Source organism: Theobroma cacao, chromosome 10 (genome assembly GCF_053813885.1).
Source record: "Theobroma cacao isolate CCN51 chromosome 10, ASM5381388v1, whole genome shotgun sequence".
NCBI lineage: Eukaryota > Viridiplantae > Streptophyta > Magnoliopsida > Malvales > Malvaceae > Theobroma > Theobroma cacao.
In genome coordinates this window covers 6,553,141-6,697,319 of record NC_142648.1, presented here as the reverse complement: position 1 = coordinate 6,697,319, position 144,179 = coordinate 6,553,141, and the positions used below count along the sequence as shown (strand labels likewise).

At 32.7% G+C, this 144,179-nt stretch overlaps 4 protein-coding genes and 1 pseudogene across 6 annotated transcripts; 2 read left to right on the top strand and 3 right to left on the bottom strand.

Moving 5' to 3' along the window:
- Positions 1 to 2,345: 2,345 nt before the first annotated feature.
- LOC148760316 (small nucleolar RNA R71) lies at positions 2,346 to 2,446 on the bottom strand (annotated as a pseudogene).
- A 67,339-nt stretch (positions 2,447 to 69,785) lies between these two features.
- LOC18586600 (S-adenosyl-L-methionine-dependent methyltransferases superfamily protein) lies at positions 69,786 to 76,235 on the bottom strand. Of its 2 annotated transcripts, none has more exons than XM_007010083.3 (11): positions 75,974 to 76,235; positions 75,812 to 75,890; positions 74,638 to 74,732; positions 73,899 to 73,970; positions 73,689 to 73,798; positions 72,640 to 72,762; positions 72,451 to 72,543; positions 70,783 to 70,851; positions 70,536 to 70,624; positions 70,353 to 70,450; positions 69,786 to 70,098 (listed from the first exon to the last, which is right to left on the bottom strand). In XM_007010083.3, exons 1-11 carry the CDS (start codon positions 76,073 to 76,075, stop codon positions 69,955 to 69,957), a joined length of 1,074 nt encoding a protein of 357 aa, XP_007010145.2. In that variant the 5' UTR covers positions 76,076 to 76,235; the 3' UTR covers positions 69,786 to 69,954. The 2 variants fall into 2 exon arrangements, with proteins under 2 accessions (XP_007010145.2, XP_088658761.1); XM_088802635.1 differs by having other exon boundaries at positions 76,072 to 76,232.
- Positions 76,236 to 89,361: 13,126 nt separating this feature from the next.
- On the top strand, positions 89,362 to 92,034 carry LOC18586599 (putative terpene synthase 9). Its single transcript, XM_007010081.3, has 7 exons — positions 89,362 to 89,541; positions 89,713 to 89,968; positions 90,069 to 90,441; positions 90,565 to 90,783; positions 90,886 to 91,024; positions 91,109 to 91,357; positions 91,555 to 92,034. Exons 1-7 carry the CDS (start codon positions 89,410 to 89,412, stop codon positions 91,843 to 91,845), a joined length of 1,659 nt encoding a protein of 552 aa, XP_007010143.3. The 5' UTR covers positions 89,362 to 89,409; the 3' UTR covers positions 91,846 to 92,034.
- A 16,455-nt stretch (positions 92,035 to 108,489) lies between these two features.
- LOC148760315 (putative terpene synthase 9) lies at positions 108,490 to 111,152 on the top strand. Its single transcript, XM_088802600.1, has 7 exons — positions 108,490 to 108,664; positions 108,836 to 109,091; positions 109,192 to 109,564; positions 109,687 to 109,905; positions 110,008 to 110,146; positions 110,231 to 110,479; positions 110,677 to 111,152. Exons 1-7 carry the CDS (start codon positions 108,533 to 108,535, stop codon positions 110,965 to 110,967), a joined length of 1,659 nt encoding a protein of 552 aa, XP_088658726.1. The 5' UTR covers positions 108,490 to 108,532; the 3' UTR covers positions 110,968 to 111,152.
- Positions 111,153 to 122,928: 11,776 nt separating this feature from the next.
- LTA3 (Dihydrolipoamide acetyltransferase, long form protein) lies at positions 122,929 to 134,963 on the bottom strand. Of its 2 annotated transcripts, XM_018129559.2 has the most exons (24): positions 134,906 to 134,963; positions 134,611 to 134,724; positions 133,814 to 133,864; positions 133,347 to 133,404; positions 133,246 to 133,279; positions 132,115 to 132,164; positions 131,967 to 132,011; positions 131,715 to 131,788; positions 131,341 to 131,410; positions 129,731 to 129,919; positions 129,586 to 129,630; positions 129,407 to 129,480; positions 128,579 to 128,648; positions 128,020 to 128,418; positions 126,506 to 126,566; positions 126,346 to 126,390; positions 126,173 to 126,256; positions 125,157 to 125,233; positions 125,020 to 125,082; positions 124,519 to 124,589; positions 124,357 to 124,417; positions 123,859 to 123,919; positions 123,691 to 123,771; positions 122,929 to 123,312 (listed from the first exon to the last, which is right to left on the bottom strand). In XM_018129559.2, the coding sequence occupies exons 2-24, from the start codon at positions 134,712 to 134,714 to the stop codon at positions 123,254 to 123,256; spliced, it is 1,926 nt and encodes a 641-aa protein (XP_017985048.2). In that variant the 5' UTR covers positions 134,715 to 134,724; positions 134,906 to 134,963; the 3' UTR covers positions 122,929 to 123,253. The 2 variants fall into 2 exon arrangements, with proteins under 2 accessions (XP_017985048.2, XP_088658843.1); XM_088802717.1 differs by having other exon boundaries at positions 133,347 to 133,401; positions 134,611 to 134,951.
- Between the last annotated feature and the right edge of the window lie 9,216 nt (positions 134,964 to 144,179).

Sequence of the window (144,179 nt, the reverse complement as noted above, 5' to 3'; positions counted from 1 at the left end):
TTTAAATACTGCCCACCAATCACATTGATCTCTTGTCCTTGATGGATAACTACTATAATAAACTTGGTGAGCTTGTGCAGCTAAAACAAATGGTTCATTACTGGCAAGTACTGAGTTGTATTTAATTTCAACAAGACTATGCAAAGGATCTACCTTAATACGTTTTCAATGTCAAACCAATGACACTTAAATAGCACAACTCTATTTTCGATACCAAAATACTCTAACTCGATTATATCCACTAAAATACTATAAAAGTCACGCTCATAATCATTGTAAAAACTCCCTTTTATTCAAATCTCACTATTCATTATCTTACGATTTTGGCCGTAATCTAGGGTGTGAAACTTGAAACCATTTACAAAGTATCTTTTGTAAAACCTTATCATACGTCTTGGACCATGAGAGATTTCAAGTATACGTGGGTCAATGTCATCTGTACGTGTTGCAACCTACGAACATGACATACAAGATCAAAAATTAATAATTACATAATTAATGCCTCAATGTTATTAAAAGTTCACTTCTAATTTACATAAACTTACATAATTTTTAAACCATTTAACGAATCTTGCATCACGTACTTTCTCCAATTCATCTTCCGATATATGCACAACATCTCCCTTGATCATTTCATCTAACATCCTATCATCATATCCACAATTTAGTGATTAAATTCATTCTTATGATCAATCATTTGAGCTTATGGTTGAATGATACTTACTTTATATATGGGAGCATCTTTTTACAATTCATTAAAACATATAGCTTACCAGCATAAAACTCATTTGAAAATCAGGATTTATCTAATGGACCAAAAGGTCGCCCAAGATGAGTGAAAATTGAAAGACGACCCTAAGAGTCCATGTCTCCCCCATCATCATTACGTGGCACTCTATTTAATCTTGTTTGCATAATAGGTTCAAAATACCATGAGCAAAACGAGGATATTTCCTCGATAATATAAGCCTCACATATAGATCCTTCAACAAAGGCTTGACCTTTTACTTTCTTTTTCAAATGTTGCAAAAACCTAAAAATCACAATATGAATTGAACTTTTAAAGTACCTTAAACTATTCTAATAAACTATTTGAAAATAAATAACAATTATAGTACCTCTCACATGGATACATCCATCGATATTGGACAGGTCTGCCAACCTTTGCCTCGTAAGGTAAATGCATCGGCAAATACTCCATAGAGTCAAAGAAACTGGGAGGAAAGATTTTTTCTAGTTTGCATATAGTTTCACATATTTTTCCTTGCAAAGCTTCCATATGATCTATAGGTATTTCAGTTACGCACAAATCTCTAAAAAAGTGAGATATTCTAGCAATCACATCCCAAATTGAGTGAGGCACCATATCACGAAAGACAATTGGGAGCAATCGTTGCAAAATGACAATCATGACTTTTCATCTCATAAAATTTGCAATTAATCTCATTAACACACTGAGATATGTTCGACGTAAAGCCATCAGGTAATCTCAATTGTTTCACCCAAGCACAAACATTTTTTATTTCCTCCTTGTTTAAGGTGTACGCAGCCTTAAGCTTGAAAATATTTCCATTATTTCCCACCAATTTCAATTCTGGCCGCTTACAATACACCTTTAAATCTTGTTGTGCCTTTAAGTTGTCTTTCGTCTTTCCTTTAACATCTATCTTTGTGTTGAATATATTCTTGAATACATTACGTTCAATATGCATCACATCTAGATTGTGACAAACAAGAAGCATATGCCAATAAGGCAGATCCCAAAATATACTCTTCTTTACCCAATTATGACTAACACCATAACCCGAAATCTTCTTGTCACCGCATTTTGTTCCGAATGGGAGATTCGTAAGTGAATTCAAACGTGACAATATTTCCTCATCTGATAATCGAGGAAATGGTAAGTCATGTTCAACTCTTTTTTTAATAAATTTGTCTCTCTGCCTTCGAAAAGGAAGATTAGATCACAAGAATTGTCGATGACAATCAAAGAAACAAGGTTTCCTACCATGATCCAATATGAAAGCCTTAAAATGTTCCATGCAATAGGGACATGATAATCGTCCATGAGTACTCCACCTTGACAACATACTGTAAGCAGGAAAATCATTAATTGTCCATAATAATGCTGCCCTCATATGAAAATTTTGTTTCCTATATGCATCATATGTTACAACACCCTCGGTCCATAATACTTTCAACTCATATATCAAAGGCTTCAAGGAAACATCTATGTTTTGACTTGGATTTTTCTTCGACAACAAGTTTTGCTAGGTCCATTAGTACTTGGGATGATTTTGCTAAAAAATTCTTGACTAAATTCTTTCCACCAGTTGAGATAACAAAGATGCAAAATGATGTCACTTCCTTTATGCAACTCAAAATCATTGTATGAGGCTTGGGAGAGATACAAGGATTTGCTTAGAAGATGTCCTCATTATGAGTTACCTAAATGGCTGCAAGTGCAAGCTTTCTATAATGGTTTATTAGGATTAATTAGAACCACAATTGATGCTGTAGTAGGATGGGCACTAATAGGTAAATCAATTTATGAGGCTTATAACTTGTTAGAGGAAATGGCTTCCAACAATTACTAATGGCCATCTAAGAGATTAGGTCTCAGAAAAGTTGTTGGTATTCATGAGCTTGATGCAATTAATGTCTTGACTACATAAATGGCTACTTTCACTAAGAAAATTGATACACTAGGTGTCCATGTTGTTTAAAGTCTTTTTGTGACATGTGAGTTATGTGGAGGTGGGCATTTTATTGATCGTTGTCTAATTAATGCTAAATCGGTATAGTTTGTTGAAATTTTAATACACAGCAGAATAATTCATATTCCAACAGCTACAATCCTAGGTGTAGAAATCATCCTAATTTCTGATGGAGCAATAATTAAGGACCTTCTTTAACACCTAAGCCAAACTTTCCTCTTGGATTTCCACCATAAGTTAGAGTTTTAACGCTTGAGAAGAAGCCTTCTGTGGAAAAGATGTTCATGCAATACATGACGAAGACTGATGTCGTCATTCGAAGTCAAGCGGTATCACTTTGGACTTTAGCGACACAATTGGGTTAGTTTGCCAATTCCATCAACAGTCAACCTCAAGGAGATTTACCAAGTGACACTGAACCAAATCTCAAAAGAAAAAGAAAAAAGCAATGCAATGCGATTACTTTGACGAGTGATAAGTAGCTTGATGAGTTAAAAGGTAAAGAAGTGGTAAATGGTGGAGATAAAGTTGATGAAGAGGATACTTCTGGCTAGCAAGTGCAAGTTGATCGAGCTAAGCAAGGGGAAAAAGTATCCACACCACCACAAGTCAAGCCAGATGTTCCTTTCTTTCGTTTTCCTCAAGCATTGAATTAAAAGAAAATCGATAAACAATTTGAAACGTTTTTGAATGTTTTTAAGCAACTTCACATTAACATTCATTTTGCAAATGCTTTGGTACAAATAACTTCTTATGTGAAGTTCTTTAAAGAGATCATGTCCAAAAAAAAGGAAACCAAAAGATTTTGAGACAATTGCATTTATTGACAAGTGTAGTGCTATAATCCAAAATAACCTTCCACCAAACCTTAAGGATCCATAGAGTTTCTCAATCCCTTATACTATTTGTATTGATAAATTTTCTAAACCTTTTTGTGCTTTGGGTACTAGTGATTCACTTATGCCTTTGTCTTGTTAGTGTAGAAGTCTCAAAAGGTAATATATCAAAAGATGGTGAATTGGTATTTAGAAATTTCTTTGAAAATCTAAGTATTAAAATCAAAACTTTTTCACCTAAAAATATTTTCTAGGATCAAAAGCAAGTTTTCAATAATAAATCACTAAACATTAAAATAATATACCAAAGTAAAATATTTTCTTAAGTTGAAAGCTAGCTATGAATACTTAAATGAAAATATTTTTCTAAGTGTAAAGCAATAAATCAATATAAAACTATTTTCCTAAAACAAATATAAGCAATGAATAATAATGTGAAAAATTATAAAAAGACATGAACATTTTATACTAATTTGACTTTTTCAATGTCTACATCCACCCCTTGGTAACCAAGGAATTTCTAATCTATTAAAAGAATTCTTGCTTTTTAACGGGACCAAGCAATAACCTTTACACCAGCTTTTTAAAAATCAAGCGATAACCTTTATACAATCCACAAAAGAATTCTTACTTTTTAATGGGATCAAGTAGTAATTCTTACAATGGCTTTTTCACTGGATTAAGCGATAACCCTTACAACAACGTTTTTTCAAAGGCTTAACAATAAATCCATAAATAGCTTTTTAATGCTAGAACTTTTACAAGATGAGCACAAGGTATAGGAAGAATACCTCTACGAAAGCTAAATGTTATAAATTTTAGCTAAGGTCTAGTGAGAAAAGAAACATTAGCTCAAATGAAGTAAGTATTCAACTTTTGTAAGCTTGGTGGAAGACTAAAATGAAGCTAGAGAGTGAAAATAAGCTTTTGGAGGTCTTTTTAGGGTTTGAAGTTTTCGTTCAAGTTTTTTCTTTCTTCAAAATAGCTCAAATGCAGCTATTCATAGCTAGTGTGAAGTTTTGGAGCCGTTGACACAAGTTTGAATCAAGTTAGACCATTGTTGAAGCTTGAGGGTCGACTACAACACTTTTAAAATAGACTACGTTATTCAAATTTCTCAAATTAGGGCTCTGTAGTCTAGTATTACTTTCTTCTACTAGATCTAACTCTCGAGAGCATGTTTTTTACAAATTTGAGTTGCTATAGTTGACTATGCCTCCTCTATAATCAACTTTGTCTGTGTAAAGTCAACTTTTTCATGCTTTTGACTTGTAAGGGTCGACTATACTTAGGCCAAGGTTGACTATGTCTATTCAAAACTTCAGTTTCTTGAACTTTCTTGAACATGGTCAGTTATAGACACTTCAAGGTCAACTATGACTTTATATTTTTCAAGTTTTGCACTCTTTCTACCTTTGGATCGACTTGAACTTCTCTAAGATCAACTCTTGACTTGTGTCTTGAGGTTTCTCTAGTTTTTTGGGATTTGTCTTCAGTTTTTTCTTCTTTACCTTGCTCTTACATTCAAATAGCTTTTAAAGGCATATTTGCTCTTGCTTTCTTAGCTGAATATGCATTATTTGTAAGCTTATAAGATGTTTTCTAATGGTGTATGGCTACTTAAACAATTTTGTAACTTTAGAGGATTAAAAATATATTTGAAACACTTTTAAATGCTTAAAATTTAGTTCAAGATAACATATGATATTTGTCAAATCAAAACATGATTAACTCAAGGCTAACAATCTTCCCTTGTCTAATATGACAAAAACATGAGCATATTGCATTTGAAATTTCTTAAAACCTTCCCCTAACTTAATTGGTCTCTATGCCGTTGCTGAAAACATTTAAGTATAAGTGAGAAGGGTATAAGAAATGAATATGACCTTTGAAATTTTCCCCCTTAATTTGTGCATGAAACTTAAAAATGTTTTGAAGACAAATTCAAGTAATATAAGAGAGCATTTCAATGTGCTCATAAACCTTCTCCCCCTTTTTGTTATATCAAAAAGGTTATGGAGCATGAGCTTAAACATTTAAACTCAAAAAATAATGGTTAGTAATAATTATCAAGTATAAATAAGCATTAAGTCCAATAATCATCATTAATCATTTAATCAAAACAATGAGATATATTTCCATGCAAAGATAATATAAGCAATTGCATCTCACCAATCAAATCACAAATTACTAGCTCTAGAATCATGCTGTAAAAAATAAAATCAATTTGCATTATTGTTATATTCTACAAAAATATATTTTTTGGGAAAATTTGATAAGTATTGTTACTATGTGCGGGTTTGGGAACCTATTTGCCTTAAAATGAAGTTTGGGAGTCGCTATCAATTTTTTTGTTTAGGCGTAATTGGCCACCTGATTAAGTCTATCACTTTCAATGAGAGCTTAAGCTTGACTTAAGTTCATTAAAGAGAATAGGTTTTGGTTTACGAAACAAAGTTGGATCTGAAAATACTGTTACGCACAAGGAAGGATTAATAGCTTGTGATGCCCATTTGAAAAACAGTACCTATTAATCATTTGCTATCTTATTTTATCCTTAATTATTGATTCGATTCTCATTTCCCTTAATCATTAATTTTCTTTTTATATTTTTAATTCTTATTCATCATTAAATATCAGAGGCCTTTCTTAGACTCTTCTAGCGGTCTAGTAAAGATTTTTGAAATCTTCCTCACCTCAAGAGTATTTGAAAAAACACATTTATCCTTCGAAGAGGCTTTATCATTAGCTTTATTAGATATTTGATAATTAGTTATTTATCATTGTCAGTTTTGTAAATAAGCAACAATTGGTTTCAAGTTAGTTACAAGTTTTATTATAAGTACTTTGATTAATTGTGACATTCTTAGCATTATGTACATAGCTATAAATAGAAGTTTGTAACTATACTTCATTAGTTTTCCAATTAATTGAATTCTAGAAATTTCCCAAGCTATCTCTTCTTGATTTCCTCTTACAAGCTTATGGGTTTTAACATATAGTATACATGAAAGCTAAATCTTTAGTAGTCAAATGTAAATTTCTACCTATTGCACACCCATTCATATAGTAGATAGCTAGGTAAAGTGTCATCGGCTGGAACTTAGGCCCAACCTTGTGTCACCTTTAACTTTGAAAATAGAGCTTAAATAAGCCTAAAAATCACGAGCTCAAGTTCCTAACCAAATATGCATATTTGATAAGTGGTGAAAGGCTCATGTTTATATTCCCGAGATCCACTCCATCTCTTATTGATGTGGGATCTGTAACATTCTACCCCACCTATTTATGCAATGCCCTGTTGCATTAGTTCTTTGCTCGAAAAAGGAATCTTACACTAGTTTGGGTCTACGTCGACCCTTATATCTCTCATGGGGGTCCCACATTAGTGAAGATTCAAGTCTGTTATAATACCAAATGTCATGGGCTAGAACTTAAGCCCAACCTCGTGTAATTTTAAACTCTAAAAATAGAGTGTTAAGTAAGCCTATAAATCACGAGCCCATATTCCCAACCTAAAAGACATGCGTACTAGGTGGTGGAAGACACATGCTTATATACCCAAGACCTATCATATTTCTTACTGATGTGAGATCCGATACATTCAAAATGTCACAAGCCAGAACTTAAGCCTAACCTTGTGTGGCCTTAAGCTCTGAAGATAGAGTTTTGAGTAAGCCTATAAATCACAAGCTCATGTTCCTAACTCAAAAGACATGCCTGATAGATGGTGGAAGACCCATGTTTATATATCTAAGACTCATCTCATCTTTTATTAATGTGGGATTTGTGACATTCTACCCGACCCAATTGTGTAATGCCCTTGTTGTACTAGCTCTTTACCCGTAAAAGAGAGTGACCCTTACACTAGTTTGGGTCTACCTCGACTCTTGTATTTTTCATGAGGGCTCCATATCAATGAAGATTTGAGTCTGTTTGGATATGAAATGTCACAAGCGAGAACTTAAACCCAACCTTGTGCAAGCCTATAAATCACGAGCTCATGTTCCTAACCCAAAAGGCATGTTTGATAAATGGTGAAAGACCCATGTTTATATATTTAAGATCAACTTTATCTTTTACTGATGTGGGATATGTGATATAAAGCACATGTTTATTGGACTTTCCATTTTTTTTTTAAATTTTAATCAAACAAAAGGAAATAAACATATGAAAAAAATCAATTAGGTATATAAGAAAATGAAATATGAAATGTATATAAGAAACCATGCCACTACAAATCTAAAAAAAAAAGAAATTAAAAGAAAAGATAAAAGGAAAAGAAAATTGAGGAATGAAGAAAAGGATAACTTGAGAAGAAAGAGTGGGTCTAGTTTGACCATCTAATCTAATCTAATCTAATCTAATCTAAGTATAATGAATCTAACATACATAGGGTATCTAAAACGCGACACGTGGGTTTGTCATTTTTTAATTTCTGAGGAACATTGTTGAGTTTTCACTCTTATTTTCCTTTTTTTCTTTTTTTGTTTTTCTTTCTTTGTTCTTTTCTCTTCCACAACAGCTGCTTATGGCATTTTTTTTCTCTTTCCCACTTAATGTTCTCCTCGATTCAACCTCTGCCTTTGGGGTATCAGTGACGGTTTCCACCTATTGTTTCCTTCTGATTCAAGTGTGTAGGGGTTTCTTTCCTTTTGTTCATTTTTGTTTTTGGGTTTTCCTTAGCAATGACGCTCAGTCACTCAGGTTTCCTCGCAGCGTCAATCTTCTTTCTTTGTTGATGGCTACGTTTCTTTCTATTTTGGCATTTCATTTTAAATGGTTCTCGAAGGTTTTTCTCTGACTGATGTTTCGTTTTTCTACGATGTCTTCTTCTGTAGTTTCAGCAAAGGTTTTCTATTGCTGATGGTGGTGTTTCATTGTGTTCTGGTATTTCTCTTTTCCGAGTTTTTCCAAAGGTTGCATGCACTTCTGTCTTTAACACTCAGTTTTGGTTCTTTGGTATATATTGGTTTTCCATGAATGAAGGTTTACTTTATTTTGGTAGTGTTGTGATTTTTAATTTTTGTTGTTTATTCCATGGATAAAAAAGTACTATGAATGCAGGATCTTAAAAGGTGATAATAGTTCGGTTGGTTTTAGCGAGAGTTGTAATGGCTGCGTTTTGGTGACAACAGTAATGCGTTGGGTTCGTTTTTGGATGTTGGGACATCATGTCTTTTTCAGACATTATAGATATTGCCCACAATCTTGCACTACCACAATTTTATTCTTGCTTTAGACTATTATACTCCACTTAATTTACACTGTAGCATATTTATATTTTTCATTCCTTTGTGGAGACATGTATCTTTTCAATATCTTATTATACATGTAGAAAAGCTCTTCATCCCTTTCGCCGCGAACCAAACGTGCAGTTAGAAGAATACATACCACTAGGTGTCACCTTCCATTATAATTTCGTCCTTAAAAACTTCACCCAAGGTGTAATCCCTCAAAAAGCCCTATAGTCATATTCACTGCTCAAATTCTCATCCAAAAAGCTGCGTTCTAAGAGCTTGTTAGGCTTGACTTTTTTCTAACTTAAAAATTATTATGAAGCTCTTATAAAAAATAATAGATTTTAAAATTAAGTTAAAGTTATTTGATAAATTTTTTTTAATAAGTTTTTTTTATAAGTTAAAATTAAATTACTATGTCTTAGCATAAAACTGCTGTAATAATTCCAATCAATTACAACGGTTCCTAGCCAAACTGTCACCAGCTCCTGCACGCATCCCATCTCAAAGCTGGTGCTGTCAAAATTCCACTCAATTACAACAGTTCCTTACCAAACCATCAGCAGATCCTGCACGCGTCCTATTTGCGTCGTCTTCTTATGTCCGAATTCCATATCCCATCCCAATATAATCCAGCTTCGTCATGTCCCAATCTGATGCAAACGGATCAAATATTTGGAACCAAATCCATATATTTAAACTACAACACCGTCCTAGGACTCTCTTTAGAGTTCCAACTCCTTTACAACTCTACTTTATCAGCTGCTTTAATTCAAACTGTTCCGTAAACTCATCTACATCCGGGTTCATGACACCATATAGGGAAGCACCACACGCCAATTCCCTTACAGAAAAAATTGCACCAAACCCTCACTCCATAATATCCCCTCCTTAGCAAGAACATCGGCCGCACTGTTTACTTCACGCCACACATGAGAAATTTTCCAATTTCTCACTTTTCTTGTAATCTTTCCATTCTAATAATCAATTGTATATATTTCCATGGAGCTTCCTCATGTTTATTGGACCACAACACTACATTTGCTGAATCACTTTCAATCCAAAGGCTAGAATTACGATTACTCATATAATTACCAAATAAGAGAAAAGCTTCTTGGATAGCTAATAACTCCAGAAAACTCGAGTTCCCAGCACCAACGGACTTATAAAATTTTGATATAATTGTACGGCCACTACCACGAAGTATTCCACCAATTCCAACTTGTCCCAAGCTGCCAGAGAAGGCACCATCAACATTAAACTTCAATCATCCCACCAATGGAGCACACTACACAATATTCTCACGCTTTTCAGCGGACTGTCGAACCCCTAAAAGATACTCTGAACCCCACATTAAATCATCAACAGAATATTTAATATGTAGCCATCTAGCTTTAGACTAAATAGCCACTCTTTAATTTAATAAGCTCAAAAACCTTATTACTATCCCACAGTCTATTATTAAAAATTTGGTCAGTACAAGCTTTCCATATAGACCAAGAAATGGCATAAAATGCCAATCTCCACACGTCCTTTATCACCACCAGAAATCAACAAACACCATTCCGTAAAAAACTCATGTGGATTACTAGAAAATACCACACCAACTTCCCATAGCTTGCACCATAAATTCCACATCTTCCAAGTCTCCATGCAAGAAAAAGACAAATGGCCAATAGTTTCATGTTGACAATTGCATAACACACAATTCAACCTATCCTCACAAAGCAAATCCCTTTTACCCAATTCATCTTTAACTGCAACCTTGTCCCACATTAATTGCCAAATAAAAATTTCAACTTTATAAAGTGCAAATCCATCCACAAATTTTTTCCATGCACTACTATTACTAATTTCTAAATTAATAGCCACATGACAAAAAGATTGAGATGGGTATTTACCAGTAGTCATAAAGCTTCCAAACAATTGCATCCTACCCAAATAAAATTGATTTCCCATAACCAACATTAACTCCCAAGTTAGATGATACCTACAAAAAAAATTTATTAGTAGGCAAAAGAGGAGAAGTTATATTTTTCCGAACTGAAGAGCATTTACTAGACACATCAGAGTTCGGAAGGAAGGCACGCAGATCATAGTCATTCTTTGTAGACATGATTTCCTTCCATAAGCAGTTTTGTTCATTGCCAAACCCTCATAACCATTTAGACCAGTGCTCAATTTTTTATCTCAAAATCAATCAATCCCAACCCCTCGGCCACTTTATACCCACAAACTCTGTCCCATCTAACATAATGAATTCCTGCCATAAATTTATTGCCAGACCATAAAAACCTCTACTGAATTAAATCCAGTTTATTCTGAATTCCTTTGGGCATCTGAAATAGAGACAGAGAAATTGAAAGACTATTGACCATCGATTTTACTAGCGTAGCTCTACCTCGCACTAAAAGTAATTTTGACTTCCAATTATCTATTTTAGCCTCAAAACGCTCCACCACCGACCTCCATATTTTCAGCAAATTTGAAACAGCACCTAAAGGCAATCTTAGATATGTAGCAAATAAAACTCCTACCTTACAATTTATTTTAGATGTCCACCCATATAAACAACCAGCTTTCACATCCACTCCAAATAAACTACTCTTATGGAAAGTAATTTTCCACTCAAAAATAATTTGAAAACATCTTAAAACTCACTCCATACAAAGTAGGCTCTCGAATTCAGGCTCACAGAATAATAGCATATCATCTGCAAACTGAAGATGGGTTAAAGACAAAGCTTGAGTACCAACATAGATGCCGCCACACAGGTTCTTATCTTTAGCAATGTTCATAAAGCTACTAAAAACTTCTATAGCAATGTTCTTATCATACGCTTTTTCAAATTCCACCTTAAACATCAAACCATCATTTTTATTTTTACGCAATAAATCTACCTTTTCATTAGCAATGAAAGCACAATCTAAAATCTATCTCCCTCTCACAAAATCAAACTGGTACTCACTGAACAAATTTTCCATTTACTTTTTTCAATTTGTTTTCTAGTAGCTTTGCAATAATTTTATACACATAACCCACCAAACTAATTGGACGATATTCCCCCCCCGACAAATTGGTTCTTAACTTTGGGAATTAATGTAACAAAGCTTTCATTAATCCCATGACCCAATTTCCCAATATGATAAAAATCAGTCACAAAATGCATAACTTCATTCTTCACCACCTGCCACTGTTTTTTGAAACATGTAAATTAAATCCATCTAGACCAGGAGCTTTATCACCATCCCAATCATTAATCACATCCTATACCTCTTCCTCCAAGAAGGGAGATTCCAACTCAACCGTTGCCTCATCAGATAATTTTCGGATTCCACAATTCAAATCATGAGCTTTCAGCATTTTTTTCTCATTGTAGACATGCTTAAAGTGTTTCAAAACTTCTTTTCTGATAGCAAATGGATTTTCCACTTACTGATCATTAATTGTGATGCTAACCAGTTCATTCATTCTTCTGCCTTCTGAGGCCAGAGCATGAAAATACTTTACATTTCTATCCCCTTTTGTGACCCATTTTCTTTTAGATTGTTGCCTCCATTTCTGTTTCTCTAATCTGCATAACCACCACAAATCAGATTTCTTTTTTATCACCAGACCCCTTTTTTTAAAATTGCCATCATAGGTCTGCAACTCATGTCCAACTCATGTAATTCAAACTCCAACATTTCAATCTTCCTATGCATATCTCCAAATTTGTTTTTCTGCCAATCCCGAATGTTTTCTTTCAAATACTGCTTGATCTTGTCAAAAGCTTTTTGGCAATTTTCGTCCTCAAAGGAATTTTTATTCAAAAATATGAAAGTAAGCTCACACGTCGCAATGAGTTAAGTGATGAAGCAAGCGATGTAATTCACTCAACGAAGAAAACTTCTAACTTCTTTTTATGCCTGTGCAGGCGGCATTTACTGGATTGTCTTTATTTTCACCGGGTTTACTTTAATTCATTTTTCGCTCACAATGAACCCTAACAGCTTCACAAATGTAACTCCAAAGGTGATGGGCCACAAATTTTTCAATCCTCTCCAAATAGCATACCTCTGATGACTCCCTTCTTTAAGAATGCACTGCTAGTTTTCTTTAAAAGTACTTTTCATAAATGGGCCTCAAGCATAAGGCGTTTTTGAGAATGATCCTCCTTATAATTTTAATTGTTTTTAGCCAAGAGAAAAAAATTAAACAAAATTGTCCTTAATGAAACCGACCCATTCACTAGGCTCCGTGCCTCAACCTAAAACCTATTAACGGGTCAAGTATATCCTTTATGTGGACCACAACTCTTCGATTTTCATCAAGAGACCGTACATATCCTCAGAAGCAAGTCTGCAAAAGCATTCCTCGACAGTTCAACTTTCGAGCATTTTAGCAGTGGTAGGAGCCTTTTGGAGTGGTTATTATTCGCACAAAGGTAGTTCACATATTGAGCAGTGTGAGGAAGTTGACATTACGTTGAGAAAGGTATAATATTTTTTTATGAATTTTTTTATTTTATTTTGAACCATGTGGAGGTTTTTGACAGAATGGTTATTGTTCATGTTTAGGGTTAAGGTTTTTGAGCATAAACCTATACATATTGCATGTTCATATTGATATTTTTGTTGTTTGAAATTTTTGAATATAAACATGAAGGTGGTATTGTTGGTGTTGTTGGGGTGGAAAGGTGACCAACCAGGCGTGATTGGTTGATATGTATGTGCTAAGAATTCGGTTGAGGGTTTAGATATTACGTGAGTGAGGGCGTGCTTAGGTAGTTGGCACCTTTTGCGTGAGTGGATTTTGGCATGGGTCACGTTGGGGTTGCGTGATTGAAAAAAGGTTTAAGTTAGCGTGACTGATTGATAGGTCATTGTGTGACTAGTTTCTATGTTATTGCATGAATATTGTTCAGGCATGGCGTCAGTTAGTGTGTGCGTGATTCGATTAGTTGTTCTTAGAATTACGTGACTTGTTTATAAATCATTGCATGATTTAATGTTAGTAATTGAGTGACTAATTGGTTAGGCATTACGTGACTATTGTTGTAGAAATTGCACGAGTGTCATAACTGCATGAAATTTATCTACATGGGTTCATTCTGTATTATTTTGGGTCAATTGTAATGCTTTAATATGTATATGTTGATTTACTTAATAATCCATACTCCACACTTGGATTAATTATTCTATTTCAGGGATGTCTAAAAACAGTTAAAAATATTGTTAGGGTTATTTTTTGAGTGAGCTTATAAGGAGGGTCATTTCTCAAAAATTCCTCTAGTTTTTTTGTTAATCTACAATGATGGTATTGACATGACTAAAATGGGAATGTTATCTGTTTATGTTGCAGATGGCCAGCATAGGAGCAGAGTAGGAAAACGTGGAGTCCTTGCTTTCTGCGTCGAGGCACCGGTGGGAGTTCAATGCGGGCATTAACATCCACTGTAAGTGGTCGCATCTGCACGTGATATGTGAGATGCTGTGTCAAGTGAACGAGCTGGAAAACTTTAAGAGAACATGCTTTAGGCACATGATGGATGTCAAAGCAGACAAGAGTTTATTCTGCACCAGTCTAGTGCACAATTTAATGCTGCACAGAATCAACAAACCTAGCGCCACAGAGGCAGAGTTATGGTTCGCAATAGGGAAAACAAAGGCCCGTTTTTCTAAGAGGGAATTCTGTTTGGTGACAAGACTGAAGTTTGGTCCCCTACCGACCCTCATTGTCAATCGGTACGAGGCCTTCTTGGAGGAATTCACCTAAGATATTGGGGACCGGGGAAGGAGGTGAAGATCCAACAGGTTTTAGATACGTTCAAGGGAGGGCAGTTTCGGCAGGGGGGAGACGCGAGTAAGATGGCCCTCGTCTTGATCGCGACTAATGTTTTATTCAGTCAAAACTATAGACGATCTGTGGTTCCATGGTTGTTGTCGCTGGTCAAGAACATCAACGAGTGGAATGCATTCCCATGGGGCACATATGTGTCGAGTTTGACCATGGATTACTTGTTAAGGGGTTTCGAACCTCCTGTTGTGGGCAAAGCAAAGAAAAAGCGCTACCACCTCTACAGATTCATATGGGCATTTCAGGTAGTCTGCCATAGCCTAATGTTTATCATTATCATTATTCTTTTCACATAAGAATTTATGAAGTAAAAGTGTTACACAATTGATGTGCAATTTTGAGCGTTAGAAGTAATACTTGAAATTAGAAGCTTGTTCGAAAGGCAGCAGCAGTCCAGACAGGTTTGGCCAATAATGCTTAAATGGCAATGTGACAAGAGGCCTCCAAGCTTCCACGCCAATATTGTAAGTTTGGAGAGAGAGGGCAAGAAAAATAAAGAAACCATATTTTTTTTATTTTATTAATTTTTATTTTTATTATCATATGGTAGCAAGGGTTAGACCTAATAGCAATGTATGTTTTGGTGCAGTTGTGGGTAGTGAGGACATTGGAACCAACGATAAAAGAGATGTTGACCGCATACTAGGCGGACATTGAGGTCAATATTTTCGAGGGGCAGCAATACATTCCATTATGGAAGTTGGAGGGTTGGCCAGAATTCGGTCCCCATGAAAAGGAGGAAAATAATGGACCGTAAAGGGAAAAGTCCAGTATGACGAGTCGTTAAGTGAAGACGCACCACAGACGAAGAGGTTTATTCTGAGCGTAGTGCTGCTAAGGCACCTCATTCTCCTCCTACAGCTTTTCATGTTGCATCTCCTGCTAGTCACCATGCTGCTATTGTTGTTGCTGCTACTCTTGCTGCTGCTCCTCCTACTTCTACTGCTACCCCTTCTCCTATTTCGGGTGCTGCCCCTTATGCTGAGCTGCGCAATCGGGCACTGCGTCCGTAAATGACTACGAGCATTAAGGGAGAGCTACAAAAGATGTGGACACAGTGGAAGAAAGACCTCCAGTCATTGCAGATGAATATGTAGATGCAGTCAATGCAGTTGGAGATCCAACAGTCAATGTAGTTAGAGATCCAGCGGGCGATGCAAATGCAGATACAATCAATGTAGTTGGAGATCCAGCGGGCGATGCAGATGCAGACGCAGTCACTGCATGAGCATATCCAGCACTCACTGCAAGGGCTAGAGGATCGGATTGTCAGTCGGTTGATTGACCTTTTTGAGGTATGAGGTTTTATGTTATTCATCGCGTGAGTTATAACATGTACAATGTATACACTGTTCTAAAGTGTTTGATTTTTTTGATCATTTAGAATCGAAGCTCACCTGCCGGTAGCTCGATTGAACATCATCTTGTGCCTATCCCATCTTAGTTAGAGGCAGCCCAGCATTCTCAACCCACACTTTCTCCCAAGGCTCCACCTCTTCCGTCTGAGGTCGAAAAGGTACCTCATCTTGCGAGTAGTGGAACTACAACTTTCGCGCATCCTGCTCCAATCCCAACTCCAGCAAAGGCCCCCCTGCATGGTGAGATTAGACCTTCTATTATGGCTCCACCTCGACTTGAGCCCGAAGATGCACGTGTGATCTTGGCCAGCAAATACCTTCGAAATAGTATGTTAACCCGCTATTAGTCCAGTGCAAAGCGAAGGATGATTTGAAGGACAGATATGAGTCCTTCCTGAAAAATGACCAAGCTAGGGAAAATAAAAACAGTAGACCATATTAGGGTTAACAATTCTAGGATATTTATTAAATAGTCTGCAATACGATAATTTAATATAACTATATTTTAAATTTACAAGGTTAACATTCTAGGCATCGACGGCCAGAAGGGCCTTAATTTTTTTTTATGATTGAATATGCCAACAGAGTTGATGGACACCCAACAGATTGATGCATGCATCAGTGTGTTGTGTAAGCAGGAGCGTGAGCACCATCCACAACACTACAAGCAAAGAATATTGATCGTTGACACCACATTCTATGTAAGTATATTATATTTTACTAAGTTGTAATTATTCAAATGTATGGGGTTTAGGGTTACTTAATGGCATCTAACTATTGTGCATAACGTAATTGATAGCTTATTTTGCTCCAACTGAGCAAAAAAATGCAACCTTCCCCCACCGAGAAGACATTCAAGCAGAGTGAGGTGGTAATGCCAGACGATTTGCTTGAGTATGCAAGGGGTGGGAGACCTTCGTGGGGTTTGCCATGGCATGAGGTTGATGCAATTCTCGTACCATGCTTTTTCAATGGCCACTAGGTGGTAGTGTACGTTAACTTGCTGAAATGGACTATAATGTTAGTGGACTCATCGTACGGTCGGAAAGAAGCACTGAATTTCGACTCGCGTGATAAGCAGATGAGTCCACTAACATCATTGTTTCCCATTATATGGCACCGGGCAAGGTACTTTGTCAGCTCGTTTTGTCAAAAGTGAGGTTTGACGCGGATGAAATATAGGTTAAATGAGAAGACCCCGATACAGCAAGATTTACATAGTTGCCGGGATTGGGTTATAGCCTCGTTGCAGTGGTTGATCGACTCGGAGGATCAGACACTAAAGGCAAACGTCATAGAGGGCATTCGAACAAAGTTTGCCTTTGAGATTTTTTTCGATAGCTCAAGTTGTTAAATTTTTGAATTTGTTTATTCTTTTTCATTATGTAATTAACATTAACATTATTCTGTATCATTTTCATATTATTCTTTATTGTATCATTTACATATTATTCTTTGTATTCATTCATGTGATACGCATATGGGTCCAATAAGAACAATATTGTTTTTTTCTTATTCATATCGTAAAGTCTGTTAGTATTTTACACAATTTACATGACAATGTTCATTCGTTTGCATATGCCAACCCCCATTTGCTTCTTTACTTTATAGCCTATATGACATGTTGAATTGCATTGCATGACATAAGGTTGTAAGCAGTTGCTATTGAATTGCGTGAATGGTGTGGATGGAACCGCGTCACCAATTGATATTGATTCACGGGAGTATTTGTTATGGAGTTACGCGAGTACTAAATTTTGAATCACGTCAGTTGTTAATATGGAATCGCGTCACTAATCCACTTGGAATCGTGTGAGTAGTAAATATGGATCGCGTGAACCGTTAAGATTTAGAATCACGTGAGTATTTGATATTTACTCTCGTTAGTAGTTAATATGGAGTGTCGTTACTAGTAAACATAGAAGCACGTGACATGACTTTTTGTGGAATCGCGTCAGTAGTTTATATTGACTTGCGTGAGTAATATATGTGGAGTGGAGTGGCATTACTAGTTATTATGGAATGGCGTGAGTATTTATTTTGAAATTGCGTGAGTAGAAAAATTGAGTCATGTGACTAGCTATTATGGAATTGGATTACTAGTTGATATCGATTTGCGTGAGTAGTATATGTGGAGTGGCGTTACGAATTCTTATTGAATCGCGTGACTAGTTATGTTTGCATCGCATGACTCACCTATTCTGTGTCATGTTCTTTGAATAAGGGTAAGCCAATTATCATCGACAATATCAAACCATAACTCAACAGGAAGATTGCAATATGAAAGAAACGGTTGGAAGTTATCTGATGCCCTTTATGTTTTTTTATTACAACAATCGACATTAAGAACAACTATTACTATTATTATACATCATTGTTTGGGCAAAAATATGAAGCAGGATGCCAAAATCAATCACGCAAATATTATTAAATATTTTGTGCTTTATTTAATGGTTTACAAAGAAAAACAAATTATGAAGGAGTACAATGAATTTGTTGATCCAACAAATGGGCTAACTACTCTAGTTGGAATTTTATGATCCAACTATGCAATGGCATTTTTGTACATAAGGGGAACTGTAGTCAACTATAGGATAAATATCAAATTTTTTCTAGTACTTTCTCCTCACTTTTAGTAGCTTTTTCTTCTTTTTCTTCCCATCCTTCTGTTTCAATAAACGTTCAGTTGTTCTAGACCTGCTTGAGTATCGATAGCTTATGAATATATCGATAGTTGCTTTGAAAGTGGATGAAACTTGTATGAAAGAGCAAACTGAACTGTCTGGTTGGGGAATGAAAAGTAAGATACACAAGATGTCCATATGGAAGAGAAAACCTTCAAGTCCCATGTTCAGTTGTTTTGGACCTCCATTGTTCCTCAACTAGTTCCAGCGGGCCCCACCATTGGACTTGAAGGTTTTCCCTTCCATATGGACATCTTGTGTATCTTACTTTTCATTCTTCAACCAGACAGTTCAGTTTGCTCTTTCATACAAGTTCCATCCACTTTCAGAGAGACATCTTGTGTTTTAGATTTTCTTTTCTGCTAGAATATGTGCAACTAGTCCCCTAAACTCAAAGGCACCTCTTTTTCTTCGGAGGCTGCCTCTTTCCCCTTCTCGACTCTTGGATCTTTGGATGTCATTTTTCAATTATTTAAGATTGATTAAGATAATTGAATTTGATTCAAATGGTTAATGGTTTCCTTTATTTATAGGCATGAATGCTGACTCTTCGTTTTCTATACCCATATCAGTGCAATGAAGGGGGGCTGAATTGGTTATTAAGTACCTGTTCGGCCTACCCTTTCATCTTATCTACCTCTTAAAAGTAAAAGTCAGGCCAAACATCATTCGTTTGCATATGATAACCCCCATTTACTTTTTTACTTTATAGCTTATATGACATGTTGAATTGCATTGCGTGACATAGGGTTGTAAGAAGTTGCTATTGAATGGCGTGAATAATGTGGATGGAATCACGTCACCAGTTGATATTGATTCACAGAAGTATTTGTTATGGAGTCACGCGAGTACTAAATTCTGAATCATGTCAGTTGTTACTATGGAATCGTGTCACTAATCCACTTGGAATCGTGTGAGTAGTAAATGTGGATTGCATGAATCGTTAAGATTTAGAATCGGGTGAGTATTTGATATTGACTCCCGTTAGTAGTAAATATGGAGTGGCGTTACTAGTTTATATGGAAGCGTTGACATGACTTTTTTGTAGAATCACATGACTAGTTGATATTGACTCGCGTGAGTAATATATATGGAGTGGCGTTACTAGTTGTTATGGAATGGCATGAGTATTTATTATAAAATCGCGTGAGTAGAAAAATGGAGTCACATGATTGGATATTATGGAATTACGTTACTAGTTGATATGGAGTCGAGTGAGTAGTATATATGGAGTGGCGTTACGAATTCTTATTGAATCGAGTGACTAGATGATATGGGATTGCGTGAATAGTTGATCTTACATCGCATGAATCACCTATTTTCTATCATGTTCTTCGAATAAGGGTAAGCCAATTACCATGGACAATATCAAACCATAACTCAACCCCAAGCACCATCATAACAAAATATTGAGTTAAAGAAAACAAAATACCACAAGTGAATTATGAAATACAAACTACAGTATCTATAATCTAGTTAACCCATAACTTTGAAATATGAATGTTCATCTAGTATGGTTGACTCAACCAGAACCAATGATAATTGACTTCCTTTTTCTCTGAGGTTAATGTCGGAGAAACTCATCTAAGAACAGTCAATTTTGCAGCGCTTCTACTGCTCGAATAGCTGTATCTGTTCTTTGCATTAGAAGATTCTCAACATTCTGAATCCTCAACTCCAATGCTTGCATTCTAGCAGTTTGATTACTGAGTTTCTCATCAATCCTCAAAAGCATATTATACATCACATCATTAGAAATAGGAACTCTAGACGGTTGTCTGGATGAAGTATCATGGGCAGGATGAATTGAGTTGCCTTCGATAGAATTCAATGGCTCATCAAGACTCAAGTCATATCCCTTTTTCACGAGCCATCGAAACGAGAGATTACGAGGCCTGCGATTGGTCCAGTCAGCTAGATACCTATTACTCCATATCCCTTTCTTCTTAACTAGAGCCGATATGATGTTCCCGTATGGAAGGGTCGTCTCTTCCCTCATGGCAACTTGTCTCATTCTTATGATCATATATTTTGCAACATTCATGCCAAACTGGCTTCCAATTGTTTCTATCATCCACAGACCCTCAGCATTAACATATCTTAAATGACTAATCCTTCCCTATAATGTGGACGCTAGAAAATTATGTACTAGCCTATCTGGTGCAGAATTCAAGTGACGAGCAGAACATGACTCTATGGTGTATGGTTCTTTTCTACTTGTCACTTGGGCCCACATGCGAGACGAGTCATATGATGGTGGAGGTCTGTATTGTCTGTGTCTATACTCTATTTTCAGGAGCTTTCTAATATCAAAGGGAGTCACTGTAAACTCTATTCCTCCCAAAAACATGTTCAAAACAAATGGGTCAAAATCTTTAGGATTTTCAAATTTATTTTCACTCTAGTGAATGCTGGAGTAAAATTCCCTAACAAGAGTCAGGCTATAATCAAAATATGGAAAGGTACTTAGACCTTTAAGTTTACCCATGTCGAAAAACGAAGATATGTCACCCTCAAGGTATATGTTTTCCTGTAAGTTTTCCCAATCTACCACTTTCCCGCATGATATCATGGCATTCTCTATTACCCAATACCTACCACCATGTGATATGTCACTAAACTGTAAGGGAGAGCACAGATCGTTACCTAGTTCAATTGAAAAACCAATTGATGTGGTAGGCAGTTGAAGATCTAGTTTCCATTTCTTCCTTGATCGTAGGCTAGAGTATTCATCATCACCCATACTTTGATCGCCATTGTCATGGACATTGGGTCTGCTCGAAGATGCGGCCATTACTTAAGACAATGTAGGACGATTAAGCTTTAGTGGTTCAACTTCCCTTCACCCTTAAACTAAGTTTGGAACGATTGGAAGATGAAACGGCAACTATCGATAGATATTGGGAATACTGAAATATGAAAAAAATGGTTCAAAGCTATCTTATGCCCTTTATGTTTTTGGATTACAACGGTCGACATTAAGGGTGCGTTTGGTATAAGGGATGTAAAGTCACATTCCCTGCAATGTGCCCAATTAAATTTCATTGTAGTGTTTGTTTTGTAACAGACCACTGCAATGTAAGATTGCAATGTAATCACATTGCAACCAATGGATGTAATGTGATTGCAGTCCAAAACTAATGCAATCACATTACATAGTACTCTATAATGTCTTTAAAGACATTTTTACCCATCATCTTTTAAAAAAATTACTCACAATTCGAAGCAAAGCATCGTTTTTGGGGTTGGGTGTTTGTTGTTTCTTCTTTATTTTGCTAAAGTCGCTCCTCCTTCTTCTATCTCTGCTTCTTCATCATCTGAAATTGTGGGTTGAAATCTCCCATTCTTCTTTTTCTTTCTTCTTTTTTTATCTTCTTCTTGTATTCTTTAATCTGACTTTTTTCTATTAATTTGGGTTTTTTTTCATATTCATATTTTAGGGTTTATCAAAATTGGATTCTCTATATGCTATTTTTAAATTGAATATTTGTAAGGTGGACATGAAAAGTTAACTTTGTGTTTAATATATGCTGTTTTTATATAATGTTTATATTTCATTATTTTAATTATTTTTTAATATTGTTAGTTCACACAATGGAAGGGTTTTCTCAAGAGCAAACTGCAACGATCGTCTTTGCTATTGTATTAGCCATTGAGCTATTCAACATGATACTTTTAGCTAATACTTTTGTTCAAGGATGTTATCATATTTTAATATATACTAGAAAGCGTAAAAGATCCAAAACTAGTACGTATAGGAGACATATTATTAGGTAATTGAATTTTATGAGAATAGTGTTTGATTTTGATTTAACATGCATTAAAAATATTAGAATGGATAGAACTGCATTTTATAAACTATGTAATATGCTTCAATGCATTGGTAGGCTTACACCAACAAAAAATATGAATGTTGAGGAAATGATGGCTATCTTTTTGTACATTATTTCTCATCATGCAAAGAATAGGATTATAAAGAGAGAATTTGTTAGAAGTAGTGAGATACTAAGTAGGCATTTTGGTTTAGTTTCAAATTCTATTTTAAGATTGCAATCAACACTGCTAAAGAAGCCAGAGGCTGTACCCAAGAATTCAATTGATTTCAGATGGAAATGGTTTAAGGTAAACTAAAATTTCTTAAACATTTATAGCTTGAGTATAAGAATCTATTAAAAATGCAACTAAAGGATAATTTTTGTCATTATTCCATTAAAAACAATAGAATTGTTTAGGTGCTTTAGATGGAACTTACATTGCAGTCAATGCCCTGGAAATTGATAAGCCTAGATACAAAACAAGGAAGAATGAAATTGCTACAAATGTGTTAGGGGTATGTTCACAAGATATGCAATTCATATATATCTTACCTGGATGGGAGGGTTATGCTTCAGACTCTAGGGTTTTTTGAGATGCAATAACTAGAAGAAATGGATTGAAAGTCCCAAAAGGTATGAGGAAAATATACATTAAATTATTAACTATTTTAGCTCGACATTGTTCAGAGTGATGTACTAAAAATAAATTTTTTTATCATAGGTTTTTTCTACTTATGTGATGTTGGGTATACAAATGGAGAGGGATTTTTAACTCCATATAGAGGTCAGCGTTATCATTTGAATAAATGGAGACAACATCGCACTCCTCATTCAAAAGAAGAACTGTTTAATTACAAACACTCTAGTGCTAGGAATGTTATTGAGAGATGTTTTGGATTCCTTAAGATGAGATGGGCAATACTTAGAGAGAAGTCTTAGTACCTAGTGAAAACAAAATGTAGAATTATCTCTACTTGTGCATTGTTACACAATCACATTAGGAGAGAAATGACACATGATCCACTTGAGGATGAAATGGATGAAGAGTATGTGGAATCAGAAGTGATGGAAAATGCAGATACAATCTAATGCATTGAGACATCAAATGCATGGACTACTTGGAAAAATAACTTGGCACAAGTAATGTGGAATGATTGGATAGCTTCTAGAAATGAAACTTAATTTTTTATTTGGTTCAACAAATTGTATGCTTTGTTTGTAATAACCCAAATTTATGTTGATTGAGACATATATGTATTTGTTCTTAATTAGATAAGTTATGTTTCTTCTTTAATTTTTAGTTAACTATTGTATACTATATATTTGTTATTATGCTATTTCTATATTATGTTTTATACTTGTAGATGAAAGTTGCATCATCTCAAGAAAAACTATTACTATTATTATACATCATTTTCTGGGCAAAAATATGAAGCAGGATGACTAATCAATCACGCAAATATTATTAAATTAAATATTTTGTGCTTTATTTAATGGTTTACAATGAAATACAAATTATTAAGGAGTACAATGAATTTGATAATCCAACAAATGGGCTAAGTATTATAATTGGAATTTGATGATCCAACTATGCAATGGCATTTTCGTAAATAATGGGAATTGTAGTCAACTGTAAGATAAATATCTAATTTTTTCCAACACTTTCTCCTCACTTCCTGCAGCTTCTTCTTCTTCTTCCCATCCTTTTTCCTCAATAAATGTTTTCCATATTGCATGGAAGCCATCCCTTGAAACATCCATAACTTTCTCAAAGTAACTTCAATTTTCATGCGTTGGTACACATTTTCAAACCTCCATAACTAGCATAAGGTCTTTCTCTTCCATATGGACATCTTGTGTATCTTACTTTTCATTCAAACTTTGTCAAACTCAAGTTGAAATAGTATTATTCAATGCAAATATCAATGGCCACTTCAAAACAATCCCTAACAACTGACGTCTGAAGGGCCAGTATCTTCAAGTACAACACCGATAATGTTATCAGAGTTTGTAGTCCGTATTAGACAGTGGTTTCATCTGTGCCTGAGTTGTTTGCAAATTACACATGCCTTGGGTCGACGTCATCAAGCCATCGACTGAGCAGATGATGTTTCCCCTTTTGTCAGTAAAGATGCAAACGAAGTCCAGCAATTTTGTCTATTATGACCATAGCTCTTGCATTGTGAACATCTACGTCGTCCGCTGCCTTCCCCAGCTGATGGAATCCTTTTCCTCCGAGGTCTTCCTACTTAACCTTGCCAACTTGGTGGCAAAATGATAATTTGTTGAACGTCATCGGGGATGTCCCACTCACTGGGATGCTTAACAGAGCGAATGGGAACCGCATATCCTTTCGCCCAAGACTGAGTCTTGTAATAGTCCGAGCAGAATTCAATGGCTGCACGTTTGCACTTACTGCCAAGGCAATGAAATCATAGTTGGCGAACAATGTAAAAATTCAATTCATCATGCACAATATAACAAAACATGATTGCTCATACCTTATTGCCGCCATGGCGTGCATGCAGGGGAGTAGATCGGACTAGAACTCACCGCATGAACACTTTTTGGTGGAGAGGTTCACGACTCTGTCCTTACTCCCACTTTTAACTTGAAACTCCACCCAATCAATTGCTTGTATGGAAAAGTGACATGTTTCATTGAACCGTCGATTCAACAGATTGGTAGCCCAAGGGTTGAGGGGCGTGGTCAAATTCAATGCCTCATTGTGCCAGTCATGGAACTAACGTTGAAACATGCCTCTGATGCACTCGATCAACACCGTTATTGGCATTTTTCTTCAAGGCCTCAGGCAGGAGTTAATACACTTCGCAGTGTTGGATGTCATTAGCTTGTATCGCCTTACTAGTGACCGTGCACATGCCCATCTCTCAGGACCTAATCTCATAAGGCTGTCATAAGTAGGTTTGCAAAGCTGTTTCAGCTTATTCATATGTCTGTCAAAATTGACGACCTTATAGCAGTTGGTGGCCATGGTGAAAACCACTGCAACATCTTCGCGCTTGAACCTGTTTTTAATGTTTTTTCTTAAGTGGTAATTGCATAGACCGTGATGACCGTCCTTGTACACTTTCTCAACTACATTCTTAATTCCAAGATGATAATCAGAAATGAACATTGCATTTTCAGGACAACCAATCGCACGACGCAATTGGTTAAGAAACCACGACCAAGACTCTTCATCTTCAACGTGGCCAATGCCAAATGCAAGTGGATATATCTGTTCATTCGCATCTTTGCATACCGCCACAAACAGAATACCATTGAATCTGTCTTTCAAATGTGTGGCATCGATAGCGACTATAGGCCGCATTACAGTACTGAACACCCGAATACATGACTCGGACGCCCAGAAACAATATTTGAATCTTTATTCCCCATCAGTAGTGACACACGTGACAGTACCGAGATTTTCATGTTCCAACATATGGAAATACGAAGGGAGGAGTTGGAATGACTCTTCCAGCGGATCGAACACAAGACTTTCTGCGTACTCCTTCGCTTGCCAGGCCTTACCATATAGGCTTTGCAATCCCCACTTGTGATTCATCTCTTCTATTATTTCCTTTGTTCTCAATGGGGTTACACAATTTCCTTGCACCTTACTAGAGATAAGCTTACCAATTACCCTCGCGCTCGCAGTTTGGTACCCACATTGCAAACCATCGACAGTACACGTGTGTACCTTCTGCAACGTCCGAACTTGCCAATATTCTCCCTCAGGCAACTTCGTTGCACGCAAAGCAAACTTGCATGCCTTATCCTTACAACCAACCTCAAAACGAACGTGACATGACTTTTTAACTCTAAACTCAAAATGCTCTTTTAGTGCCAACATGCACAAAGCTTGTTTCAATTCAACCTTCAATAAAAACACTTTTCCACGATATAAGTGGTCATCCATTGATCTGGATTCCTCACTCCCAACTGTTTGGAAGGATATCATATCTAGCCTGGGAATAATCCATTGATGAGATACCCTGTATTCACCCTCTCTTGATCACTGTCATCAGGCGAACGAACGTCGTTCTCAAGTGCGATGGCATTCTTGTAAATAGGGTTTGCACCCTCAACATCTTTTAATTCAACGGTTCTGCCATGGTCGTCCAACTCAACCTCTTCTAACACAATAGTTGTGGTATGACCTCTATCGCCATCTGCATGATTGCAATCAAGAATGTCGGTCTGCTTAACCCTATCATCCTTTGAACGGTCTTCATGTCCGCCAACGTAATCATCTTCACAGTCATAACGCAACTCATGGTTTCTATCCGTCGTGTCGTCCTTTTCAACATCATCTTCAATCTGATCAGATGCATCGTCATCACTCACAACTACCACAGTGTCGTTTACTAATGACAATGGACCCAATGCATTTTCGAGCGACAGTTGTATTTATTGCAAAGTAGCGAGTATTTCGTTCAATGCACATTCCGATCGGAATTGTGCAGACATCATTTGCAAACACCTCATGTGTGCGCTAGGCTGCTGAAACTCATAAGGATACATCAAACGTGATTGCCATGGTTGTTTGTTAGGAAATGCATGGTGTGGTATGTCAGAATAATTAACATTCTGTTCTTATTAATTACTATGTTGGATACCGTGCTCATATGGAATATTGTTTGCATTTCTTACCTTAACTGTCACAAGCACAACAACTGCCCTCTTATCTCGCAGAATACTCACTACATCTTCATCATCCCTGATAACTGCACTCAAAACCCCTGCAGCATGGCTGAGCAATGCATGTAGCTCGATTTCATTATTATCTGAGTTGACCCCAACAACCTCTTCAACCAGCTTCACTAGTCTCGAAAATGACAAATCACTCCCAACACCCCTCACTCGTGTCTCACCACCCTTGTAAGTGTCATCGACCCAATGACCACCACATGTAATCATAAGCTTCACATTTGGCAGGCCGCTGAAATTTAACAAAAAATAACTGTCATGATCAGTCAATTTATCAAACATAGCCCCTCAATGCATAGAAACCACTTATGCAATGCCTAAGTCACATTTGGCCGATCGTAGAAATTTAACAGAAATTAAGTGTCGTAATGTCTAATACACATTAATGCAATGCCTAATAACTAGTGAACAAATGCCCCTAAACAAGAGGCGAATTACACAAGTCACGCGCCACCACTCTCGCAATATATAACAACAGGTCACGTAATATATAAAAACCAGTAACGCAATCCTAAAAAACTACTAAACAAAAGCCTCTAAACAACACATGAATTGCACAAGTTACGTGCCACCACTCTCGCAATACATAACAACAGGTCACACAATATATAAAAATCAGTCACGCAAGCCTAAAAAAATACTAAACAAAAGCCTCTAAACAACACATGAATTGCACAAGTCACGCGCCACTACTCACACTACAACAGGTAACGTAATATATAAAAACCAATCACGCAAGCCTAAAAAACTATTGAACAAAAGCTTCAAAACAACACATGAATTGCACAAGTCATGTGCCACCATTCTCACTACAACAGGTAACGCAATATATAAAAACCACTCACGCACTGCCTAAAAAATTACTGAACAAAAGCCTCAAAATAACACATGAATTGCACAAGTCAGTCACGCACTGCCAGGCTTGCAACACCTAAGAATAAGTCACTCAATGAATAATAAGCCTCTAAACAAGAGGTGAATTGCACAAGTCACGCACCACCAGTCTCGCAATACCTAATAATAAGTCAATCGATGCCTAATATCCACTCACGTTATGCCAACTTAAACAGTCACGTACTTGCCCAACGTCATGCAATACATAACAACATGTCACCATAGGTACTCTATTCCATATACATACAAACCACTCACGCAATGTCTCAGCAGAAGATATGCATTGCACAATTCACGCACCGCGTATAACCCATTCTCCCAATACCTAATAATAGGTCACCTAATGCCTAACATCCACTCACGAAGTTATTCAGCATAATTTAACTTAAATGAAGAAAATAACCCAACAAAATATGTGCTCAATGAAAATAAAAATTGCTATAAATTTTATTCAAATTTTATTAAAAAGACCCCCCGAAAATACAAAGAGATGATACAAAAAAATGAACCGTAGTTCATTTCTTCATAAGTTCATCTACTTTGAACTCTATCTCAGCGAGAATCTTTTCGTTGCTCAGGATGGCAACCTTCAGGTCAAAAGTCTTTTGCATCAGGTTATCGATGAGGACTTGCATCTCCTGCTGGAATATGTGCGACTGGTCCCTCACACTCAAAGGCACCTCCTCCTCTTTGGAGGCTACCTCTTTCCCCTTCTTGACTTTTGGACCTTTGGAGGTCATTTTTCAATTATCTGAGATTGATTAAGATAATTGAATTTGATTCAAATGGTTAATGGTTCCCTTTATTTATAGACATGAAAGCTGACTCTTCGTTTTCTACAGCCATATCAGTGCATGAAGGGGGGCTGAATTGGTTATTAAGTACCTGTTCGGCCTGCCCTTTCATCTTATCTACCTCTTAAAAGCAAAGGCCAAGCCAAACATCATTTTCCAAGAAATTCTTAATAAAAAGCAACTTAAAGGTTTTGTCTCTTTTTCACTAATCAAAAAGGATTTTAATGTTACCTTTTTTTTCTTTTCCAAGAAATTCGTTATCGTTTCCTCTTTTTTCTTCTTTTTTTTTTTTAATTTAGGCATCATGGTAGACCAACCAAAATCTAATACTATTGCTACTATACAAGTCTGAAATTATATATAAACTTCAAGAATTACATTAGAGCTTATTAGGTTATTGAAGATAATCAGTAGAGAATCACCTTCAGCATTAGGTAGCTAAAGTCACGCAATGCCTATAAATAGGTCACGTAATGCTCAACAAATATTCAGTCACGTAATGCCTGTCACGTAACGCTAACAAATATTCAGTCACGTAATGCCTATAAAGAACTCACGCAATGCTCAACAAATATTCAGTCAGGTAATATTCAGTCACGTATTAACTGTCACGCAACGCTCAACATATATTCAGTCACGTAATGCCTATAAAGAACTCACGCAGTGCTCAACAAATATTCAGGCACCTAATGCCAAATAAACAGGTAATGATTCCTAATATCCAGTCACACACCCTAATATCCAATGACTCAATGCCTAACAAATATTTACGCATCACCTATAAACTGATTGATTTCGCTACCCCCAACCAAATTTAAGTTTCCAAACTCATATAATTTACCCATCAACTTTTTCCTTCTATGAATAACCCTAAATAAACGCAAGAACCCATAACAAATACCTTGATGTCATCTCTGCACTTTGGGATCATGAGAAAGTTGGTTGTCGATATAGACCTCGATGGCATTGGAGACCTGGACAAAGGGATAACTAAATCTAAATCAAGATTTAATTTTGAAATTTTAAGCTGAATGGCGGGAGAGCAGAAAGAAAGAAATTGAGACGCGCCTTCATTTGGATTAATTGGATTAAAGGGTATTCTTGTCAAGTCATGCTAAAAATTGACTAAAAACAGTTAAAATTATAGAGACAGTCATTTTTGAAGTCACCTTACTATGAAGGTCATTTCCCATAATTTCCTCTTTCTCTTTAATTGACGAATGAAATTTGTTATCCTCCATCCAATAGTTAAAGATTATAAATAGTTTTGGCCCCCAATTAAAACCAACTCCTCTAAGCACTACAAGATTATGGTTTAAGAGAAAAGTTGGCAAACACCTCTGGGTCACGACAATATAACAATTAAGCCAATCAATTTCAATTAGAAATCTATCTAACCTTGAAAACGCAACATCTTCCCGCCTACTACACCAAGTATATTTCCCTTTAATCGAAGGTAAATCCACCAATACTACATCTTGAATGAAACAAGCAAACAATGAAGTTGCTCTGCCAACATCACTTTTACTTAATCTCTCTTCTTTTGATTAAACAATATTAAAATCACCATCTACACACCACTCAACATTAGGTTTTTGTATTTCATTTAACAAAACCACCCACAAATTAGTCGTCTTCATATCATCATTTGGAGCATACACGTTTAAAAAATCACACCATTTATTCAACCCACAAACTTTCCCGTTACCAAAATAAAATTACTATGCAACACTCGCTCCTCTTCTACAAAAAAATCATCACGCAACATAGTAATTAATCCCCTAGACAATCCTTTTCCTTCCACACTACACCAAACCATATTCTCTTTACTCCATATTTTATCAAATGTTGACAACTTTTTAGCTTTCAATTTAGTCTCCTGCAAAAATCCCACCATGGGATTTTTTTTTGACAATAACACTCCGAATAGACCTCAGTTTTTCACTCCTACACTATCCATGAACATTCCAAGTCAAAACTATCATTATAAAAAATAACCTTAACACTACCATTACATCATGGGTTGGATTTAAAAGGTAAAATTTGAATGGATTTAAAGGAAATGGCATGGTTTTACAAATTTCCTCTATGTCTATATATGCTTGTTCCCTTCTTATGTCCCTCGCTGAGTTTATACTCGTTGTCAACTCATATCTATTAGTTGTCAGATCTAGAGGTAGTTGAATCGTAGATTGAGAAGTCCTAGCCATATCCATTAGTTGGTAGGTATTGCCATGGCATTTAGAAACAGCCATCCCACACCCAGAATCATTCTGCTATATAGTTATGGGTTTGTTTTGTATGTGTTGGATGTTAGAGTACATTTTGTATAGCCACGTGATGGCAAATAATTCTTTGGTTATATGACTAGGAATGTATATAAATATATATGAATGATAATGTTTAAGTTATAATATATGGAAATATCATGATTATATCATAGTTCGATTTTCAAATTACTCCACGTGAGATGTAAACCATTTATAGGTACATATGTATATATATAATATATATACTGTTTATTAGGCCCATGTGCCAACCATGGCCTAGATTAGGTTGTGACAAATATCTTACTTTTACTCGATTGACATCACTTATAATGTATGTCAATTTGTGCATGTTCCTTGAGATACTTAGTTGCACCTGGTCAAATGAACTTTATGATATCTAAAAGGAATCATCAATTATGAATTCACTTTCTTTTTTGTTCATCTCCAACTTGGTCTATTATGTTGATGTCAATTTGGTTTTATGTCCAAATACTAGATGTTCTATAATGGGTCAGTGCCTTTTCTTGTATCTAATCCTATTTTTTGGAGCACTATGAAGTAAATTTTTTTGCTCAATTTAGTATTGAAACAGAATATGACACTTTCTATAACTTCTCGAGACATACTTTGAATTTCTTACATTTTGTGTGAAATTCACTTTCCAATAAACTTATCGTGTTCTTTTTACTCAAATAATTTGGGAGCTACTCAACTTGTTGCTAATTCTATTTTCCATGCTCAGATAAACACATTGAGGTTTCTTGCTATTTTGTTCGAGATCTTGTTTGCAAGCATTTTCTTTAGATTTTTCATGTTTGTTCTCACTCACAACTTGTTGATATCTTCATTAAAAGCCTACCATCAATAATATTTCATCTATTCATGCAGAAACTTTCGTGCTGTTCTATCCAATCACTTGAGGAAATGTAATAGATTAAAATGTTAATTTAAGAGTTTAATGTACTTCACATGTGTATATACACATGTACACATTTCATAAGTGATATAAATATACATATTAGCGAAACTTTAGAGGGGTAAGGCAACTTGCATATTCTTAATTTTCATACATTAATGGTATTTCTATTTAATTATTATGTAAAGAAATAAATATAATTATTTAACAAAGTTGAAACTTAGCATAGGTGATATTATATAACACATAAATAGATTTTTTTAAAAAAAAAATCTATATAACACATAAATAGAATTTAAAAAAAAAACAACACAACACATAAATAGAACTTTAATTTGAATAGTTTAAGATTTAGTAATCAAAATCACATAAAAGGGTATTAAAGCATGTATATGCATGAGTTAATGGCATTAATTAATTTGCTAATTCGTAATTGGATTTACACAATTATTTATTTGTAAAAAGGTAGGACAGGATGTATATGCATTTGTAAATGATATTTGACTAAGAATATTTTTAATTTTCTAATCATGAAAAGATTCAAATCTTATTATTAGTAACTACCTAGTTGAAAATTTGTAGGATTTTAATAAGATTTGAACATTCAGCCATTTACTCCTTGCTTGTGGACTAATATTTATATAAACCCACTATCATCTTCATGAAAGTATCTATTAATATATGAATGCCAACAGTACATTGGACTAATATTTATTGACAATTATATTTTTCTTGTGTTTCTTTTCTTGTTTTCTTTTCTCTTTTTCTTTTTTATTTTTTCTCAAAACCACATTGTTTGGGAGCCATCTTTTTAGAGAAGAAGGCTCCAAAATGTTTTTATAGTTAGGGTTTTTGATAATGTAAACAAACTCCAAAACGACGTAGTTTTGGAGAAAGAAAGAAAAAAATAAGAAAGAAAACAAGAGAAGAAACACAACAAAGTACAACAATAAGAAAGAACTTAGGTGTGGTGGTAAAGAGCTTTATTTACTAGTTTGAGATCTTAGCTTCGAACCTGAATAAGAGCACATAATGTTTTAAAGAATAAGAGAGCCATATGTTAGTCTCTTGATGTGCCACATTAGCAACCCAGACCCGAACTGTGAGTGGCATTGCCACGTTAGTGTGTCAGGGTGACTTGGCACACCACGTCATCATGAGGTTGCTACGTCACATTTTATGCCATTTTCCTCATCAACACTCTAAACCTATTTCATATGCCATGTTAGCATCTAGTATCACATCAGCGCTGATGTTAGCGCCGTAGCAGTCAATTTAGACGAAAAATGTCAGAGAGACTAAATTGAAGTAATTCTCAAAATTAAGAGATTAAAATGTTGTGATTTTGAGTAGAAGAACCAAATTGAAGAAAATGCCCTAGTATAGGGACTTCCCAAGTATTTTGACCATTTTTTCCATCTAAGTTACTTTATGTTTTTTTTTCCTTAACATTGAACTTCTAATATGACTATTTTATAGACATTGTTTTTGCCTTCCCAATGCGAAATCTTGACTTCGCCACTACTTTTTTTATTTTGTTTGAGATCTTGTCTGCAAGCATTTTCTTCAGATTTTTCTTTTTGGTTCTCAATCAGAACTTGTTTTCATCTTCATTAAAGGCTAGTCATCAGCATTATTTCATCCATTCAAGCACAAGCTTTAGTGGTGTTCTCCCCAATCGCTCGAGGGACTTTAACATAGTAAAATGATAATATAGAAGTCTAATGTACTTGTTTTTTTTTAAATAGCAAGAGAAAGCTATACAACAAAAATAGAGGGAGCAGAAAGCCTTGTCAAAGATACAATTCCCTAGCCCCAGTAACTATACAAAAACAAAACCAAAATAGCTTAATTGTAGGACAGCAAGAAACATGGGACAAAAAAATCAAAATATACTAGGCAACCAATGAGCAAAAATAGAACCCCTTAATGTGCACCGGTAATAAGGAGTTTGTAGATGCCCAATTTTGGCAAACTATTATTTTTGAAGTATTGTGTTACAAAAAAATTACATTAGAAGCATTCCAAGCGTAGAAGCTCCCAAAGGTGTTCCAAACGCGAAAACACCTAATGGCGTTCTAAGCGTAGAAGAGTATAGAGGCCTTCCAAGTGCGAAAGCAACTAGAAGTGTTCCAAACATGGAAATGCCTAGGGGTTTTCCAAGCGTGGAAGTGCCTTGTGGCGTTCCAAGTGCAGAAGAGTCCAAGAGCATTCCAAGTGGGGAAACACCTAGGAATAAGCATGGAACATCTGTTTATATGGGGAAGTGAAAGTAACTCAGAACAAGTGGCAAGGTCATGAATTACCTTCACATTTGGGATATTCTAGAGAGCTTAGCTTGGTGGCTTAGATATGAAGATAGTTAAAAGGACTTCCTCTTATCCTTTCCTTAAAGTACATGTGCTTTATCCTTTTTTCTTTCTTTGCTCCTTAAGAATACATGTGGCGCACTATCAAGTGTCATTACTCTATTACCCAAACTCACACCCACTATCCAACTATATGGTCATTCTTTTCTTATCCCATAAACTATTCTTTAACTGTTTTTCCATGATAAGCACATTCTCCCATGATTGAACGTGTTCTCTTAATTACTCCTAAAAAAGTGTTCATGTTCAGTATAAATATGAGGGCCTTAAAGGTTAGGAGGCAAGGAGAAATCATTAGAAATCTAGCAGAGATTATCCTGAAAGCTCGCTCAACACTCTTCCAAACATTATTTCTGTTCGGCCCTTCCCATTCGTTGTAATCCATCGCTTCCTCCACCTTTTCTCTCAATAACTCTTACCACTTGCCACCAAAGCACTTACTCTTCAAGGACTATTCCAGTCTTTTCTTTGCCACTTCTAATGCATTCTGATTTACTCATTGCAACACTTTCTCTCTCCATATCAGAAGAACCTTCTACATTTTGGCAACTTCATTGGGGAAGAGTGATTATAGTAAGTGAAAAAAAATTTTACTAAAAAATTTTATCAAAAGATATGGAAAGTTCTCCTAACAACCAAGAAATGACTGTTCCTACCTATGTCCAGGAGCTTATGAAAATGCTTCAAGCTTCCCACAAAAGCATGCAAGTGTTGGAGGAAAACAACAAGCGAATGATTGAGACCATCACCCAATTTACATCGTCAACTGTCACAACTTCTCAACCTCAATCAATGCCAACCCATAATGGACAAAATGCTGCTAACATGGTCAACAACAAAGGAAATGGAGGAAATGGAGAAAGCATGACTAACCTATTCTTTAATACCACCAATCCCTTTATTGTAGGTAATTTTGTTACGGTAACTCCTTTCACTATGCTTAGAGTTTTGTCATAAAGGAAAAGCTGGAGAAGTTGCTCAATTAGAAGAACAAGAGTCTTAACTTCTCAAAGTTTGACCTGAAATTGCCCTATCTTGCCAAGGTAGCCACTGAGCCATACCCCAAGGATTACACCAACCAAAAATTCAAACAATTCAATGGCAAGATTGGCGATGCTCAGGAACATGTCATGAAGTTTATAAAAACCTTAAGAGTTGTAGGCTTGGATGATGATTTAAAGCTGAACAAGTTCTCTAAGTCCCTTACTGAGAAAGACTACACCTGGTACGTTAATCTCAATCTCGGCTTAGTTGACTCTTGGAACCAGATGTGTAGCATGTTCGGAGAAAAGTTCTTTTCTACTTAAGAGAAGGTGACCTTTATTGACCTGGGGAAAGAACATCAAAAGGCAAGAGAGGATCTTATGGAGTACATCTAGCAGTTCAAGGAACAAATACTGGATATACAAGATTCTCATGATAAAAAGAAGCTAGTCAAAGTACGTATCCAAGGTATGTTCGATGAATATAGGGTGCATTTGGAAAACTTTCCTTTTCTTACTTTTGCCACTTTAGTTGAAGTTGCATGACAGACCAATAAGACGGTCCTTAGGTAAAAGAGAGCTAATTGTTTCAACAAGAGGAACACTCTAATTGTGAACACAATCCAAGAAAGAGGTAGGGAAAAAAGAAAACCTTGAGAAAACCTAAAGCCAAGGCGTGACAACTTTAAATGAAGACCAGATGAAGAGATTATTACACCTTTTCCATTCTCAGCTCCTTTCATAAAGTAAGGCCACTTCTTCAAGAACAAATTAAAGATGAACAAATAAATCTACCTTACGTATAGAGACCATTAACAACAAAAGAAAAGTATAATTTGTGGTATTGTGATTACCATCGCACGGTGGGTCATCCACTTGCAAAATGTAGAAACATGCATAAGATATTTCACAGACGAGCACAAGTAGGAAAATCTTGATTGAAAATAATAGAATTCAAAATAATCCACTACCTACTCATCAAAATGCCCAAGGACATGTAAGTGCAGTGATTAGCATTTAGAAAGAGCTTACTTGTGAGACCTTAACCCCTATAGACTCGTAGCTAGAAGTAGATGTGATATCACTGGTCAGGGGTAATTTTGTCATTTCCTTAGTAAGCCTTTAAAGATAAGTTTTAAACAATATTCAAGCCTAAGTAGGCCTAAGGCATAAATGAGTGATGAAAATAAAGGTAAAATGACAAAAGAAATAAAAATGATGATGATTTCCATGGTAAGGGTAAAATGGTCATTTTTCACCTCGAGTTAAAATTTTTAAGTTTTGCGAACCCTAGCATTTCTAGACCGTTGTGGACTTGTTTCAGTATTAAAATAGTAGAAAGATTGCATAAAGGGTTGGAGAAAAATAAGCTAACTAGTTGAGGGCATTTTTGTAATTTAAGAAGAGTGGATAAGCTTGAGCTATAAATATCAGCTTCCAACAACTTCTTCTCACATTTTCCAGCAGCTTCTTCTTCTCCTTTCTTCCTCCCTTTCACGTTTCTTCATCCTCCATGGAAGCTTGATAGGAAACCTCCATAACCTCTCTCAAAATAGCTTCAATTTTCAAGCTTTTGTGCACTTTTGCATAGAATCTTTAGCTTTTTCACTCTCTCACTTTGAAACCCTTGAAAAGTCTTACTTCAATATTCTCTCTCACTAGCTAGGTGTTTAGAGAGAGAAAGAGGAAGCTTTTATAATAGCTTGGAGAATTATTAGAAAGAATTTCAAATTCACAAAGCTATCAAGGTTCTAACGAAGCCCTATCGCCTCATTTGGACCATTAGGGAAGTTAGAATCAACAAAAGGCTCACCAAAATACTGGTGAGTGAACTTACATTTCAAATTGCTTTGGGAATGTGAATGTGTTTGCACAAAACCTATGAATGATTTTATCCAAAATTTTTCTTAAAACGGGTGCCTTGGGAACAAGCCCTTGATAAATTGTTTTTATGTTGTGACATGTGGCTGTTATGGATTATTGTACTATTACATTATGTTGATATATATATATATGTTGTGCATTGATGGTGGATATTGTCTGATAATGATAATCGTGTGTGTGCACGATGTGGGGGGATGCACATGCCGGTGATGACAGTGGTGAGGGAGTTGGATGATGAGAGTGCCTGTGTGCATGATGTGGGGGGATGCATACGATGGCACTGATTGTGCACGATGTGGGGGGATGCACACGATGACTCCGGCTATGTGCACGATGTGGGGGGATGCACATGAGTCGGATGAGACTATGGTGGTATTGGTGTTTACCTATGTATATATGTGTATATATGTTTATGGAATAAAAGCACATGAGTCCATTTAAAGAACAACAATCTGATCCAAGAGTTTTTAGAGTTAGGTTCAAGAATATGATTACACGTAAGGAAAGATTAGCATCCCGTAACACTTGTACCACGAACGGTATCATTTAACCATATGTTATTCTATTTAAACCTTAATTTTTAATTTTATTCTTGTGTTTCCCTAATTGTTTTCTATTTATTTATTCATTATTTTATTAGCAACTTAAAGTTTTTTATTCAATTTTACTAATGTGCCGTGAGCATGATACAATTATGAAATGCATGGTATAAATCTCGATAAATGTCAAATGCAAACCTTTTATTGAGATTATTTTCGAATTTGCCTATTACACTGACGGGATCCAAGGATAATCTCTCACTTAGAGAAATACTCAAGAAAACTCACTTTTGCAAGTTTATCATGCAAATCCCATCATCGAGGTAATCATTTGTAAGAAAATATTTTCATGAATGCAAACCCTAGTACGAGTAAAAGGCTTTTATTAAAAACATCTTACAAATCCTCTTATCATACTGGTAGGACTCGAAGATATCCTTTCACCTAGGAAATTTTTCGAACGAACTCGTCTTCATAAGCTTTCTCAAAAAGTCTCATCATCAGGTTTTGACTCGCACACAAATATATCAACATGACATGACATTTTGATAATACAATAATGGCTCATGACATGCAAGAAATTCCAATATTTATTATTAATCTTTATCACTATAATTTTAACATTTTGGAAATTTTTTATTGTTTTTTTACTTTTATTTATTTTATGCTTTTGTTACTCTCTTTTTATATCTTTTAGAAAGCAAAATTGTTCACTTATTTGTTATATTACTTTTCTTCCTACATGTGTTTTATATATCTAAATATTTTATTTTATTTTTGCCTACTCTCTTTATTATACGTATTTCATCTATTATTTCGATGTTTACTATGATTATCAATATTATCATTTTTTATATTATTTCCTTTTTTGTTTTCATGTTTCTTTATTTTTTTTCATGTTTCATGTTTCTTTATTTGATTAATATTTTTATTTAGAATTTCATTTACATTTATTTAGGATTATAATCAGGCTTTAATCAAAATCTTTCACATAGGAAAACTAATTCCGAATTGCGACTTCTCGCCTCTCGAACGAATAGTTTATCATAAGTATAATACAAATAACATGTTTTATATTTTTTTAATTTCACTTTAGCATATTTCTTCTATATGTATGTCTTTTTTTTAAAATGCATTAATTTAATAATATTATGCATATTTTTCATATATATTTATATTTTATTCTTACATTATTTTCTAATTGACACAACTAGCAAAACCAAATAACTATGTGAACTAGCAAAACTAGATAACTAATATGAAAATATGTAAACCAAATACACAAAATAAGCAAGAATAAATCAAGTGAAATTCATACCTAATGGACCCAAGGCCCAAAGTGAAATTCGCTGCACAAGCTTGGTGTAGAAAAACTTCCTTTGGCCTTTCTTCATTTTCCTTGACAAGGGCTTGAGCTTGGTCCTCCTTTGGCTTCACCTTTCTTTCTTTTCTTCAACAAAAAGAAAATACTTCTTCTAGGATTTGAACCTTGGACTCCTCAACAAATCAACTCAAGCCTTCACCACAACGCCTCACTTTTCTTTTCTTCTCTCTTTTTTCTATTTTCCTTTCATTTTCTTTCTTTTCTTTTACTAAAACTCCACCATTTGAATGCCCTTGTTCATAACCCTAATTATAAAAAGAACCTAAAAAAACTATGCCCTATATTCCTATTTTTACACTCTCTCTCTCGAAAACAAACGGTGCCATATCTCTCTCTAAATTTTCCCTTCACCTCTCCACCACTCTCAGCCCATAGTTCAACCTCCAATTCTCTCATCCCTCTCTAAAACTTACAAACCTAGAGCTTCCCGAGTGAACCAAACCCCTTGAACTACTCAAAAACCCTTAAACTAAAAGGTTTTCCCATTCAAACCTTCAAACCCATTACTTTTGTTTGTTTCTCTACTTTTGGATTTTTTTCATCAATTTTTTGCTATTTTCTTTTGTGATTGTGGTTATCTGTGGCTAGTAGAAGCTAGGATTTTTGGCTTTTTTTTTTTTTCTAAAGGAATGGTTCTAGGGCTTTTTGTTTTCAAAGGTTTCTTGGGGTTTTTTCTTCCTAAAATCTACTTTTTCTCCCATAGGCTTTTTCTTTTCTCTTTCATTTTGTTAGGCTTTGATTTTATAAGTGGGGATAGGATTTTTTTGAAAATCCTTCTCATCTTCTTTCTACCATTTGTAGCACCTTGGTGGTTGAATCAGTAAAGTTTTTGGGTTTGTTGACCTACTGTTAAACTCTTAATTTTCAAAATTGACTTGAGTCTTACATTAGATAAAAGGGAAGGGGAAAGTGGTAAATTTTTTCGAGAAAAAAAACTTGGCTAAGATTAGCATATCTTGGGAGAAAAAAAGTGTCAATTTACCTTGAGGAGAAAGAAGGCCGACTGCCATGGTAGTCCAGCCTTAGTTGGCCACCACGATAGCTGCCTCAACTGCCATGCTTCAAATCATGATTTATTATTTATTTCTTATTTATTCATTAACATTTTTAGAATAAGTTTTTCTTTATGTTTCCTTTAATCCTGATCTATTATGCTCTAACCCATTTTAAGTTTAATTTCTTAGTTGAATATGGAAATTAAAAAGATAATGTAGTAAAAGTGGGCATCTGCAAATAATCAAATTATTGGGCAAGTCATTGGCCTACAATGCACTTCATGGCCATGTCATCAACTTTTGGTGCCTTGGTGGTGATTTTGAAATGATTGATTGGGGCTCTGGCTATTATATTGTGAAATTTGATCTTGCACAAGATATGGTCAAAGTTCTTACAAGAGGTCCCTAGAAAATTATGGGTCATTCTATGACGGTTCAGAGATGGAAGCCAAATTTTAGGCCTTCCATAGCATCATTGGGTTCAATAGCCGTTTAGATCAAGTTGTCAGAGTTACCCATTGAGTATTTTAATGAAGAAATTTTAATGGAGATTGAGGGACTCTTAGGTAAACTGTTAAGGCTTGATGCCAATATCAATCTGGCAACACGGGGGAAGCTCACTAGAATTTGCATTGAAATAGATCTTACCAAGCAACTAATTCCTGAAGTTAGGATCAGTGAGTTGATACAAAGGGTGGGGTATAAGGCCATTTATACGGTCTACTTTAGTTGTAGTATTGTTGGAAATAGAGAGTTGTCCGTCTCACAAAAGGAAGTCCAAAAAGGATAATTCTGAAAGTTAGAATGATGGACCAGAGAAAGGAGGATCTCCCACAACTAGCGGAGCCTAGGTGAATTCTGATTTGGGTAAGTCTCCTTATTTTGGACCATGGATAATGGTACAAAGGAAACCTTGGCGTGGTTCAGGGAGGAAAACCAAGAAGAAAGGTTATATTTTTAAGGGAGTTTAACTAATCGTTATGATATGCTCACGGAAGAAATTTCAAGGGAGAATGAGATTATGGCACCAAATCAGGAGAGTTATGGGCAAAATCAAGAAATTACTATAGCTTATAGGTTTTCCTCAAAAAATAAAAAGAAAAAGATAATAGCTTTTAAAGACAAGAAAGAAGTAAGGGACAAAGGGGATGCTAAAGCATTAAACAAGACAAACTTACCAAGGTTAGCAAGCTTAGATAATATAAAGAAGACCCGAGATGAGTTGAAGTCAAATGGACTAGTCTCTAGTCAGATTACTAATTTTAAAACCCATACAAGCAAGTTTAAAAAATATATTATGTATTTTGGGGGCCCAAGCAAAACTAGTGATGATGGGTTGTCAATTAAGGCAAAGGAAATGAGACTAATGGTTGTTGATAAGGCTAAAAACCAAATGCCAATTTTTGATCCTGGTTCTTTATCTTTTATTGGGTTTGGTTATCATTTAGACCCTCATGAATCAAAGGTTAATGTCAGTAAAGGGTCAACATGTTCATATAATAATATGGTTGAATGCCATAATAATTGTCACGACCCGGAACCTCCCTCAGGCCTATGACAATCACCGCGACGTCCCGATTGACACTTATTATCCGGAATGCCAACCGGAATCCCACAAGACTTACATATCAGTTTCTTTCCTTTCCTGTGAGCAATCATTGTTAAATATCGAGTTTTTAGAGAATATATACTATTTTAGATCAAAAATAATCAAAATAAAATTTTCGTCATACAGGGGTATTTTAGTCATTTTTGTTTCTCAAAAATTTCGAAACTGGCTAAAACGTAATATACAAGTACAAAACACATAATTCATATTCAAAATGAGTTTAAAAGTCTAAAATCTTCATTTAAAATGAAATTACGATTATTTGAATATAATAAGAAAATAAAAAAAATATTAAGGGAAATATTCTATTTTCTTATAAAACAATATTTATAAAGTTATTCGTGAATAATTTTTATAACGTAAAAGCTAAATAAATTTATACATACTGAAATACAGTAAGCTAAAATATTTAATTTAATTTACAATAACAAGAGGGCCCCCGAATAAACAAAAGTAAAGAGGACTGTGAACCTACGGTTTGGAAAATGCAGATCCAATGGTAGTCCTCGATGAGATCAGCTATCTACAGCCTATACTGAACCTGAAATGGGTGGAAAGGAGTTGGGTGAGATTTTGCAATCCCAATGAGTAAACAGACATTATCATAAATATCTAAAGGCGAGTAAAATGGAGGCAAGTTTAAACAACAAATTTCAACTCATTTCATAAGGTTTTCAATTTATTTCTTAAACCATAAAATATTTGTAATTTACCAAAACAATTGTTAAGGCTTATGTCTTTTATTAAAACAAGGCTTAAGCCAAAACTAATCCTCGGGGATACCTTGGCCGAGGCATCTAACCGAGTCCGCCAAGGGTGTTAAAATATTCACACGTGAAACACATTTTTATTTTTAAAAACCAGCCATTCCTTGGCGTTGGCCGAGTTACACATTCACGTGGGGGTTCGACGTGAAGTGAGCTCTAATACTACCCCAGGAGTTACCCTCCTCGCCTCTACAACCGGAGTAACTATATAACTGGGTTTACCGTGCCCCTCTAATAGGCAGTCCACGGAAACCCGTCACTGCAGTGACTAACCCACCAATTTTAATAAAATTTCGACAGTATAACGTGGCTTTTATTTATTTATCCAGCCTGCATAGTAAAAACAACTTACATAAATTTCCCAATGCACTCACAGAATATAGCCACATATACTCATTTCTCATAAGCCATTCCTAGGAAAATATATATTTTTCAAGTCAATTTGTAGCCTCCAATTACTTAATTTCATAATCAATACAATATATTTTTATTTGTTACATTTATTCCTAAAACATTAAAAATCTCGTTTTAACCTCGTTCTCATTTCATAAAATACATAAAGGGCATTTAAAAATAAACTCTAGATAATTTACAATAATAATAAGTTTACTCACCGTTTGTACAAATTAAAAGCTTTCTAAGTGCCCCGATCACTACTCGTCGGGTACGACTTCTTTGCCTTTTTCGGAAGGCTCTCCTCCTAGACACATTACAAAAATTTACACAATTCATCACATTGATGCTAAATCACTATATAATTAACTTAAATTCTATACTAATGCATGGTATGAAATGCAATAGCCTAAAACGGCTTAAACGCTATATTAACCTATTTTTTGCACTTTGCCCGATAAATTGCTAACGCGTTCCATTTTAGCTCTAAATCATCTCGTTCTCTCTCCAACATTTCTAACCATTAAATATCAGCCAATAACCTTCTAAAAACAACAAAATCAGCTCACTCCCTTCCTTGAAAAATTCGGCCAAAAATGGGACATTAACTCGGTTAATTTTTTACTTTGTTTTTCTATCACGTTTAATCGTTTTTCATCATTTTCTCTTCATTTCCCTTAGAATAAAATCAATTCATCATCATTGTACAGCATTGAGCATCCAGCCAAGAGTGGGTATTGTGAAAATTTAATGATTTCTTGCCCAATTTAATTTCTAAACACATTTAACTAACTAAAACTATCAATTTAACTAAAAATCAAAACCTAAAAATTTCAATTTCTCTCCCCTAGAATTTCGTCCAGCCCTTGATATCACTTTTTGATCTCTCTCCTCAAGCATGCTAAATGGAAATAAAGGCATAGGAAAGGTAGAAATCAAGCTAAAATCGAAAAATCTTACCGTTAGACGCGTAAACGGTCGAAAACCGTGAATTTCCCTTTGAATTTTCTTGTTTCTCTTTGGTTTTTCTTTTTTTCTTCCTTTCCTCTCTATTTCCTCTCTTGTTCTTCCTTATGGCCGGCCAGCACTTAAAATTTGGGTTTAAATGGGCTGACTTTTCATTAAAATAATATTATATCATTAAAAAAATACCACATGTCACTTTCCCATTGGCCCATTTTTAAAATTTCATCCATTTGTTTCCAAATTCTCACCATACACTTGTCTCATATATTCATAGCTTAGATAAAATTCTCAGACTCATCCAAAGTCTCGGTGGAGTAATTTTTAAATTTACACTTTTTCCCCTGTAAAAGTCAAAAATTACATTTTTGTCCCAAAAATTGAAAAATTGCCCATAGACATATTTTTCATCCCTTATACTCATACCATTCTCCAATTTGTCAAATTTGATCTAAATTCTCTCAAAATCTCAAATTTTGTTCGTGGGTGGTAACATTATGATTTTGCCCCTACACTCCAAAAATCACCAGAATTAAACTTTTTCACTTCCTATCATTAAATTATACTCCAAATAGTTAATCTTGATAAAAAATCTCACTCCATGATCAAATTATTATCTTAGGTGACAAAATGACGATTTTGCCCTTGAATATCAAAATTTCTAATTTTACCCCAAATGAACCCTCGAACTCCGAACAATCATTTTTAGTCATTCCTGGACTATAAAATATTAAATTTCATCCTACAATTCCTATTTGAACTAGTTCGAGGTTAAATCAATTTAAGTGTACCGTTAGGTACAATATCGAGTTTCATCTATTCTTAGGTGCTTTTCTAGCGTAATAACATGCTACTCAATGCATGTATGTCATGACATGTATTTATAGGGTCGGGTTTTACAATAATGTTCACAGGGACATTCCAGAACCTAATTCTAATGGCAAGAGCTAGGTTTACTAGCAAAATTGATATTTTTTCTCATTTTTTTAATGAAGGTTTTATCTTGGAATTGTAGAGGTATTTTGAACAAGAAGTGTCACAAGAATTGTAAAGAGTTAGTGAGGACTTATGCTCCAAATATACTTGTGTTGTTGGAAATTAAATGTGGAGAGAAAGGTTTGGTTTCGACTTTTGCAAAGAAAATTGGCTTTGATGGGTTATCTATGGTTCTACCGACAGGTTAGGCAGGTGGCATCCTTGTGCTCTAGAAAATGGATAAACCAATTTGTAACTTATTCAACTTAATAGTCAACCTGTCCATGTATTAATTCAATAGTCAAATCTCTCTTAGATTCTATGTTGTGTTTATGTTCAACCCCATTGCCAGTATTAAGAGGCTTTCTGGTATGATCTTAAAGGTTTCTCTTCTAAGGTAAATTTGCCTTGGGTGATGATAGTTGATTTTAATGGCATTACCTATGCAAAAGAAAAGAGTGGTGGTTCATTGTTTAGTGTTAACAAGACCCAAAAATTCGTGGATAGATGGGGAAAATGTGGTTTGTCAAATATGGTGGCTATTGGTGCCAAGTTTACTTGGGTTCGAAAAATCAATGGAAGAGTAGTTATCAGAGAAAGATTAGATAGGGTGTTGATTAATTGTCATGCTTAAGAGAAGTTGCTAGAAGCTAAAACAATAAATCTGCCTTACTTAAGTTCAAATCATCATCCAGTGCTTTTCCATTTTATTATGACTACCCTTTTGCCTAAGGAAAATAGGCCATTCAGATATCACGAGGCTTGGTTGACACATCAAAATTTTGACAAAGTGTTTTGTTCTGCCTGAATGTCAGGTGATTCCCTATTACAATCTGTTGCTTCTACTACTGTAACTTTGAAAAAGTGGAGTCAAGATAAGTTTGGAGACATTTTTTTAACAAAAAATGAGATTGTTGAATAGTATTAAGGGTATGCAAAAAAGCTCTGCTTATGAACACTCTCTTTTCTTACAAAAACTAGAATTGGATCTACAAAGTAAGTATCAAACTATCCTATACTAAGAAAAGCTTCTATGGTATCACAAGGCCAAAACGTAATAAATTAAAGATGGCAAGCGAAACACAAAGTATTATCACCTATCAACAGCCAACAAAAGATCAAGAAATAAAGTGGCGGCTTTGTTGATTAATGATAGGTGGGAAACAGACCAGAATGAATTAAAAAAACATGCAATTAATTTTTATGTGTCACTGTTTGGCAAAAAAGATACTACCTCCTATGAAAGAGTCGCATTAGATGGCAACCCATGATGTCAGTTAATACCCAAGTAGATCTTGTGAAACTGTTTGGTCGTAAGGAGGTTCATTTAGCATTATTGTTTATGCAGGGCCTAAAGGTTACTGGACCTGATGGGATTCAAGCCTTGTTCTTACAAAGAAATTGGGAAGTAGTTTGTTCTCATATAATCTCTTTTTCTAATAATGATTTAACTGATGGTTTTTTCCCTTTGAGTTGTCTAACGCCTATATCACTTTAATACCAAAGATAATCCTAAGACTATGCTGGACTTTAGACCTATAAGTCTACTTAACGCTTCGTATAAAATTCTTACGAAGTTGATTGTGAATAGATTGAGACCACTATAAAAAAAGATGGTGGGACTTTTTTATAGCAGTTTTCTATCGGGTAAAAGCATTAGTGATAACATTATAATTACTTAGGAGGTTGTGGACTCGCTTATGAAACAGAAAGCTAGGAGAGGAAGGGTAATTTTAAATATTGATATGCATAAAGCTTACGACTGTGTTGATTGGGAGTTCTTGCATTAGGTATTAGTGGATTTTAATTTTCCACCACCACTAATTATCTTGATCATGTTTTTTGTAACATCTAGTCAACTGTTGGTAATCTAGAATGGTGAATCGCTTCACTATTTCTCTGCAAAGAGAGGTTAGAGACAGCGGGATCCTTTGTCCCTGTATTTATTTATTTTATGTATGAAAAAATTGTCTCATATGATTCAAGAGAGGGTCCATAAGAAAAAATGGAAGCCCATCAAAACTTCTTAAACAAATCCGTAGATGATCATCTTCTTTTTGCCCAAGAAGAATCAAAACAGTTGTAGCTGATGATGGAATGCTTAAATAGTTTTGCAATAGCTTCTAGTTTGGTGATTAGCCTACCAAAGTCGAAATTATTTTCTCCTTAAATGTTCCTCAATCAGTTGTGAATTCTCTGAGTTCTAATTGTGGTATTCCACTTACTGAAGATTTGGGCAAATATCTTGGAGTGCCACTTGTACATAAAAGAGCCTCATAACAACTTTATGCATCTATTGTAGACAAAGTCAAGGATAAAATGGCTAATTGGAAGAAAAATGTGTTATCAAAAGTAAGGCGAAGGATTTTGGTTCAATCAGTTATGAATGCCATCCCAATTTATACAATGCAGTCAGTTTTACTTCCTATGGCGACTTGTCAACAGCTTGATAGGATTGCTAGAAATTTCTTATGGTCTAGTTTGGAAGGCAATCCACATAATCACTTAGTTAATTGGGATACAGTGTGTCTTCCAAAGAATATAAGAAGCTTGAGACTACACTCAACCGAGGACTGTAATTTGTCTTTACTTGCAAAGGTTGGTTGGTAGCTCAACAATCACTTTAAGTTTTTATCTTCTGCAGTGTTGAAAGGTAAGTATCTCCATAACTCTGATTTCCATTCGGTTCCAATTCCTGCCAACGCTTCATCCACATGGAAAGGCATTATTAAGTGCCGCTCATTATTAAAATTGGGTAAAAAAATGGATTATTAGGGATGGTAACAAGGTGAACTTCTGGACTGATTAGTAGGTTGGTGAGGGCCCCCTTTTTCAACATGCCATGAGTTTTGTTAGTGATGATTTGCTCCATAAAAAGGTGTGTGAGTTCATTGATGAAGACAAACAATGGCGGCTAGAACAACTTCATTACCTGCTTCCTCTAACAAAAATCTTAGAAATCATGGCAATTTCTCTTTCCATTTTAAATCCTTTACCAAATAAGGCAGTATGGAATGAAAAGAGCAATGGAACCTTCTCTACAAGTTCGGAATATGGTCTGTTGCAAGTACAAACAATTGTAAATTTACTGGTGGTTGATTTGAATTGGTTATGGTGGCTTGAATGTACAGAACGAGCCTGTCTCTTTTTGTGGACGTTATATCATAACAATCTTAATAAAAATGAAATTAGGAGAAACAAATTTTGGTGGAAGATGCAAATTATATGAGATATTTACAGGAAGAGGAAACAACAATTCACTTATTTTGGGATTGTCCTTTTGTGAAAGATGTTTGGAGGCTATGGAGATAGATAAGGTTTGATCAAACAAGATTTTATAGCTTGGATTTAAAAGAATGGCTACGAAAGAACTGTGTTTCTTAAGTGCAAATTATTGATAATTAACTATGGAGAATTCGGTTCGTTTTGACTTTATGGGAGATATGGAAATGTAGGAACAATTTGATTTTCAAGCAAAAGGATGAATGCACATATAGGTTATGGTTAAGAGCTCGACAAAATAGCTAGAGAGCTTAAAGCTATAATGGAAAAGAAAAGTAATAGTTGTAGGATAAACAAATGGATCATGTGAAGGCAACCTGACCTAGGTCATTTCATTCTTAACATTGATGGTGGTTTTAAATTAGGCTTAGGTCGTGCTTCAACTGGAGGTCTCATTCATAACGCTGATGGTGAATGGGTATGTGGGTTCGTTGTTAACATTGGATTATAGATAGCTTAGTTGCCGAGTTATGGGGCATCAAAGAGGGTTTATTACTTGCTAAAGTGTGCAGATACAACAATTGGAGGTCGAATTGGATGCAACAATGGTGGTCAAATTTTTGACATAAGGTGTAAATCAGAAGCATCCTTATTTTACACTAGTGCATCATTGTCTCATCTTGATAGAAGAAGAGTAGGTGACGAAAATTCGACATATTTTTAGATAAGGTAATAGGTGTGTTGATTTTCTTGTGAACTTGGAGTAAAATTGCCCTTTGAGAGCAACTCATCTAACTAATCCTCTCGAAGAGTTATGTTTGTTACTTACAAAAGACTTGTCAAGCATACCTTGTCAAACCTTGTTCTATAAAATAATTACGACGTCATTTACATGCTCAATAAAATGGTTACATATTTAGGAAGTTTGAGAAATCGTTAAAAGACGATATTACCCCTAATGGTATCATTAAGTCGATTAAGCCTCAACTAGTTCAAATAGGAATTTTAAGGTGAAATTAAGAGTTTCACAGTTCAGGGATGACTCAAAATGGTAATTCGGAGTTCAAGGATCAATTTGGAGTCAAACCGAAATTTTCACTATCTAGGAGCAAAATGATCATTTGCCACTTGGGGACAAAATGAAAATTTTTAAAAAAGCTTTTTTTGGTCCATTTGACTTATTGGAGTATGATTTGAGTATTGGAGTATGATTTGAAGTTTAAAAGTGAAAAAGTTTAATTCCGATATAATTTAGAGTATAGGGGCGAAATGATAATTTTGCCACTCCGAAGGCAAATCGGTAAATTTTCACCCCCGACACTTGTCAAGACCAAGGGATTTTATTCATCATGGAAATGGATAAACATGAGAAATGTGTGGTGGAGAATTAAAGAATTAAAAGTCAAATATTTAAAATTTGAACCAATAAGGAAATACTATGTGTCATGTTTTTATTATTTTATTATTTCTTTATAAAAAGGTAAAAAATCAGCCCATATCTCCCATAGTGATCAGCCAAACCAGAAGAGAAGAGAAACCAAGGAAGAACAAACCCTAGGTGGGAAAAATCAAAGAGAAAGTGTTGGAATTCAAGGATTTAATCAAGCAAAGGTAAAATTTCTTTGATTTTGCTAGTGATTTACCTTACCCATGCATTTTTCCTTAATTTCCAAGGTTAAATTACATGTTTTCATGATGAATTTATGGCTGGTCAAAATGGGTATGGAGAGAGAATGATCTTGGATTGGTTTGATTTTTAGGTATGTTAGTGTTTTTAGGTGATTAATGATGTGTAGCATGAAAACAAGTGAAGAAAACCACCAAAGGTTTGGAACCCATCAATAGTCGAATTCTCTAAGTGAATAAAGAGGAAGAATGGGATGTTATTCTAGGTGATTTGATTAAGAAATAATAGTTTTTGGTGTAGGAATTAATGAATTATGGAGAGAAAATTAAGTAGGAAAAATCATGGAGTTAGTGTACCATTATTGGCTGAATTTCTAGGGGAATATTGGCTGAGGATCTTGATGTTTATTTGAGGAATTATGATGAATAATGATGAATTATGAGCCTAGAAAAATAATGAGAATTTTCAGAGCAAAAATACGAATTTTTACCCGCTATGGGTATTTTCGTAATTTACTATCGAGACTAATAAATTGAATCTCATTCACAGTCACTAAGGTAATTTAAATATAATTGGAGTGTAGAAAGTAAGAAGAATTGATTTGGCGTTAAATTGGAGATAATAGGCCAAATTAGGTCAGCACCGCATTTAAGCGGTAGTCGGATAAGTTGCATGTCATATCATGCATATACACCGAGCCTGAATTGATTTTATAATGGTCAAGCATTAATGTGGTGAATTATGTATTGTACATTGTGGATAGGTGGTGAGCAAATTACACTAGTTAAAGTACAGAGATTGTGCTTGAAAACTGGAGTTTGGAGTATATCAACTCCTAGAACTGTGAGTGGACAATTTATCGTCTTAAATATCTAGAGTAATTATACTTGTTTGATGCTTTTATTGAATGGTGACTTTAAATTATAAAATATTATGTTTTCTAATTAAAATGTTTTTTTTAATAAAAATGAGATTTATACTGGTTTTGAAATCAAATATTGTTTTGGGAAAATTGAGTATATGGAGACTGTGTTGAAATTTATGATTTTATATGTTATTGAAATTGGGGCTTATGACACTATGGTAGCATGATGGCTAAATTTTTGGGGTTGACATGAAATATATGAATAGTTTTGGATTGGTCTCGGTAGACTGGATTAAATTTTATTCGCCATATTATGCTACTGGAAATTTTATGGGTCTGGTGGTATATTAAACGGTCACTGCAGTAGTGGAGGTTTCCGTGGACTGCCTATGAGAGGGTTACGGTAACCCAATTATATACTTACCTTCGGGGGGAGATGTTGGGTGAAGTATCTCATGAGGTATGATTTGAGTGCACCTCACGTTCGGGCCACCACGTGAGAGTGAGACTCAGCCAACACCAAGGAACGGTTGTGTGTCAAATGTGAAAACATGTTTATGGGTATGGGTCATTGAACAGCCTTGGCGGTCTCAGTGGGATACCTTGATGAAGGTACCCGCGAGAATGATATTAGCAGGGGCCAAGTTTAAGAAATTCATAAGCCAGGAAATTTTGATGAAAAGAAATTGTTTGGTATACATTGAAACGAAATTTGTGTTATGAACATTATTGAGATATAACATTTTTATATTGTCTCTATCTACTCGGCTTTAGATACTTTTGATGGTAATTGTTTACTCACTGGGATTATGTAATCATAATCTCACCCCTCTCCCTATCCATTTTCAGGCTTAGGACAATTTGTTGATAGTTGATTAAGACGAGAATTAATCTCGGAGTTGCATCCTAGAAAGTAAGGGTTCGTAGCCCTACATCTTCTTAGTCAGTTGGGGGCCCACGTGTCACTGTAAAAGTAATTTTATTCTTCAGTTATTTGTTTTAAAGTATGTATGAATATATTTAGCTTTTACACCATGTTTTTGGCGAGTTTCGATATTTTTGAAGAAAAATGACAAAAATATCGAAAATGCCCTTGCGAATCAGAAAGTAATATTTTATTATTTTGATTTGAAAATGACTTATGATTTTTTTTGAAATGTGAGATTTAATAACTGTCGCTCACCGGGAAGATGTAGAAGCTGATGCTAAGCCTTGCGGGGTTTCGATCGGCATTCGGGGTAATGAGTGCCTATCGGGACGTCGTAGTGGTTGTCACGGGCTCGATGGGAGTTCCGGGTCGTGACATTCCTAGCCTGGGACTTTAAACTAGATCATCCGGGTCATATGTACCAAAGAAAATCATAATAATAATTATTATTATACAATTTCAATCATTCATGAGTGCCATGTGTGTCCAAATAAAAGTTAAGTGGATCTCACAAAATTTATTGTTGAAAATTAAATAGTTAAAAGAATATAATAAAAAAATTTTAATTGAATATAAATCCCATTAATTATATGCATAATCTAAACCCATTATCTAACCACTATATATATATATATATATATATATATATATATATTTGCGTACTTTTTATGTTTGAGTAAAATTTATCAATCATTTTTTAAACTTTGTACAATATTTCACTTTCATTCACAATCTTTAGAATTCAATTTTTAAAATTATGATTTCTTAAAACTATTCCAAATTCATCCATTTCATCAACCATGGTTATAAATCAACAATATATGTCACTTGGGCACCAAGTGAACAAGTTCATCTTTTTTTAATCACATAAACATCTAATTGTTCAGGCCCATATACTTTGGACATCCACATCATTCAGATTTATGCCACGCACACATTCATATGGACATCCATGTAACTTTGAGGTGGAGGATTCCATCTCATTTTAGTGGTACTTGATAGGATGAAAAAATTTAGAATATTTTTAGAGGAAACAAATAAAAAAATTGAGTTTTTAAGGTTGACGGGTGGATATGAAATATTAGACAAAATCATGAATGTTTGATGCAATTTAGTCTTTCTGTTTAAAACAGTACTTTTCTATTAACAAAAAAAAAAGTTTTAGATTATCAACTTTCATGGATTATGGTTCCCTTGATTTTTATGAGATGAAGAAAACAAACCATTGGAAGAATTTTTACATAACTAATTCTTAGGCGGATTAGGATGCAAAAGGGGAAATAGAATAAGAAGTTTCATTATGGAGTAGAATTAGGAGATATGGTTGAAAATAGGATAAATTAGAAAATGGCATCTTGTGGTTTGAAGCAAGATAAATTTAACTATGGAGCTTAAATACTTTAACATCATTAGCTTTTCTTATTCTTGTTAGCTACCTTGAAATTAAATAGGTTAAGTTAACATCAATATTACTTATAAAAAAATGCTAACAAATTAATATAAGTCTTTAATGGAATAAAGCTCATAGTGGGTAATTTCAGGTTTAAAAACCTTAGCCGACAAATTATATTTGACCCAAACCACAAATTATTTTTTTGTAATTTACTATCACGACCCGTGTCAAACCCTGTTCTATAGAATAATTACGACGTCATTTACATGCTCAATAGAATGGCTGCATATTTAGGAAGTTTAAGAAATCGTTAAAAGATGATATTGCCCCTAATGGTATCATTAAGTCGATTAAGCCTCGAACTAGTTCAAATAGAAATTTTAAGGTTAAATTGAGAGTTTCACGATCCAGGGATGACTCAAAATGGTAATTCGGAGTTCGAGGATCAATTGGGAGTCAAACCGAAATTTTCACTATCTAAGGGCAAAATGGTCATTTTCCACTTGGGGATAAAATGGAAATTTTTAGAAAATAATTTTTAGCCCCATTTGACTTATTGGAGTATGATTTGAGTATTGGAGTATGATTTGAGGTTTAGAAGTAAAAAATTTTAATTTTCGGTATAATTTAGAGTATAGGGGTGAAATGGTAATTTTGCCACCCCGGGAGCAAATCGGTAAATTTTCACCCCCGACACTTGTCTAGACCAAGAGATTTTATTCATCATGGAAATGGATAAACATGAGAAATGTGTGGTAGAGAATTAAAGAATGAAAAGTCAAATATTTAAAATTTAAACCAATAAGGAAATGCCATGTGTCATTTATTATTTTATTGTTTCTTTATAAAAAGGCATAAAAATCAGCCATTTTCTTTCATATGGCCAGCCAAACCAAGAGCAAAGAAGAACAAAGGGAGAAAAGAAAAACAAAAACCCTAGGTGGAGAAATTCAAGGGAAAATTGGTGAAAATTCAAGGAAACAAGTGACAAAAGGTAAAATTTCTTGATTTTGACTTGTGATCTACCTTTCCCATGCATTTCTCCTCATTTTCCATGGTTAAATTACATGTTTTCATGATGAATTCATGGCTGGTTGGAATGGGTATGGAGAGAGAATGATGTTAGATTGATTTGATTCTAAGTTATGTTAGTGTTTTTAGTTAGTTAAGCAAGTTTAGAAACAAAACAACAAGAAAAGAATCCATTTTCCCCATGATCCTTCAATGGCTGAACCCTATGTGAAGTGTAGAAGTAATGAATTAATTTTGTGATCAAGTGAATTGGTTGAAAAATTGATGAAATGATGATTTATGGTGAGAAAATGGAATGGGAAAATTTTTAGTGATAGTGCACCACAATGGCCGAAATTTTCAAGAAGAATTGTGAGGGTTGTTAGGCTGAATTTTAGATTATTGGAATTGTATTTAGTGAATTGAAATATTAGAAATGAAATGAAGCAATTTGGAGCCAAATCGAACACAATTGTCATTTAATCGGGGTAATAGGCTGAATTAGGTCAGCACCGCATTTAAGCGGTAGTCGGATAAGTTGCATATCATATCATGCATATACACCGAGCCTGAATTGATTTTATAATGGTCAAGCATTGATGTGGTGAATTATGTATTGTACATTGTGGATAGGTGGTGAGTAAATTACACTGGTAAAAGTACAGAAATTGTGCTTGGAGACTGAGATTAGGAGTACATCGACTCCTAGAACTGTGAGTAAACTTATTATTGTCTTAATTATCTAGAGTAGTTTTATACAATTGTGTGATTTTATGAAAAATAGGTTTAAATGGTAAATTGCTATGTTTTAGGAGAAATTGTGATTTTATAAAATTATTTTATAAATTTTCTAGAATATTGAATATTGATTTTGAAAATAGAGTAATTGGAGACTGTCTGCTTGTGTTGTAAATTTATGATTTTAAATTGAATGGCTTATGACAATAAATGAGCATGAATGGCTAAACTGATTTTGGTGTTAGAATTATTTGTACTGTGTATTCAGCCTTGAGAGGCTAGTTGCAATAAATTGTCATGTCATGCAGAAAAAGATTTTATAAATCAGGTGGTAGATAAAATAATCCATAGTCACTGCAGTGGTGAGGGTTTCCATGGATTGTCTGTGAGAAGGGCACGGTAACCCAATTATATATTTACCTCTAGGGGGAGATGTTGGATGAAGTATCTCCTGAGGTAAAGATTTGAGTGCACTTCACGTGGACCACCGCGTGAGAGTGAGACTCAGTCAACGCCAAAGTATGGCTAAAATTTCGGATGTAAAGACATTTAACAGCCTTGGCAGACTCGGTTGGGATAACCCTCGATCAAGGTATCCCTGATAATTGAGTATGATAATGATTTTTGACATGAGCCAAGCTTTTCAGGAAATCATAAGCCTAGTTGTTTATTTGGTTGAAATGAGTTGAAAGGTAATGAAATTACAATATGGTGACTTATTTTAATTCGTCTCCATTTACTCGCCTTTAGATAGTTTAGATGGTATCTATTTACTCACTGGGATTTTATAATCTCACCACCCTCATTTTCTCACATTTCAGGCTCGGGGAATTTCATAGTTAGCTGACTTTGACAAGGACCTTCATTTGGACTTAAATCGGCAAAAGCTGTAGGTTTTCAACTTTCGATGCATTTTGGTTAAATGTGGGCCCACGTGTCGTTGTAAAAGTAATTTTATGCTTTGGTTATTTGCTTTATAGTATATATGAATATAATTAACTTTTACGCTATAAGAATTATTTACCGATAGCTTTATAAAAATTATTTTACGAGAAAATAGTTTAGTTTATTGAATATCTTTATTATATTCAAATGATCAAATTTTCACTTCAAATGAACGTTTTAGATACTTAATTTGTTTTTAAATCACTAAACATATATTTTTTGCTTACCTACTACATTTTTAGCAAGTTTTGAGATTTTCGATAAAAAATGACGAAAATGCCCCTGTGAGCCAGAAAACAATATGTTATGTTCTGATTTGGAAATGACTCGTAATCCTTCAAATTACGATATTTGATAACTATTGCTCATCGGGGAAGTGCGAAAGCTAGTACGAGAGCCTTGCGAGATTTCGATAGGCATTCGGGGTGAAGAATGTTTATCGAGACTTCGCGACGGTTGTCACGGGCTAGATGGGAGTTTCGGGTCGTGACAACTCGAAACTCCCATCGAGCCCGTGACAATCGCTGTGACGTCCCTATAGACATTCATTACTCGAAATGTCAATCGAAACCTCGTAAGGCTTAACATCAGTTTTTCTCGCTTCCCCTATAAGTATTAGTCAGTAAAATTATATTTTGAGATATTATAAACATTTTCCAAATCAAAATAATAGAAAAACAATTTTTTTCTCACAGGGGCATTTTGATCAATTTTCCTCAAAAATCTCGAAATCCTCTAAAAATGTAGTATACGAGTACAAAACACATATTTCATAATCAAAAATAAATTTGAATGTCTAAAACATTCGTTTAAAATGAAATTATGACTATTAGAATAAAATAAAAAATATTGAATAAAATATTCAATTTTCTCATAAAACAATATTTTTAGAACACTGCATAAATAAGTTTTTACAGTGTAAAAGCAAAATAAATTCATATATATCGTAATACAGTAAGTCGGAGTATTTAATTTAATTTACAGTAGCAAGTGGACCCTCGAATAACCAAAAGTAAAAAAAAAGATTGTGAACCTACAGTTTAGAGGATACAAATCCAATGGTGGTCCTCGATAAAATCAACTATCTATAGACTATCTTGAGCCTGAAATGGGTGGAAAGAAAGGTGATGAGATTATAAAATCCCAGTGAGTAAACAAATACCATCTAAAATATCTAAAACTGAGTAAATGGAGACAGATAAAATAGTTTAACATACTGTAATTCATCACTTTTCAACTTGTTTTAACCAAATAAAATCAATTCATATAAATCGAGTAATCAACATGGCTTATGAATTTCTTAAAACTTTGGCTCGTGCCAAAATCATTCTCATACCCAATTATCAAGGATACCTTGATTGAGGGTTATCCTAACTGAGTCCACCAAGGCTGTTAAAAAGTTATGTATGCATAAATCATGTTTTTATTTTAAAAACATAGCCGTTCCTTGGCGTTAGCAGAGTTCATCATCACGAGGTGGTTTGGCGTGAAGTGAACTCTAAAGTTATACCTCGGGAGTTACCCTACTCGCCTCTCCAACCAAGGTAAGAATATGACTAGATTCCGTGCCCCTCTAATAGGCTGGTCCACAGAACCAGCCCACTGTAGTAAGCTAAACCCACCATACAATAAAATTTGCAATGGCATGACATGGCAATTATTTTATTTTATTTTATAGCCTTTCAAGGCAAATCAACAATTTATACATTTCCAACACATTTATCAAATCAACCATTCATGCCAATATTGCCATAAGCCATTCAATTAAAATCATGAATTTACAACACACAAAAACAGTCTCCAATTACTCTATTTTCAAACCATCATTCAATTTTAAAACAATTTTATGAAATCATTTCATTAAATCACATTTTGTTTATGAAATTGAAAATTTAATCATTTAATTCATTTTCCATAAAATTCACAAAATGGAATAAAACATACTTTAGATAATTAAGACGATAGTAAGGTTACTCACAATGTCTAGGGTACGAATTTTCGAAGTACTCTTACTGCTGGTCCTCGGATGCAATTTCCTTGCCTTTATCGAAGGACTCACCACCTTGACATAGTACAAAATCGAGAAACTTACTACATTGGTACTACATTGGTACTAAATTGAAATTAAACTAATTTAGACTACTAATGCATGATATGGAATGCAAAATGCACGGGTAACCATCTAAACTCGGTATTGGCCTAATTCGTCTTATCACCCGATTAATTGGCTAACGCGTCCAATTTAGCTCCAAATTGCTCCATTTCTTTTCCAATACCTTAATTCACCAAACACAAGTCAAATAACCTAAAATTTTGCAAAACCAACTTCACTTTCCTTCTTAGAATTTTCGGTCAATAATGGTGCATTAACACAGTGATTTTTCCTACTACTTTTCCACACCATAATTCATGATTTTCTAACCAATTCTGTTAAAATAAAAATCAAATTCATCCTCACTCAATACAAGGTAGGTTCGGCCATTGATGGGTGATGGGGAAAATGAATTCTTTTCTTGTTGTTTTGCTTCTAGACATGGTAAACTAACTAAAAACACTAACATCACTTGAAATCAAATCAATCCAACATCATTCTTTCTCCATACCCATTCGGCTAGCCATGAATTCACCATGAAAACATGAAATTTAACCATGGAAAATAAGGAGAAATGCTTAAGGAAAATAGATTTCAAGTTTAAATTGAGAAATCCTACCTTTTTCACTTGTTTTCCTTGATTTTCCACACTTTTTCTCTTGAAATTCTCCACCTAGGGTTTGTTCTTTCTTTGTTTCCCTCTTTTCCTTGCTTGGCCAAATATTTGGAGGGAAGTGAGAGGTTTATAGGCTGATTTTTAAAGGAAATAATAAAATATTCTAAGCTTGACAAGTGTCATTTTATTATTGGTCCATTTTTAAAACTTTAAAAATTAAACTTTTTTATCTCCATCACATATATTTTCTCACTCATCCATAACATAAAAATTCAATGGATGAATTCTATGAGCATGACAAGTGTTGGTGGTGTAAAATTACAATTTTGCCACTAGGGTGACAAAATTACCATTTTACCCTTATGCTCCGAAAAATACCAGGATTACAATTTTTCACTTCTCAACCTCAAATCATACTCCAATAAGTCAAATGTGATCAAAATCTTTCAAAAAATTTCCCATTATGTCCTCGAGTGGCAAAATTACCATTTTATCCCTAGATAGTGAAATTTTCCGTTTGACTCCAAATTGATCCTTGAACTCCAAATCACCATTTTAAATCATTCCTAAACTGTAAAATTTTGAATTTCACCCTAAAATCTCTATTTGATCTAGTTTGAGGCTTAAATCAACTTTGTTGAACCTCTAGGTACAATACCTACTTTTGTAAATTTTTCGGGACTCTCCTAGCATGCAAACATGCTATCCATCACATGTATGTCATGAGAAGTATTTTATAAGGTCAGGCTTTACATTTACCGCCCTCAAAAAAGTACACAAAAGTAAGTTACCACAAATACTATTTTCTAAAATATAAACAAATATCTTTTCATAAATCATATATGGATCCGAGAACACAATTGCTCAACATAAATTAAGAGTCATCAGCCATCTTTTTTATGTAGTGTGATTGATCACTTAATTAATTCTATCCATTCTAACAAGATTCTAAGCTTGATCACTTAGATTCATTATAAATGTTAGAAATCGATCTATAAAACAAATTTGAGTTCGATGGTATGGTACGCTCTACAAGTGGCACTAACACCTAGTATATCTATGATGAGCATGCATCTAGGGGGATTTGACTTTGATAAATAGAAAGATTCTCCTCTAGCATCATTGTCTTGAGTGGAAATCATCTGGAGCGTAAGATCCTTTGACAATCCGTTTTGCTCTTTAATGGTAGTCATCAACTCTATTATCTTTGTCAACAATTTCCTAATCTTTTCTTTGACTTTCTTGATCTTGTCCATCCGATTCGATTGGTCATCTCCCATGACTCTATCTTGTGATTGAATGTTGTATCATTAGCAAATGGACTGTATTGGAGTTTTTGTGAGACCTCGACCTTTATAGACCCGTAACTAGCAGTAGACGTGATAACACGAACTAAAGGCAATTTCGTCATTTCTTAGGGTGAACTCCTGGAAGTAGCTTTCAAATGTTATTGTGGTCTAAATAGACCTAAGGAATAAATAAATGAAGAAGATAAAAATATCGATAATTTTCATGGAAGGGGTAAAACGATCATTTTGCATTTCAAGTCAAAATTTTTAAGTTAAATGAACCCAAGTATTTCTAAACCCTTATGGACCTTGTCTCAGTGTCAAAGAAGTAAAAAGATTGTATAAAGGCAATGAAAAGACAAAATGACCTTATTAAGGGTATTTTGGTAACTACGTGAGAAAATGGATAAACATAAGGCATAAATATCTAAGTTTCTAGCAAGTTCTTCAAATTTCCAACAACCTCTTCTTCTTTTTCTACCTTTCTCACGTTTTCTCACCTTCCATGGAAGCTTGCTTTGAAACTTCCATAGATTTTCTCGAGTTAACCCCGATTTTCATATTTTTGTGAACCCTTTCACAAAGTTCTTTATGCTCTTTTACTTTTTCACCATAAAACCCTCAAAAGCCTTTCCTTAATACTTTCTCTTACTAGTTGGACATTCTAGAGAGAGAAAGAGAGATTTTTCACAAGAAATTGAAAGTTCTTGAAAAGGAATTCAACTACAAAGCTACAAAGGTGAGTAATGAAATTGAGTTGATTTTTTTAAGTTGTTGAGAATGGCTAGTGGCTAGATTTGTGAGTATTTTGTAGTTGAGGTGGTTTATTCATTTTAGTGTGACTAAACTAGTGAAAATAGATAGTCACTTAATGGTAGTTGGAAGCTAGTTAGGAATGACTAGTGGAACTCGACCTAGAAAATAGCTTTGGAATGGTATTAATGCCAAGTTGGGTTGATTGTGATGTTGTGTATGATAGGTTCCAACGAACCCCCACACCTCCATTCGGAACATTAGTCGAAGTTAGAGCCCACCAATACATCAATAAAGACTGGTGAGTGAACTTACATTTCAAAATTGCTTTAGGAAATGTAAATGTATTTGGATGAAACATTTGAATGATTTTATCCATCTTTTCTTTAAAAGTGTGTGCCAGGGAACAAGCCCTTTATAAAATGTTTTGATGTTGTAAAAATATGAAATGTGTAAAAAGACGAATCCATGTGCTCTTATATTATGTTGGTATGTATATATATGAATATATGTTGTACATTGATGAATAATGTTGTGTGATGATGTTGAAGTGTGCAAGTAGGGAGTGCACACATGATGATGTTGAAGTGTGCGAGTAAAGTGTGCACACATGATGATGTTAGAGTGTGCGAGTAGGGAGTGCACACATGATGATGTTAAAGTGTGCAAGTAGGGAGTGCACACATGATGATGATAATGTATTGAGCTGAGTGTGGCGAGATGGTATGCATGATGATGTATGTATATATATATATATATATATATACGTTTATGTGTGTGTTATAGAAAGTTTATGAAAATATTTGTGATTGTGTGCACGTTGGCATTGTTAACTGCTCCCAAATTGCTTTTCATATCAGCAAGAAAATGACTTTTTGATGTAACAAGCCCCCTTAACTAAATTGCTCTATTTCTCGCTGCAGCGAGATTCATTCTGCCTGCAGTGAGAAACTCTCGAGTTGGGGGAAACTTACATTGGCCTGATTCTCGCTACAACGAGAAATTTTTTGGAGCTTCTCGCTGCAGCAAGAAACTCTCGGGTGGTTCCAAAATTTTGGTGTAGTACTTCCAATTTGACAATGATTTTGACCACCTTTTACTCAGAACTGGGCAAAGTTATAAACATAAAAGTTGTATCCCGGCCTCTTATCTTTGTAATAGACTAAAAATCAGATCAATTGGACTTCTGTAGTGGAAGATATGCTTGAAAAACCGAAATCTATGCAAACCGAAAATGGATTCTTGCTGCAGCGAGAAATCCTTTGTTTTACTTGTCTTGCTTGGACCTTTGCTGAAACTTTCAATGTTTTCAACTTCATGGTCTATCATGGATCTTTCAACACTAAGGTATTTAATAATCAAAGGTTAAATTATGGGGTTTTACAAGAAATTAATCTAAATTGCATTGATTTAACAAAAGTGTATTATGGTTTCAAAATCTTTCCATGTCGTTTACTTGTTCCCTTCTTACTTTCACTCACTGATTTTATACTCACCTTTCTCAAATTCATGTTTTCAGATCCATAGATAGTTGGGGCCAAGACTAAGGTGTCCACTTGCATTCACTCTTGGTAGGTATCAATGGCATTCAGTAGCTGCACCTTCACTATGGTCGTTCCACTAGAAGTCGAGAGTCCTTTTGTTTGAACATGCGTACCTTGATGTAAATTCTTAAGATACATATATATCTTAAGCCATAGACATTTGTGTTGATTAATGTTGCCACCAAGAGATGGCACGAATGACATTTTTTTGAATCACATGAATGTGAATATATGGTTTATATAGTATAGTATCGAAACACTTGTTGATAAAAATGACGAAATACGATTTTAGGAACAAATGATGAAATCATGAATAGAATTACATAGATAGGCTTGCTTGGGCTTAGTGAGCTATGTCCATTGAGTCCATGTGCCGATCATGGCTCGAAATTTGGGTCATGACAGTTTTCAATGATAGAGCTATTCTTTACCTTTTTTATTACCATAAACATAAATTAAAATGTAGTTTTATCATGTGCTTGTGCCACAAAAAGAAGGTTTGAAGATTGCATTTTTATGATCGTCAAACCCTTCCAATAGTGGCATAAAATGAACATGTATACACATCTCATAAATGGAATTTAATGAATGTATAAATGCATTTCAAGGTATTTGTCACAATACAAACATTAGCAAGAGGTTGTCTTTTTCTTTTTTTTTTTTTTTTACTCAGCTATGAAAATGGTATATTAAAAAAATTAAAAAAAGTATAAAATGGGTGAGAAAAACCACTTAGAGCAACAACACAACTCTAAAACAAAAGACAACAACAAAAACTAGTTGAAAATATAAAAGAAACAAAGCACTAAAACATAAAAAAACCATGATTGGAAAAGTTGAAAACATTGTTGAAGTAGGAAACTAAGTCATGTTTGTCAAACAAAGAAAAGAATATGTCGAGAAGCCACTTAAGGATAGACTTGCTTGCAAAAAGAGTAAGCAAATCTAAAAAGTAAGAACTACCGAAAGGTATCAAAAATAGCAAGGCCAAAAAAACAAAGATACGAGGAGGAAGAGGCCCATAACAAATAGATTTAGAAACAACCTAAGGGCCTTCATTTCACAAACAACAACCAGCAAACACCACAAATGGATGACAAAATACATGGCATGATTGAGAGAAAAATATTGAGAAATATAGAATCAATGATAGAGGTTACCGTAAGGCAATAAACATAGAGGTTCGGTTAACCCCAAGTGTGGCAAGGGAATCAGCCAAAGATTAATTTAATAAGGGCATCAATCTCATTAAAAATCAGCCATATTTCCCATAATCTTTGGGATTTGACAGACACCCATTAAAAAGTAATTTTTGGAATATGATTTGATGATGAAACTTGGACTGGCCTACTAAAAAAATGAGAAAAGGCACAGAGCATGAAAAATATCTGTGAGTTTAATAAAGTTAGAGTTATGGTAGCCAAGAAGGCCATAAAATATACCTAACAAAGTGTCCATCGAGTTTCTAAGCACAACACCACAACCTAAAGGACCCGACTTATCTCTTGCCAAACCATCAACATTGAATTTGAGAATGCCACCCGAAAATGAATGCCATGAGATATTGAAACGTGAGATAGAGAATGAACACCTTGAAGAAGTGACACATGGCTTAGTCCACCAACCAAAATCATTGATAAAGGCATCAATTTCATAAGCCTGGATCCAAAGTAATGAACGCACCTTGATAAGATATAAGATCTCATTGGTGTCTCAAGTTTTGTGTCTCATTACATGCAAACCAAATGGACCAAAAAGTGGATGTGCAAATAATAAGTTAATGCTTACATACATTACCCAAAAAAAGCATAATCCATCCAAGATTGAATGAAAAAGGAAACAAAATAGAGCTCACACCATAAAAGACTCCACCATTGCCAAACAATACCCCATACTGTCTAAGAAAAATGACATGGAAGAAAAATATGAGAACATGTTCCCTCCGCAAGGCCACACCTAGCACAAAGCAACTGTTTTTCATATAATTGAACCCCTTTAGAGCTGAGAAAACACTTGGAAGGGATTAAATCAAGGATAGCCAGCCAACCATAGAAAACACTGCATTTTGGGTGGAATAGAAAGCTTTGATAAGTTTTTAGGAAAAACATAGCAAAGTAGATGAAAGGAAACAAAGGCTTCATATATTCATTTCTCAATCCTCAGTATCTAACAAACATGAGAGAGAAAATGAAAATACCAACATAACAAAGGACAAAATCAGCAAATAACAAAGTAGTAGGAGCACAACACATTAGTGGTTGGCATCCTGGTACAAAGAGCAAATAAAATAAAAACACATGGACAAGTATGTTCATACATAAAAAAATAGAAAAACATAAAAGATATTTTGATATAGTGACATGATAGTCTATGTGACTTCATCGTCTTCCTATTTAAAAGCCATTCTACACGTTTCTCCATTGTTGCAGAGATATATTCCAACTTCAACACACCTCCATGGAATTTATCTCACTTACTCCCAGCTTGGCTTTGAAATAGTTGAACTTGTCTTTTCCCAAGCAGTTGTTTGTACATTTGTACTATAGTGTTTGATTATAATTTCACCATTCTTCACTGCCTCACTAATAGAATGAATTTTCACCCGAATGTGCTTAGTCTTCCTTATTGAACTAGGTTCTTTGCTATTACAATTGTTGATAAATTATCAACCCAAAGAACAGTACCAACATATTTCTCAGAACCCAAGTCCACAAGCAATTTCCTAAGCCACAAAGCATGATTCGTTGCTAAAGAAGCAGCAATATATTATGCCTCTGTAAAATGAGTGAGCTACCACCTCTTGTTTCTTTGAGTTCTAAGAAAAAATTGCATTACCAAAGGAAAAATAGTAGCTTGAGGTGCTCTTTGAATCCTCCTTGCTCCCAGCCCAGTCACTATCACAGTGACCTTGTAAACAATTGCTACCTTGCCTCACAAATTTGAGTCCAAAAGTTAAAGTGTCTCTAATGTACCTCAAAATTCTCTTTACAGCTTTCATGTGCAAAACTAAAGGTTCCTGCATATATCAAGCTAGCAAGCCAGTTGCATACATAATATTAAGCTTGGAGGTTGATAAATAAAGCAAACATCCTATCATGCTCTTGTAAATTGTTGCATTAGTCTTGATTTCACCATCATCTTTGTCGAGTTTGCATCCAGCAGCAAATAAAGTTGGGGTTGGTTTACAGAAACTCATGTTAAACTTCTTAAGTAAGTCTTTAGCATACTTACTTTGATGAATTACAATCTGATCATCCATTTGCTTGAACTCTATACCTAGAAAATATGACATTTCCCCCAAATCAGTCATCTCAAATTCAGCCTTCATTTGAGCTTTAAATTCCTTGAGGAAGTCATTGTCAAGGCCTGGAATCAACAAGTCATTAACATACAAGGATACTATGAGCTGCACTTTTCCATTTGGGAGTTTGATATATAAAATGGCTTCATTCTCACTACAGTTGAAACCTTGAGAACACAAGTACCCATCAACTCTCTCATACCAGGGTCTAGGTGCCTATTTAAGACTATAGAGTGCCTTGACTAACTTGCAAACCTTATTTTCATTTCCTTCTTCAACAAAACTTTCAAGTTGGTCAATGTAAACATCCTCCGTTATAACTCCATTTAAGAAAGCAAACTTCACACCTAGAGGCCATATTTTTCAGCTTTCTTATGTTGCCAAGGCTATCAAAATTCGTATCGTATCATACCTCACAATAGAAACAAATGTCTCCATGAAATCCACACCTTGCACTTGAGAATATCCCTTAGCTACAAGCCTAGATTTTAGTTTGTTCACTGAACCGTCAACATTTAATTTAGTTTTGAACACCCATTTTACTCTAATGACTTTCTAATTTGGTGGTCTATCAACCAAATCCAAGTTTTGTTATTTTTTATCATCTCCATTTCAGTTTGCATTGCTTGTTTTCATTTCTCATCTTTCAAAACTTCTAATGCGTCAGATGGTTTTACTAGTGCCACATTACATCTACTATAAATTTCTTGAAGTGATATAGTGCCTCTAACATCAATGCTTTCATCATTTTCAGCAACATTCATATCACCAATGATGTTAATTGACTCAGTCTCCTAATTCCATTTAAGCCTCTCACTGAATTTTACATCTTTGCTCACATAAACTTTCTTAGTCTTCAAAACATACACTCGATACCCTTATGACTGGTCATTATAGCCTATGTGAATGGCCACTTGAGACTTAGGGTCGAGCTTGACCCTTTTCTCATCGAAAACTTTATCATGTTAGATGCACCCAAAAACTTTTAAATGTGCAACAGATGGTTTCACACCATGCCAAACTTCATAAGGACTCTTAGCCTCCAATGTCCTTGTTGGAAGAAGGTTGAGCAAGTACACTGACACATTTACAGCTTCAGTCCAGAAACTCTTAGGTAAACTTTTCTCAAATAATAGGCAATGTGTCATTTTAACAATTGTTCTGTTCTTGAGCTCACACACTCCATTTTGTTGTGGAGTGCAAGGCCCAATCAACTGATGCTTGATCCCTTTAAGAGCTAAGAAATCCTTGAACTCAATGGAACCATTGTCTATCCTAAGGTTCATTATCTTCTTACCAGTTTCATCTTCCATTGATGCAACATACTTGACAAATTGGTTAAACACATCAAATTTGTACCTTAAGACAAAAATCCAACAAAAATGGGAATAGTCATTAATAAAAATCAAGTATTTGACACTACCATTCAATGATTCTATTTTCATAGGGCTACCAACATCATAGTGCACTAATTGAAGCTTTTGAGTTGCTTTCCAATTACTTGCTTTAGGAAATGGTGCACAACTATGCTTGCCATATTAACAAGTGCCACAGATTTGATTAGTATGTGATAAAACAAGGAGTCCTTCAACCATACTACCAAATACCATTTGTGACAGGGACTTGTAATTCACATGTCCTTATCTACGATGCCATAGATCAGAATCAGTAAACATGCATTGGAAAGCTTTATGCTTTACCTTCATCCAATCCAAAGGAAAAAATTTGTTTTGCATTTCAACAGTGAACAATTCTTGACCAGAATTATCAAACACAGTGCAGGCTCTATCTTTCAACAATAAGCATAATCATCTTCTATTAACTGCTCTACACTCAATAAATTTTGAGATGCTTCAGGTACGTACAAAATATTAGAAATAGATCTTGTATTTGCAAGTGTTTGCACTGCTACAGTTTTGATGCCTTCGATTTGCAGAAAAACACCATTCCTTATCTCGACTTTAGACTAGTAGCTCTTATCTAGTGTTATAAAGTTTTCTTCCTTCCCTATCATGTGGTTGGAACAACCACTATCTATGAGCCAAGTATGTTTTCTACTCGATTCACTTGAATTTCTAACCATAAACAGCATCCCATCTACCTATTCTCGTTGCTTTACAATAGTAGCCTTTTTTTCCCCTCAATTATTCTTTGATTTGCATACTTTCTCCACATGTCCTATCTGCTTACATGACCTGCATTGAACATTAGGACGATACCAGTAATATTTTTCAAGATGAGTTTTTTTCTTACAATAAGAACAAGCTTGATATTTGGCTTTCAATTTCTCAATTTTGCCTTCACCAGATTTCTTCTCTTTGTCTCTTCAATCAAACTTATTTCTTTTATAGCTACTGTTACCTTTCCCTGTCGACCTTGCCATCATAGCTCCTTATACAAAGTCTTCTTGTCTTAATGCTCGCCTCTTCTCTTGTGCTTAGAGGGCATTGACAAGCTTTGTAACAACAAGCTGAGAAATATCCTTTGAATCCTCATGCTAGGATGTCTTTGCTTTAAATTCTTTTGGTAAACTTACCAGGACTTTGTTCATGTTCCTTTTCTCATGAAGGTTTTCCCAAAGTAGCCTCAGTTGATTCACCACTTTCATCACTTTGTCTGAATACTCTTTTATGCTTTCATTGTCTTTCATCTTCAAAACTTTGAGCTCTCTCAATAAATTGAGCGCTTGCATCTCCCGATTCCTATGACTCCCATGGGGTTCCTCTTGCAACTTATCCCACACATCCTTAGTATTTTCACAAGCCATTATCCTGGTGAATATAGAGTTTGACACAACGCTGTGAATGCAAGAAAGAGCCCTAAATCTTTTTGTGATCTCTTCATTATGTTGTTTCAGTTGAGCTATTATGGGGTTGGCTTGCCTCATCACAAGAGATCTCCACCCACTTTTACGACTTACCAAAGATCAAATTCTCGGAGATAGGCCTTCATCTTGACTACCCAAATCAAGTAGTTTTCTCCATTAAACACTAGGGAAGCCATAGCATTGAAGCTTCCAAATGCCATGGTTTTCCTTTGTAGAGGTTTTAACTAAATAGAGACTTAAGAAAAGGGAAAAAATAGTAAAGCAACAACCAAGAAAAGTTCATAGATCCCTTGAGACTATATGAAGCTCTAATACCATGATAAGTTTTTAGAGAAAAATATTGAGAAAACACAACAAAGCAGATGAAAAGGAAAACAGAGGCTTCATCTATTCATTTCTCAATCCTGGATATTTAACAAGCATGAGAGAGAAAATGAAATTGCCATCATAACAAAGGACAAAACCAACGAATAACAAAGCAGTAGGAGCATAGCACACTAATGGTTGGCATCCTGGTACAAAAAGCAAATAAAATAAAAACACGTGGACAAGTCTGGTCATAAACCAAAAAACTAAAAAAATATAACAGATATTTTGATAAAATCACATGGTAGTCTATGTGACTTCATCTTCTTCCTATTTAAAAATCATTTTACACCTTTCTCCATTGTTGCAGATATATTCCAGCTTCACACAAGCTTCAATAATGAGTGAAACCATACAACTTGATCGTTTGGATCCAAATCAAGAATAGAGCACAAGGTTTTAACTGAAATGTTACTTTTGGGATCATATCTCCAAGTATGTCTATCCGCTTTGCCTTCAACAAGTACCACTGAAGATAGTTCGACAAGAATCTCATTGTAAGAATCCAACTCCCAGGAGCTCAACCATATTTGACTATTTACATCCTTCTAAACCCATGCAATTTACAAAAAAGTCCGGCTTGCTGATATTGGTCGTACACATGATCTAAAACGTTGAGGAAACGCTAGTCACATGCTTCTTTTGGGTTGACTTCCTTCATAAGGGTCTTCGCTTCGTCAACCATCTCCCTCGCCATGACAAGGCTGTTTCTGATAATGCAGATTGACGAAGTGGTCACAATCATGGCAGCCCGTGAACTTTTTTATGGCCATGTCAATTTCGAACTCCGCAACAAAAGCTCGTTGGCTGAAAACATTTCCAACACAAGGATTTTTTTTTTTAACTCAAGTAATAAAGTTATTCATTAGCTGGTCACATAGGATCAGAAAATTCACTTAATCATTACACCCATCTGAACTCCAACACACGACATTCTTCACAGCCATGCAAAGGAAAAATCATTTTAAACTCTTTATGAAAACCCATATTTGATTGGTCTTGTGTTCCTTACTAATAAAGCCAAAATTAAAAGTTATTCTAGTAATTAATTATATTAATCCATGTTCACTGATGCAAAATTAACATTTTTTTAGTATTTTTATTTTTGTTTTGCATTTTTCAAATAATTTCATAACCCTAAAAAAAAGATGAAATAAATTAACAAGAAAGAAAACCTTGCATACCAATAAAATTACCAAATAAATTAAAAAAGTTTCACTACAATTAAAATCAAATCTCTAAATCCTTTCACTATGGTTATGCCAAAGGATTTTATAACGTGTGTAATTACATAAGCTAGATTTACGAGTAAAAACTCCGGGGAAAATATGCTCAAAGAGGCTGCAGAATGCTATTGCATTTTACTTAGAAACCTTCCATTACCTTTCCATTCGCATAGCATCAGTATTCACAAGTGTGGGTGGAAGTGCACACACATAAATTAGGTTCATACAACTTCAATTGCAGGTTCAGTTTCCTAATTCCTGCCACTTCCAAGTCAAAGTGCTTCAGAGAAACGCAACTCTGCTGGGCCAGGACCCAAAATTCCCTTCTGTTCACTTATCTTGCCTAGTCCATGAGGTGGCTGCTCTGCTTGTCCATTCTTCTCCTCTTCTCTCCATACCGCCCCCTGCCACTCGCTCTGCAACATTCGAAGCAAATAGAGTAAATATGCAACCAAGTATCCATGAATCTTAGAAGATGAAGCTTTGTGCCGCTGCACATAAAGGGATGGACAAAGTAAGAATTAAAAATTCCTCTGTGAAGATCTTGAGCACTTATCCGATCCAACTATGTTTGATGAGGTATATCATATTGAATGAGAATACCATACTTCTGGCCCTCGGAAAAATAAAACAGATGCATCTTGTTCTGCTAGATATCAGAAATACTTGCCTCATCGTGGTTGTAACTACTGTCCTGCAATAATGGGGTTGCAATAGGGGGGACAACATCTGGGTCAGGTTTTTGAAATATAAATGTTGTATAGAGACCTGCAAAAGGTAACCAGCAACAAAAGAATGAGAACCTATGTATGAAATGCTGAAGAAACAGGAGAGGAGGTGACAAAGCAATCACCTAACACATCATAAGATCGAGGAAGAAGTCTCCCTCTTGGATCCACAAGGTTTGGACCGGCATTCATCATCATGCCTGCAAATTGTGGTCTGCGTAACAATTGGATAAAGAGTATGAACGAATCAGCCCTAATAATTAAAAACATGATCATGATTAAAAAATGCTGGAGCCCCATTGAAGCATTTAAATTGAACTCCTAGTGGAATAATTTGGTGATAATAAAAGTCAAAATACAGATTGTACCTACCTGTTATCATCATAGAATTCAGTTAAGTTTTGAATCTCCACATATTCAAGACCAGCTTCTCTGGCCAATCTAAAGTTGCACAGCAGAGGCATTCATTGTTAGATTACATAAGGGACAACATATTTATAAAATGAAACAAAAGGTGGTAATAGTTGATTAATGATGCCAATTGGTGACCTTTCAAAAACAAAATGATGCCAATTGGTGATCAGGTGTCGATTGTAATTCTTACTTATCTCATTTTAACATCATACACCATCAGGCTTACCTGCAATCTAGAGGCTAAATATGCAAATATCACGGGTAGTCAATGAAAAAAGAAATCCAAGCTAACCTTCCAATGCAAGATATCAAAGAGCAACAATAGTCAAACCAGGAATTAATATGGTTAATAGAGGTGACAAGATTTCACCAAACCCAAAAACTCACCTGAACTGAATCAATTCAATCCAAATTAACTAAAAAACCCAAAAGAATCCAAACCAACGGCAATTTGAAGCAGACACTATCCAACGGAAGTAACCCAAAATCTGAGACCAAGTTGATCCAAGACCATAAAACCCAAATTTGTAAACCGACAAGACTCAAATTGTAATTAAATGATATTTTCTAAAATGAGTAAACAATAAATGATGAACTATATTTCTTAAATAAAAAATATTAAATTTCAAAAAGATAATATTATTTATAATTATAAAAAAATTATATAAATAATGTATTTTCAACTTTTTTAATGTTAAATATTTGAATTTTAAAATTTAATTAATGTTATGCAAACTAATTGACCGATTAAATTTATTATGTTATTCATCAAGCCAAAGACATCTTTACTTTTCATTAATGCCAAAATGGGAAAATAGTCAAATGTTAAAATTAAAACAATATTATATTGATTAGTTTTAAATATCATATTTTGGATTTCTTATAATCATTAAGTATCAATGTTAAATGCTATATTTTTTATTAAGTCAGTGCTCTTTATGAGCAGTAATTGGTACTCTTTTTAATAATGTCCACTATTCACCCTAATTGAACAATTTGTCCATATGACTATATCTAATGTTAGTGTTTATAATTTATGTCCAAACTAAAAAAATAATTAAATAGAAGAAATTTTTGAAAAGTTGAAATACTATTAATGAGTTATAGTGACTAAAAAGACAAAAATTAAAAACAAACAAAAGTACTAATAGTGAGTGTATAGGTGGATAAAACTATAGTATCACTTATATTTACACAAATACTTATCAGTTTTTCTACATTTCTTTATTTTTTACATTTTATCATAAATTGTTAAATTAATCAATGATATTGACTTGACATCTATTACAAAAAAGAACAAAAGTATTTATTGCATTCGACTATACAAAAAATATCTATAACCCATATGAATCTCAAAATGACCAAAAACCTGCCCGAAACCATGCGAACTCGAGACAATCCTAACCTGAAATGGTTCCTACAGGAGACGTTCCAAACTCAAAACGATCCAAACCTAATACGACTCGAATTCAAAATGATCTAAACCTGAAATGGCCCACACCCAAGATGGTCCAAACCAAAGTGAACCTAAACCCAAGAACAGCCCAACCCAAACCCACCCAATCCCTTCCAATTGCCACCTCTAATGGTTAAGTTTAAGAGCACAACCAATTTAGGACAATCTACCTGATTAAACTTGGAAAATGAACCAAGCTATGGATCTCAGCTGAGGCATCACTAGCAAATTTCAACTGGTATTTCTTTCCAAACAATGGAAACCTGGATTGAATAGAATGATGCAAAAATATTTCAATGAAATAATCCAAATATGATAAAGAAAAACCAAACTTAGAAGTATCTCAAATTCATACGTACTTCTCTTCCTCAATTTCAAAGGTGATCATGTAACTCTCTGACCGAATGCAATTGGGAACAATGTTGGGCTTCATGCTGCTATTCTTGTTGTGGTATGCTTCAACATTCTTCTGGTACTTTGCCCTGTACATCCATATAACATATTTGTTATGCTTTGCTCTATATGGAACCTCCTTTTAAGGCAAGAACTCAAGTAGCACATACTGCAAGAATCACAAGGTGACAAAGGGAGCTCATGCCCCAATGATAGGACAGTAAGACACATTAAGCAATACTACAGATGAAAAGAAACTTTTAGATCTAAGAGTATAACTGAAAGAAATTAAATAATTTCGTACAAGAAGACAGAACCATTGCAAAAAAGGATATTGGCCCACCTTGACCACAAGAAAAAGCCTCAAGGATCTATGATGTAGCACAACTGCCAACCCCTAAGATAAACGGCCAAAAATGAAACTAGAACTTCCCCATGAATACAGCTAAAGTGTGAAGCTTAGTTCTGGTGAAATGAAAAGTTCCATAAATACTGAAATGCTAGAAATTTAACAAGCAATCTAAACCACAGCAGCACATTAGACACCAGTATAGGTTCTTATCAACATTCACAATCTTGCTATTATATCAAGTCAGTAAATGGATATAGATACCAACAATGAACTTAGAAATGCACCATTGTACATGCATGCATAAAACCCCATGTGTGGTTGAGGATAGAGAGGAAGCATGCTGAAATATTAAGGATCATATGTGATGCATCTCGTTCTTTTCTCCCAACATTAATTGTTTCAACAACCATGAATTATTGAAAATTGGGATTTTCTCGCCTATACTAGTAAGATTTCTAGTCTGCACTTAAACATAAGTAAGTTCATTGATATGGATATATAGATTAATCAGCTTGATAGTAACCAGAAGAATTTTCAAAAGAGAAACTAAACACGATAAAAAGATTCTGCAAATATCAAATCCCAAAAACAGGTACAACAGTAACTAAAAGAAAAAAAAATCAATCTAAAAAACATCAGTAGTTTACAATCATTATTTCATACCATATGGTAGATGAGTCAGGAGTAATACCGAAAAAATAACCCCCTGGTTTTAACAAAAATGACACATTATTTAGAAGTCTCCTTGCTTTCTCTTCAGTTTCAAATCCGAACTACAAGTAGGAGTACAGAAATGCCTTTCAGATTCATCATATTTGTTCTCAATACCAAATCAAAACTCAATATTGAGAACTTAAACTCAATAGAAATTACCTGCAAATGCTGCAAGCAACAGACAAGATCTGCCTGAATGGCCTTCTCCTTCAACTGAGTTTCCAAGTTATCCTGTCAAAAAGAGTCAAAGAAGCATGCAGTCAATGGGAGAAGAGAGAAAAGAAATTGATTAGATTCAACATTAAAAAATAAAAGGCCAAACTGAAATTTTTACCAGATTATTACAACATTAGATAAAGATGCGCAGCTCTCTTTTTTTTTTTTTTAACAAATAAATAACTTAGTGAGTAATATTATGTCATCCAGAAGCAAAATGTAAACACTAATACCTTACAGGGCACCGATAACATCATTCAAAGATCAAAAACATACAACAAACAAGTTTTCAGCTTTTGGCACAAAAGCAATTACTTGATCAAGTCTTCTATTATAAACAGGTTTTACTCTCCAAATGCCACAGAAACATCATCCCACCAGTACCCACAAAATGCATATAATTGCTAGCTATTAGGATGAGGAAGAATACATTGTCAGGCGAATTTAAAATATAGGTAGCAGCAAAATTTGCACTATAGTATTGCTGAAACAGACATAGGGTAAGAAAAAAGTAACAATAACTGCAACCCTAACAAGAACATTTTCAATCAGAACCTACAACAAAATCAAAGAAATCTCATATAGTTTCTAAAACGAAAAATCATAGCTCTGCATCCACATATTCATACACACACAGAAACACATGCGCATGTTCACTGTATAGGGTGTAGCAAAAGCTCACAATGCAAGGATCAGCCTCAAAGAACTCAGAAGTGAAACTTTTCCGCTGACTCTCCCATGCTTCCCTCATTTCATTTATCCCAGATGACAAACCATCTGCAATTGACACCCATTTTTAACATTTACCATCAATCACTACAAATAAACACATATAAGTACATAATATAATCATATGAATCACAATCAACCTGTCGTGACTTAAATCTTGGGTTCAATTTCCTATGCAAGAAGTTTAGGCTTTAATGGTTTACAAAGCTGTGCGAATATTTGAAATTCACTTCAGGAAAAGAAAAAACTTATCACATGAATCTATTCATCAAAATATGCAATTCACGCCCATTTTAACATTTCCATCAACCATCAAAATACGTAGATATGCACAACTAAATATAACCAAACACACACATGAGTTTAACTTGATGGTAAGCAATATAGACTTTACAACTCTTAAGTTATGAATTCAATTTCCCACATAAAATGTTTACAACTATTACCCTATATATTAAAGAATGGAATTTAGAACTTTCACAGTTGAATTTAATTGATAGCCATGCGTCCACTGGACTATAAATAAGAAAGTTAATATTTAATTACTACGTTCATTGACTCTTTTGCTATTTGCTTTTTGCTTCCAATTCCATTCGTTGACACTTTTGCTATTTACTTTTTGCTTCCAGAAGTTAAAAAAAGGCATTCCAATACAAAATTAAATTAATTTTTAAAGGATTATACACAAAATATGTAATTCTTTTTAGATGAAAAAAATGTATGAGTTACTTCTATATAGACTAATTATACTATATGTGATGTTAAATTATAATTATTTATCTATTTTAAATCAATTATGATAGTATTATTTTTTACCATTTGCTTTTGCTTTATAACAATTCTTCAAAAAGCAAGAAGCAGTAGGCAAATAGCAAGCATCAACCCGACCAAGCCTAAGTTGGCATATTTGTAGTTAGTTAAGAAAGACGAGGCAACCAATTAAACCCGTTTATGAAATTATTGAATTCCAGTGACCAATTTAAGATAAATAAGTAGAGAGCAATAATCCAAAAATGTTATGGTTAAATGGCTATTGTGGTTCTTAAGAATAGAACACATACACGAAACTTACTCCCAAAAAAGAAGAAGTAAGCAATTATATCAACGTATTTGTGAAAATTCCATACCAATTCCAATATAATGGCTGATTTGAGCTCCATCCCATTTCTCTGCATCGGCTCCTCCACCGCAGTACAAGTCACAGACCTTCAGATATTAAAAAAGAAGTTCAAATATGAATATAAAAAATACCCATTTGAAAAGAGGAAGCAAGGGAGTGAGAGAGTGACAGTGGCATAAGGGTGGACAAAGATCTTGATGAGGGCGGTTTTAGCCAACTCGTAGAGTCGATGGTGAGTCGACTCGGCTCTGGGAACTGGATACCCACTCATTTCTTTCCTGCCCTTTGGTCCTTTTTCTCGGCGGCTTCAACTCGGTTGCCTAGCCTGGGTAAAAACCCAGAGGAGAGGAGAAAACGTTTGTTTTTTTATAGAAAAATGAAATTGATAACAATTTCCATCCAAATCGAGCAAAGATAAAGGTTCCATGGCTTAATTTGGTTTCCTACTAGGTCAATTTTATGGTTAATTAATTTATAAATTCATTTAAAAATAATGGATAAGAATGTTAAAATTCTCCCATTAAATTTGATTGTCAGGTAATTTTGTTGATGACATGAGATTATAATTTGAATTTTTTTTATTATATTTGTTAATATAAAATAAATTTATTAAAAATATTAAAATTTATTTTTTAAATATAAAAAATTATTAAATATTATTAAATTAAAATAAAATATTATGATTGGAGTCGAGAATTCACCAAAATGCCACATTATTCAAGTTAAAGACAAGATGATAATATTCTTATAAATTATACTAAATTGACTTTTAATAAAACTAGAGGGGCTAATTGTAAATTTAATCAAAGAAAAAACAACTACATTTGTTGAAACTTATTAAAATGATATTTATAAAAAAAATTAAAATTAATGCATCCTCTTTTTTGGAAAAGAAATTATTATACAAATCATTTTTACCACAACAATTATAGGCACCACAAATTAGATGAAATATATAATTAAAAGTTACCACAGGTGTATATATATATATATATAATAGCCAGAGCTAATTATATCTAGTGTTGGATATAAAATGTTTTCAAGTAATTAGGAATGTAATAGCAATTTGTTTAAGAGGAGTGTCTTCATTAATTTGGAAGTTGAGCAATAGAGCTACTTCTGGGGATTGAGAAAAAGACTTAATTCATTTTTTGATTTAAGAGTTAAGCTCATTTGGATCTTGAGCATCTTGATATATTTCGGGTATTTGTTAAGAGCTTTTTCCTTTTTGTTCATTGTCTTAAGTACAACTTTCGTACCATGATTTAATCGGTCTTTGGGAAAGATTTTGGGAAGGGAACTCTCTTTTTTCTTCTAATCTCTCAATTTTGGTGACATGGTTTTCCCTGCAAAAGTTCTCTGGTAAGAAAATCGGGCAAGGAATTTGATTCTCCTTTAATATATTCAATGTCAAAGTCAAATATACTTAAAATTACTTGTCATTTGGCAAAAATTTATTTTGACGCAATATTTTGGACATCTTTTTGTAAAACTTTTTTTGCAGATTTATAATCAATTCGTAAAAAGAACTTTTGATTGAGTAAATCACTTTGAAATTTTGAAATATATAAAACAATTGATAAAATTTCTTTTTTGATAGTACTATAATTTTGTTGAGTAGGCGTTTAATGTTTCGAGGTGAATTGGACTAGTTGTTCTTTCTGATTTTTGACTTATTTAAGAATACCCCATATGTTATATTTGAGTATCTGTTTCTACTATTTTTGGGATACTTGAGTCTATTAATTGTAAACAAAGGAGTTCTTTAATATGTAATTTAATTTGTTCAACAATATCAGTATGTGCAAAGTCCAAGGAGTAGGATTCTTTTTTAAGGCTATCATGCAAGGGTTTACAAATTTTGCTAAGGTCAAGATAAAAATCAATGACATAATTGATACTTCTTAAGAATCTTTGGAGTTGGGTTTTTATCTAAACTTTGATCAAGAAATTTTTCGCAAAGTTTATGGATCTTTCTATAGGTGTAATGATTCCTTGGGTTACATAATGACCTAAACTCTTCCTTTGGTTTGGAACAGACTAATTTTGGATTTGGAGACTACTAATCTTTCTTAATTATGCTGATAAAAGTTTTGAGATGTTTAAAGTGTTTTTCTAAATTTTTAGAAAACACTAGGACATCATCTATGTAAACAATGGTAAATCGAGAGTACGGACTAAATATTTCATTTATTATCTTTTGGAATTCTGATAGTGCTTTTTTTAGACCAAAAGGCATGACATTCTATTCATATTGGTCGAAAGGGATAGTAAATGTTGTTTTATATCTCTCATTTTCCTTAATTTGGATTTGTCAAAACCCTAATTTCATGTTAAACTTCGAGAAAATATTTGTATTACATAATTTTTGTAACAAGTCTTTTTTGTTTGGGATTGGATATCTAATATATTTTAATGCTTTTATTTAATGGTTTATAATTTATTATTAATATTGGTGTTCCTCTTTCTACTTTATGTATTATAGCATAAAAAGCAAAACAACTTCAGGGTGAACTGCTTTTCCTTATGAGTTTTTTCTTCTAGAAGATCCTGTATTTCTTTTGTATAGAATTCTTCCATTTTTTTTTTGTTCATTTGGATTGGTCTTGCTTTGGTAGGAATTTGTTTTTCACCAAAATCCTTTTCATAAGGCAAGTCTACCTTATGTTTTTTCCTATCCCAAAAGGTATTAGGAATATCAGAACAAATTGTTTTTTCAATTTCTTTTTTTAATTTGTTCAATCTTTTGTTGAATAAATTTATCATCTAATTGCTCATTTATCCTTTTAAAACATATTTTTTCTTTTAAATAAGTAATTTGTTTATGTTTGTGATTTATTAGAGAATTGAGTTGACCTATGTGAATTGATAAAGATTTTAGTAAATTGAGATTTCTTATTTTCGATTTTTCTATGATGGGGAAAATTATTTTGGTTTTCAATAATTTAGTAGTAATTGCTTGATTTGTAACCTTATATGATTTAAGCAAGGATATGAATGGTGTGGTTAGTATGACATTTTGTGCTATATTTTTTACCATTTGAAAAGGAGTTTTAAATTTGATTCCATTGTTGAAAATTTCTACATTAGGAATTTAATATGTAATCTTAAGTTTACCACCTTTGGTAGTTTTAAGGCCTTATGATGTTTTGTCATATATAATATTTTGTTAGAATCATTCCTTCTCTGATGCAATTTTGATTTGCACCAATATCAAAAAGTGCTATTGTTTCTAATTGAAATTTTTTGTTGATTAAAAGATGTATTTTAATTAAGTATCTTTGTATTGATACTTCTGTAAGAATCATCATATATTCTTATAATTCTTATGGTTCTGCCTTTGTATCTAAGGAAGAATTTTTTATTGGAAGTCTTGAATTTTGTAAGAATTCTATTTGGTTTTTTATCTCTCTTTGTTCACTCTTGAGTTTGGAAATTTCCACTTTTATCTCCTTAATTTCTGACTGTAACTCTACATTTGTTACTTGTCTAAGTTTAGAGGATTCATATCTATCAAATATAATATCTTTTATATTGTACAATTATTCTTGATTTGTAATTATGGGTTTTTCTGTTTTTTCTTTCATTGTAATTTTTAATTTTTCAAGATATTCTCTTTTCAGTGTTGAGTCTTGAATTTTATTGATGATTTCAATCATGAGTTCTTGGTCTTTGGTTAGGACATTAACTTGTTTTTCATTATCTATTGAAGATTGAGATGTAGTATGTATTTCATCTATTTGGAACTCACTTGAAGATTCTATGTTTTCAGGCATCGCATAGTCTAATGTTATTGATTCTAGTAGAATTTCATTCATTTTTTGTTCAATATCTTCATCTAGGTGAAGTTCATTGATTTTTCTTCTAATTTTGCAGAATTTTGAAATGTGGCCAGCTTTTTCGTATGTAAAACATTTTATTATTTTTTCTATTTTACTTTTTTCTTTTCGCTTTTGTTTCTCTTTTTTATACCTCCTATATTTTGGTTTGTTGTAGTAATCTTGGGTACTTTTCTTATGTTTCTTTTGTTTTAGTTTTGCAGGACAACAAGTTTTTGAAGAAGAAGGTTCATGTTTGATGTCAAATTGTTGACAAAATGATTCTAATTCTTTTATGCAGAGATATCTTTCCTTTTTTTAATTGTTTTTGAAGTTTTAAATCTTAGCAAGTTTTTAATCCCTCTTTTGGGTAAAACTTATGAGTTCGTCATATGTAAGATTTTCATAAGAAATTATTTGTTTATAAATGTCTCTTATTTGATTTCTAACTTTTTCTCCTAATAATGTAGGAAGTCTCGCTAGAAATTTTTCTTTCCAGAAAGGTTGTTGATCATCGAATCTTTGCATTAGTTTGGTCATAAATATGTTTTTGTATCATTTAAAATCTATTAATTTTTTGCATTTTAAATTTGACAATAATTATGAGTTTCTATCTTTAAGGTGTGATGGGTCACCTAGAAAGTGTTTTGAGATGGAAAAGATGAGGGTTGCAATAGCATCTTGGATTTCTCTTCCTTGTTCATCTAGGATGTTATTTCCTTCATCATCCTTTTTTATAGCTTTTAATATTTCTTATTATTATTTTGTGATAAGATAATTGTCCCACCATCCTTTAAGTTATCCAGTGAAACCGACAACTAAAATGTTTGCTATTGAATGATCTATAATTTGGCTTGTTTGATTTTGGGTTTTGTATATGTTTGATACTATTGTCATTTGTTGAAAAGTATTGAGGATGTTGTATTCAAACATTCCATCAATATTCCATTCATAAATTGTGTTGGTATTATATTTATTCTGGAAAGTAGGTTTTTCTTTTATGTTAGGTGTTGTGATTTTAGGATAGTAAAGCTTTTTTGGTTCTTTCCAAACCATTTTGTTAATCCATTAGTCATTAGTGTTTTCTGAATCTGTTTGTTAATTTATCATGTTTATTGAATGGCCTTATTATAAAGAAGTATCGAAGGCTTTCATTCTTAAAGTTTGGCTTTCGAGGGCATCAATTTTATTTTGAATTTCTCTCACAAATTGATTTTGATGCGATTAGTGAAATTTTTTTGGAATTTCAAAAGGTTTGAAAATTGGTTCTTTGGCTTTAATGACTTTGTATTTATTGTCTATGTTTGAGTGAACTTTGGGTGGTTTTCAATTAATATTTCTATATTTTCTAGTTGTTTTGTGATGGTATGAAGATTTAGATTTGTATAGTTGTTTTGTTCAACCATCATTTTTATGTCTTTGGACGAAACTTGTTCTCCTAAATTTAAGGACCTCATCCTTAAAGGAGTTACTCTTATTCTTATATTTTTGTGAGAATATTGAATTTCTGTCAAAACAAGATGTTGAGATTCAATTTCTCCTTTACTTGTTTGCCATTTGACTATATTTTTCGTAGTATTTATTGATCCTAAGTAATATTCTTCAAACCATGTAAAGAAATTTATTAGAATCTTATGGTTCTCCATGAAATCGTAATATTTTTGTAGAATTTGATCCTTTTCATTTGTATAAGTTTTTATATAATTTTTTCTTAGAGTAGAATGCTTTCTACACCATTCTTTATTGATTTTAAACTCTCTTTCTAATACAAAAATTTCAGAATTTTCTTCACCAACTTTGGTTATGTTTGGATTATTGGTCATTGATGAATATGTTGGAGACATGTTAGGTGAGTTAGTTGGACTAGATTTTTGCTTGTTATATATTGGTTGGGGTGTATTCGAGGAATTGTCTATCTCTCTTAAATTTGTCCTAATAATAGATGGTACTAAAGAAACGAAGGCTCTAGTTGTCCTAAAGTCCATTCTATGGGTTGTTATGGATTAATCGTCTCCAAGGATATTTAACTTCTAATAGAAACAGTGGCCTGTCCTAGATCAAAAGATTATCTTAGAGGAATTCTTGGTGGTCTGTTAAACCCTAAGTTTACAAACCCATCTCTATATTGAGCTACATGGTTTATTTTTGTATTTTGGATAGGAATAAGAGCCATAACTTCTTCAAGTCTCCATCTGTTTGAAAGTTGGACGTCATGCCAGTGTATGGTCCTAGGTATGGTCGTATGAGACCTGAACATGTATGTTTGAATTATGAGAGTTTCTCCTCTTGGGCTGTGAATTAAAGACGTAGTATTGATTGTTGAGTTCATGGCCTTATAATATGTAGACTAAGGTCAGTGGTTCAGACCTTAACATCATTTTGTAATTATGTGTTTGGATTTGGAGTGTCAAAGAGTTTAAGATATTCCTATATTTCAATGACACCATAAAATTGGGGAAACAGTTGAAATGTATTGGTCTTTTACATAAACTTGTTTCTACTGTTCCTGACAAGGAGTCATTGAAATGGAGATGCCTTTTGTCTTTAAAGGCTATAAGGATGGAAATATCTAGTCCTTCTTTTGTGAGCTGTTTAGCCCCTACTTGTTCTAATCTAAAATGAATATAATTATATTTTTGGTATTTGAGTTTTTCTATTTTCTTTGTATCCAAGAGTTGGATATTCCCTTTTCCTTGGTTTTGGTCAAATATTCACAGAAGGAATATAGATGTAAATTATTGAATGTTGATGACTTATAAATTTAATTTTGGAGAACTCTTGAAAATTTTCAATTATCTATTTCTTAAATAATATTTTTATATTGAACATTGTTTCCATTGACCGATTAGGTTTGGTTAGATATTGAGTTAAAAGAGGAGGTGGTCCTTACAAAAGGAAGCATCTTATGATTATAAACTTAATTTTCCTACAAAAAGGAGTTTCTATTGGATTACCTGACAATATCTTTTCTACTTACATGAAGGAGAATTGTCTTATCTTGCCTAAACCATGACTTACCATACTATCATTCTTAATACTCAGCAGAAAATGATAAAGTATTGATAGTGCAATTAAAACTAGAACTCAAAAAACAAAATCTATGTTATAAAATGCTTTCAAGTAATTAAGAATACCTTTACTCCGGGTGGCTGTGATACCATATATTTATATGTTGCTTAGGAGCCAATAATTTATCAAACTTTTAATTTTCTTAGGTTAACATCAATAATTAACTTGGCCTAACTTAATCTCAATTTTCTAGATTAAGCTCTATCTTTACTATCAATTTTTGAACGGGTTCAATTCAACATTATATTCTTTAATTTGGTTCAAAAAACTCAAAGTTGAAATATTTTGTAAAATATTTTTTATTTCTGCATGGAATATTCTTTTATTGTTAATTTTTGATAATTTTTTTAACCAAAGTAAGAAAAATAAAGCTATAAAATTATATCTATGTAAAGATGAATGGTAGATTTGATCTTTAAATCTAAGTTGGTGATAAATTTGAATCTTTTCTTTTTTTTTTATCATTTTTTATTTGAGCTCATTTTTAATTTAGAGCTTATCTTGTTTGGGCTACACCTACGCTACATGAAGTATGAATTCAATATAGACATTGAGCCATTTGGGCTAAGAGGCCGAAATTTAGAACAAGTCCATAAAAATAAAAATTAAATTAAAAAATAAAAAACACTAAAAAAATCAAAATTCAAAAAAATGAGAAAATAAAGAAAATTATCAATAAAAAAAAGCTCAAAACAATTCAAAATACAAAAAAAGAAGAAGAAAGAAACGGATTGGCGTCGGAGCACGCCTCCTTTCCCATTGCCACCCTTTCCAACTTATCTTTTGGAATTAGGGTTTTAAGTTTGAAAGGATAAAAATAAAAATTTAATATTTTAAAAAATAAAATTATAAATATTTAAAACAAAAAAATTATAAACTTTTGACACTTTGGATAACGAGGCCCTTACGAAACCCTCTCCCACTAATCTTCCATCAATAAAATTATACTTGCAAATAGTGATAATAATTGGACAGATAGATCATTTTGAGTTTTGATTATTTCAAATTTATATTATTTCGGATTTAAATTAATTTAAGTTTGTATCATTTTGAATACAATCCGAATAACCCAAATGGTTCATGTTCAGGTCAGATAATCAAACAAATTTTTCAAATTCAACTCAGCTTTCTGTTCTCTAACCCTAAAACTATCAACAACTCAATCCTCAAAACACATCAATGCACCCACTTGGCTTCTTCTAACAGTTTGGCTTAGATAAATTAATTAAGTTAGGAAAAGAAAAGTAAAAGTTTGGCTTATATAAAGTAAATTGTTTTAAAAAGTGGTTCCATTTATTGGCTTTAAAACTCTAGTGGATGAGTACGTTCATAATAGAATTTTCAAATCAATTTATCAGTAATACCATATACCGTTGATAATTTATTAAGTTTCAATAAATGTGTTTAAAGATATTTGAGTACGGACAAGACTGGTCCGACCTTAAAACAATAATTGGTAATGAAATCTTTTTCTTACTTTGTTAAGGTTTTAAGTTGGACTTTGAACTTAGTCCATAATCTACTTACAAGAATTTATTGAGCACCTCACATCACAAATTAAATTTAAGATGGATTTAAAGACTTAAAAATGTTCAAATTCAATGGATTAGTATTCATGCAAAGTTTGAAACTAGTATTGTTTTTTATTCCTGCTTCTGTAATTTTAGGCTCGCGTCGTTTGACTAATATCTCATTTTGTACTAAAACAATATACACTAATTGCTAGATTAGGTGACACATGGCTGTCGTGTCATATAAGATGATAAGACATCAGCGCTGTGCAATTTTTTTTATTAGATTATATATGCAATTGACGGTTGCAATTATAATCAAATAATCTTCGATATATTAAACAAAAATAAATAAAAAATTAACAATCTTATATCGTTATTTTGTGTCACAAATATATTGCACACCCTTTCCTTGGTTTTTGGTCAACATTTCATCAGAACTCACTGATCAAATATGTTTTGTCGGTAAAAACTTTAAATTTTGTAACGAGACTAATTAAATGAACCAACAATCTAAAATAAAATTGAACCAAATCAAGGCTATACATAAGAGTACGATTCTAACCTAATAAGGGTTGAAGGTTTTATGTCCTCTTCCTTATCATTCAAATAAGGGGGCGATTATGCAATTTAATTTGGATGGCTATTGACCCAAAGTGCTTGCTTATTTGTGTATTAAACCACCACAGATACATGAATTAAGTTTAAGTAGCGTTAGTGTTAGCTGGGGTTGAAGTTGGGCCAAATCTGACCTTTGACAGACAAGCATGCACTGGTGCAATTCCATTTTAGCATGCTGTTGCTCTTTCGTCGTCAGATCTTGTTTCGTTACCAAATGTTATCAGTCACGTGTTGAAAGTCTCGAGTAGGAATCCTAAAACGAGAAGATCAAGATTTATGGAGTGTAACAAGGCTGCTTTACTTGGTCCAAAATCATACCTACCAAAAGAATTCAAAATTCCACCGACCTCATTTTTTTTAATTTTTTAATTCATTAAAATATGAAATATTAAATATTGTGGGATTAAGTGAGATTTAGGTAGAGTTTTTTATATGAAATTCTACTAGCATTTGTAGAGGAGGTTCTTATGCAAGTGGAAGAGGTAGTTTAGTAAATAAAACGGGCCGGGTGCACTAAAAGTGATTGAGTGGAGGATTGGAGTAGAATTTAAAATACCAAGTGTCATGACAAGTGGTGAAACAAGGCTCGGAGAATAGAGAGGAGGAAAGAAACAAGGAAAAGAGGAATGTAGAGAAGATTTAAAGATGATCATTTAAGAGAATTTTGAAAAAGAGTTTGTAAATTTTGTCAAAACACCTCCAAATGGATGGTCAATATATATATATATATATATATAGGAACATTTTAAAAATAACTCTTATAGATAAAATGTTTTAAAAAATAACTTTTTTTTATAAGTTTAACTATTTTTAAGCAAGTTGGATAAAATTATCCTCAATGAAATTACACGTCATGTATAAAAACATATTACACGCTATGATTAGGTTGTTACACCCCATGTACAAAAACATGTTACATACTATGGTTAAGTTGTTACACGTCATGTACAAAAATATGTGACATGCCATGATTAAGTTGTTATACGTCATGTACAAAAACATGCTACACGTTATGTACAGAAATATGTGACACGTTATAGTTAGATTGTTACACGTCATGTACAAAAATATGTGACACGTCATGATTAGGTTGTTACACGCTATATTTAAAAATATTTTGTTACACTTTTAATATTTAAAATGTTATTATTACTTACGAACCAAAACTTTATATCTTCTCAACTCCAAATGGATGGTCAATATATATATATATATATATATATATATATATATATATAGGTATTTTAAAAAATAACCCTTATAGATAAAATGTTTTAAAAAATAATATTTTTTTATAATTTTAACTATTTTTAGTCAAGTTGGATAAAATTACCTTTAATGAAATTACACACCATGATGTTACACGCGATGTATAAAAACATGTTATACGTCATGGTTAGATTGTTACACGCCATGTATAAAAATATGTGACACGTTATGGTTAGGTTGTTATACGTCATATAAAAAACATGTTATATATCATGTACAAAAACATGTGACATGATAGGGTTAGGTTGTTACATATCATGTACAAAAACATGTGACATGCCATGGTTAGGTTGTTATACGTCATATAAAAAACATGTTATATATCATGTACAAAAACATGTGACACGATAGGGTTAGGTTGTTACATATCATGTATAAAAACATGTGACATGCCATGGTTAGGTTGTTACACGTCATGTATAAAAACATGTGATACGCCATGGTTAGGTTGTTACACGCCATATTGAAAAAAAAAATATTATTGTTACATGCCATGTTGAAAAAATATTGTTATTACACGTCATATTCAAAAACATTTTGTTATACTTTGATACTTAAAATGTTGTTGTTACTTATGAACTAAAACTTCAAATCTTCTTAACTCTCTTTATTTCTTTTTGTTTTTTTGATAATTTGGCACAATTAAAGTGTTTTTAACATGTTTTCATAAATCAAAATATAAATTTTCTTATCTAAAACACCTATTTCGACTAAAAATCGAAAAAAAATTTCTTTAAAAAGCTAGATTTATAAATTTCAAAATTTTGAGTTTATTAGTGTTTAGGTCCCGAATTGATCCAACTAAAAGCTATTTCAAATATCTGTGATCATTTTTACCATTTTAATTTTATCCAAAATACCTAAAAATCAAATTCTCCAAATAATCGTCCACCCAAACACATCAAAACCATCACTTGATGTCTTGAAAGCGAGGGAAAGATAAATTTGGAAAATGTAGGAGAGAGAAATTGGCGCATAGCAAACGAATGGCGAAGAAAGAAATCGATAAAATTAAAAAAAGTGGGATGGTGAGAGAGAGAAATCGGAAGCATAAATGGGAAGAAATTATAATGAATGTTTTAATTTATTTGAAATAGTTTAAGGGTATTTTTGTTAAGTTATGGATAAATATGACTAAAAACAGTTAAATTTATTTTGATGATTATTTTTGAAATACCCTTATCCAAAAAGGTTAGTGCTCATAATTTCTTTACATATATATATATATATATATATATGCGCCAAATGAGACATTTAGTGGGTAATTACTGTAACAAATGAGAAGATGTCAGCTATTGAAACATTAAAGCCTTTTCTAAGGAATGTTTGAGCCATCGTTAGAGATGGTAAATTTGTGACAACGTACCTATAAGTGCGTCATTTGTTCTAAGGAAAGGAAAAACTTTTGAAATTCAAGAATAAATTTCAATCAAAATTTTCTATGAAACAACTTTACTTATATTGAAGAGGTAACGTGTTAATAACCAAAATCAATTATTTATAAGATTTTTAAAAGAATCATGATATGTGTTAAAACAACCGACTCACAAAATTAATTTAATTTGATTTATAAGTAACATAATATTATAAAAAACTTGATTAATTTCAAATAATAAATTTCACTAAATTCTATCTTATTTTTTTAAAAAAACTTCTCTATGTGTCTTAATTGCTAATTAATTTGTTCAATCAAATTAAATTTTCTCAAACCAAACTTACATGTTTTTTGTTATGTACATGAAAAAAAAACTCTTAAATTATTATTTGACATAATATTTAAAAAAACTCTTAAATTATTCAAAAAAATTCAAATAAACTCTTGTATTTTTATTTTGAGCCAAATAAGTCTCTTTATTTTTATTTTAAGTTAAATAAATTTTTATTACTAATAATTGACTTAGTCAAAATATCATCATTTTATGTCACATGGCCTTAACGTGTTATACTAATATATCATAATTGATAATGATGTATTATGTTAACATATTATAATTGATTATGATATAATATGCTAATTTGATATGATAATATATCATATGGTATTTTTTACTCTCTATATCAACGTCATGTCAATAACATGTGGATATAAAATGATGAGTGATAATTTAACTAACGATAATTAATCAATAATTAATTAAAAAAATTTATTTGATTTAAAATAAAAATATAAAAATTTAATTGAACATAAAAAAATAAAAAAAATTTTAAAAATTTTTAAATAATTTAAAAAAATATTTCAACATTATGCATTTATATATGGTAATCCTTATCCTAGGTTCCTAACCCGAAGGAGATCAGGTTTGTGGGCTCAGCCCCGGCCTTATCCACTTGGAAAAGGGCAAAAAATGGTTCAACTGCATGGAGTCAACCATCATGTGCTTTCAATTTTGGCGTTTAACAGACAAGAATGTGGATGCATCTAGCTGTTTGTCATCCAACTTTTACTAAATATATATATATATATATATATATATATATATATATAAGATTTTTTCAATCAATATTCAAATTTCATGAATTTTCCTTTTCTTTCCTTGACATCTTGTGGATTGAAGTTTTAATACCGATTGAATTTTATGGTAAAGTTTAATTACATATCTTTGTCTTAATTAATGTTCTTATTACATATCAAATATGAAAAAAAAATTATCATATGCATCAACGATACCATATTTTAACTTTTACAAATAAGTTTATAAGGTTATTACATGTCCATTAAACTATAATTAAAAAAAATAATAAAAATTCATGTAACTACTAAATAAAAATATGATAATCTAATAAATTATCCCATAAATCTTATACCGTTAGTATATAAAATAATACTTTTTTTTGGATCCTACAAAAATATACACAAACCTTAATTCTTGGTTTTCGTTTTTCATTTCTTTCATTTGTGAAGGAATTACTGATTTATTTCTTGATCCCAAAAACTGATTTAACATCCCAATATGAAAACCCTTGTACAACTAGAGGGGCCTGGAATTGAACAGATAGCAAGTTCCAGCAGGCAGCAGGATGTCATAGAGTGACCATACTAATATTTTGGAGGACAAATGGATAATCATTTTCAACTAGGTTTTCCTTGACATTATCAACAGTATTTAAGAGGCATTAACAACAATTAGGAGGACAGTCGGATGCATGCATACAACTCTATTATTGGATACCAGCAGGCATTTATATTTAATTTAATTTTGACTGTTATATCTTGACCCTGCACTCTATATAAGGGTATCCATATTCAGATATGCTTCACACCAATTCTCAACGTACAGTGATTCTCTAATTTTATTCAAGAAATTAGAGTATTCCCTATGGCCCCAGCATCCCAACCCTTGTCTCACCCAAAACCCATTTCTCTGCAAGAAGAGCAACGTCGATCAGCCAATTATCATCCCAGTATTTGGGACCCCAGTGTGATCAAGTCCTTTACCACTCCATACACAGTAAGTGCACTGCTTGAAATTTAGCCCAGTGCAAGTAATATTTTCCTAGCCAGCTTAGTAAACGAGCTTGGAAAAAAATTTATCATTATTGTTATTGATAATGAACTTTATGGACTGTAGCAAACGCTACAAGTAATAGTAATATATTTCCCTTTCTTTTACGTCTTTTAGTATGAATTCCACGGTACCAAGTTGGAAGAGCTGAAACAAGAAGCTGATAAGTTGTTTGCCTCAACCAAAGACACTGCTGCCTTGTTAAAGTTAATTGACTCATTGCGGAGGCTTGGTGTGGCCTACCATTTTCAGAAACAGATTGCAGAGGCTTTGACTCAATTGCATGTTGATCGAAATGTCTCCATTAATGACCTTTCCACAGCTGCTTTGTATTTTCGCCTTCTTCGAGAGCATGGTTATCGAGTTAGTGCAGGTGATCATTATATTTTGCATAAGTTTTACTTGTGTCAACCTTTCTGGTTTTTTATGTGAGGGCCTTCAATCATTTCCCTTTTTGATGGTGGTGAAAACAGATATATTCGAGAAATTTAAAGGTGGAGACGGGAAGTTCATGGACAGCTTAAGTGGAGATGTTGAGGGGCTTTTGTGCTTGGATGAAGCTTCATTCTTGGGAGTGCAAGGGGAAAAAATTCTTGAACAGGCAAAGGGTTTTGCCAGTGAAAGTCTCAAGACTTTAATAGGGAAACTGGACAAAAATAAGGCTAAGCATGTTCAACAGTCGGTGGAGGTTCCGCTTTACTGGAGGATGGAAAGGATTGAAGCACGAAACTTCATTGACTCCTACCAGATGGATGATACAAAGAGCTCAGTTTTGCTGGAGCTGGCTAAGTTAGACTACAATCTTATTCAATCAGCTTACCAGCAAGAACTGAAAGAACTAGCAGAGTAAGATTTACGTAGTTTGAATCACTTTTTTTTTTTTGCTTTTCAAAAAAAAAAAATCTCTAAATACAATTTGTAGGCAATGTTGTAACAACTCATAAAAGATTTATATAATTGTGGAAACAGGTGGTGGAGGGAATTGAACTTCAAGGAGAAGCTTAGTTTCAGCCGAGACCGATTGATGGAAATATATTTCTGGGCTACAGGGTTAAGCTTTGAGCCCCAATATTCCAAATGCAGGATATGCTTCACTAAATACGCATGCTTGGCAACAGTAGTTGATGACATATATGACATATACGGATCACTTGATGAACTTGAGAGTTTCACAAAAGCAGTGACTGGGTACTATATTGTTTCAATTACACCTCTTTAGTTGCTACAGATTGTATTGGTATCCCAATTGCAAGCAAAAACTGAGTCCTTCATTATCGGCCTTTTCAACAGGTGGGATGTCAAGGCCGTTGAAGAACTTCCAGAGTACATGAGAGTAATGTTCTCAGCCATATCTGAATTTACTAATGAATTGGCCAGAGAGACCTCGAAAGATCATGGGCTGGATGTTCTGCCCTACATCCAGGAGCAGGTAACATCAAAAGCCATGGAAATTAAAATAAAAGATTCCTTGTAACCGTTCATAAAAAATTGATCCCATATTTGCAAATTGCAGTGGGCTATACTTTGCAGAGCACATATCACAGAAGCCAGATGGTTTTATGGTGGTCACACTCCAACTTTTGATGAATATATACAAAATGGATGGATATCAATAGGCAGTCTAGGAGGGCTGGTTCTTCTTTGTTTTGTAGAAGCAGACTCCATAGTTGAACAATTCCCGCATTGTCTCAAAGACTACTCTCAGTTATTTTACTGGTCATCTCTCATCACCCGACTCAGCGATGATCTGGGTACCTCCAAGGTAACATATGCATATACGCGTAGCTTAATTCACAAGACTTTGCGATAGTAAAATTCTTCACAAAAGTTTACCTGCAAGGCTGCAATGTCTGACAAAGCTAAAAGTTATTTTCAATTGAAGTGAAAGACCCACACTCCTTTCATCTTTGGTTTCGCTTCTATGTTATATACATAAAATTGTTGTTAATTGTCTTGAAGGCTGAGATGGAGAGAGGGGATATACCAAAAGCTGTGCAGAGTTACGTGATCGAAAAAGGTGTATCTGAAGAAGAAGCAAGAGATCACGTAAAGAACCTGATAAGCGATTCATGGAAGAAGATCAATGAGGAAATTGTTGACAATACTTTCCCTGAAGTTATAGTAAACTTATCAAAGAACATGGCTCGAACTGCTCAGTGCATGTACCAGCATGGAGATGGAGTCGGTACTTCCACCGGAGTGACTAAAGATTGTATTGTTTCATCCATCCTTAAGCCCATCTCAATTTAAGAACATGGATTAATCTTTTACATGTTTTATCAAGGAAAAGAGATTTTAATTTTAGACCAATATTTGGTTGTAAGGTGTGGAAATAAATTAGAATGTTGTTGTAGGAAATAAATCAATGTATGGGGTGACTCAATGATCAAAACTTGGAAGTTTGTTAATTGATTGAATTGAAGGTATAAGTGTTAGATTTTTTTGTAAAATCAAAATGTTGACTTATATTATTTATTTTTATATTTTATTACAATTAGGTTAAGTTAATTTGGTTTTTATAAGGAGATAATTTTATAGTCCATAATATGATTTAATAAATTGGATTAAACTCTAATGTTTTATGTGGGTTTATGAGTGTAGGCATGTGTAGAAAATCTTAAATTTTATAATTTTAAACCTTAGATATTTATGAATTCTATCTTGGAGAGGGTGATTATGATATTGTCTATGTAATTAATCCAGTAACCTTTTCAAAAGTCATTTCTAATTCTACATTGGATTGGCGATGAGATACACTGAGGGATAAGATGCATTCCATGTCACACAATGGTGTTGACAGCTTGTTGAGTTAACTAAGGTTGCAAACTTATTGGTTGTAAAAGAATATACAAGACTAAGAAAGATTTAGAGATTTAAAGCCAAACTGGTTGTCAAAGGTTTTTGAAACATAAAAATTATTGATTACAATGAAACCTTTTCCATTATCGTAAAAGGGTGTTGCTTAGTGTAATTATTGTTGACTCCATATGTTTTTTATGATACCAAAACATTCCTCTTTCATTAATGTCTAATCTTGTTATTTAAATGTGTAAGATTTAATTTAACACCCCTAACAAAGTTGTTAATTAAAGGCAAGTCAAGAAGCTTGCTAACTTTAATGAAGAGTTAATCAGTAAAAGTAATGAACAAAAACAAAACCTTAGTAACTGATTATTAAGGGACCTTAATCAGTTAAGGCATGACTGCATGATAAGTTGAAGTAAAACAGAAATATACTAATCGGTTAAGAAGTCTGGTTAATCGGTTAGAGCGCAAGGTCCTAATATCTTCAAGCCCCAAAAACAAGTTCGAAAATATAATTGACCATTGAAGGGAGCCAAAATGGAGAATTTCAAAATTCGAAGACCTTCTAGTTGATTAAAGGTGATTTTAATCGATTATTGTTGAAAGAAGTAAAACTTCAATCAGTTAAGGGAAGAGCTAACCAATTAGAGGAAGATTACTGTATAGAGAAGTGAAAACAGAAAATTTATAATCGGTTAGAGCTTGCCATAACTAGTTAGAGGAAGTCTGCTAAAGAAGAGAAACCTGAAGATAGAGAACTCTTAATCGGTTAGAGCTTCATGTAATCGGTCAGAGCAAAGAACACAATAGCAAGACAGTGCAAGGTAAAAAAGCTGTAATCGGTTAGAGCTGCTTGTAGGGCCGGCCCTAGGGTGAAGCCACCCAAGCAAGGGCTTTAGGCCTCCAATTTATGGAGGTCTCAATTTTAAAGAAGATTTATAATTTTATAATAATTATAATATAATTAATTATATTAAAAAATATAAAAATAAAAAATAATTCATCAAATTATTTGTTTTTTTTTACTTTTTTTAATTATGTGCCTAATAAATCTCAATTTTCTATTTTTTTTATTTCTAGAATACTATTAATTCTCAACTATATTATTTTATTTTCAATAAACTAACAGTTACATGTATTTAATTATTTTCAACAGTTATTTTTTTTCTCACTTATTTCTCTTATTTTCAATTAACACATTTAATGATTTCCAACAGCTATTTTTTTTCTATATATAAAATTGATTATTTTTTTCAATGTATAATATCTACTTTTGAAATCTTTCTTTCTCATTTGCTCTTTCTTCCTTTAACTTCAATTTTTCTCCAAAAAATACACAAGAAGTTTGTTATTTTATTATCTTCATAAAGTTGTGAGCCTCATTTGCAATTTGCAATAAGCATTCAACAATTAGGTATTATTGTTCTAATCTTTACAGATTTTTTTACTTTAATTTAAATTTATATTATATTGTTATATTATTTTATTTTATATGACAGTTGATTTATTTGAATTAAAAATTTTGATTGTTTATTTTATATTAGCTATTTAAAAAATATAAGATAATTATAATAGTTAAATATTTTTAAAATAATGTTAACAATTTTAGTAAATGTTGCTTCAGGAGAAAGAAGTTTTTCAAAACTAAAATTAATAAAATCTTATTTAAGATCAACAATGTCTTAAGAAAGATTAAATGGATTGATTATATTATCAATTGAAAAAGAAATATTAGAAGAACTTGATTATAAAAGTTTAATTAAAATTTTACATTTCAAAAAGCTAGAAGGATAAAATTTTAATAATTTTTTTAAATTTCAATAAAAAAAGCCTCATTTGAATATTTCGCTTTAGGCCTTTGAATTTATTGGGCCGCTCCTGGCTGCTTGTAACCAGTTAGCTGAAGTCTATTTTCCTTTTTGAATTTAAATACTAAAGGACAAAATAGCGGCTAGAAGTACATCAGAGTTGTTTCTAATAGCTAGAAATTACTGTCAACAGAAAAATCTAACTCCACAAGTATAAAAGGAAACTTCAACGGTCAAATAAAGCAGATTTGATGAGAAAAGAGTTACTTTGAGCAAAAAGCCAAATATTTTTCACCAAAAACACTCTTCTTCATTTCAAATCTAAAAAAAGTGCTTGAGCTTATTTGTAATCTATCCAGACTTGTAAAGGTACTTAGTTGTACTTTTTTTTTCTTTTCTTTTTTGAAAAATTAAAGAGTGAAAAGCACTCTAAAGCTTGTTGTAAGGGATTAGAGCTTGAGTTAGAAGCTCACTTTGTAAAAGCTTGGTGGAAGTTATTAATTCTACTAGTTTAGTGAAGTTGGGTTGAAAATCTTTGATTAGAAGATCAAGGTAATGGATGTAGGTCAAGGGGACCAAACCACTATAAATACTCTTGCATGTCCACTTCTCTTTACCCTTCTATACTCGGTGTTTTGTAATTCTAACAAGTTTTATTTCTTTCCTTCATCTAGTTGACTAAGAGCTTTTCAAGCTTTAAAGGGTTGAATAGAAAATTTTTAATGCTATTCACCCCTCGTAACACTCCAACCGGACCAATAATTATGACATTAGTAACTCATATCATTTAGAACTTACCATATGGATGTTTAGGATTGTTTTTTTGAATAATAATCTTGTTGAAAAGGTTTAAAAATTATAGCCTAAAGGATTTAAGTGATGGTAAAGATCATTTTGTGTGTAGTCTCAAAAGTTTATTTATGAGTTTAAATAAGCTTTTTACTAGCGGTGTCTTAAATTTGATGATGTAATCACCTCATGTGGTTTGATTAAAAACAAGGTAGACTAATGCATATATCTCAAGATCAATAGGTGTAAGTTTATCTTTCTTATTTTGTATGTCAATGATATCTTGCTTGCTAGTTGTGTCTAAGTAGTTTTATTTGTAAGATCTTGGAAAAACCTCTTATATCCTTGGGAATGAAATTCATAGAGATAGATCTCGTCACTCGTTAGACTCTCTCAACGTACATACATTTATCGAGTGTTAAATATATTCTTTATACTTGATTGCAAAGGTGCAGATAAATAAGTTGTTAAAGGTGCTAAATTGAATTTAGCACAATGTCCAAAAATGATGTTGAGAGGGAATCTACAAAAGCAATTTTGTAGGGAAAACGAGGATCATTTTTCCTTTGCCATTTTGATTCCTTTGCTTTGTTAGGTTTTTTTGGTTTGAGGGTTTGTTACAATTTAGGCTTCATTTCATTTCTTTCTTTTTCGTTTATTTGGTATTATTTTGTTTTTGAGGTTTTAGCAATCGAACCGATGATTTTAAGAGGGAAGAGGAGATGAGTAATTAATTTTTGTAAAGAGATTGCTATGAGATGTATGGGTTTTTGGATAGATAGTGGGATGACTGGTTATGTTTTTATAGAGGGTAGAAAAAGGGAAAAAGGATAATGGAGGAGGATGAAGAGGTGAATGAATAGATGTTTATTGGGAAAGGGCCTACTACTAGGGTTGTGGGAGAAAATGATTATATAATAAATGCTTTTATGTTTTGGTTAAGATTCAAAAACTATGTCATTTTAAAAAAAAGGAATACAAAAGGAAAAAGAAGAAGAACACGTGGGTGGTTTGTCTAGTAATTTGACTTCGTTTACATACACGAGGTTATTAGTTGATTTCTTATTGGTATTCCAATGTAACTAATCATATTATCTGGTTGTTTGCCTTTTAGGCATATATCTGGTTACTTCGATTGTTCTTCCAACAAAAGAACAAAACATTGGGTCTTTTGGTTTTTATAATCCTTTTCAGTGGTTTCTTCTTCTTTTTCTTTTCTCCTATTCATTTTCTTTGTTGATTAATTTACCAAGTTCTCTTTTTTCCTTATGATTGTTGTTTATTCTTCTTTGTTTTATTGTTTTGTTCTTTGGTAGTTTGATCTAACTTATTATTTTTTTTATTGTTTTGTCGATGTGGTTTTTAGGTGTACATGTTACATTCTTTTTCATTTTTTGAATAACTGCAATGTTCGATTTTCATTTTAATATTTTGTTTTGTTTTTACAGTTATTGAAAAGGTAATAAAATATTTTGCTTCTTTAGTTTCAATGATAAATGTTGGTTGGTTTTGAATGCTAGATTTCTAGATGTTTTGTTGTAGTGGATGTGTTATTTTACTTTTTTATTCATAAAAAATGTGAGTTACTTCTAAATGTTAAATTTTTGGATGTTCTATTATAGTGCATGTGCTATTTTTCTATTTTGTTCATATACGGGTTAATTGTATTCTATACATGAAGATTTGAATGCTACGTCTAGGTTAGTTCTTTTTATTTAAATGTCCTGTTTTATTCTTGCATTTGTTGTAAAGGTGTTCAAATTTATGTTAGTTGATTCTATACATGACCATTTGGTAGTTCAATACTGCTTGCTATCTTTTTATTGTTTTGTTGGTGTGGTTCTAAGGTGTATAGGTTCTATTCTTTTCTTTTTTTTTTCAATAATTGTAGTGCTTTTTTCTTTTATTTTAGTGTTATGTTTTGTTTTTATAGTTATTGAAAGGGTAATAAAATGTTTTGCATCTTTTTTCTTGAAAGGCTAATGTTTTGCTTATTTAGTTTAAATGATAAATGTGGGTTGCTTTTAAATGTTAAATTTTTAGATGTTCTATTGCATTACATGTGTTATTTTACTATTTTATTCATAAATTTTTATGATATAACATTTTCATTAAATGCATTTTATATGAAGATTTGAATGTTAAATCTAGGTTCATTCGTCTTATTTGAGTGTTTTGTTTTATTCTTGCATTTGTTGTAAAGGTGTTCAAATATGTGATAATTGATTCTCATATCCTCTTTTATTGTTATAGTTGGTTGGATTTATTCTTGAGAGTTACTAAGTTATTTTCATCAGTTATTAAACCATTTACAGTTGGATATACTTACGGACATGTGAGCTTAAAGTATTTATTGAGTGTTCTTCTATTATTTGCAACTGTTGTTTTGTTTGAGTGATTTAACTTATTTTTTTATTATGTTATTGTTTTATCACCTGCATGCAAATCTTTTCGGTAGAGTTTTAGTTGATTGTTTACTATGTTAATAATTTTACTTCTTCATGAAAGCTCCTATGATATATTATTAACATATAGAGATAACAAAGGAGAACATTAGACTATATTAGTTCCATACAAGGTTAGTTTTGTGCCAGTTTTATTTTTTAGAATTATAGTTCCTTTTTGGTTTTCTCAGCAATATTTGTTTTTTGTACAAATAAAGCTATTAAGTAATGTTTAGATATTAGCAATAATTTTATGATTTGCTACTTGTGAATTTACTCTTCTTGTAATTAGTTTAAATGAAAGTAGGAAAACTGTTGTAAGATGGTCATTTGAAATAAACATGTAGTTATGTAAAATAAGAGTCAATTCTATGTGATATGAAATAAATGAGTTATATTTAGTAAAAGTCAATTAACTTTTTATGTTTTACAATAGATGAAAAATTATTAATAGGATCCGAATATACTTTTTTCCATTCTAATTTACATATATTGGATATTATACAAATATAATGTCAAATTAAGGTCTAAGAAAAAGAATAAGATCTATAGAAACTACTAAGTATTCAAATTATAGTCGTGATGTTTCCAATGAACTTTATGATGTTCTTTTTGTTCACAATTTAGCTTTATCATTTAATATGGGACAAGCCCTTTAGTAACAAATAGGAATGTCATAGAAATTGTTAATTGTTGAATTGTTCATTATGATTCAAAAAGTCAAACTTCAATCTATTATGAGTACACTGGTGGAGCACATAATTTTGATTTTGAAAATCTATATGATATTTTGATCATCAATGGTTTGTTAGAAGAAACTGAAGGAACATGCAATTTTGATTTTAAAAATTTATATGATGTACCCATTATGGATCATCAGTTTACAAAGGCTTTTGCTTTAATCTGTGGTAAGGAAGAAATAAATGATGTTTAAGGTAAATGTACATTTTGTGCAATCTTAGCTTAAAATATAATATTATCCCATAGTTGTCCAACTAATTTCTAGCTCTAATGATATTTGCCAATTTATATTTTTTGTGTCTTTGCAAAACATAAAGGTAATCATAAAATTGTTTATTCTAGGGTTGAACGAAACATTGAAAGATCAAATGAATTAAGGTATACTAGATATACAATCAAGTAATGTTTAAATTGAAACAAATTTTTGTTAGAACAATTAGTTGTATGGTTTTGGTGATCAATAGTTTATTATTTTCTGTTTACATAATAGGAAGATACAACTCAATATTTAGGTTTGGAAGACCAAATTGTATTTATCTTTTTTATACTGCTATAATGTGATATGAAAAGATAGTTATTACAACTCAGACTACAAGTTTTTGTACATTTACATTGTGTTGTCAATAAGTTACGGTTCAATTACTTTTTTTAAGCCTACACCTGATTTCTTGCATTCTTTGTTAGATTATGAAAGAGATTACAAGAGTAGCAATTTTAAAGACAACATTAGCATTTATAATTCTATGTTTCAATTTACATTTATTAGAAGAAGAATAAATAATAATATAAACAATACTTCAGGTCCATATATCTTTAAAATAAATGGTCAAAACCATCATTGAATTGGTTCTTTACTCCTACAATAAGACATAAACCTAAATTCACACACACACACACACACACATACACACACACACACACATATGATTTTGAGAATAAGGTTTCAAATAGAATTTCTATTTTTGCGCATCAAAATACCAGTAATGTGATAGATAAATTTGTAGTAGAAGTTTTAATTAAAATACTTGATCAAACTAATGAAATAGTTAAACTGTTTAGAATAGCAAGAGACAGGTTTAGAGAATCAACTAATGTTTTAGTTCGGCTCAAATTAGTTGGAACACAGAACAATCAAGAGAGAACTTATGCAACTCCTATTGGATCAGAGCTTGTTAGATTAATTGTTGGGGATATAAGACAATCTGATAGTCATCGTGGCATTATTGTTAAGTATAGAATTGATGGCCTTAAGTGAATAAGTGAGCTTCACCCCTTTTTCATGGCAATATAGTACCCCTTGTTATTTCCTTATGAAAAAAATGAATATATGTTAGATATTAGTTATGTTGATTCTCTAGTGCAATAGAAATCGAAAAAAAGTAGACTTCAATGAGAGAATATTATGCTTATGTCATTTAACAAGGTAATCCTATATAGAGTACATCGCTAAGAGGTGGTCGATTGTTTCAACAACTTATTATTGATACGTTCTATGTAGTTGAAAAGATGAGATTATAGTTTATAAGGGATAATCAAAAGAGTTTAAGGTTTGAGGTTTATAAAGGGTTGAGAAATGTCATGTCAAAAGGTGATGTATAAGGGAACACAATCGGGAAAGAGGCAGTTTACTTGCAACATTTACTGGAAATGCTTAGTATTTATTCCATAATTATCAAAATACAATGGTTATTTGTCAATACTATGGTTGTTCAGATTTGTTCATCACATTCACTTGTAATGCAAGATGGTTAGATATTGATGAAGTTTTATCTATAATACCTGGACAACAACTGCAAGATAGACCTGATATAGTTTCAAGAGTATTTAGATTAAAACTTCCTTATTTTATGGAAGACTTGATTAAAAAGAAACATTTTGGATTAGTATTTGTAGGTAGACTTTTTGAATTGGTTCAAGTTATTTAATATGTGTTTAATTGTTAATATTAATTTTATTTGCTATTATATGTTACTAACAATTTTATTGTTCTTTTTGTTTTAGTGTGTGATAGTTACATATAATATTGAATTCCATAAACGTGGCCTTTCGCATGTTCATATATTGCTTTGGTTAGATCCTGTTGCAAAATGTTCAAATGAAATTGATCTCAATAAAATAACATCAGCTGAGATACCAAATAAAAAGGATGATCCAATGGAGTATAAAGCTGTGACAAGCTTTGTGATACATGGACCATGTGGTGCTATCAATCTTTCCCCAAACAATATCAATCTGAAACTATATTTAATGAAAATGGATTTGCAGTTTATATGATGTAACGACCTAAGTCCAAGCACCTTCCCAATAACTTTTTGGGCTTAAACTACGTGGCCTTCAAAAGCTCAAGCTCAAGTTACTAGTAGTAATGGATTTGGATTGTTATATAAGTCTTAATAATCACATTCACATTAGATGTGAAATGTTGAGTATCACAATCCCACCCCCTCAAATCCTTGATGTCTTCATTAAGGCCACAAATCATCCACAAGACTAAAATCTCATCAGAGTAATGTGAAAGCATACATCGGATTGGCTCAAGGTTTGATACTATTTGTAATGACCTAAGTCCAAGCACCGGCTTAGCAACTTTTTGGGCTTAAACCACATGGCTTTCAAAAACTCAAGCTCAAGTTGCTAGTAATAATAGACTTAGATTGTTATATAAGTCTTAACAATTACATTTATATCAAATGTGGGATTTGTAGCCTTGATGAGGACATTAAAGATTTGAGTAGGTGGGATTGTGATACCTCACATTCCACATTTAATGTGAATGTGATTGTTAAGACCTATATAACAATTCAAATCTATTATTACTAGCAACTTGAGCTTGAGCTTTTGAGGGTCACGTGGTTTAGGCTCGAAAAGTTACTAGGCCGATGCTTAGACTTGGGTCGTTACATAGGAAAAGACAAGTAATTAACAAATCATGTGTTACTGTAAATAATGGTGTTGAGTTGGATAACAGATTTGTTATGGCTCATAATGTTGATTTAGTTGTGAAATGTGCTTCATTAGGTACAAATGAGAAAACAATAGTTGAGTGAGCTATAACTATTCAAACTACCAAACACAATAAATGTAAAAGTGCTAAGGATTTGGCAATCCACAACACTTGATAATTCTGAAAATCTATTTAGCCTTGATTTTTTAGTTGTTGATGTGAAGGTAAGTTATGCAATACCTTTACTTTTATTGTATTGTAAATTTTCATAAAAATTTAAAGCCATATTAAAATAACACTTAATTGAATTTTCTAATGAAAGAAAAATGTAACACAAACGATGATTAAACGTTTAGATGGACCATAGTTTACACATGTACTGACGGAAGGTTTTGTTTACTTGATTGAAGAGTTGCCGGTAATGAAATCTAGGAACAACTTCAACGTTCTTCCTAGAGATTTAATGATTGTTCTGTCAACAGTTATAGAATTGAAGGAAATTCATGAAGATATTATTGCATACCCTTCCTATCACTTCAATTTTGCAAATTACAACACTTGTCATGATAGTATATACCAAAAAAAAAAACTCTTAACAAGTATTATAAATAATACACTCAATAATAATATTGCATTTTATAATTAGTTTTCTAACTTCCGTACTTTTTGTCTTTGCATGAGAATATTGTAGATGTTATTAGAGTGCTTACAACAATGACTGCCGTAACAAAAGTCTAGCTCAATAATAAAGATATACCTGTTCAGCAACGAGACATATACATTCAAAATTCAAAGTAAATGAACAAAATAAACAAACATTGAATTTCTTCAATAATATGTCTATTACTCTACATAACTTATTTCATTTCACAATAAGTTTGAATAGTTATGAGACTTTGAAGGTTGTGCTATATGGAGACTTGGCATTAAATATAGAACAAGAACAAGTCCTGCACAAAACCACAAATGTTGTTCTTGCATTTACTAGATTGAGGATTAAGACTTACATGTGTAAGTACAATTCGTATAACTTTTTTACTAACTGTGATGAATACTACACATACAAGTTACATCAACATCTAACTGCATACTTCTTGCAGGATCATTATACGCATCATCCTGTTCAGCAACAAGAGTTTACAAAGACCCTGACATTTCAAAGATGAAAGAACTCAGGGCAAGGTAATGTCAAAACAAACAGAATTATTTAATTTTACAATTAACAATAACTTCAAAAAGAATATCATAATCTGCAATACAAACTGATTATGAGGTACCAAGAACAGCCAATACAACCACAGTTGCACCATTGGAAGGGGAAATGCAGTTACAGCTCAGTCAACCAACAATAATCTCTAAGGTTATAGTAGCAGAGCAATTGAACCAAGAGAAATAATGGTAAAATTTTCCTTGTATACCTCTACAATATTAATAACAATTGTCATTTACATATCTCTAGCTAACCAAGAAAGAAATTGCTAATGATATGGACACAACTTTATTCTTATCCCTGATAGAACACCAAGTTTGAGGTAACAGCCACCATTGTGAATGTAAAAACATCAAATGGATGGTACTATAATGCTTGCAATCAATGTGCAAAAAGTTTGTAATTTTGTGCTGACAAATTTTGGTTCCTAGTGCATGATGAAAAAACACCAGTTCTCATGTAAGTAGATTAAAATTTATTTGTCATCAAATTTAGCAAAAAGTACATTATTATAAAAGATAACATTAATAGAAACTTTATAAACTTTTTACAAAATGATTTTGGGAGCTAACAGTAGAGAATTCAACTAGTAGAATTCAACTACTTGCATTTGGTCGACAAGCAAAAAAATTGATCGGAGCCACCATTTCTGAGCTAGTTGTAATTTGAATGATAGACAAGATTGGGTAAAGCAGAATATCATTTGTAAAAATGATCTATACTGTATAGCTTAATAATCTAAGCTAGTTGTAATTCAACTACTCTGCCTCGGTATTCTAACACTAAACATATACTAATTGGGTAAAGCAGTGATCATCATATTTGTATTTATTAGCTTGTGAGCTCCTACAGAACTTAGCAAGCCCCCAACCAAGCCATGTGGTGCCTGCATGGCTCTGTTTATTAAGGTAGCCGTCAAATGCCAAATGTCTGTTATCAAATTTTTTTTTCTTTAATTTTTGACTAATATCTCTGAAATATTCAAAATTTTGATGATGATTAGAAAGAATTCTACAAGGACTCTAACCTATTGATATTTCCATTGTATTAATATTCCTCTTTTCTAGATTGAAGCTGACTGTATGACCACCATGGGTATGAAAGAAAGAAAAGTGGCCCTTTGCCGTGTTCAATTGTGGCTTCATTCAATGAAAGTTGTGTGTCATATTTGCAGGTGGATGGAGATGGTATTTGATCTCAGTCGTTCTGAGCCATTTCCTGCAATGGGTGGCCTTAGTGTTGCACGTATCAGCGAATTCAATGAGCATCTATGCCTCAGAAGAATTAGGAACCGTTTTTACACAGCAAAAGCTAACTTTAAAGCCATCATTTTGAGCAAACAAGCTTATTGTGTGGACGAGAGAGAAGCAGGGAAAGGATAGCAGAATACAGGATGAATGCCTTCTACCCTTTTAACTATAAATCTTTGCAAATCATTAACCAAACGAAACCTAAATGAAATGTAAACAGAATACATGAAAGAGAATCATTATTGATTTGGTATTCGTATTTTTCCATCAATCATTTCTATTAGATGGAAACATGAAATTGCAGAATAAGCCCTCAAGATGGCATCAAAATCTGATGACATTGGTAACCTAATATCATGCAAAATTTTACATCACTGGGGTTCTCGTTATTGACAAAATTTTGGTAACCAGAATTGCACAACAAATTCGCTGCCGCAATGGGTTCTGGAACAAATAACATGATCCTTTCCAAGAATTATTAACTATCTTTAAGAAAGAGACCCTCCACCAAAGCTGATCTCTCCAAAATTTCGACGACGAAATGTTATCAGAGAAGAAGCCTCCGAATATCACTGAAGTTAGATTGTAATGCTGAAAGAAATGCACCTGCAATAATAATAGCTCAAATCTCACGCAGGTATCATACTGATATATCCAGGCAGCAACAGTACCAAAGATCATAGATTTTTAGCATGATGTTGCTCTTTCGTCGTCAGATCTTGTTTCGTTACCAAATGTTATCAGTCACGTGTTGAAAGTCTCGAGTAGGAATCCTAAAACGAGAAGATCAAGATTTATGGAGTGTAACAAGGCTGCTTTACTTAGTCCAAAATCAAACCTACCAAAAGAATTCAAAATTCCACCGACCTCATTTTTTTTTAATTTTTTAATTCATTAAAATATGAAATATTAAATATTGTGGGATTAAGTGAGATTTAGGTAGAGTTTTTTTATATGAAATTCTACTAGCATTTGTAGAGGAGGTTCTTATGCAAGTGGAAGAGGTAGTTTAGTAAATAAAACGGGCCGGGTGCACTAAAAGTGATTGAGTGGAGGATTGGAGTAGAATTTAAAATACCAAGTGTCATGACAAGTGGTGAAACAAGGCGCGGAGAATAGAGAGGAGGAAAGAAACAAGGAAAAGAGGAATGTAGAGAAGATTTAAAGATGATCATTTAAGAGAATTTTGAAAAAGAGTTTGTAATTTTTGTCAAAACAGGGACATTTTAAAAATAACCCTTATAGATAAAATATTTTAAAAAATAACTTTTTTTATAAGTTTAACTATTTTTAGGCAAGTTGGATAAAATTACCCTTAATGAAATTACACGTCATGTATAAAAACATATTACACGCTATGATTAGGTTGTTACACCCCATGTACAAAAGCATGTTACACACTATGGTTAAGTTGTTATACGTCATGTACAAAAATATGTGATATGCAACGGTTAAGTTGTTATACGTCATGTACAAAAACATGCTACACCTTATGTAGAAAAATATGTGACACGTCATGATTAGATTGTTACACGTCATATACAAAAATATGTGACACGTCATAATTAAGTTGTTACACGTTATATTTAAAAATATTTTGTTACACTTTTAATATTTAAAATGTTATTATTACTTACGAACCAAAACTTTAAATCTTCTCAACTCCAAATGGATGGTCAATATATATATATATATATGGGTATTTTAAAAAATAACCCTTATAGATAAAATGTTTTAAAAAATAATCTTTTTTTATAATTTTAACTATTTTTAGCTAAGTTGGATAAAATTACCCTTAATGAAATTACACACCATGATGTTACACGCGATATATAAAAACATGTTACACATCATTGTTAGGTTGTTACACGCAATGTATAAAAATATGTGACACGCTATGATTAGGTTGTTATACGTCATATACAAAAACATGTTATATACCATGTACAAAAACATGTGACACGACAGGGTTAGGTTGTTATACGCCTGTACAAAAACATGTGACACGTCATGTACAAAAACATGTAACATGCCATAGTTAGGTTGTTACACGTCATGTATAAAAACATGTGACATGTCATGGTTAGGTTGTTACACGCTATATTGAAAAAAAAATATTGTTGTTACACGTCATATTCAAAAACGTTTTGTTATACTTTGATACTTAAAATGTTGTTGTTACTTATAAACCAAAACTTCAAATCTTCTTAACTCTCTTCATTTCTTTTTGTTTTTTTGACAATTTGACACAATTAAAGTGTTTTCAACATGTTTTCATAAATCAAAACATAAATTTTCTTATCTAAAACACTTATTTCGACTAAAAATCGAAAAAAATTTCTTTAAAAACCTAGATTTATAAATTTCAAATTTTAAGTTTATTAGTGTTTAGGTTCCGAATTGATCCAACTAAAAACTATTTCAAATATCTGTTATCATTTTTACCATTTTAATTTTATCTAAAATACCTAAAAATTAAATTCTCCAAATAGCTGTCCACCCAAACGCATCAAAACCATCACTTGGTGTCTTGAAAGCGAGGGAAAGAGAAATTTGAAAATGCGGGAGAGAGAAATCGGAGTATAGCAAACAAATGGCGAAGAAAGAAATCGATAAAATTAAAAAGAGTGGGATGGTGAGAGAGAGAAATCGGAAGCACAAATGGAGAGAAATTATAATGAATGTTTTAATTTATTTGAAATAATTTTAAGGGTATTTTTGTCAAGTTATGAATAAATATGACTAAAAACAATTAAATTTATCTTGATGGTTATTTTTGAAATACCCTTATCAAGAAAGGTTATTGCTCATAATTTCTTAATATATATATATATATATATATATATATATTTATATATGCGTCAAATGAGACATTTAGTGGGTAATTACTGTAACAAATGAGAAGATGTCAGCTATTGAAACATTAAAGCCTTTTCTACGGAATGTTTAAGCCATCGTTAGAGATGGTAAATTTGTGACAACGTACCTATAAGTGCGTCATTTGTTCTAAGGAAAGGAAAAACTTTTGAAATTCAAGAATAAATTTCAATCAAAATTTTCTATGAAACAACTTTATTTATATTGAAGAGGTAACGTGTTAATAACCAAAATCAATTATTTACAAGATTTTTAATAGAATCATGATATGTGTTAAAACAACCGACTCACAAAATTAATTTAATTTGATTTTTAAGTAACATAATTTTATAAAAAACTTGACTAATTTCAAATAATAAATTTCACTAAATTCTATCTTATTTTTTAAAAAAAACTTCTCTATGTGTCTTAATTGCTAATTAATTTGTTCAATCAAATTAAATTTTCTCAAACCAAACTTACATGTTTTTTGTTATGTACATGAAAAAAAAACTCTTAAATTATTATTTGACATAATATTTAAAAAAACTCTTAAATTATTCAAAAAAATTCAAATAAACTCTTGTATTTTTATTTTGAGTCAAATAAGTCTCTTTATTTTTATTTTAAGTCAAATAAATTTTTATTACTAATAATTGACTTAGTCAAAATATCATCATTTTATGTCACATGGCCTTAACGTGTTATACTAATATATCATAATTGATAATGATGTGTTATGTTAACATATTATAATTGATTATGATGTAATATGCTAATTTGATATGATAATATATAATATGATATTTTTTACTCTCTATATCAACGTCATGTCAATAACATGTGGATATAAAATGATGAGTGATAATTTAACTAACGATAATTAATAAATAATTAATTAAAAAAATTTATTTGATTTAAAATAAAAATATAAAAATTTAATTGAACATAAAAAAATAAAAAAAATTTTAAAAATTTTTAAATAATTTAAAAAAATATTTCAACATTATGCATTTATATATGGTAATCCTTATCCTAGGTTCCTAACCCGAAGGAGATCAGGTTTGTGGGCTCAGCCCCGGCCTTATCCACTTGGAAAAGGGCAAAAAATGGTTCAACTGCATGGAGTCAACCATCATGTGCTTTCAATTTTGGCGTTTAACAGACAAGAATGTGGATGCATCTAGCTGTTTGTCATCCAACTTTTACTAAATATATATATATATATATATATATATATATATATATATATATATATAAGATTTTTTCAATCAATATTCAAATTTCATGAATTTTCCTTTTCTTTCCTTGACATCTTGTGGATTGAAGTTTTAATACCGATTGAATTTTATGGTAAAGTTTAATTACATATCTTTGTCTTAATTAATGTTCTTATTACATATCAAATATGAAAAAAAAATTATCATATGCATGAACGATACCATATTTTAACTTTTACAAATAAGTTTATAAGGTTATTACATGTCCATTAAACTATAATAAAAAAAATAATAAAAATTAATATAACTACTAAATAAAAATATGATAATCTAATAAATTATCCCATAAATCTTATACCGTTAGTATATAAAATAATACTTTTTTTTGGATCCTACAAAAATATACACAAACCTTAATTCTTGGTTTTCGTATTTCATTTCTTTCATTTGTGAAGGAATTACTGATTTATTTCTTGATCCCAAAAACTGATTTAACATCCCAATATGAAAACCCTTGTACGACTAGAGGGGCCTGGAATTGAACAGATAGCAAGTTCCAGCAGGCAGCAGGATGTCATAGAGTGACCATACTAATATTTTGGAGGACAAATGGATGATCATTTTCAACTAGGTTTTCCTTGACATTATCAACAGTATTTAAGAGGCATTAACAACAATTAGGAGGACAGTCGGATGCATGCATACAACTCTATTATTGGATACCAGCAGGCATTTATATTTAATTTAATTTTGACTGTTATATCTTGACCCTGCACTCTATATAAGGGTATCCATATTCAGATATGCTTCACACCAATTCTCAACGTACAGTGATTCTCTAATTTTATTCAAGAAATTAGAGTATTCCCTATGGCCCCAGCATCCCAACCCTTGTCTCACCCAAAACCCATTTCTCTGCAAGAAAAGCAACGTCGATCAGCCAATTATCATCCCAGTATTTGGGACCCCAGTGTGATCAAGTCCTTTACCACTCCATACACAGTAAGTGCACTGCTTGAAATTTAGCCCAGTGCAAGTAATATTTTCCTAGCCAGCTTAGTAAACGAGCTTGGAAAAAAATTTATCATTATTGTTATTGATAATGAACTTTATGGACTGTCGCAAACGCTACAAGTAATAGTAATATATTTCCCTTTCTTTTACGTCTTTTAGTACGAATTCCACGGTACCAAGTTGGAAGAGCTGAAACAAGAAGCTGATAAGTTGTTTGCCTCAACCAAAGACACTGCTGCCTTGTTAAAGCTAATTGACTCATTGCGGAGGCTTGGTGTGGCCTACCATTTTCAGAAACAGATTGCAGAGGCTTTGACTCAATTGTATGTTGATCGAAATGTCTCCATTAATGACCTTTCCACAGCTGCTTTGTATTTTCGCCTTCTTCGAGAGCATGGTTATCGAGTTAGTGCAGGTGATCATTATATTTTGCATAAGTTTTACTTGTGTCAACCTTTCTGGTTTTTTATGTGAGGGCCTTGAATCATTTCCCTTTTTGATGGTGGTGAAAACAGATATATTCGAGAAATTTAAAGGTGGAGACGGGAAGTTCATGGACAGCTTAAGTGGAGATGTTGAGGGGCTTTTGTGCTTGGATGAGGCTTCATTCTTGGGAGTGCAAGGGGAAAAAATTCTTGAACAGGCAAAGGGTTTTGCCAGTGAAAGTCTCAAGACTTTAATAGGGAAACTGGACAAAAATAAGGCTAAGCATGTTCAACAGTCGCTGGAGGTTCCGCTTTACTGGAGGATGGAAAGGATTGAAGCACGAAACTTCATTGACTCCTACCAGATGGATGATACAAAGAGCTCAGTTTTGCTGGAGCTGGCTAAGTTAGACTACAATCTTATTCAATCAGCTTACCAGCAAGAACTGAAAGAACTAGCAGAGTAAGATTTACATAGTTTGAATCACTTTTTTTTTTTTGCTTTTCAAAAAAAAAAATCTCTAAATACAATTTGTAGGCAATGTTGTAACAACTCATAAAAGATTTATATAATTGTGGAAACAGGTGGTGGAGGGAATTGAACTTCAAGGAGAAGCTTAGTTTCAGCCGAGACCGATTGATGGAAATATATATCTGGGCTACAGGGTTAAGCTTTGAGCCCCAATATTCCAAATGCAGGATATGCTTCACTAAATACGCATGCTTGGCAACAGTAGTTGATGACATATATGACATATACGGATCACTTGATGAACTCGAGAGTTTCACAAAAGCAGTGACTGGGTACTATATTGTTTCAATTACACCTCTTTAGTTGCTAAAGATTGTATTGGTATCCCAATTGCAAGCAAAAACTGAGTCCTTCATTATCGGCCTTTTCAACAGGTGGGATGTCAAGGCCGTTGAAGAACTTCCAGAGTACATGAGAGTAATGTTCTCAGCCATATCTGAATTTACTAATGAATTGGCCAGAGAGACCTCGAAAGATCATGGGCTGGATGTTCTGCCCTACATCCAGGAGCAGGTAACATCAAAAGCCATGGAAATTAAAATAAAAGATTCCTTGTAACCGTTCATAAAAAATTGATCCCATATTTGCAAATTGCAGTGGGCTATACTTTGCAGAGCACATATCACAGAAGCCAGATGGTTTTATGGTGGTCACACTCCAACTTTTGATGAATATATACAAAATGGATGGATATCAATAGGCAGTCTAGGAGGGCTGGTTCTTCTTTGTTTTGTAGAAGCAGACTCCATAGTTGAACAATTCCCGCATTGTCTCAAAGACTACTCTCAGTTATTTTACTGGTCATCTCTCATCACCCGACTCAGCGATGATCTGGGTACCTCCAAGGTAACATATGCATATACGCGTAGCTTAATTCACAAGACTTTGCGATAGTAAAATTCTTCACAAAAGTTTACCTGCAAGGCTGCAATGTCTGACAAAGCTAAAAGTTATTTTCAATTGAAGTGAAAGACCCACACTCCTTTCATCTTTGGTTTCGCTTCTATGTTATATACATAAAATTGTTGTTAATTGTCTTGAAGGCTGAGATGGAGAGAGGGGATATACCAAAAGCTGTGCAGAGTTACGTGATCGAAAAAGGTGTATCTGAAGAAGAAGCAAGAGATCACGTAAAGAACCTGATAAGCGATTCATGGAAGAAGATCAATGAGGAAATTGTTGACAATACTTTCCCTGAAGTTATAGTAAACTTATCAAAGAACATGGCTCGAACTGCTCAATGCATGTACCAGCATGGAGATGGAGTCGGTACTTCCACCGGAGTGACTAAAGATTGTATTGTTTCATCCATCCTTAAGCCCATCTCAATTTAAGAACATGGATTAATCTTTTACATGTTTTATCAAGGAAAAGAGATTTTAATTTTAGACCAATATTTGGTTGTAAGGTGTGGAAATAAATTAGAATGTTGTTGTAGGAAATAAATCAATGTATGGGATGACTCAATGATTAAAACTTGGAAGTTTGTTAATTGATTGAATTGAAGGTATAAGTGTTAGATTTTTTTGTAAAATCAAAATGTTGACTTATATTATTTATTTTTATATTTTATTAAAATTAGGTTAAGTTAATTTGGTTTTTATAAAGAGATAATTTTATAGTCCATAATATGATTTAATAAATTGGATTAAACTCTAATGTTTTATGTGGGTTTATGAGTGTAGGCATGTGTAGAAAATCTTAAATTTTATAATTTTAAACCTTAGATATTTATGAATTCTATCTTGGAGAGGGTGATTATGATATTGTCTATGTAATTAATCCAGTAACCTTTTCAAAAGTCATTTCTAATTCTACATTGGATTGGCGATGAGATACAATGAGGGATAAGATGCATTCCATGTCACACAATGGTGTTGACAGCTTGTTGAGTTAACTAAGGTTGCAAACTTATTGGTTGTAAAAGAATATACAAGACTAAGAAAGATTTAGAGATTTAAAGCCAAACTGGTTGTCAAAGGTTTTCGAAACATAAAAATTATTGATTACAATGAAACCTTTTCTATTATCGTAAAAGGGTGTTGCTTAGTGTAATTATTGTTGACTCCATATGTTTTTTATGATACCAAAACATTCCTCTTTCATTAATGTCTAATCTTGTTATTTAAATGTGTAGGATTTAATTTAACACCCCTAACAAAGTTGTTAATTAAAGGCAAGTCAAAAAGCTTGCTAACTTTAATGAAGAGTTAATCAGTAAAAGTAATGAACAAAAACAAAACCTTAGTAACTGATTATCAAGGGACCTTAATCAGTTAAGGCATCGCTGCATGATAAGTTGAAGTAAAACAGAAATATACTAATCGGTTAAGAAGTTTGGTTAATCGGTTAGAGCGCAAGGTCCTAATATCTTCAAGCCCCAAAAACAAGTTCGAAAATATAATTGACCGTTGAAGGGAGCCAAAATGGAGAATTTCAAAATTCGAAGACCTTCTAGTTGATTAAAGGTGATTTTAATCGATTATTGTTGAAGGAAGTAAAACTTCAATTAGTTAAGGGAAGAGCTAACCAATTAGAGGAAGATTACTGTATAGAGAAGTGAAAACAGAAAATTTATAATCGGTTAGAGCTTGCCATAACCAGTTAGAGGAAGTCTGCTAAAGAAGAGAAACCTGAAGATAGAGAACTCTTAATCGGTTAGAGCTTCATGTAATCGGTCAGAGCAGAGAACACAATAGCAAGACAGTGCAAGGTTAAAAAGCTGTAATCGGTTAGAGCTGCTTGTAGGGCCGGCCCTAGGGTGAAGCCACCCAAGCAAGGGCTTTAGGCCTCCAATTTAGGGAGGTCTCAATTTTAAAGAAGATTTATAATTTTATAATAATTATAATATAATTAATTATATTAAAAAATATAAAAATAAAAAATAATTCATCAAATTATTTGTTTTTTTACTTTTTTTAATTATGTGCCTAATAAATCTCAATTTTCTATTATTTTTTTATTTCTAGAATACTATTAATTCTCAACTATATTATTTTATTTCCAATAAACTAACAGTTACATGTATTTAATTATTTTCAACAGTTATTTTTTTTCTCACTTATTTCTCTTATTTCCAATTAACACATTTAATGATTTCCAACAACTATTTTTTTTTCTATATATAAAATTGATTATTTTTTTCAATGTATAATATCTACTTTTGAAATCTTTCTTTCTCATTTGCTCTTTCTTCCTTTAACTTCAATTTTTCTCCAAAGAATACACAAGAAGTCTGTTATTTTATTATCTTTATAAAGCTGTGAGCCTCATTTGCAATTTGTAATAAGCATTCAACAATTAGGTACTATTGTTCTAATCTTTACCGATTTTTTTACTTTAATTTAGATTTATATTATATTGTTATATTATTTTATTTTATATGATAGTTGATTTATTTGAATTAAAAATTTTGATTGTTGATTTTATATTAGTTATTTAAAAAATATAAGATAATTATAATAGTTAAATATTTTTAAAATAATGTTAACAATTCTAGTAAATGTTGCTTCAGGAGAAAGAAGTTTTTCAAAAATAAAATTAATAAAATCTTATTTAAGATCAACAATGTCTCAATAAAGATTAAATGGATTGATTATATTATCAATTGAAAAAGAAATATTAGAAGAACTTGATTATAAAAGTTTAATTAAAAATTTTACATTTCAAAAAGCTAGAAGGATAAAATTTTAATAATTTTTTTTTTAATTTCAATAAAAAAAAGCCTCATTTGAATATTTCGCTTTAGGCCTTTGAATTTATTGGGCCGCCCCTGGCTGCTTGTAACCAGTTAGCTGAAGTCTGTTTTCCTTTTTGAATTTAAATACTAGAGGACAAAATAGCGACTAGAAGTACATCAGAGTTGTTTCTAATAGCTAGAAATTGCTGTCAACAGAAAAATCTAACTCCACGGGTATAAAAGGAAGCTCCAATGGTCAAATAAAGCAGATTTGATGAGAAAAGAGTTACTTTGAGCAAAAAACCAAATATTTTTCACCAAAAACACTTCTTCTTCATTTCAAATCTAGAAAAAGTGCTTGAGCTTGATTGTAATTTATCCAGACTTGTAAAGGTACTTAGTTGTACTTTTTTTTTCTTTTCTTTTTTGAAAAATTAAAAAGTGAAAAGCACTCTGAAGCTTGTTGTAAGAGATTAGAGCTTGAGTTAGAAGCTCACTTTGTAAAAGCTTGGTGGAAGCTATTAATTCTACTAGTTTAGTGAAGTTGGGTTGAAAATCTTTGATTAGAAGATCAAGGTAATGGATGTAGGTCAAGGGGACCAAACCACTATAAATACTCTTGCATGTCCACTTCTCTTTACCCTTCTATACTCGGTGTCTTGTAATTCTAACAAGTTTTATTTCTTTCCTTCATCTAGTTGACTTAGAGCTTTTCAAGCTTTAAAGGGTTGAATAGAAAATTTTTAATGCTATTCACCCCCCGTAACACTCCAACGGGACCAATAATTATGACATTAGTAACTCATATCATTTAGAACTTACCATATGGATGTTTAGGATTGTTTTTTTGAATAAGAATCTTGTTGAAAAGGTTTAAAAATTGTAGCCTAAAGGATTTAAGTGATGGTAAAGATCATTTTGTGTGTAGTCTCAAAAGTTTATTTATGAGTTTAAATAAGCTTTTTACTAGCGGTGTCTTAAATTTGATGAAGTAATCACCTCATGTGGTTTGATTAAAAACAAGGTAGACTAATGCATATATCTCAAGATCAATAGGTGTAAGTTTATCTTTCTTATTTTGTATGTCAATGATATCTTGCTTGCTAGTTGTGTCTAAGTAGTTTTATTTGTAAGATCTTGGAAAAACCTCTTATATCCTTGGGAATGAAATTCATAGAGATAGATCTCGTCACTCGTTAGACTCTCTCAACGTACATACATTTATCGAGTGTTAAATATATTCTTTATACTTGATTGTAAAGGTGCAGATAAATAAGTTGTTAAAGGTGCTAAATTGAATTTAGCACAATGTCCTAAAATGATGTTGAGAGGGAATCTACAAAAGCAATTTTTTGGGGAAAACGAGGATCATTTTTCCTTTGCCATTTTGCTTCCTTTGCTTTGTTAGTTTTTTTTGGTTTGAGGGTTTGTTACAATTTAGGCTTCATTTCATTTCTTCCCTTTTCGTTTGTTTGGTATTAGTTTGTTTTTGAGGTTTTAGCAATCGAATCGATGATTTTAAGAGGGAAAAAGAGATGAGTCATTAATTTTTGTAGAGAGATTGCTATGAGATGTATGGGTTTTTGGATAAATAGTGGGATGACTGGTTATTTTTTTATAGAGGGTAGAAAAAGGGAAAAAGGATAAGGGAGGAGGATGAAGAGATGAAGGAATAGATGTTTGTTGGGAAATGGCCTACTGCTAGGGTTGTGGGAGAAAATGATTATAGAATAAATGCTTTTATGTTTTGGTTAAGATTCAAAAACTATGTCATTTTAAAAAAAAGGAATACAAAAGGAAAAAAAAGAAGAACACGTGGGTGGTTTGTCTAGTAATTTGACTTCGTTTACATACACGAGGTTATTAGTTGATTTCTTATTGGTATTCCAATATAACCAATCATATTATCTGGTTGTTTGCCTTTCAAGCATATATCTAGTTACTTCGATTGTTCTTCCAGCAAAAGAACAAAACATTGGGTCTTTTGGTTTTTATAATCCTTTTCAGTGGTTTCTTCTTCTTTTTCTTTTCTCCAATTCATTTTCTTTGTTGATTAATTTACCAAGTTCTATTTTTTCCTTATGATTGTTGTTTATTCTTCTTTGTTCTATTGTTTTGTTCTTTGGTAGTTTGATCCTACTTATTTTTTTTTATTGTTTTGTCGATGTGGTTTTGAGGTGTACATGTTACATTCTTTTTCATTTTTTGAATAACTGCAATGTTCGATTTTCATTTTAATATTTTGTTTTGTTTTTACAGTTATTGAAAAGGTAATAAAATATTTTGCTTCTTTAGTTTCAATGATAAATGTTGGTTGGTTTTAAATGCTAGAGTTCTAGATGTTTTGTTGTAGTGGATGTGTTATTTTACTTTTTTATTCATAAATAATGTGGGTTACTTCTAAATGTTAAATTTTTGGATGTTCTATTATAGTGCATGTGTTATTTTTCTATTTTATTCATATATGGGTTAATTGTATTCTATACATGAAGATTTGAATGCTAAGTCTAGGTTAGTTCTTTTTATTTAAATGTCCTGTTTTATTCTTGCATTTGTTGTAAAGGTGTTCAAATTTATGTTAGTTGATTCTATACATGACTATTTGGTAGTTCAATACTGCTTGCTATCTTTTTATTGTTTTGTTGGTGTGGTTCTAAGGTGTATAGGTTCTATTCTTTTCTTTTTTTTTTCAATAATTGTAGTGCTTTTTTCTTTTATTTTAGTGTTATGTTTTGTTTTTATAGTTATTGAAAGGGTAATAAAATGTTTTGCATCTTTTTTCTTGAAAGGTTAATGTTTTGCTTATTTAGTTTAAATGATAAATGTGGGTTGTTTCTAAATGTTAAAATTTTAGATGTTCTATTGCATTACATGTGTTATTTTACTATTTTATTCATAAATTTTTATGATATAACATTTTCATTAAATGCATTTTTTATGAAGATTTGAATGTTAAGTCTAGGTTCATTCTTCTTATTTGAGTGTTTTGTTTTATTCTTGCATTGATTGTAAAGGTGTTCAAATATGTGATAATTGATTCTCATATTCTCTTTTATTGTTACAGTTGGTTGGATTTATTCTTGAGAGTTACTAAGTTATTTTCATCAGTTCTTAAACCATTTACAGTTGGATATACTTACGGACATGTGAGCTTAAAGTATTTATTAGGTGTTCTTCTATTCTTTGCAACTGTTGTTTTGTTTGAGTGATTTAACTTATTTTTTTATTACGTTATTGTTTTGTCACCTGCATGCAAATCTTTTTGGTAGAGTTTTAGTTGATTGTTTACTATGTTAATAATTTTACTTCTCCATGAAAGCTCCTATGATATATTATTAACATATAGAGGTAACAAAGGAGAACATTAGACTATATTAGTTCCATACAAGGTTAGTTTTGTGCCAGTTTTATTTTTTAGAATTATAGCTCCTTTTTGGTTTCTTCAGCAATATTTGTTTTTTGTACAAATAAAGCTATTAAGTAATGTTTAGATATTAGCAATAATTTTATGATTTGCTACTTGTGAATTTACTCTTCTTGTAATTAGTTTAAATGAAAGTAGGGAAACTGTTATGAGATGGTCATTTGAAATAAACATGTAGTTATGTAAAATAAGAGTCAATTCTATGTGATATGAAATAAATGAGTTATATTTAGTAAAAGTCAATTAACTTTTTATGTTTTACAATAGATGAAAAATTATTAATAGGATCCGAATATACTTTTTTCCATTCTAAATTACATATATTGGATATTATACAAATATAATGTCAAATTAAGGTCTAAGAAAAAGAATAAGATGTATAGAAACTACTAAGTATTCAAATTATAGTCGTGATTTTTTCAATGAACTTTATGATGTTCTTTTTGTTCACAATTTAGCTTTATCATTTAATATGGGACAAGCCCTTTAGTAACAAATAGGAATGTCATAGAAATTGTTAATTGTTGAATTGTTCATTATGATTCAAAAAGTCAAACTTCAATCTATTATGAGTACATTGGTGGAGCACATAATTTTGATTTTGAAAATCTATATGATATTCTGATCATCAATGGTTTGTTAGAAGAAACTGAAAGAACATACAATTTTGATTGTAAAAATTTATATGATGTACCCATTATGGATCATCAGTTTACAAAGGCTTTTGCTTTAACCTGTGGTAAGGAAGAAAGAAATGATGTTTAAGGTAAATGTACATTTTGTGCAATCTTAGCTTAAAATATACTATTATCCCATAGTTGTCCAACTAATTTCTAGTTCTAATGATATTTGCCAATTTATATTTTTTGTGTCTTTGCAAAACATAAAAGTAATCATAAAATTGTTTATTCTAGGGTTGAACGAAACATTGAAAGATCAAATGAATTAAGGTATACTAGATATACAAGCAAGTAATGTTTAAATTGAAACAAATTTTTGTTAGAACAATTAGTTGTATGGTTTTGGTGATCAATAGTTTATTATTTTCTGTTTACATAATAGGAAGATACAACTCAATATTTAGGTTTGGAAGACCAAATTGTATTTGTCCTTTTTATACTGCTATAATGTGATATGAAAATAGAGTTATTACAACTCAGACTACAAGTTTTTGTACATTTACATTGTGTTGTCAATAAGTTACGGTTCAATTACTTTTTTTAGGCCTACACCTGATTTCTTGCATTCTTTGTTAGATTATGAAAGAGATTACAAGAGTAGCAATTTTAAAAACAACATTAGCATTTATAATTCTATGTTTCAATTTACATTTATTAGAAGAAAAATAAATAATAATATAAACAATACTTCAGGTCCATATATCTTTAAAATAAATGGTCAAAACCATCATTGAATTGGTTCTTTACTCCTACAATAAGACATAAACCTAAATTCACACACACACACACACACACACACACACACACACATATGATTTTGAGAATAAGGTTTCAAATAGAATTTCTATTTTTGTGCATCAAAATACCAGTAATGTGATAGATAAATTTATAGAAGAAGTTTTAATTAAAATACTTGATCAAACTAATGAAATAGTTAAACTATTTAGAATAGCAAGAGACAGGTTTAGAGAATCAATTAATGTTTCAGTTCGGCTCAAATTAGTTGGAACACAGAACAATCAAGAGAGAACTTATGCAACTCCTATTGGATCAGAGCTTGTTAGATTAATTGTTGGGGATATAAGACAATCTAATAGTCATCGTGGCATTATTGTTAAGTATAGAACTGATGGCCTTAAGTGAATAAGTGAGCTTCACCCCTTTTTCATGGCAATATAGTACCCTTTGTTATTTCCTTATGAAAAAAATAGATATATGTTAGATATTAGTTATGTTGATTCTCTAGTGAAATAGAAATCGAAAAAAAGTAGACTTCAATGAGAGAATATTATGCTTATATCATTTAACAAGGTAATCCTATATAGAGTACATCGCTAAGAGGTGGTCGATTGTTTCAAATTCTTTTTATTGATACGTTCTATGTAGTTGAAAAGATGAGATTACAGTTTATAAGGGATAATCAAAAGAGTTTAAGGTTTGAGGTTTATAAAGGGTTGAGAAATGCCATGTCAAAAGGTGATGTATAAGGGAACACAATCGAGAAAGAGGCAGTTTACTTGCAACATTTACTGGAAATGCTTAGTATTTATTCCAGAATTATCAAAATACAATGGTTTTTTGTCAATACTATGGTTGTTCAGATTTGTTCATCACATTCACTTGTAATGCAAGATGGTTAGATATTGACGAAGTTTTATCTATAATACCTGGACAATGACTACAAGATAGACCTGATATAGTTTCAAGAGTATTTAGATTAAAACTTCCTTATTTTATGGAAGACTTGATTAAAAAGGAACATTTTGGATTAGTATTTGTAGGTAGACTTTTTGAATTGGTTCAAGTTATTTAATATGTGTTTAATTGTTAATATTAATTTTATATGTTATTATATGTTACTAACAATTTTATTGTTCTTTTTGTTTTAGTGTGTGATAGTTACATATAATATTGAATTCCATAAAAGTGGCCTTTCGCATGTTCATATGTTGCTTTGGTTAGATCCTGTTGCAAAATGTTCAAATGAAATTGATCTCAATAAAATAACATCAGCTGAGATACCAAATAAAAAGGATGATCCAATGGAGTATAAAGTTGTGACAAGCTTTGTGATACATGGACCATGTGGTGCTATCAATCTTTCCCCAAACAATATCAATCTGAAACTATATTTAATGAAAATGGATTTGCAGTTTATATGATGTAACGACCTAAGTCCAAGCACCTGCCCAATAACTTTTTGGGCTTAAACTACGTGGCCTTCAAAAGCTCAAGCTCAAGTTACTAGTAGTAATGGATTTGGATTGTTATATAAGTTTTAATAATCACATTCACATTAGATGTGAAATGTTGAGTATCACAATCCCACCCCCTCAAATCCTTGATGTCTTCATTAAGGCCACAAATCATCCATAGGACTAAAATCTCACCAGAGTAATGTGAAAGCATACATCGGATTGGCTCAAGCTTTGATACTATTTGTAATGACCTAAGTCCAAGCACCGGCTTAGCAACTTTTTGAGCTTAAACCATATGACTTTCAAAAACTCAAGCTCAAGTTGCTAGTAATAATAGACTTGGATTGTTATATAAGTCTTAACAATTACATTTATATCAAATGTGGGATTTGTGGCCTTGATAAGGACATTAAGGATTTGAGTAGGTGGGATTGTGATACCTCACATTCCACATTTAATGTGAATGTGATTGTTAAAACCTATATAACAATCCAAGTCTATTATTACTAGCAACTTGAGCTTGAGCTTTTGAGGGTCACGTGGTTTAGGCTCGAAAGTTACTAGGCCGATGCTTAGACTTGGGTTGTTACATAGGAAAAGACAAGTAATTAACAAATCATGTGTTACTGTAAATAATGGTGTTGAGTTGGATTACAGATTTGTTATGGCTCATAATGTTGATTTAGTTGTGAAATGTGCTTCATTAGGTACATATGAGAAAACAATAGTTGAGTGAGCTATAACTATTCAAACTACCAAACACAATAAATGTAAAAGTGCTAAGGATTTGGCAATCCACAACACCTGATAATTCTGAAAATCTATTTAGCCTTGATTTTTTAGTTGTTGATGTGAAGGTAAGTTATGCAATACCTTTACTTTTATTGTATTGTAAATTTTCATAAAAATTTAAAGCCATATTAAAATAACACTTAATTGAATTTTCTAATGAAAGAAAAATGTAACACAAACGATGATTAAACGTTTAGATGGACCATAGTTTACACATGTACTGACGGAAGGTTTTGTTTACTTGATTGAAGAGTTGCCGGTAATGAAATCTAGGAACAACTTCAACGTTCTTCCTAGAGATTTAATGATTGTTCTGTCAACAGTTATAGAATTGAAGGAAATTCATGAAGATATTATTGCATACCCTTCCTATCACTTCAATTTTGCAAATTACAACACTTGTCATGATAGTATATACCAAAAAAAAAAACTCTTAACAAGTATTATAAATAATACACTCAATAATAATATTGCATTTTATAATTAGTTTTCTAACTTCCGTACTTTTTGTCTTTGCATGAGAATATTGTAGATGTTATTAGAGTGCTTACAACAATGACTGCCGTAACAAAAGTCTAGCTCAATAATAAAGATATACCTGTTCAGCAACGAGACATATACATTCAAAATTCAAAGTAAATGAACAAAATAAACAAACATTGAATTTCTTCAATAATATGTCTATTACTCTACATAACTTATTTCATTTCACAATAAGTTTGAATAGTTATGAGACTTTGAAGGTTGTGCTATATGGAGACTTGGCATTAAATATAGAACAAGAACAAGTCCTGCACAAAACCACAAATGTTGTTCTTGCATTTACTAGATTGAGGATTAAGACTTACATGTGTAAGTACAATTCGTATAACTTTTTTACTAACTGTGATGAATACTACACATACAAGTTACATCAACATCTAACTGCATACTTCTTGCAGGATCATTATACGCATCATCCTGTTCAGCAACAAGAGTTTACAAAGACCCTGACATTTCAAAGATGAAAGAACTCAGGGCAAGGTAATGTTAAAACAAACAGAATTATTTAATTTTACAATTAACAATAACTTCAAAAAGAATATCATAATCTGCAATACAAACTGATTATGAGGTACCAAGAACAGCCAATACAACCACAGTTGCACCATTGGAAGGGGAAATGCAGTTACAGCTCAGTCAACCAACAATAATCTCTAAGGTTATAGTAGCAGAGCAATTGAACCAAGAGAAATAATGGTAAAATTTTCCTTGTATACCTCTACAATATTAATAACAATTGTCATTTACATATCTCTAGCTAACCAAGAAAGAAATTGCTAATGATATGGACACAACTTTATTCTTATCCCTGATAGAACACCAAGTTTGAGGTAACAGTCACCATTGTGAATGTAAAAACATCAAATGGATGGTACTATAATGCTTGCAATCAATGTGCAAAAAGTTTGTAATTTTGTGCTGACAAATTTTGGTTCCTAGTGCATGATGAAAAAACACCAGTTCTCATGTAAGTAGATTAAAATTTATTTGTCATCAAATTTAGCAAAAAGTACATTATTATAAAAGATAACATTAATAGAAACTTTATAAACTTTTTACAAAATGATTTTGGGAGCTAACAGTAGAGAATTCAACTAGTAGAATTCAACTACTTGCATTTGGTCGACAAGCAAAAAAATTGATCGGAGCCACCGTTTCTGAGCTAGTTGTAATTTGAATGATAGACAAGATTGGGTAAAGCAGAATATCATTTGTAAAAATGATCTATACTGTATAGCTTAATAATCTAAGCTAGTTGTAATTCAACTACTCTGCCTCGGTATTCTAACACTAAACATATACTAATTGGGTAAAGCAGTGATAATCATATTTGTATTTATTAGCTTGTGAGCTCCTACAGAACTTAGCAAGGCCCCAACCAAGCCATGTGGTGCCTAGATGGCTCTGTTTATTAAGGCAGCCGTCAAATGCCAAATGTCTGTTATCAAATTTTTTTTCTTTAATTTTTGACTAATATCTCTGAAATATTCAAAATTTTGATGATGATTAGAAAGAATTCTACAAGGACTCTAACCTATTGATATTTCCATTGTATTAATATTCCTCTTTTCTAGATTGAAGCTGACTGTATGACCACCATGGGTATGAAAGAAAGAAAAGTGGCCCTTTGCCGTGTTCAATTGTGGCTTCATTCAATGAAAGTTGTGTGTCATATTTGCAGGTGGATGGAGATGGTATTTGATCTCAGTCGTTCTGAGCCATTTCCTGCAATGGGTGGCCTTAGTGTTGCACGTATCAGCGAATTCAATGAGCATCTATGCCACAGAAGAATTAGGAACCGTTTTTACACAGCAAAAGCTAACTTTAAAGCCATCATTTTGAGCAAACAAGCTTATTGTGTGGACGAGAGAGAAGCAGGGAAAGCATAGCAGAATACAGGATGAATGCCTTCTACCCTTTTAACTATAAATCTTTGCAAATCATTAACCAAACGAAACCTAAATGAAATGTAAACAGAATACATGAAAGAGAATCATTATTGATTTGGTATTCGTATTTTTCCATCAATCATTTCTATTAGATGGAAACATGAAATTGCAGAATAAGCCCTCAAGATGGCATCAAAATCTGATGACACTGGTAACCTAATATCATGCAAAATTTTACATCACTGGGGTTCTCGTTATTGACAAAATTTTGGTAACCAGAATTGCACAACAAATTCGCTGCCGCAATGGGGTCTGGAACAAATAACATGATCCTTTCCAAGAATTATTAACTATCTTCAAGAAAGAGACCCTCCACCAAAGCTGATCTCTCCAAAATTTCGACGACGAAATGTTATCAGAGAAGAAGCCTCCGAATATCACTGAAGTTAGATTGTAATGCTGAAAGAAATGCACCTGCAATAATAATAGCTCAAATCTCACGCAGGTATCATACTGATATATCCAGGCAGCAACAGTACCAAAGATCATAGATTTTTAAAGCCAGGAAGAACTTGTTAGATACTTAGATCAACCAAATATTGGAGCCAGTTCAGTTATGTCTTTACTTCTAGGCTCTGGCAGTAATCTACATGATTTCTCATGAACTTATTTGTGATATTATTACCAGGATGCTATACATGGGAGGAATGAAACCCTCATCTCTTCTACTTTTGCAGTTTACACAACAATATATTTCACAGAGCAATATTATTATAGGCTAAGATATTAGGGGCTATCCACTATCTGTCAAAAGCTTCATATTTAGAACAGTGTAAAAAGCACACTGCATACCTCCAACTTCGCCGTCAAACACACGATGGTCAGCAGATAATGTCAAGTTCATTTTTGTCACAACTGCAGGCCTCTCAATCCCTGAGTAGAAATTTAATATATGAAACACAACATATTTTCAAGCATTAAGTATATGGAAGCATAGCGCACAATGGGTAAACATTTTACCATCACTTCCAACCACCGGTTCAACAAATTTGTTTCCTCTACCAACAGCAAGGATACCGGCCTGCCAAAGAAACATAGGAGACGATTTATAGCACCTTCCAATGTGCTTATCACTTTCTAATAGCAGCATCTATAACAGTGGTTGGATTGCCTTCAGGAACAAGTCCAGAGATAGAAGACATTAGACTGCTACTCCACTGTTTTCAAAGTGATCATTGCCAACAAACAGAAAACCCAGAACTATGCTTTTTCACATTTATTGCTTGAACTTTGTAAGAAAGTGTCATTAAACCAGCTACATTTGACTTTCAGGGCCTGAATGCAACATATTATTCCCGACTAAAGTCATGAATGGTTGAAGCTGAAGCTAAACTAATGATCGTTCAGTACAGGCACATTGAGATTAGGGACCAACATTCTTGGTAGGTGCATGTGTGGGTAAGTATGCAGCACATTGTGTATGTGTGAGAGAGAGGCGAGAGAGGGAGAGAAGAATACCTGTGGGGGATTTATAATTGCACAAAAATGGTCGACAGGAAACATTCCCAGATTTGAAATGCTACAGAAAATTTACAAAGTATTTCTCAATATTTCTTTCAACTATTAAAAAAATAGTGGTGAAGAACTAATATCCCATATGTATACCATAAAATTACATACCTAAAGGTTCCTCCTTGAAATTCGTTTGGTAAAAGCTTTCCAGCCCTTGCCTTTTCAGCTAGTTGCTTGACCTGCAGGCCAAGTAAAGAGAGATAAGCATATAATAAAACCAAACCCAAAATGTAAATTAATGATTACTAAAGTATTACCTTGAAAGAAACAGACCAAAACAATGATAATTAACATGTAATTCTAAACTTGTTGACTATCATCTGATACAGTGCAGATCATTTCAAAACCTAGTTTAAGTCATATCTATACTGAGTTTTCAGTTAGTCAACATATTTAACTGTTACAAGCAGGTCCCACTATGTGTTATGCTGTTTCCCTAGATTTATACAAGCTCAAAAGGCAAAGTACATAGGTAATAAACCTAATGATCTGGTGAAATGTGTCCTAAAAGGAGAAAGCACAAGCTCGCAAGCTACAGAAAAACCAGAGTAAAGGAGCCAAAAGAAGCTGCTAAACTCAGAAGAGGGTAGACGTCAAAGATGAAAGTACCTCTGAGGAGATTGATGAAATGGATTTCTGATCAGCATTCCTTACGATTGGAGTCATTAAACCCTGCAATGCAAATAAAATAATTTGAAATGAGTTGCTCTATAAAACCTGTGAACAACATGTTATTGGAAGCATACCTTCTCAGTAGCAACTGCAATTGATATGTCAACAGAATCACACAAAATTATTTCCCCTTTCTCAACATCCCAATAAGCTGCAGTCATTGACAGAGCAAATTTTTTTGCATTAGAAATAAGCCAAAAGAGCCATAATCTTTGTATGGAAGCTAAATTGTCACTGAAGAAAAAGGAATTATGTACAGAGTGATTTTTCCCACTCTAGAAAAATGCACTTATTACTGGTAAGATGATGTTGGAAAATTCTTATATATAGTGGGTACACTCAACACACATGTTTGATAAATTAGCAATCTTAGTGCCTTTCCCTTTTGAAACTTCTTCAATGCAACCATTTATCAACACAAAATAAGACAAGACTTTTCCTGCTAGGATGTTAGAGGATGCTCATAGACCCACCTAGTAAAACTGTATATACCTTCTATCAAAGTGAAGACACATTTTACACAACATTAAGACAATCTCCAGAATTATCTGTTCAGGTTAAGCTGAAAAACATTTATAGTACCAGCAATTACAAACTAGTTGTTGAATTACTGAGGTATAAGAAACAAAATGGCCATACAGTCTTGTGGCATTTCCTTCATTAAGGAAGCTAAAGTTCTAATTTGAGCATAAAAAAGCAAATAGGGTTGGCAAAGGAATGAGAAAGGGTTAACCTCCAATTAATAACCTAGCCAATAAATCAACAATAAAGATATAAATAAAGGTGGAAAAGAATAGAAAACTGAAAATATTTTCTTCCTGATGTAGTTTTTGCTAGAGATGCAAATATCACTGGCAACAGCATTTTTGGGCTTGCATCAGTTTAAAGATGTATGTCATTCCCAATGTTTTACAGCAGCAAAACAGAGTGGACTCTAGTCCAATAAATAAATATCACCCAACATCTATAGCAATTTTTACTACATTTTACAATTGACAATGCTCTTTTTAGCAGGTTGAGTTGGCTTGGCTCCTAAACCATGTTTGCTCAGAAACCTATGAGGACTAGCTTTATTGAAATTATGTCTTACCATTAGCTTCAGGTACATTTTTCAGAGCAATTGCCACCGCTTTAATGACAATGTCATTCACTGAAACTTTTATATCATGCTTCTCTGCAAATTGAGAAAGTAGAGAAGAATTAGGAGTCAGGCAAACTACAGGGGTGAAAATCAAATTGATGATACAGGAGTTTATTCCATACCTTTAAGCTCCTTCCTAAAAGAAAGAAGAGGATCCAGTATAACATCTGATGAACACAATAAAACCTTTAAGATCAAGGGTCAACTGATGAACACGATAAAACCTTTAAGATCAAGGGTCAACTTATACTATAACCTGTAGATATATAATTGAATTCCTACCTGAAGATAGATATAAATGTGGTGTATTCTGTTTTGATTCCAATAACCTCTTCGCAATAATCTGCAGAATGAACACAAATTCAGTAAAAGACAGAGCCAAAGTTTAAAATTAAATGAATTTTCAATCATTCACTCACTAAACCATATAATACAACATATTTAGATTTCCTTCGACCCTGAGTGACCCGACCCGCCCAATACACAATTTAGTAAATAGAATTGTGTGAAAGGAGAAACCCAAAAATATCAGACAAATAGATGAATTAAAGATGTCTTAGTAATAACAGCATTTGACAATATAGCAGATGCAAAGGTTGTCCACAAAACTTATGTGGTACCAAAGATACATTTTTCTTCGAACTACTTGGATTTCACTACAAGGAAAAGGACAAAGAATCAATAATAGGACTTTCCTTGAGTGTAGACATGTTATTCTCTCCAAAGTATCCAACTATTATCTGAACAAATAAATTAACTACAAATATCTATGGATTGCCATGAGATATTTTGTATGGTAAGTAGCATACAGGGACTTACAAAGGATCAGCATTTTCAAATTTGGTTTAAGAACACTGCTACTCTATATGGTCATGTGGTTGCATTTGCCTCAGACAATCTGAAAGGCATGCCTGAAAATGAAAGACAGCAAAAACCAGCATGCTCCCTAATATCTCTTAAATCTTCTTCACGCAGACATTTCAAAACAAATTGAGAGCTTCATATCCTACAGATGCATCGTTTTATTCCAAAGTAAAGAGAAGAAAAATCAAAATATGTTTTCAATTCAGCAGTATTTATGTCCTAAAGTTTATGAAGATCCAGTGCCTGAATTTAAAACCAACCCTAACATGTCATACATGTATAAATAAGTCTTAAATAAATAAATAAAAACTCTCTCACCCAAACCCCTCACTAATCCTATTCCATTAATAATCTGTGATTCTATCGTAATAGCCCCCAAGGCCTTGCATCCTTTTGGTGAATCAACTTAAAACAAATCACCCAACAGTGCAACTGATTCACCAAACCCTCACATGCAAACTTTGCATACCATGACCGTTGCCTGTTGCTCCCTCCAACTTCTGTCAAATGGACTCATGTAAACCTCCTAATTTTGGCAAAGCTCTTTGCATCATTTTATTTCCATATTCTCCAACAGCACCATCTTCTTTATCATCAGTTTGGTCATTAGCGCATACATCTTACCTTCCTTATCTTGATGCATATTTATCTCAAATTTACTATATCAAACTACAGTAAAATGTATGAACAACTCATTTTATTCACTATCCAATAGTTCGTATAATCATCACTGAAGTCACAGGACTCCACAGGTTTTCAGTTTGATCTGATGGGCAATGGAATATACAGGCACATAGAACATAATTATAGGAACAAAGATTAAAATCAGTACGTAATGTTCTTCCCATGTTTATAAACTACCCTAGTTAGAAAAGGCAATGCCAAAGTCTCTTGCCTTGTTAATTTCCTTATAACTGGTTGATGAAATATACCTTGCGAATTTGAGTATTGGGCAAGTCTTCAAAAGAATCTGATTGCTGTGGCTGAGTCTTTGACTCTAGCCTTGCTGAAGTAGATTTTTGAGGGCTGGCTTCAGGTGATGTTTTTATCTTCTCAGATGAAGAAATTTTAGAAGATCCTTTTCCAGACTTAATTGCAGCCAAAACATCCCCTTTCAACAAAGTACCATGAGGACCTGATGCCTTTATTGATGATGCATCTAATCCATATTCTGAAATAAGCAACTTGGCTGATGGACTGATCTTTGTAAAACCAGACTTCTGCTCTCTAACTTCACTTTTAGATTCATGATGGGTAGGTTTTTGCTTTTTAACCCCTGAACCACCACCAACAGAAGTCTTTACAGCTTCAATATCATCTGGATTTTCAACCTTGCAAAATAGCAAGCATTAATGTTCCAATGTGCCTCAAATCAATACCATTAACTTCAAATCAAAAAATTCTATGTGATTGAACATGAGTTAAATTGCATCAAGTAATTTACAACAAGATAAGAAATGAGTCAACTTAAAGCATATAGTGACGACTTACTGTTACTGCAATTGGTTCTCCCACAGCCACATCCTTTGAACCTTCAGGAGCCAGTATCTTTGCCAGGTAACTGCACCCAACAATTTCAACCGACAACCATAAGTTTATATGTAATTAAAGAAGTGAACCGAAGAAATGAAACCAATTGCTAACATATGACCAATCTCAAATCCAAGAAAGCCTCTCCTCTGTTATTAAGCCATGAAAAAACCTTACTTCTTGATTGAACTATGTTCCATCTGCTTTGGTTGTTTGATTTCCTAGGATTTGATTTATTTAACCACATAAATAAAGTCCTCAACTTTTTCCAGAGGAGATACACTCACAACTTGACATCTTATTTAGTATTATTTTTTACTTTTAGTCTTACTATATATGATATCTACAAATGTGCTTTATGGAAAATTCACCATTTGAAAGCTTATGCCTTGTGCCAATGTTTATCCCCCATGATTAGGGGTATATATGTTGAGACCTCACTTTTGCTGTTCACTTTATAGAATCATGCTCCAATCCATGGCCACATGTAATGAACGTATAAGACCATGCTAATCATTCCTCAAAAACAACAAGGTAAATATATATTGATACCTAATGTTGTTTCTCACCGAAGGGTATATCTAATACATAAAGTCTATAAGCACCGTCTTGGAAGACTTATGCCCGATACCTCACTATTTGTCATCCTCTTGTATAGAAATAATGACAAATGATCAGCTATGAGAAATCAACTTAGTGCGAAGATTATACTATCCACTAGTGTCACTTTAGTACAAGCCCTTCAGGCTTGCTACCAGCAATAATCTACAAAGAAAGAAAGAACATTACCCCTCTTCAAGGCTCTCAAATTCGAGGGTAGCTTTGTCAGTCTCAATCTCACATATCACATCGCCCACTTCTATCTGCTCAAAAGTTAGGCATATGGATGTGAACAAGGTCATCATTCACTCGATTAGAAAGAGAAAGCATTTTAAAGTAATTTAATTACTTGTGCTAATAAAACTAACCTTGTCCCCTTCTTTTTTCCTCCACTTAAAGATGTTACCCTGGTTCTGTGTAAGAAAATATGAAAAGGCAAATATAAGTTTTGCAGTCAAAAGAGAAAGAAAAAGTCAGAGAAGTTGGTTCATGTTTTAACCTAATTTATCTTACCATTGTTGGAGAGAGTGCTGGCATTCCAATTACAATGTGAGGAGGGAGGTCTAATGCATTGATATTAACAGAACTTTGTTCCTCGTCTTTTCCGGAGTTTCTCACATCCTGATGGGCTGTTTTTTCCTCAACATCTGATCCACTCCCAAGACTAGAAGGGATCTTCTGGATATTATCTGCATCCTCAACCTTGTGAACCCAACCAAATGAGTTTTAACAAACTGTTTATTGAATAATTGGTACTCAACAAAAATTATTTAAAAAGCATAGAAAAAAGTTCAGATATGAAAAGTTATTCACTGTAGCATAAGATGGCAATTTACTGTTTGAAATCAAAAGGTATTGTCCAATAATGTTGTCAACATTTTTCACAAATTTTATGAACAGAAATCCTTATTTCAATAGTTTTTATTTCTTAAACTTTTCAAATTCTAAAGGAGCATAAACAGAAGTAATAGCTTGCAAAAATTGGCAAGCAGGGTAAAACAGGGTTCATCAGATCAGGAAAAAGTTAGAATAGAAACTACAGGAGACAAAAAAAAAATGGCCAAATCCCAAGCAAAGACCATTTTCTCCTTGAAAAAATTCAAATAGAATCTAATCTTATATCACCCTTTCAGCAGCTTCATTTGGGGCCAGTGCGACACAATTCATCCCTCACCGCTACCATGTCCCTGTTCGGCAAGGGGGTGTGGCACAGCTGAGACTCCTTCCAACTGTGCTTCAGCCCCTTCACTGCACTGGAGGGAGAAGGGTGCGGTGGCTGAAACACACTCCACCCTTTCTACCCCCTTCTTGTTTTACCCCCATTAACATTTTTTTTCCTTTTTTACCCTTGGTTGTATAGTAAACATACAAAAATGCAATTGCTTCATTCATAACCCTTAATTCTGTCATTTTGCAACCACTTTTGTTTACTGATTTTACTTTTCAAAATTAGAGTTACTCCAAATCATTTAATGCAACAAATAAAGATACATAATAACATAATAAATAAATGTGTAACTATATTATCAAATAAATTATTAAGTAACTAAAGATAACTATATTCATAGTTAATTATCAAAATAAAATAAATTAATACATTCATAATTAAGTGTATATATATACTATTGTAATATATTAAAAAAATATAATATGTTACTTATAAGCATGTGAAATATATTATTAAATAATATATTCAATTCAAGTTAATATATAAACAATTAGTAATTATTTCATTCCATTTTTATTCAATTACAATTTTCATTTGGTTCATTTTATATACTATTATTAATTAATACTAATTTTTATTTTTATCTAATACTTCAATATAATTGTAATAAATCAAAAAAATAAATTTTTTCTATTCACACATATGTGTAAATATATTATTACTATTATTCCAAATGGTCATTTTCTCTTCTCATCACACCACTACCACTGTTTTCATCAAACACATTTTATCCCACCGTTGATTTCAATCTCACCGATGCAACTCCCAAAATCCTGCTGGGCTATCAATCTTACAATCTGTTTTCAATCTCACCATTGTCAATCTGACCACTGTGCCGAACTGAGCCTAAATCTATTGATGGTATGCAAGTAAAGATGCACAGAAGAATAAATACCGTTATTGCAATAGGTTGTCCCACAGGCACATCCTTTGACCCTTCAGGTACTAGTATCTTGGCCAAAAACCTGAAGATTAGCACTTCAACCATAAGCAAAGTTAAAAGAAATTAAGGATGGTTATGAAATTCAACAACTCAGGCATGCTCTTCAGTTATGATTAACAAGGAAACAGCACAAGAACACTGTTAAAGGGTTCACATGCAACAATAGAAAGTTATACAGAAAGGAAACTGAAAATCCCAAAAGCAGAGAAAAATTGGGCAGCATTATTAAATATGCCACTTTAAGGAATAAATTGGGCCACACTATTTAACATCAGACACTCTAGAAATTGAAAAATAAAAGCAGTAACAAGAAAAAAAATGTTTACCCTTCTTCAAGACTTTCAAACTCAAGTGTGGCTTTATCTGTCTCTATTTCACAGAGTACATCACCCACTTCAATCTGTTAGATAAGCACCAATGATCAAGAAATAAATCACAATGACAGAATAAGATCAATTAATTCTCTCCACCTTATCACAAGATTTTTGTTTTTCAACAACCATCTTTAAATTATATCAACTTCAGATACAAATTGACCACACAATCTATAGCTTCAATTTGTTTCTTATATAACTCACCTTATCTCCTTCTTTCTTCTTCCATTTTGCAATGTTTCCTTGGCTCTGCACAAAAGCAACAGGCATACAAGCTTGACCACTGGAATAAACGGAGAAAACCTACATTGTAGTGAAACATTATGAGGCTTAGCATCCCAAAATATCTTACCATTGTTGGAGACAAAGCAGGCATCCCCAGGACTGTATGCTCAGGAAGGTCTGTAATAACAAAACTTAGTGATAAGCAAGGACACAAGTCTTTTGGCAGGTATCACAATGAAAAAAACCTGCAAAACCTAATTATCAAGAAAAACATAGAAAATATGTACCCTTTTAATAAGTAGACTTGAACCTGGGACCTACTCTAACCCCTCTCCACACTTTTATAGCTAGGCTAAGGCCCAACAGACCACTAACACATTATGAGACCACAAAATCTATTTACCAAATGAAACCAAGAAGTGATACATTCCAATTTGAAGCACTGGCATTATTTTACATGGTAAGCTGAAGAATAAAAGTAAATAGATTTTCAATTAGATCTTCCAAAAGGACAATGTCGTGATTCCTCACTAGTGTAACCTGTATGCATCCTTAGACAGTGATGAGGCAAACATGGCATCCTACCTATAACCTAAAAATAGGACCAACTAATTCTACAGCCACTTACTACATAAATCAATCAGGCTAGGCAGTTAAGTGCTCTGTGACCAAGCAGATTTATAACTACTAGGAAAACTAGAATAATAAACCATATATAACCATCCTTTTTTCCTCAATACCAAATATTTTAGTAAGACTTGCTTTTAGAATTTCTAATGCTCATGATGTGCAATTGTTTCTGATCAATAAAACACAGATAATTCTTATGTCAACTTATACAAAATTTTTCATGTAAGTTTAGCCATCTAAACAGCTCACTCCCTTGCCAAGATAAACATCCATGAGTAGTATGAAAATACGAAACCAGTGCCCCAGCATTTGCCAAATGCTACATAGGTGGATTGGTTAACTACTACTTGAAATTCACGCCACAACCAAGTAGTACTATCATTAGACTCTCATCAATATTTAAATTTGATACACACACACACACACAGAGTCGAGGCAAACTATTCTAATAGGCAAATTTTTGATGACCCAGTTACCAAGCATAAGATCATATTCACTTTGCTAGCTGTTTGAAATAGAAAGGAAAGACAAAGTAAGCAAGTCACTTAGAGCCACTCTTATCACGACTTCGAAAACTAGATGGCCATGTAGGAAGAAGGAAATGTTTCAAAGTAAAGATGTCATATACCTGCAGATGAGAAATGCCGAACTCCAATCTGCAACTGCAAAATCAAATAACATCAGAAAAACCTTATCCAATAACAGCACGAGAGATAATTAAATACCAACCTTGAGAATTGATGAAGTACTGCAAACCCCAATAATGGTGGATAAAGAATTGGGCCTGCTATGAGGGGAAAAAGCTGGTAAGATTCAGAAAGTAAGCAACCCAGCTACATTTGTCCAAATAAAGGCATAATAAACCAAATTGAGTCAACTTCGATGCATCTGCATTATTTAGACAAAATTTTATTGATTTTGGGTTGCAAAAGCAAGAAGGTAAAAACTAAACTGAGTCAACTCAAACTTCAGTTAAAAATTTTATCCCTGATACTTGGTTGGTTTAAAATTGTGTTACGGAAGCAACCAAGGTTGCCATTACAAGTGCAAATGAAATGAGCAAAGGAGTTAATGTGCACACATGTATATTAACACAAGTAAAAGTGTTGCATATTAACACAAGTAAAAGGGTTGCATAAATGGGTAAGTATTAAGGTAAAGCAGTCAAGATCGATAGGAAGTCAATAGATGCGAACCTTAATAGAGAGCCATTAAAGTCCTTGAAAGGGCTTTCCACATTTAAAGTGCTGCAGCAGCAAGTCAATAATAAGGACATAAGCAGAAAGACAGGAACTGGTGTCAAGGTGCTACACTCAGCACGCATTAAAGGGCATCATATATCAATGATCAATAAAAGTCACAATTCAAAATCACATTCTTACCTCATAACAGTAACTTAAAATGCTAAAATGCTATTTTTCACTTGGAACAAAAAGGCTATACATGGTCTGTGATGGGTTGTAAAGATGTATAAAAATGAAAGTATCAAGTAGGTAGCCAGTAAATTGAAACACATAATGTAACAAAGTGAGCAAAAAAAAAACCCAATTTGTCCAAAATGTGAGTAAGAACTATGAATAAAATCAATATATAGGCAAGAATAACCCCCAAAAAAAAGTTAAAAAAAAAACATAGACCAGTGGATTTTTTTTCCATAATTATATATCCTTCAAAAGTTCAAATAACATGGTTTCAATACAAACACCATTACAGTGCAGTTCTCCATCTAATTTCAACACCAAAATTCTCACAAACCTAACTATCAAAATCACCACCTTCTCCAATAAAAAAAAAAAAACCATTCAAATGCAATTCTCTATTTGATTTAAAAAGTAAAATTCTCGCAAAGAAAATCCCAACTCTCAGAATCACTACTTTCAACCAAAAAGATCCCAATCAGATGCATATCTATGATCTTCATGACAAGTATCCAATACAGTTCATTACCAACAGTTCTAAACAAAGAGAGAAATGAAAAGAATGAGAAAAATACCGAGAAAGTGATCTGGGTGAGGCGTAGGAAGAGAGAAACCGAGCTTTGAAGAGAGATGGGGCGGCTCTTGAGATTACTGGGTTTCTAAGCCGTGAAAGCGCCATTGAAAGTGCTCTGAGGAAAAAAAGTGTGACAAGAAAGAGCTTCTACTGTATTTAATTTATGGTTTCATCAAACAAGAAGAGAAAATGGACTGGTTTTTGTATTGTATTTAAATTTTAAAAGAAGGAAAAGAACAAACAAAACAAAAGGTTCTTTTTCATTAGATCGAAAATGGCTGCGCCAGAGTGCTTACCGGTCTACGGCGATACGAAAATATTTCTAAAATTATTTTTCTTATGATTAAAAAAAAAAATTGGCTCTGCAGTTGCACTTAGCGGCCTAACTAAAACACATGGCACGTCCGCCCCACCTACTACCGGCTTTCACACCAGTCCTTTTCTTTCGTCCTTTACCTCTTTCCAATTTGCTATTTAGTATTTTTTTTAAAGTAATATACATTTACCTTCAATTTTAGATGGTGTTTAATATTTTCCAATACTATATGATTATAGATAATATAATTATAAGTAATATGATTATAATTAATATGATTGTAGAAAAAATAATATTACAATATTTGATATACAAACAATAATGATTAAAATGTAAAAAAAATAACATTTCAGCATTTGATTTACAAGTACTTTATTAAAAATGTAATGTTAATTTTCAAAATTACACTTGTTTATTAAAATGCAAGTTTAATATACTTGTACTTTTTATTGTTAATTTTTATATAATATCATATTTTAAATATATTTTTAATGTCATATATTTTATTTTTATTTTTATTATAATTTTATATATTTTATTTTTATCTCTTTAATATAATTTTTTATATTATATATTTTATTTTAATTTCTTTTACCTATATTATATAAATTTTAATTTCTAATTTTTACATTATATATTTTGTTTTAATATTTTTTATTTTAATTATAACATTACAAAATGTTTTTAACAAAATAATAAAGTTGAAAGGTAAAAATGTCTTTAATAATATTGTAGAGTGCAATATAATGTGATTACTTTACAATCTTACATTGCAGTGGTCTGTTACAAAACAAACACTACAGTGTAATTTAATTAAACATATTATAGGAAATGTGCTTCCACTTTCCTTTATACCAAATGTTACCTTAATTATAATTACATGTAGATAATTCATTTTCAAAATAAATATTTCATCTCTAAACGTGTAAAATATGTTAATACTTAAACATGAAATATCTAAAATATCTTTTTTTTTCCTCTTTTCCTTTCTTTCAAGCCAATCGACAATGTTCCCTTACCCCAATTGATTATCCCAAGCCACCCTAGGGAAACACTATATCTAAGTGCTCCCCAGTGCACTCTTGGAGAGCACTAATCGTGAGGAGCACCAGATCACTAATCCTTGAGGAGCACCATAGCACCAAGACTGGTGCTCCTCAAGGGAGCCTAATCTGGCTGGATTTGGTGCTCTTCGACTAGATTTGATTGCGAGGTGGTCGATCGATAAGAGGTAGGGTAAAGTTTTTGTTTCAAAAAATTATAGTTAGGTAATTTTTAAAATTAATAAAAAGTAAAATCATTCTTTCAATATTACCACATCATCAAATTAATGGAAATACTAACGGTTCACTACAACTAAATTTATGTATCTAGCGGAAGATATTATTTTAAAGTGGATTGTACATTTTGAAACTAATAGATCCGCGTGAAATTAAGACTAAAACTTGAGAGTGTTAGTGTTTTTTAGCCTTTTAAGCTAAAATACTCAAAAAAGTTTTTAAATTATTTTTAAAATTTTAAATAATTTTTTATTCTTTTATCTTGTTTAATTAAACCTTTGTACTTTTATTTTATACCAAATATTTTTTAAAACTAACGGTTAATATATTGTTATTAGTCAAAATATTACTTGTAATTTCATGTTTACGTGACATTGACCTGACACTGACGTAAAAAGTAAAAAGGTTATGGTCATATCATCATCCATTATAACACGTCAACATGTCATATTATCATCATGTGACATAAAATAACAAATGATATTTTGATTAACAATAATTAATTAATAATTAGTTATAAAAATTTATTTGATTTAAAATAAAAGTATAAGAGTTGGTTAAATGTAATAAAAAATAAAGATTTATTTGATTTTTTTAAGTATTATGCCTTTTTTTTTTAATTTTCACTTTCAACTAGTCATACATAAAATCTCTATCTCTATCTTGGAAGTATTTTGCTCAAATTTCAATATAAAACTATAAGTGGGATATTCAAACAATTTTCATGTGTGAAAAAAATTATTATCCTATACATCGTTTACAAAATTTAAAATTGACAAATGTAATTAAAAAGTTATCACATATCTCATTAGAGTATATTTAAAAATTAATAAATTAATATAATAAATAATATGACATATGATATTCTAATTTTACTTGTAAAATTTAAAAATTTCGTCAATGGTTATATATAGTGAGTATTTTGTCAACTAATGGTAGAAGTATAAAAATCCAATTAAAAGTAAAAACTGGTAAGATTGGTAAGGATACATGTAGACATCTTATTTTGTCCGTAATCTTTTCTCAATTGTTGAGAAAAAAATTAATAATAAAAAATAAAAAATAAAATAATTTAAAAAAGAGTCCTTATTCTAATATGATCAACTCATCTTAATCCTAATTCTCTTTCAAATGCAAGTTAAATTCAACCAAAATTCAAAGAAAAAGGAAAGTGCAAAGTGTCATGAGCTAACCTTGTATCGGACTAGGATAGGGTAGAGTTGTTTAAGAGATTGAGTCTTTTGTACTTGTAAAGGAAATGTCCTTTTTTCAAACATTGTAATGGCTCGTGATGACATCTCTAAAAATATTTGTTAAGTCTTATGGGAGAAGACCCTTTGGGAAAGGAATGTCTTTATTTCAAGCGTTGTAATGGCTATTGGTAGAATACGTGTAAACTCTCGTAAACTCTTTATAGGGAGTGAGCAATAGGCGAATTGTTGGGTTGTCTCACTAGTAAAGGTATGTTTATAGCGAATCATCTAGGGCTGCCCCTATGGCCCGACAATGGCGTGCCTTGGTCCCTTTTGCAATTATTTGCATATTAATAAAAACATTTTTCCGTTTTATGACTTGGTGGTTGCATATATGGCATTCAATATGCCCTATGATTTTGATGCGCATTCTCTTAGTCTAATTTGTTGCTAATATTGATGTTTAATCAGATATAATCGATTATCGACTGACTTGCATGGAAGCATCCACTCAAGTGCCATACGGACTATCACGTACTTAGGCGAAGGAGCGTAGTTCGTAACACAAAGCGTATGATATAAGAGTATATTATTATTTAGGTCCCACATAGGAATTATAGGATAAAATGATAGTTTTAGTTTATTTGCAGTCCCACATGGGAAATAAGAAGTTTTCTTCCTTAGAAATAGTTATATAAAGCCTTAGTGAGTTATGTGTTAAGCATCAAGTTGATAATAAATAAAGAATATTTTGTTGAATTAGTAGTGTTTATTCCCTCTAGACTTTTTTCAAAAGTGCAAGAGGTTATAGTATGAGGAAATTATGAGGAATAGTCTTTCTTGATAAGAACATTTTAAAAATAACCATCAAAATAAATTTAATTGTTTTTAGCTATATTTAGCCATAACTTGACAAAAATACCTTTGAAACTATTTCAAATAAATTAAACCATTCATCACAATTTCTCTTCATTTGTGTTTTTGATTTCTCTCTCTCACCATCTCAATCTCTCAAATTTTATCGATTTCTCTTTTTGGCATTCGTTTGCTATGCTTCCGATTTCTCTCTCCTGTATTTTTAAATTTCTCTTTCTTGCGCTTTCAAGACACCAAGCAATGGTTTTGATGTGCTTGGGCTGGTGACTATTTGAGAAATTTGATTTTTAGGTATTTTACGTAAAACTAAAACGATAAAAATGATCACATATGTTTGAAATAGCTTTTAATTAAATCAATTTAGGATCTAGACACCAATAAACTCAAAAAATTGAAATTTATAAACCTAGGTTTTCAAAGGAATTTTTTTTTTTTTAGTTGAAATAGGTGTTTTAGATAAGAAAATTTATGTTTTGATTTATGAAAATATGTTAGAAACACTTTAATCGGTGTCAAATTGTCAAAAAAACAAAAAGAAATGAAGAGAGTTGAGAGGATTTGAAGTTTTGGTCCGTAAGTAACAACAACATTTTAGAAATTAAAGTATAACAAAATGTTTTTGAATATGGCGTGTAACAATAATATTTTTTCAATATGGCATGTAACAACAATATTTGTTTTTCAACATGGCATGTAACAACCTTTCTTAACCATGGCGTGTAACAACAGTATTTTTTCAACATGACGTGTAACAACCCAACCATGACGTGTCACATATTTTTGCACATAGCGTGTCACATGTTTCTGTTCATGGTGTGTAACAACCTAACCATGACGTGTCACATGTTTTTGTATATGGCATGAAACAACCTAATCATGGCGTGTAACATATTTTTGTACATGGAGTGTAATTTCAATAAAGGTAATTTTGTCCAACTTGGTTAAAAATAGTTAAAATTATAAAAAGGGTTATTTTTAAAAATATCTTATCTTTAAGGGTTATTTTTAAAAATGCCCCTTATAGTATCTTTGGTTTAACCAACTAAAGTGAGAGTTTTGTCATTTTTCACTTTAGTGGGGTTTCTAATCTTGCCAAAATTGGTGTCCTCATGACATTTTGGTGTCAGTTTGGTATCAGAGCAAGAGGATCATTTCTTGTTGCGTAGTTCTTATCGTTGTCGAGTTTCGACTCTCTTTGTTTGGATAATTTTGTCTCTTTTATTATTTTATAATTTGGTCATCATTTTTCTTTCTACATCACCACATCATCGCCATATCATCATTGCCATAATTGTCATTCCTCATTTGAGCTAACAAAATGTTGTCAAGACGCTAAAATGCTAGTTAAAGAAACGTTCACGAAATTGAGATTGAGGAATTACGTTGCCAAGTTCAATAATTCCAAGAGCAACTTCACAAGACGTGATGCTGCTCAAATCAACAACAGTAGCTCAGTGATAAAGAGGATAACACCAACCCTTTTCATCAAGAATCGTCATCTGATGAAGAAGTATTTATATGTCTCCTAAAACCTATTGCTAATAAAGATTTGGGAATAAAGATAGACATTCTTGATGGTAGTGTAAAAGTCTCAAAGTGAACAATATATCAAGAGAGGGATGAATTGATATATTAAAATTTTCTTTAAAAATTTAGGTATTAAAAATCAAAGCTTCTCACCCAAGAATTTTTTTAATTATCAAAATCAAGTTTTCACCGATAAATCACTAAATATAAAAATAATATACCAAAGTAAAATATTTTTCCTAATTTAAATACTAGCTATGTAATAATAAATGGAAAATATTTTTCTAAGTATAAAACAATAAAACAATATAAATCTATTTTTCTAAGGCAAATATAAGCAATGAAAAATAATACAAAAATTTAAAAGAGACATAGAGAATTTATAGCGGTTTGGCTTTTTCAATGCCTGCATCTACTCCCTTGATAACCAAGGAATTTCAATCCACTATCAAGGTTATTGCTTTTTAACAAAACAAAGTGAAAACCTTTACACAATTCACAAATGGATTCTTGCTTTTTAATAGGATCAAGCAATAACCCACCAACAATGGTTTTTAAATGCTCAACCACAAATCCTTACAAATAGCTTTTCAAGATTAAACTAGAACCTTTACAATAAAGTACAAATTTCAGCAAGAAAATGCTTGTATAAAGGTTGGGTACTAAGACTTTAAGCTTATGTGTAGTTAGAGAAAAAATATCAACTTGAATGAAGCAAGTATTCAACTTTTCTAAGCTTGATGGAAGACTAAAATCAAGGTTAAAGAGTAAATATGAGCTTTTCGGTCTTTCTAGGTTTTTTCTCTTTTGTGCTAGTTTTCTATTGCTTCCACCTATCTCAAATGCAGTTATTTATAGCTTGAGTAATGTTTGGAGCTGTTAGACACAAGTTTGAATCAAATCTAACCATTGCTGAAGCTTGAGGGTTGACTATGTTTTTCAAATTTCTCAAACTAAGGCTTTATAGTCAAGTATAACCTTCATCTACTCAATCTTTGTCCCAAGAGCTTGTATTTTGCAAAATTGGACTGCTGTAGTCGACTATACCTCATCTACAGTCGATTACGTTTGTGTAATGTTGACATTTCCTTACTTTTGACTTGTCAGGGTCGATTATGCTTGGTCCAAGGTTGACTATGTCTATTCAAAACTTGATTTTCTTGAACTTTGTAGAATAGAGTCAACTATAAACACTTTTAGGTCGACTATGGCTTTATAATCTTCAAGTTTTGCAGTCTTTCAACCGTTGGATCGACTCTTGACTTGTGTCTTGAGGTTTTCTTAGCTTTTTTGCACTTTTCTTCAACTATTTCCTCCTTGCCTTATTCCTAAATTCAAATAACATTTCAAGGCATGTTTGCTTTTACATTTTTAGTCGAATATGTATTGTTTGAAAGCTTATAAGATGTTTTCTAATGATGTATGGCTTTTCAAATAAATACATAACCTTAGAAGATTAAAAATTTATTTCAGATAGTTTCAAATATTTGACATTAAGTTCAAGAAAATATATGATTTTTGTCAAATCAAAATATGATGTAACTCAAGGCTAACAATCTCTCCACTTTTAATATGACAAAAACATGAGCATATGCATTTGAAATTTCTTGAAACCTTTCCCTAACTTAATTAGTCTTTATACCCTTGTTGAAAACATTTAAATGTGAATGAAAAGGATATAAAAAATAAATATGAACTTTGAAAATTCTCCCTCTTAATGTATGCATGAAGCTAAAAAATGTTTTCAAGGCATGTTCAGCTAATATAAAAGCATTTCAATGTGCTCATAAACCTTCTCCCCTTTTTGTTGTATCAAAAAGGTTAAGAAATGTGAGCTTAAAACACTTAAACTCAAGGGATAATGGTTAGAAACAATTATAAAGTATAAATAAGCATTAAGTTCAATACTAATTTCTAACCATCAAATCAAAACATTGAGATATATTTCCCTACAAATATTCAATCAATATATATATTCAAGCAAGTCATAGAGAAATATACTCATTTAGCACATTTAAGGAGCAATATGTATAAGTAATTCATAATATATTTCTATTTAAGATACTCAATTAAAGCATGAAGAAATATATTCAACTATTGCAATCAAGGCACAATATAAGTCATTATCAAGAGTGCCACAAATATTTTGAACCAAGATATATTTCCATATAAGATGTTCAATCAAAACATTATGGAATATATCAATATATCATAAACAAATCAAGATATATCTCCATTTCATATATTTCCAAGTAAGCTAATAAGGAGTATATCATTCAATAATCAACCAAGAATGCCGCATATAGATGTACTTTTATAAGCACGATAACTCTATGATGTAGAGTTATTTTGCCATATTTTGATTATTAAAAATAGTTAAGTCATTGTGTTTTTAAGTAATTTTTGGTAGTTTTTATGGTTTTTGTTATTAAGTTTAGTGCATGTTGAACTACTTTAATTTGAGTACTTTTAGCTCTCTTTTATGTTAAAAGTCCAAATTTGAGCCATCACTGATGTAGATTTTGTTTTGAAGGTTCTCCAGTGCATAAAGATTCATGAAAGTGACTGAGCAAAAATGGCTAGGTGCAAATTTTTACTAAACATGCTTTGGTATTTTGTCATAACTTTCACTGTAGAAGTCCAATTGATGAGATTTGTAAATCACTAGAAAGATAAGAGGAAGGGCTACAACTTTGGTGTTTATCACTTTACTCAGTCCTGATCGGATTGTAGTCAAAATCCTTGTCGAAGTTGGAGCATTGCAATAGTCCGCATGGACTGAACATGATGCAGTATTTTGAGCATATCATTCACTCCAGAAGTCCAATTGATGTGATTCTTGAGCCATTGGAAATCTAAGAGGCAGGGAGAAAACTTTCATATTTAACACTTTGCCCATTTTGAATGGGATCATAGAGAAAATTCGTCAAGTGCTAGCATTGCAGTGCTAGCATTGCAGTGCTAGCCAATATCTCGGATATTAGTTTTAACAGGTTTTTAAAAAACTAGGGTTTTGAGAGGCTATTTAAGGAGGCTTTTGAAAGCAACTTCAAACACAGTTAAGCTAGGGTTCTTTGGAGAACAAAAAGCCGTCAAACATGCAAGAAAGCTAAAAAAATCAAGGAAGATTGAAGATTCAAGAATTGATAACTCTTGGTTTCTCTCTTAACTTTTGTTTTTTCTTTAACTTTCTTAAACTCATTTTGATGGATAATTTTCTTTGGATTATTTTTTATTAGATATTATAAACTAATTTACATTTTCTAGGATTGTAGTGGATTTCAACATGTAGTCTAAATCTATGTTTCTATTTTATTTATTATGAATGGGTATAGTTTTGTTTATTCAGATATAATCTTAATGCTTTTAATTGTCTGGTCAATAATTAACTGATTTGGGAATCTAATTGAGACTTGATAAAGAGATTTTAAATTGGATGAAGATTTGAATAATGTATGTTCAGGTCAATAAAGTAATCTGATTTACGATTTGGATAGACATACATCAATTGCCATACATAGTCAAATTAGAATACTAGCTTAATGAACATTATTTAATTGATTACGATAGACATATAGTGATCCAATTAAGTTTGCTATTTGTGCAAGCATCTCAATGGAGACTTGTACATGGTTTTGGATTCTAGGTTAGTAAAACCACCCGTGAATAGAAATAATAAAAGAAGCTGGTATAAGATGAAGTGTATAATGAACCTATAATCTTAGATTTTAGTCTATTGCTTTTCTCAAGTGAATTTTTAGTTTCTGTTAATTAATTTAACGTTTGATTTAATTTAGTTTTAATTAATTTTCTAAAAAATCGAGTTACTTGGATAAAATTAGTTTGTTATAATTTTGTACTTAATGAAGATTTAGGAGCAAATCCTTATGGGATACAATTCTGAACTTACTATCTATATTACTTGTTCGATACATATACTTGAGTGTGCAAAATTGCCAACAAAGCAAAGTGTGGACATTTTATCTTTGAAGTTCTATTTTGGGCATGCATATATGTAGACAAGCATAGTCAAATATAGAGCATTTATAATGTGAATACGATTTACTGATAGATATGCACCTTTATATGCTAGTATGTTTGCATATTCATTCAACTAAATAATCAAGTAATCATGCAATTAATTAAAGACAAACAAATTAAATACACAACCAATCATGTAAATATATTCACAAATTTATATACAAACAAGTATATCAAGAAGCATATCAATCATCTTTTAAGCATGAATGTGAGGCATTATTAAGCACAAATTTAATATATTGTTTAAGAGATATTACAAATAGAGATGAACACCATTTGTTGAGATTTTACCAAGATCATTGTTAAAGATTTCAAGTGCTCAAGAATCATGGGACAA

Excerpts from the sequence above, each read along its gene's own strand:
- LOC18586600 (XM_007010083.3), bottom strand. The coding sequence starts at position 76,075 with ATGAGTGGGTATCCAGTTCCCAGAGCCGAGTCGACTCACCATCGACTC. Across the intron at positions 70,852-72,450 it reads CATTTTCCAAGTTTAATCAG|ATTGGCCAGAGAAGCTGGTC; the intron begins GTAGATTGTCCT and ends GTGCAACTTTAG. Across the intron at positions 70,451-70,535 it reads TCGATCTTATGATGTGTTAG|GTCTCTATACAACATTTATA; the intron begins GTGATTGCTTTG and ends TACCTTTTGCAG.
- LOC18586599 (XM_007010081.3), top strand. The coding sequence starts at position 89,410 with ATGGCCCCAGCATCCCAACCCTTGTCTCACCCAAAACCCATTTCTCTG. Across the intron at positions 90,442-90,564 it reads GAACTGAAAGAACTAGCAGA|GTGGTGGAGGGAATTGAACT; the intron begins GTAAGATTTACG and ends TTGTGGAAACAG. Across the intron at positions 90,784-90,885 it reads TTCACAAAAGCAGTGACTGG|GTGGGATGTCAAGGCCGTTG; the intron begins GTACTATATTGT and ends CCTTTTCAACAG.
- LOC148760315 (XM_088802600.1), top strand. The coding sequence starts at position 108,533 with ATGGCCCCAGCATCCCAACCCTTGTCTCACCCAAAACCCATTTCTCTG. Across the intron at positions 109,906-110,007 it reads TTCACAAAAGCAGTGACTGG|GTGGGATGTCAAGGCCGTTG; the intron begins GTACTATATTGT and ends CCTTTTCAACAG. Across the intron at positions 110,147-110,230 it reads TGCCCTACATCCAGGAGCAG|TGGGCTATACTTTGCAGAGC; the intron begins GTAACATCAAAA and ends TGCAAATTGCAG.
- LTA3 (XM_018129559.2), bottom strand. The coding sequence starts at position 134,714 with ATGGCGCTTTCACGGCTTAGAAACCCAGTAATCTCAAGAGCCGCCCCA. Across the intron at positions 131,411-131,714 it reads TTTGAAAGTCTTGAAGAAGG|GTTTTTGGCCAAGATACTAG; the intron begins GTAAACATTTTT and ends GCTAATCTTCAG. Across the intron at positions 125,234-126,172 it reads AAATGTACCTGAAGCTAATG|CTTATTGGGATGTTGAGAAA; the intron begins GTAAGACATAAT and ends CAATGACTGCAG.